Here is a 144179-nt window from a genome sequence, read left to right on the forward strand (position 1 = left end):
TGTTAAGCTACTCCTAGCAGGGTAACCATAATAAAATAGAAAACCTCTCATGACCAAAGCTTAGTCCATTTAAGACACCTCAGTTTTGGGCCGGCCCCGTGGCTTAGCGGTTGAGTGCGAGCTCTGCTACTGGTGGCCCGGGTTCGGATCCCAGGCGTGCACCGACGCACCGCTTCTCCAGCCACGCTGAGGCTGTGTCCCACATACAGCAACTAGAAGGATGTGCAGCTATGACATACAACTATCTACTGGGGCTTTGGGGAAAAAAGAGGAGGAGGATTGGCAATAGATGTTAGCTCAGAGCTGGTCTTCCTCAGCAAAAAGAGGAGGATTGGCATGGATGTTAGCTCAGGGCTGATCTTCCTCACACACACACACATAAAGGCACCTCAGTTTCCTACATCGTTACTCCACCTGTAATTACCCTCTTGGAGGCGGCAGGCCTGAGAATGAGAGGCACAGTGGGATCTGATTTTCAGGGTAGCAACAGCTCTCTCAAAGAACTGAACTGCTCTGACTTTGTGCAACAAAAACCATCTACACCACCAACCGACACTACAACAAACCAAACTACACTTTAGACAGCCATCCTTCCCTAAAAAAAAAATCAACTGGTTTACAGAATATTTCATCTCAGCCAGGCACTCCAATACACGTGCAGGGGTTCTGAATGTGAAGTATTTGTGAGCAAATGAAGGCATTTCTCTGGGGAGATAGCTCATAGCTTTCATCAGCTTCTCACAGGGGTCTTGGACCTCCAAAAAGTTAAGAACCATGGTAGAACTTAGTAAAATTATATTCTCTGTATTAACAAACCACTCTATGTATGTATGTATGTATGTATGTTTCAAAATACAACTGCTAAAAATCACTTAGTTAAATCCATGCCAGGAAAGCAGTTTTAGAATAGACTGTCAAGGCTATAGAACAGCTTGTTATATAGAACTAGATACAGTATTTTAAAAACAAAAGAATCTTATGTATAATATTCCAAAGGTAAGTAGTTATTTTCTTATATTTGTAAAAGACAAATAGGAAAAAGATGTCATGGGATGCCATTTATTTTATTCAAATATATACATGCATTTTTACTTTAACATTTGTGACCAGCAGTGTGTAAGACAGATGTTTGTGGCCTAACATTAACATCTCCACCAGTAGAACCCCCATACAGCAGAAGTTAAATGTTTATATAACTTTTTTTTTTGCTTTTTAGATTAACAGCATTCTAAAATAATTTAGCCACCCTGAATCATACTTATGCAAAATATAAAAAGGATCTGGATGATTTCATTGTATATTTCTGTAATTTTATACTAAAAAACAGTAAGTGGACTTGTGATATAATTTTTCCAAAACACAACTTTTATTACAGCCTACTCTAAATCAGATATACCTTTCTCTTTAAACATTTTGCATGCTCATTAAACGATTGGTCTCCTAAATAGGCATAATGAACAAATATTAGCAAAATTGTTCTTCAAGAAATTTTCCCTTGAAAAACTTAATTATTACCATCTTTCAAAAATAACACAGAAATGTTCTAATGCTGAACTATGACAATTTGAATTTTAAAGTCATTTATTCCAATGACAAGATATTCCTGCTTCAAACAAAAAAAATCTAAGATTTTAATTTCTCCCTGTGAAGAGCCTAAGTAATATATTAAATCATACTTACAAGCAACAAAAATGATGGTAGTAATGCCAATTAAGAAGGTCCAGTGATCCTGGAAGTACAGGTAAAATTGGAATCGATGTTTATCCTCCAGAACAAAATATTTCCTTAATTCAGGAAAAAAAAATCTAGCATCTGATTTAAGTATATAAAGCTAAAATATTCTTTTTGCCAGTGCTCTGGTGAAACACATGGATCACAGAATTGATTAACTGTACTTCTGATAAGTAGGTCAGTGAACAATTATAACTTAAAAATGACATTTAATTCCATGGTTGAAAAGGGCATTCCATCAAAGCAGAACCAGTCATTTTAAGCAGACACCAAAATGTACAGGAATAAAAATCAACCTCTACTGGGCAACTGACATCAAATTGGCTGTAAAAATTCAGTTTCAATGGCTAAAAAATATTTCAAATTGTTGAAAGCTCAGCTGATTAAAGTACTCTATTTAGGGAAAACGCAGCCCTAGTCGAGTGGCAATGTCCCAGGTGATGAAAGATCTTAGACAGCGACAGGTAGCTGTCCTAAAAAAGGAAAGAGCAGAGAGAAGCGATCACTCGCCCCACCCTCAGAGGGCACCGTACGAATTCCAACATCAAGATGCAACTTCCGAACAACTTAGAGTGTCTCAGCCGGTGCTTCTCCATCTTTTTTTCACTATTCCTCCCTTAAGGAGCCTTGTTTAGATCTTTTAATCCTAATCAACACTCTACAAAATTTTAATATCACAGACACAACGCATGTTTAGGTACTGTGTGTATATCTGTGCTTTATATATAGAAAGAATTAGATTTTGCCACCAAGAACAAATTTTCACCAAGAATACATGTTCTAAACAATAAAAGGTTTACAGCCTTTTATTTTTGAAAAGTAAGAGGGGAGAAGAATTGATATATTTTAGCACTTTGATATGTAGATTATTCCTAAAACAGTTTAACACTCAACCACTTAGTTGTGTGAAAATTAATTCTCCCTGAACTGGGCACTGTTCTCAGCCACGGGCCATTCTTCGTTGCAGGGCGGTGTGGAACCAGGAAAACGGCCACTCAAAGCAATCTTAACCATCAATGGGGAGAATTATGATTATTCTGTGAGCCTTAAAAATCTGTCAAAATACTAAAAACTCTTACTGTAATAAATGTACAAGAAAATGAAAAAATTACAAAAACAGATTTTTTAGTATACTGTAACTTAAAACATTAGAAACATTGAGAATTAGTGTGTTATTTCATTGTAAAAAACTAATCAAGAGTAGTCTGAACAGTGCTTGCCTTCTTTTTTGGTTAAATAACTCATAATGCATAAGTCTTTTCTGTACCATGGCGAACTGTCATACTCCGTTAAGTCTGGATGAGCTTCCGCCAATGCCCTGAGACATTTCTGCGATCTCCTCTCCCATGGAGTTTTCCACCCTCAGGGGCTCTGGGACACACACATCCTTCTCAACACGGCCACTCCGCTCACTTCCGGTGGTGAGTCTGCCTGCACCGAGTCCCTGGGCAGCACTTCCAGAGGCTCCAGGTCAGCAGGGTCCACATTCCCATGACCAGCGATTTCTTAGATCTCACTTCTGGTGCTATCCTTTTTCATTTCTTCACTGCACTTTCATCTTTGTTGGCCAACTTTTATCTACTTTTGTAAAATATTGCGTGGGTGACAAGAAGACAACACACTATGTGCTTTGCTGCCTGTGAATAAACTGAGTGACAGAGGTGCAATCACCAGCAGAGCCTGGGAAACCAGACTGGTGCCCAATCCTGAAGCACATCTGTTACTCACATAGTGACCAGTGGACGGAAGAGCTGGCGGGGAAGTTTGTACCTCATGTAATTACTCACAGTTCATATCCTGTGGTAAATGAAATCTGAACTGTGTTGTTGGGGGACCGGTGTTATTTAACTAAATCGTTGTCATCAAGATTTGTGGATGGCGGAAGCGTGCAAATCGAGGACTGCCTACAGCCTACTTTTTACATTGACCTGGACAGGCTTAAAGCTGACTGTTGAGAAAGAGCCCATCTAAATTTACATCAAACAACAAATCCTAAAGCCCCCTAAATGCAATACTAATGCCACGGTGACTGCATGTTGTGGTTTTCCAATTCCTGTCATTTGGCAATCAACTTTAAAACGTATCTTAGAATGACAGAATTTTAGAACTAGAGATAGGACCTTTAAAGATCCCTAGTTTGGTACCACAAACTATCCAGCATGTTTGTTATGAATTATTTCTCCTCCTTCGATTTCGATCTGCTCATACAGCCATTTGCGGTCACAGCGGCACTCGGCTCCACACTTGGTAGAACCACAGGCAGGGCAGGCATAGAAACAGCCCAGGCAGTCTTCGTCCAGGCAGTCGCAGAGGTCCATCCCACTGAAGATCAGGAGGCCCTGGCTATCATAGACCTTGCTCTTCGCCGGTATCACTTGCCTGCAAAGTAAGACACAAGGTGCATCACATCTCACAAGTATATTATTTTTGAATTGAAGACAAGGTAATGAAAAAAAACCGAAGGAGATAAAATATTTTGAATTAGGGATGAAGTCCCGCCAAACTGGTACATAACTGTGCAGACACAAGGCTACTCTACAATTAGGAGTAAATGAATCCATATGAGAGGAGACTGTACTCTAAAGTGTGGAGACAAATACAGGAAGCCTGAAAATGCCTCTCAAAGTCCATTTAGAAGTCAACTCAGCAAAGAAACGGACAAGAACTGTGTCCCAAACATAAGTATATTTCTTTTAAAACTATTTTCCCCTTACCTGGGGGAAAAAAAAAAAAAAAGAATGGCTAGTTAATAGCGGTATGCTTTAGTGGCTATCAGTCTCTTCACTGCTTTGTGAACATAATTTTATTTTTAGGACAGGATAATACCCTATTGGCTTTTGTACTGTAATAATTTGTTTCTTGTCCTTTAATGGACACTAGCAAATCTGGCCTAAAAATACTTAAATGACTCAGTGGAAAACCTTAACAGACAGAATAAATGGCATATGTAGAAAATTCTGAATGATTACACTAACATTTCTTTGTCAGTTTATATTTTAAGAAATGCTCACTTTACAAAGTCATATTCTAAACAATTTAGTTTCCTCATTCATTCTGTTGACTGTATGTACCATAAATGTTTCTATTTCATACATGTAAAAAATAAAAAGCAACCTTCTGTTCTCATAAAATTTACTTTTTAGCTGCCAGTAGAGCAGAGATAAACCAGTTACACACTATCAACGCTTTTCAAAAAAGTGAATTATTTTAATTCTAAGTATAGTTTGTTTAAATTATTTTAATTCCCACGCCAAAAATATTTTCTTGTTCACTTCACTGATATTTTCTTGGAAAGAGATTTTTAGAGTTGAAAGGGACACCTTAATTTCATATGATGCCCTCAGAGGTTTTACCAATTCCAGATTATCCAATTTAAAACATTTAGCCAGAAAATTCAAAACTTGAGAAAGATAGGGGAACAATACAGATGTGAAGCAGCAAGTTTCCATGTGCCTTAAGAAACAAAGAGCCTACCTGTCTGAGCCAACTGTTGCATTTTTTGTAAGCCTTCTTTTTTCTCTTTTACCAGTTTCTGGAGCAAATTCAGTTTGTTTTCCTGGGTTTGCAAACTGTAATGACCTCAAAGCTTTAGCCGTTCTTCCCTGAATAAAGATAAACAAAAATTATCAACTCAATCTTGACATCAGATTATAGATAATAATAATAATAGATTAATATTGCACTGGATGTTAATCCATATTATTCCTTAAACTGGAAGACAGTCTGGAACTCACAAAATACAAAAAAAAAAGTTTTAGAGCCCAAGTGCAACACAATTTACATGGCTCTGGACCATATTCAAAGTTCATGGGTCAATTTCCTTATACTATTTCATGATCTAGTTTTAGTCTCTGGCACGTTAGGAGCGGGAATGGGTGGAAAGTGCCAACACGGCAAGGAGGCGGAAAACTGCTGTCCACCCCATGGCACACAACTGAGGTTCCCGACAATGGTCCTGAGTCCTTAAGAAAAGCTTCTATTATTATTATATATGTATTTAAAAAAGGAATATGGTTTCAAGTTTTCTGAAAGAGTATTATAACCTTTCAAAAAGCTTTGGTAAAACAAAATTTTGATGGTTAAGGGTTTAAGTTCGTTACTTGGGGGAAAAAATCTTTATGTGACACATTCCACGAGAGCAACGGATAAAGCCAGCAGAGACGAAAGCTACAGTGACAGCGCCTCATGAACCACAAGATAACACCGGGCCCTGGAGATCTGCCTCCAAGGGGAACAAAAGGAAAGTGCTTCATATAATTAACATTTTTAATTATCTTTTAATTTGGTTTATTAGCTTAATGAAAGAAAACTGAGAAAAATATCCCAGCAGCAAGAATTATAAATTGGTTATAAATAGAAATTTTGAGAAGTGCTCCTTTGACATACTTGCCCTTGTTCTACACCAAAGATAGCTTTATGAAATCTTAAGCTGTTCTGATATGGTTAAATAATCTGAATGCCAGTATGTGAATAAGGAAGAGAGTTATAAAATATTTAATACCATGTAAAAATGTATGCTTTTTGACCATAGGGAGTCCTAAAATTAGCCTTGACTATACCAAGTAAGAATTCAGAGTTAGAAGCAAAGGAAGTTCACAAGCATCTTAAAAACCCAAATGAGAATGGGATAGTGCCAAAGAAGAAAGGTTGAGATAAACAATTATTGCAAGTCGCTCTTTTTTTTTTTTTTTTGTGAGGAAGATCAGCCCTGAGCTAACATCCATGCTAATCCTCCTCTTTTTGCTGAGGAAGACCGGCCCTGAGCTAACATCTATTGCCAATCCTCCTCCTTTTTTTCCCCCCAAAGCCCCAGTAGATAGTTGTATGTCATAGTTGCACATCCTTCTAGTTGCTGTATGTGGGACGAGACCCCAGCATGGCCAGAGAAGTGGTGCGTGGGTGCGCGACCGGGATCCGAACCCGGGCCGCCAGTATCGGAGCACGTATACTTAACGGCTAAACCCCGGGGCCAGCCCGCAAGTCGCTTCTCTAATGTTCCTTTTAAAATAGTAATTTTCAAGTTGGGCATAAAAAGAGGAATTCATCCTGCTATATAGACCCTAGCTGGTGGCATGTGCCACTGAGTTACTTTAGTATCAGAAAAGAAACTAAGATAGTTAAGTCCTGGCTTTGCCAGAATGTTCTAAAGGCCACTCTTACTGTCTTAGCACTAGGAGTTATAGCTTGAGAGTGTTGGCCATATTATGTTATTCCTTTCCCAAACCTACTTTATTTATCATCCAATCTGGGTATATGGAAATATTTAGAAACACCATTTATTTTCACTTCCCTAATTTCATATTTACTGCATGCTATTACAATAAATAATAATTTAGACATGATTTCTTTATAGTTAAACAAAACTCCACCTTGTAGAAGTAACACAGCAGAATAAATGACTATACATACATCTGAATCAGGTTTTCTTCTTTGCCGGTCTTCAGAATCAACATCCACACTTCCGTTGATTATCTGTGTACATTTTGGACAAAGCTTCCAACCAGGTACGAGCTGTCGGCCAAATTTTGCACTCAGGAAAGTGGCATCATCTAAGTCAATTACATGCAAATTTTTTTTGGCTAGTTTTTTGTGTATGTTAAATGGGTCACAACATGACTTCTGCAAATCCTCAAATCTGTCAATGTAAATTTTTGCATGATGGAAGCAAATTGTATTGTTCCCAGAAAGCGTCATCCCAGTCCTCAGCTGAAGTAAGAGCATATCATTTGATGACAGCTCCTGCAGAGTCTTGAAGCCCGTGTGCCGTGTGTAGTAGGTCTTGTGGCACTCGTGTGTGGTGCGGAGCTGCACTCCCACTGAACACGGATCCATCGCTGTTGATTCTAGCAAATTTCCCCTGTTTGAATTTGTCTCGAGATCTCTCTCTGTTAGGTCATGTGCTGCTCCCCCTAGAGGAAACATTACAGAGTCAGACTGGTACTGCAAACTTTTTATCTGGGAAACTGAAAAAGCATTTGATAAAATTCAATGCCTGGGGACGGCCCAGTGGCACAGTGGTTAAGTTCGCACACTCCGCCTCAGCAGCGTGGGGTTTGCAGGTTCAAATCCCGGGTATGGACCTACATACGGCTCATCAAGCCATGCTATGGTGGCATCCCACAGACAAAATAGAGGAAGATGGGCAGACATGTTAGCTCAGCGACAGTCTTTCTCAAGCAAAAAGAGGAAGACTGGTAACAGATGTTAGCTCAGGGCCACTCTTCCTCTCAAAAAAAAAAAAATTCAACACCTGTCTAAAAGAAAGAAAACTCTTAGCAAGCAAGGAGTAGAAAGGTATTTACCAAAAGCTTACAATAAACATTATTAAATTGAATCATAGAACATTAGAAGCATTCCCTGTAAAGTTAGAACTCTACAACAAGACTTGCTATCACAGCTGCCATTTAACACCCTGTCAAAAGGTATAAAGATTGAGAAGGAAGAAAAAAGAAATACGACTCAAAGATGACATAAATATCTACATGGAAAATAAAAGAGGTGCAACAGACAAGCTATTAGAACTAGTAACATAATTCAACAAGGATGCTTGTTGAATTAAACAATTTAATTAAACAAATTAAAAAACACTTTGAGATATTTACAAAACATGTAACTCTTACAAAAGATATGCAAGACTTCTATGGAGAATATTGTCAAACAGAAAGACAAAGATGACACCCTTAATAAACGCAGAAATATATCACAGGAAGTCTGACTACAGTAAATACGTCAATTCTCCAGGAATTTATCTATAAGTTCAATACTATTCCAATCAAAATCCCATCAGGTATTCCACCCATGCTCCTTGGAATTTAGCAAGCTGGTTTATACGGAAGAGTAAAGGTCCAAGAAAACCAAGATAATCTTGGGAGAAAACCAAAGATATTTATTTTCTACAAAGCTATTAGAATTAAAACAGTGTGGTATCCACAGGGCAGGACTGTGTTGACTGTGTGTGTGGACCTGTGGGCGGCAGGGCTTGTCAGCTGCAGAAGACTTGTGCTTCTCAAAGACCCACATAGGGGGTTTGCCTCACCTTCCAAAGCCTGAAACAATTGGGTGCTCCTGTGCCTGAGGCCAGCCCCACCCAGCTGCAGTCCTCAGAGAGCTGACAAGAGACCTAATAGGCTAGAGGCTTACAGCAGTTGTAAGGCCCTGAGCCTAACAACCTGCCACGCTGGGGGCCTACTCACTTAAAAGAAATACTGCAACATAAATGTGGTATTAGAACTTGCAGCCAACTGTGCTAGGGCTGCCCACACCTGATAAAGAGACTGAAGGGTCCACAACAACTACAAGCAGCTGAGCATTACAACAGCTGGCCAGGAGCATAACTCGGCTTCCCTGGGCGCCTACAGGGAGAGCAAACAGGCCACAACAGAAGGACACACGTAGCCCACATAGGGGTCACTCCTGGAACATTGAGAACTGAGGGAAGCACACTGGAAGCCTCCTAAGGCATCACTTACATAAGGTCACCTATCCAAGAGCAGGAGACGTAGCTGACCTACCTAATACGTAGACACAAGCACAGGGAAAGAGGCAAAATGAGGAGGCAAAAGAATACATTCCAAGTAAGGGAACAGGACAAAACCCCAGAAAAGGAACTAAGTGAAACAGAAATGAGCAACCTACCTGACAGAGAGTTCAAACTGAGAGTATTAAGGATGCTCACTGATCTGGGGAGAAGAATAGATGAACTCAGTGAGAATGTCAACAAAGAAATGGAAGATATAAAAAAGAACCAATCAGAAATGAAGAATACAATACTGGAAATGAAAAATTCATTAGAGGGACTCAAAAGCAGAGTAGAGGATACAGAAGAACGGATCCGTGAGCTGGACGAAAGACTAGAAGAAATTACCCAAGGTGAACAGGTAAAAGAGAAAAGAATTAAAAAGAGTGAGGACAGTCTAAGGGACCTCTGGGACAACATCAAGCACACTAAATCCCTGTTATAGGTGTCCCGGAAGGAGTAGAGCGAGACAAGGGGGCAGAGAATCTATTTCAAGAAATAATAAATGAAAACTTCCCTAACCTAAGGAAGGAAACAGACATCCAGGTACAGGAAGCACAGAGAGCCCCAAACAAGATAAACCCAAAGAGGCCCACACCAAGACACATCATAATCAAAATGTCCAGAATTAAAGATAAAGAGAGAATCCTAAAAGCCACGAGAGAATGTCAAGTTACATACAAAGGAAATCCCATAAGGCTATCAGCTGACTTCTCAGCAGAAACCTTACAGGCTAGAAGAGAATGGCACGATATATTTAAAGTGCTAAAAGTAAAAAAACTTACGGCCAAGAATACTCTACCCAGCAAGCTTATCATTCAAAATGGAAGGAGAGATCAAAAATTTCCCAGAGAAGCAAAAATTAAAGGAGTTTGTCACCAAGAAACCAGTGCTACAGGTTAAAGGGACTGATTTAAGGGGAAAAGAGAAGACCACAAATAGGAAAAATTATCTATTTCCATGATAAGAACGTAATGGATACAAATGCACAAAAAAGAGGTTAGATATGATATCAAAAACGTAAAAGGAGGGAGGAGGGGAGTTAAAGAATACAGCTTTCAGACAGAGGTCAAACTAAAGTGACCATCAATTCTGCATAGAAGAAGAAAGGAACAGAGAAGGACTACTAAAACACTGAGGGAAAAAAAAAAAGTTAAAAAATGGCAGTAAATACATACTTATCAATAGCTACTTTAAACATCAATGGACTAAATGCTCCAATTAAAAGGCATAGGGTGGCTGACTGGATAAAAAAACAAGACCCATATATATGCTGCATGCAAGAGACACACTTCAGACCTAAGACACTCACAAACTGCAAGTGAAGGGATGGAAAAAGATACTCCACGCAAATGGCAATGAAAAGAAAGCTGGGGTAGCAGTACTCATATCAGACAAAATAGACTTTAAAACAAAAACTGTAAAAAGAGACAAAGAAGGGCATTACATAATGATCAAGGGAACAATCCAACAAGAGGATATAACACTTGTAAATATCTACGCACCCAATGTAGGTGCACCTAAACATATAAAGCAATTATTAACAGACATAGAAACAGAAATAGACAGTAACACAATAATAGTAGGGGACTTTAACACTCCACTTACACCAACGGATAGATCATCCAAACAGAAGATCAATAAGGAAACATTGGCCTTAAACGACACACTAGAACAGATGGACCTAGTAGATATATAAAGAGCATTCCATCCAAAAACAGAAGAATACACGTTCTTTTCAAATGCACATGGAACATTCTCCAGGACTGATCACATATTAGGCCACAAAACAAGTCTCCATAAATTTAAGAAGATTGAAATAATACCAAGCATCTTTTCTGACCACAATGGTATGAAACTAGAAATCAACTATAGGAAGAAAATCAGAAAAGCCACAAATACATGGAGATTAAACAAAATGCTACTGAACAACGACTGGGTTAACGAAGAAATCAAAGAAGAAATCAAAAAATACCTGGAGACAAATCAAAATGAAAATACGACATGCCAGAACTTATGGGATACAGCAAAAGCGGTTCTAAGAGGGAAGTTTATAGCGATACAGGCCTATCTCAACAAACAAGAAAAATCTCAAATAAACAATCTAACAATGCACCTAAAGGAACTGGAAAAAGAAGAACAAACAAAGCCCAAAATCAGTAGAAGAAGAGAAATAATAAAAATCAGAGCAGAAATTAATGAAATAGAGACCAAAAAAACAATAGAAAAAATTAATAAAACCAGGAGCTGGTTCTTTGAAAAGATCAACAAAATAGACAAACCTTTAGCTAGACTCACCAAGAAAAAAAGAGAGAAGGCACAAATAAGTAAAATCAGAAATGAAAGAGGAGAGGTTACAACAGACACCTCAGAAATACAAAAGATTATAAGAGAATACTATGAAAAGCTATATGCCAACCAGTTCGACAATCTGGAAGAAATAGATAAATTCTTAGAATCATACAACCATCCAAAACTGGATCAAGAAGAAGTAGAGAATTTGAATAGACCAATCACCAGTAAGGAGATCGAAACAGTAATCACAAACCTCCCCAAAAATAAAAGTCCAGGACCAGACGGCTTCCCTGGTGAATTCTACCAAACATTCAAAGAAGACTTAATACCTATCCTTCTCAAACTCTTCCAAAAAATTGAGGAGGGAGGGAAGCTCCCTAACTCATTCTACGAAGCTGACATTACCCTGATACCAAAAGCAGACAAGGACAATACAAAAAAAGAAAATTACAGGCCAATATCACTGATGAACATCGATGCAAAAATCCTCAACAAAATACTAGCAAATCACATACAGCAATACGTTAAAAAGATTATATACCATTATCAAGTGGGATTTATTCCAGGTATGCAGGGATGGTTTAACATTCGCAAATCAATCAACGTAATACATCACATTAATAAAATGAAGAATAAAAATCACATGATCATCTCAATAGATGCAGAGAAAGCATTTGACAAGATACAGCATCCATTTATGATAAAAACTCTGAATAAAATGGGTATAGAAGGAAAGTACCTCAACATAATAAAGACCATATATGAGAAACCCACAGGTAATATCATCCTCAATGGTGAAAAACTGAAAGCCATCCCTCTAAGAACAGGAACCAGACAAGGATGCCCACTGTCACCACTCCTATTTAACATAGTACTGGAAGTCCTAGCCAGAGAAATCAGGCAAGAAAAAGAAATAAAAGGGATGCAAATTGGAAAGGAAGAAGTGAAACTGTCACTATTTGCAGATGACATGATTTTATATATAGAAAACCCTAAAGAATCCACCAGAAAACTTTTAGAAGTAATAAACGAATATGGTAAAGTTGCAGGATACAAAATCAACATACAAAAATCAGTTGCATTTCTGTACACTAACAACGAAGTAGCAGAAAGAGAAGTTAAGCATACCATCCCATTTACAATTGCAACAAAAAGAATAAAATACCTAGGAATAAACTTAACCAAAGAGGTGAAAGATCTGTACACCAAAAACTATAAAACATTTCTGAAAGAAATTGAAGACACAAAAAAATGGAAAGATATTCCGTGCTCTTGGATTGGAAGAATTAACATAGTTAAGATGTCCATACTTCCTAAAGCCATCTATAGATTCAATGCAATCCCTATCAAAGTTTCAACAACATTTTTCACAGAAATAGAACAAAGAATCCTAAAATTTATATGGAACAACAAAAGACCCTGAATAGCTAAAGGAATCCTGAGAAAAAAGAACAAAGCTGGAGGTATCACACTCCCTGATTTCAAAATATACTACAAAGATATAGTAACCAAAACAGCATGGTACTGGCCCAAAAACAGACACACAGATCAATGGAATAGAATCGAAAGCCCAGAAATAAACCCACACATCTATGGACAGCTAATCTTTGACAAAGGAGCCAAGAATATACAATGGGGAAAAGAAAGTCTCTTCAACAAATGGTGTTGGGAAAACTGGATAGCCACATGCAAAAAAATGAAAGTAGACCCTTACCTTACACCATACACAAAAATTAACTCCAAATGGATTAAAGACTTGAATATAAGACCTGAAACTGTGAAAATTCTAGAAGAAAACATAGGCAGTACGCTCTTTGACATCGGTCTTAGCAACATCTTTTCAAACACCACATCTGACCGGGCAAGAGAAACAATAGAAAAAATAAACAAATGGGACTACATCAAACTAAAAAGCTTCTGCACAGCAAAGGAAACCATCAACAAAACGAAAAGACAACCTAACAATTGGGAGAAGATATTTGCAAACCATACTTCTGATAAGGGCTTAATCTCCAAAATATATAAAGAACTCATGCATCTCAACAACAAAAAAACTACCAACCCAATTAAAAAATGGGCAAAAGACCTGAACAGACATTTCTCCAAAGAAGATACACAGATGGCCAAGAGACACATGAAAAGATGTTCAAAATCACTAACTATCAGGGAAATGCAAATCAAAACTACAATGAGATATCACCTCACGCCCGTCAGAATGGCTATAATTAAGAAGACAGGAAACAACATGTGTTGGAGAGGATGTGGAGAGAAGGGAACTCTCATACATTGCTGGTGGGAGTGCAAACTGGTGCAGCCACTGTGGAAAACAGTATGGAGATTCCTCAAAAAATCAAGCATAGAACTACCATATGATCCAGCTATTCCACTGCTGCGTATTTATCCAAAGAACTTGAAAACACAATTTGTAAAGGTACATGCACCCCTGTGTTCATTACAGCGTTATTCACAATAGCCAAGACTTGGAAGCAACCTAAGTGCCCATCAAGGGACGAATGGATAAAGACATTGTGGTATATATACACAATGGAATGCTACTCAGCCATAAGAAACGATGAAATCCAGGCATTTGTGACAACATGGATGGACATTGAGGGTATAATGCAAAGTGAAATAAGTCAGAGGGAGAAGGTCAAATACTGTATGATTTCCTTCATCAAGTAGTAGATAACAACAACAATAAACAAACACATAGGGACAGAGATTGGATTGGTGGTTACCAGAGGGGAAGGGGGGAGGGAGGAGGGTGAAAGGGACAATTTGGTACATGTGTGTGGTGATGGGTTGTAATTAGTATTTGGGTGGTGAACATGATGTAATCTATGCAGAAATAGAAGTATAATGATGTACACCTGAAATTTATACAATGTTATAAACCAATGTTACTGCAATAAACAAAAAATTAAAAAAAATAAAATAAAAATAAAACAGTGTGGTATCGGTATAACATAGACAAATAGATCCATGAAAAGACGAGGGCTCGGTGTGTGACATGTGGTGTTATACATCAATGGGTATTACATATTAATAGAAAAAGGATTTAATAAATGATGCTTGGATACCAGCTAACCACCTGGAAAAGTACAGAATAAGATCTCTTTCTCACAAACAAAAAATCAATTCCAGAAGGATTAAAGAATTAAGCATGAAAAGAAAAACTGTAAAAATGTTTACAAGAACACAGAAGACTGTGACACTGGGCTAAAGAAGAATTTCTCAGATAAGAATTTCTCAGATAAGAAAGCACATATCAAAGGAAAAGACAGATACACTTGCTTTTATGACAAAATTAAACATTTCTGTATAACTCTAAAGGAGAAAAAAAAGCCACACTTGAAAGCTGTTGTTAGGATTATTATCCCAAATATATGGAAAAAATCCTGACTTCTACAAATCAACTAGAAAATGACAAAGAACCCATTAGAAAACTAAAGCAATATAAATAGGCAGTTCACCAAGGAAGGGAACAAAATAGCCAACAAATGCATGCGAGGATGTTCAACCCCACAGTTATCAAGAAAATGCAAACTAAACATCATTTCTCAAACAGTTTCTCAAAAATTAAAACATCTGATAACCTAGTGCCGGCTGGAATGTGGCTGCCTCCTACATGCTTCTCAGGCCATGGCAAGAATGCAAACCGCTGCACCTCCTTTAGAATGTTTTTGGCAATTTCTCACAAAACTGAAGAAATGCAACACCCTAACCCCTGCACTTACAGTTCCAGGTGTCTGTGCTGGAGAAATTGTGTCCCATAAGAGCACAAGCTATATACAAGGACTTTCAGCATTCACTGCTTTTGACAGTAAAAAACTGGAAATAACCTAATTGTAAAGGACTAGAAATTGTGAGTTACGCACACAGGGGACCCCTATAGGGCAGTTAAAATGAATAAACTGCATCAAGTACATACAGTAACAGATAAATCGCAAAGACCATCTTAAGTAAAAAAGTTGCAAAAGGATACTGTATCATTTATGTAAAATTTTAAACACACAGAACAGTATATAGTTTGAGTGAGAAGGTCAATACATACTAAAATACACAGGAGAGTAACAAATCCCAAATTTATGCATACTTCTGAGGAGGAAAGAACTTTTTTTTAGAGAGATTTACAGAAGATAAGGCTTGGTGGCATGTACACAATTGTTTCATTATTTTCCATACTTTCTATTTGAAATTTTTCATACCCAAATATTTTTCAAAACAAATACAAAAACTTAGTTGAATTCTTAAGAGAAAATTAAAAAAATGCAAGTCACTAGGAAAAAAATGGCTGCTGAAAATAGATGTGAACCATTGAAATCTGGTGGTGGCAAGGTAGGATTCTGCAACCTTGCAGGTGTTTTTATAAGCTTTGCTCCACGTTTAAAAACTGCTTAGAAATCTTAGATGATTTCTGAAGTGTAATCCGCAGAGAGAAACTGCAATCAGTAGAATCATATACAAAGACAAGACTGACCTCATGTAACAAAAAATGGCGAATAAATATACATCTTTAAGTTAAAATACTAAGTTTAAAAAGTTAAAACATATAATACAATTTAAAGTGTAAAAACACACATTTTAACTTAAAATTTTTAAAGTTGATCAAAATGGAGTATATTTATCTTCTTTTACTCTATTTTAACCAACTTTTAAAAATTTAACTGCCAAGTATAGGTCCCAATCACGTCAGGTAAAATGGCTTGTATGATACAAATAATTAGATTTTTTTTTTTTTTTTTTTTTACAGAAAAGTGGGTTAAGATAAATTAAGGAGTGGAGAAAGAGAAAGCCAGAGATACCATTACACAACCACCACCTACGCTGTACTGTACCTTAGCAGATACGGGACACAAATCTGGCTCGACCTTTCTTAACAGTCAGCGTAGATGGAAACTTGATTAAGTATCCCCCAGCACACTGTGGAAACTGCTAATGCTTAGTGTCTCATTAATGTTGCAGATTCTTTATATTTGTAAGTAACTATCACCGGTTTGAAGCCACCAATCTATAACACCATAGAACATAAAACTAGTTCTTAGTATTCAAAGACTTAGGCTACCCTGACCACATTTGATGGGAAAAGTATCTTGCAACTTAAGAAATTTATTTTAGAAATTCTATCTGTCCATAGTAATATTTTTACGCATTAGGGAACTCTTTTCCTTGGCTACAGGGGCTTCTGTTCCTTTATTTTGCTTTAATCTTGGCTAAATTACTACATAGTTCACAAGAGTTTATTACCAGACTCTGTAAGTTGTGCCAGTGAAGTTGAATACCTATTTCTAAGCGACCTTAGACTCGCTTGGAAACCTGGAAATATAATTGATTAACTCCCATTAAATCCATTTTTCTGGTAAGTATTTCCTTGGACATCTTCCGCAAGAGTATAAATTCTTTTACTAACTTTGAACTACTGTGGACCTGGACTCTTACATGGAGAGCGTAGAGCTAAATTAGTTTTTGCTTCAAGTTAGCCATGACCCTATCAGTCCTTGAAAACATCCCCTTTTGGTAAACAGTGGCTTCCAAACATTTTGAGCTCTTGGCACACTTCTGAGTACTATAATTTTTGGAAGAACACTTTAAGGAATTAGACTGCCTGCACGATTATTATACTATTTTCTAGGCAGCCATCCCTCACGTGTCACTGTGGAGTTAGAATTATTTATTACTGGAGTTGCCAGATAAAATACAAGATGCTTAGTTAAATCTGAATTTTAGATAATGCACAAAATAATTTTCATTTTAATTATGTCTCAAATATTGCTAAAAAGCAATTCACTGTCTGAAATTCAAATTTAACTGGGCATCCTGTATTTTTATTTGCTAATTCTAGCAACTGCATTTACTTTACATTTTCGGCATCTTCCAGTAAGCAGAGATATTTCTTTGGTGCCAGCTTCACATTCTGCTCCACCTCTTACCTGTCGTTAAAAGAGAGCTGAGCTCCCTGTGAAAAAATTACAGGACCTGCTCAGTTTAAAATGAAACTGTCCTATCTGATAGAAGACATTGCCAGTTGCAGCAAAAAATAAATTTTACACACTGATTAAAACTCACTGGCATATGGTACCACTCACTTGAGTAAAAACGTCGTGGTCGAAGCATATACACTCGTCAATGCAGTTTTATGCTTCAAGTCTTTCACAGCTCAGCTTCCTGATCTGAGACAGGGAGTCAGGCTAGCTCAGGGGCACAGAACTTCGGGTAGTGATCTCACAGGGTTACTGCTTGCCATCTGAAAGTTACCCCCTCTGGCTGCTCCTCCCCTTTGTATCCCTCCATGTCCTCATTTCCGCCCTCCTCCCCCAAGCTCCAATTCTGCTGTAAAGCTTTGGATGTTTCCTAGCAACTGTTTCTTTTGCTCACTTTGGTCTGTGCTCTGGCAATGTGGCACACAATATTCATTTATTTTCTTCAAGGGACAGTCCAGCACCTTCATGTTGCCCCGCACACCTGCAGCAGGGTGCTGTGTTCTTCTGTAATGATTACCTAACACCTTCCCTAATTACCAGTCAGAAATGCACTACTATTCATTGTCCATGGACCAGTCCTGGCATCAGCTGGGAACTCAGAAATGCAGAATCTCAGTCTGGGCCCTAGACCCACTGAATCAGAATCTGCCCTTGAAAAAAGATCCCCAGGTGATTCATAAGCTCATTACAGTTTGAGATGTACTGCTTTAGGTAATTCAATTAAAAAATATATTTACCAAGCAACTATATTTATACAGCATATCAAAACAGCATAAGAAAAACAAACAGAGACCCCTACTGCCTTCCAGGAAGTCTGACGCTAGGGAAGATGATGAGGCAGGGTGGTTGTAAATCTGATCAAATAGGTATAGAAAAAACCATCTGCTTCAAGGGAAGACTGCACTGCTGGGAGCACAGCCTTCAGGGTTTTCACCTTCTGATTACAAGGGGGCTCTGAGTCCTTCATTGCCTTTGAGCTCTTTTACAGCAGACTACCGTGGATGACTGACACCAGTGCAGAACTCATCTACCTTCCCGTCAATTCCTCCTGGTGGGGCTCAGCCGACTCCCAGCCTCACGGTGGAGGAAGACAGTTTTGCCTCCACCCGTTTATTTCACTATTCTTGATAGATAACTGTCTGCTCCTTTGATTGTCATCTGCACAGGTTACGACATCATAATTTCACATCTGATAGTCAGGATTTTGCTTCTCCCTTTTTTTGTGGAAAATTATCTAACACAGGAAAAGATTCACTTGCTCCAGTCAATCACCTTGACCAGTATAATCCCTAGTATTCCTCACGGAAGAAAAAAATTCTGCTTCTTATGGGATAACATGCATAAAACCCCTAAATGTGTTCCTTTAGACCTCATTAATTTAGTTATTCCACCCCCTTGCCCCCCCTTAGGAACCTTTCACTATGGTACAATTCAGATCCAGGTCTTCAAGTACTTTCAAACTACATCTAGTGATGCAGGATTTACAAACACTAACACTTATTTAATTCTTGCACAGGTCAGTGGGTCACCTAAGGCCTTCCTGTATAGATGTTGGGATGAATTTTATTTGTATACTTAATTATTTTCCATTTCAAATAGCAGAAACGCCTTTTGACAAGCTGAATTTTACCTCAGACCATGCACCTTGTTCTTTAACAGCCACAGTTCAAGAAATCCTCCTACTCTTCTCCATACGGTTCTATAAGGCTCCAGGATGCCCACTCGTTTCCCTATGACCTGGACAAAGAGCCTCCAAATTCCCATTCTTTGCCTCATTTATGAATTTAAGAATGATAGCTGAGCTGCTTGTCCCCAATGATCAATCGAAACAAAAATGTTTGTTAAGACCTTTGTTTCTCTCCTTTCCATAGGTCCCTGAACTTTGGCCTACCCTCAGCCAGAACCATCACATCTGCCTTCTGGAGAAAAGGCTGGCCAGGGCAAACATTCTGGAACCTACAATCAGACCAAGCAGTTCTGTTTTAGCACCACTTACTCCTTCCTGGAGATGCTGCAGGTCTTCTCGTCAGAGACTTCTCTCCTTTGTGATAGTCCCTTCTCCCCTGTGCAGTAACCCTTTCAAATAAAGTCTCTCCTTACTAACTCCGGATGTTTTTTATTTGACACTTTATTTTAAAAATTCTGCATTTTGGACTTTCTTGCCTTAGGATAGCCAACACTTCAGTGCCTAAATACAGTACGTTTTGTGATTCTAGGATTAACATTTAATATTTTTACAGCACTACCAGAGTCAAGAGAGAATAAAATAAATGTAGAATAGACTTTTTAGAACCCTTTTACTTCCTTAGGTAGTAAACGAAAGCAATTGCTCCTCATACGACTTGAACACTGCCACGAAGGGAATAAGCTTTTCAGCATTCTCTCTTGCTACTCATCACCAAACTATAAGGTAGGCAGGCTAGATGGAGTGAAGAAGCTGGGCGATTCACACAGGGCCATGATGCTGGCAAGCTTTCCCAACAACGCAAGGTCTAAGACAGTATCCCAGGGCTCCTACAGGATTTACAGCAGGACACCACCATCACCGCCAATAACAAAACAGCAGAGGGAGGTGGGGATTAAAAATGGAACTCAATTTTTCCAATCAAAATTTTTAGGGGAGATGTGGCAATATCTGCTCCAATATGTTGATTTCTCTTAATGCAGCTTTTTAGTTTGTTACCAGTCTCCTAATTAGTGGGAAAAATAGCATTAAGAGGAAATTTAACCAAACAAGAAATTTACTGAATTTTTAGGCTAACTCACAAGAATCTTTCCCTTTCACGAAAAATGCCTTTGGGGGAGGGGGGGGGCTGTAGGGTCTCATAATTTATAAAGCATTTTTCCCAGGTTCTGTCTTATTTAATGAAAAAATAATTTCATCTACCCCTAGCATGCAAATCAGCAGCTTTTATTATGGGCGCACACGAGCGCTCACGTCATACCTCTGGCAACTTTCTGTGCCCATTAAATTAAACCTCAGATGCTAACTACCTACACAAAACGTGAATGGGCACTAACAGGAGGGTGAAAGAGCCAGATCAGACAGTCTCAATCTTCATGAAGAGCCAGGCCCAACAAGAAAGGTAAAGAGAATTTAAAACAAAAAGATAGTCCACGGTGCCACCTAGAAGACTTCCTTGAGGTGCCTGAGTCAGTACGGGCCAGGTGCAGCGCTGAGCACCATCATCTCACTCGCCTGTAGGCCAGCTCCGAGGTGAGCGCTACCGCCCCCACTTAGGAGACGCTGAGGCTTAGGGCTCCAGCCACCAAGCCTAGCCCCGTGCCTGATACACGCTCACGTATTCGCTGAATGAATGAAACAATAACCTGAGTTTACTGTATATGAGGAATCCCTCTTGACTAGGTCCTAATGGTTTACTCTGCGCTCACCTAAGGCACTCCGTCAGACTTTTTAACGCTTTGTGCGGTGCGCTCTCAGATCATTTCTGGAACAACTGAGCAAACCCCATTTGCAATCTGTCTCTATTCCTCCGTAGACAACAGAAGAATTTCAACACCGGGAGGTTTTCCCAGACCAAGAGGAAGGAGCAGGGCTCCCATTCCGCCTTGTGCTGCGCGGGGCCCAAACCATCAGACCCCACTTGCTAACACTATGAACGTGCAGCAAGCGCCCGCGGGCCCGGGCCCTCCGCCGGGCCCCTCGCTCACGCCACAGACGGCGCTCAGCGCCCGGGGCCCGAGCCCTCCGCCAGGCCGTCCTCCCGGAACGCGGTCTGCGCTCCTGAACGCGGCGCCCCTGCTCCGGCCCGGGGCCCCGGCCCACCACACCGTCTGCGCTCCGTCTTGAGTGTGCTCCCTGCTGGGGAAGCTCGCCCCCCGGACAGGCCGGCGTCTCCCCACCCGGCGCTGTGCCCCAGCCCCGCCCCGGGGTTCGCACCCCGCACTGTGCACGAATCCTCCCGGGGCAGACCCCGTCACCGCAGGCGGCGTTTCCCGCGACACCCGCCCTGTGCGCGGCCGCGGTTGCTCTGACCAGCGCGCCCTGGCCCCCGCGGACACTACACGGCCCGTGGACGGACGCCTTCGGGCACTGCCCGGTGTCACGCCGGGAAGGCCGGCCCTCTCCGCGTCCGCCGCTACGGGCGCGGCACCGGGCACGGTGAGGGCCACGCGGCCCCCCGACACCGGACCGGGGGCTTCTGTCACACACAGGAAAGCCGCGAGGCCACGTCACAGCTCCGGTGGCCCCGGGCCTTCCGGGGGCGACAACCGCGCCGGAGACAGGCCCTGCCCCGAAGGGCCACGGGTGACCCGGCCAGCGGAGAGCCCTCCCGGGGCGCCCTCCCACGCTCCTCGGGGACCCCCGACACCCGCCCGCGCCCTCCCGCCGCCCCGGCCCGGCCCGGCCCGGCGCGCTCCCCACCTCCGCGGCGCTCTCCCCGCCGACGTCCACCCACGGCGCCCCGGCAGCCGACTTCCACTCCTCCCCGCTACCACTGAGGGGCAGGGGTGAGGCTAGAGAGGCCCGGCGCCACCACAGAGATGCGCGCGGCAGCCTAGAGCGGAGCGGAGCCGCCGCGTCCGGCGGAAGGGGCGGGGCGGCGCGAACGACCCGTGACTCCGGGCGGTGACGTGGCTCTGGCGCCGCCGTGGGTCGCCGTCTGCCCCGCGGGCTGGGGCGGGAGGTCGGGGCCGGCGGGCCTGGTGCGGTCCACGGGCTGGCCACGCCCGCGCCCGTGCGTGCGGCGGTTTCCCCGCCTGGCGCCCCTGGGGAGAGCAGCCCTGTGGGGAAGTCTCCGCCGTGCTCCTCGGTCCGCAGGAGTGTGTGCCGGGTCCCCCTCCGTTACAGGCTGCAGACGGCCTGGGTCAGCCCGTGTGTGTGGCGGCCTGTCGTCCGCCGGCCGTCGGGGTGTTCACCGCGGCCCTCACCGCCCGGAGAGCGGGGCCCCTTACACGGGGGTCTCCGCCTCCGCCGGCGTCGGGAGGCCGGGGAACCACAGACGCAGACTCGTTTCTCTCACCCGCCGAGTGGAAACGCGAGGCTGGGGACGGGACGAGGCCCAGAGGCCCGGGCTGCCGGCGACGCCGCGCCCGCCTCCCGGAGGTGGTCTCCTTCCCGCCGCCTCCGCGCCGGCCACCAGGCCGCACGGCCCCGGACCCGGGAGAGGGAGGAAGGCAGGAGCGGTGGCGATCCCGGAGCTGCGTCTGCGGGAGGGCGCGTCCGGTGGCTGTAGCCCTCACTCTGGTGGGCACACAGTAATAACGAGACAGACAGAATGAAACTACCCTGCCCGGAGGGGCCACAGCCTGGTGGGAGGGACAGGCGTGCACGGGCAGTCACGGCGCGTGCGGTGCACGCGCGGCAGAAACACTCGGGCAGAGGGAGGGTGCCAGAGGGGGCGTCCTGGGGGCGCCCTGCGCAAGCTACCGGCAGCGGAGGCTCCGCGTGACCCAGGCCACTGTCCTCGAGGGGAGGGGACGAGGCCCCCAGACACATTGCCCCAGGCGCCCTAATGACATGGTCGATGCGTCGATTTAAATCCCCGGCGAGAAGCGGGGAAGAGCTGGGGCGGGCTGACGCGGGACGGGGTGCAGGCGCGTGGGGGACAGGTCTCCCCAGTCCTGAGTCACGCAGTGCTCCCCTGCTCCTCCGGCCGCAGCAGCCTTTCCGCCGACGCCGGGCCTGTGAGGCCTGGCGCTGAGGTCCGGCCAGGAGCCCCAGGGGGACGGTGCTCCGGGACAGGGGCACACACCTGCTTGGTTGATAGACACGGGAAGCGTGCTGGGCACAGCCGGGGTTTACTACTTAGCCTGGGGAGCAGACGCGGGTTTTATTTGCGTTTCTTGGATAGAGCTCATATGACACTCTACTAGGTGTCACGTATGGTGGCTGATTAGGGGCGACATAGCTGTCAGCCCAGAGATGGCATAATTACTCATACTTTAGTTTTTCCATCCCTTTTTGGCTATAAATGACTCTCTGTTCCATCATATTTTTGATTTAACTTTGGCATGCCTTGTAGTTTACTAACTTACTGTGTATATTTAACACAATTCTGCCTATGTTTGACAAAGTACACGCTTACTCATATTCTATATATAAAACATCCTAGGAGTTTTGCATTTATCTCATAAGCTGCTAGTGTACTTGACACTTCTTCTGACTAACACTTCTTGTGACTTTCATCCATCCTTAAGGGAACTGCGAGGAATTCAGTATAGCTGGAGTGGGAAGCTGGAGAGGTAAGTAGAGGACAGATAATGCCTTTTCTGTGCCATGTTAGAGATACTACATTTTATGTGGAAGACAGCTGTGGAACTGTAAGGAGAGGGGAGAGGGAGAGGCACAGTCCTGGGCAGGGGGCCAGGTGGAATCTCTTGCCCTAATGCGGGTGATTAATGACGAGGGCTCAGTCACCTAAGGCAGTGGCTCTACCGGGTGAGAGGTGATTGCCCCCCCGCCCCCCCCCCCCAGGACGCTGGGTAATGTCTGGAGAGAGTTTTGGTTGTTCCAGCTAGAGGATGTTACTGATATCTAGTCGGGTGAGGACAGGGAAACAGCTAAACATTCTACAATGCACAAGGCAACCCCTCAGAACAGAGAACTGTCTGGTTCTGGTTCAAAGTTTAAATAGTGCTGAGATTGAGAAACCCAGAACTAAGGGAGTTAAGAAAGCCTAGAGAGGATAGAAGTGAAGCGAGCAGATTTAGTTGGATTTTTGTACCTGGTTAGATATAGATGTGAGGAAGAAGGAGAGAATGATTTTAGAGTTTTAGCTTGGGTAACTGGGAGGACAAAAGGAGGACTGGGTTAGAGAGAATAGAGATGCGGAATTACGTGTTGCATGTGTACAAGTTTGAGACGTCCAAGTGGAGATACACAATAGGCAGTTAGAAAGAAGAGGAGGAGATGAGAGGAATTTGAGCTGGGAGATCTTAATAATAAATGTTCGTACCAGATCAGAATCTCTGCAGATAAGGTCCAAGAATGTCCATTTTTGGCAAGTGATTAGGTGATTTTGCAGCACACTAAAATTTGAGAACACTAGAATTAGGTCTCAGAAGAGAAGTCTGAGAAGGAGCAGACAGTGAGGCAGCAGGAGAACCAGGGAAGAGCAGGGCCCCACCAACCCAGGAAGGAGCGAGTTTACAGCAGGGCTCTGTCAATATGAGAGGTTGCTGTGGAGCAGTACCGGCCATGAGGAGTACAACGTGAGTCACGGTGTAGTTGTCAACTCTCGAGTACCAGTATTAAAAAGGTAAAAAGAAGCAGTGAAGTTAATTTTAGAAATATATTTTGTTTAATCCAGTATATCTAAAACATTATCATTTTAACATGTAATTAATGTAAAATTATCATGTTGTATCCTTTTTTCATACAAAGTCTTAGAAATCTGTTGTGCATATTATGCCTCTAGCACCTCTCAGTTTGGACTCGCCACGTTTCAGGTACTCAGGAGCCACGTGTGGCAAGTGGCTACTGTGTTGGATAGCACAGCTGTAGAAGATCAAGTAAGAAAAGAACTAAAATGTCTTTAGCGATACTGATGAGGTGGTCATAGATGGTGTGGAAAGAACTCTTTCAGTGAAGTGGTGAGGACAGAAACCAGAATATACCCCGTGAAAGAATGTGAAATTAAGAGATGATGACAGCTCCTATAAAGAACATTTTCAAGAAGCTTTGCTGTTAATACTATAGTATGAGGGGCTTTTTTTTTTGTACTGAATTTAAGATCAGATAACATAATTCAGTTTTTTATGTAGGTTTTAACAATTACATTTGAGCTTCTGCGGAATTTCCCTCCCACTGGGAACAACTAGAAAATTCTCCATAATATATGAAATAACTGTTTTCGGATATTGGACAACAGGCAGTACAGAATTGTGGTCCCTGAGAGAAGAGAAACAGATAAGGTAGGTCCTACAGTGACCCCAGCTTCCTGTCTGGAGGCGGTGTTCAGGGCGTAGAGCCGGGAGGGGAACCTGAACAGAGACCAGTGGTTTCACTGAGTAAGACCAGACCTTTCACCAAGTGGAGGAGACAGAGAGGGGCGTTCAGGGAGGCGGATGGGCAGAGTATCAGAGAGGAGGCAGTGGCCCAGAGAGTCTGGGAGATCTTGCCCGGATATCCCCTTGTACCTTTGGCTGAGTATTGATCTGTGCAATGGAAGAGTGAAACTCCACAAGGCTCTGGAAAGAACACCAGGAAGCAGTAGGCCAGATAATTTCTGATGCTTTTGCAGGGCTGGGAGTAGTTTGTCTTCCCCTCAGCCGGAGTGTAGAGGCCTTGTCATAAGCACTTCATCTCTACCCACCAAGATAAGGAGACTGGAGTCTGGCCAGCCTGCGCCCTCCCTCTCTCTCCTCCTCCCTGTCCTCAGGTCTCTCGATGTGGTCTCTCTGCCTAGCCTAGTCTGGTCTTCCCCACAGCCTGCCAGCCGCAGCCTGGTTGGATTTCTTACAGGGTGGCTGGGGGCGCCCAGGGCCTGTGTTCCAGCAAGCAGGGTGGAAGCCGCTTTGCCCTTGGTCGCCTGTCCCCTGGAGTGGTATCGCGTCACTTCTGCGTTCTCTTGGGTCCGTGGGGGTCATTGAGCTTGGCCCAGATTCAAGGGGAGCCTCCACCTCCTGGTGGGAGGAGTATCAAAAAATTTGCAGATACATGTTAAAAATTCAAAAAATGGCATAGTCTAGCATCAAATCTAAGAACTACCGTAATTTCAAAGTGGTGATGAGTATAAATGATATTTCGAGATATCTATAACAACTGTCATTTGATAACAAAAAAATCTGTGATTGCTATTGGTGACAAAATTAGAGATATGGTAGGCAGTTACTAATACTGCCACAGTACTTATAGGTACTGCTAATAATACTTGATTGCTATTGGTGACAAAATTATAGATACGGTAGGCAGTTACTAATAGTGCCACAGTACTTATAGGTACTTCTAATAATACTGTAGTTTGTTGTCTGCATTTGTAAGTAAATGAAATGTTAAATTTCAGTTAGAAGTTAGGAAAAATAAAGAGATAGCTAACCAGGGACATATTATAAGAGCAGCTTTAGGGCCTGCATGAAGTCTGAGACCATGAATATACAGAAACAAATCCACGACAGGTGAGAATTTCAATTTCTCTTCTAGCGTATGGATGTCCTTGTGTGGGACCGGTGTAGATGACAGCTGGATGACTTCAAGGTAGAGGAGTGGTCAGTGAGAGGGCAGTTTAGGGTTTTGGCGGGGAGTCACTGGGTGGTAAGAGCTATGAGAGAAGACACTTGGTTTGGTTTACTGTAGTCTTCCCACAGCCCACGACTGTTAGTTGAGTAAGTGGAGTAGTTGAAATGAGAAATCTCTGGAAACTAACACAACAGGGAAAGCTGATTGACTGTGAGAATCAGAGGAGAACTCAAGCTCTCAAAGTCAGAATGGGAGGTAAGGAGGTGAAGTCGGTCAGACGGGAAGAATGAAGAGTTGTGGTCAGAGAGTGGAGCCGGAGTTTAAGATCTCAGCCGATGGAGCAGTTTCCTGAGATGAGAAGTCTTGGCTTCTCATCAGAGGTACTTGGTGACGTGCGAAGAGACTGAGAATTAGGAAAAACACGAAACATTAGCATGGAATGGGCCCCAAGTTTGGGATGAGATGGCGTGGTGCTCTGAAAGGGAATATGGGAAGTGAAGGAAGATGGATTCTTAGTAATTGTTTTCTTTTTCTTTTTGTAAGCTTTCATACTGAACTTTAACACGTCACAGAAACGTATACAAGTCTTAAGTCTATAGCTTGATGAGTTCTTATATCTGTATAATCACTATTAGGTCGAGATATTACCAGTGTCCCAGAAGCCTCCTTAATGTTGCCCCCTAGTTATTGTCACTTGTCGCTAAAGGTAACCACCTCTCTAACTTCTGCCACCAAAGACTGGTTTCGCCTGTTTTTGATCTTAGAAATTGTAACGTACATACTCTTTTGTGTCTGGCTTCTTGTGCTCAACATTATGTCTGTGAAATCATCCATGTTGTGTATAGCAGTAGTTCTGTGTCATTTCTGCATTGTATTTCTATTATATGAAAGTAACAAGATTTTGTTTTATCCATTTCCATGTTGATGGACATTGAGTTGATTTCATTTGTGGCTTTTACAAATAATACTGCTGTGCACATTCTGTGTTTTGGTGCACATATATCTGCACTTTTGTTGAATGTGTAGTGGATAGTGGAATTGTTGAATCCTAGACAGTGTGTATGTTCAGTTTGAGTAGAAACTGCCAGAGAGTTTTCCAAAGTGGTTACATCAATTTACACTCCTTCTGGTACCAATTTACACTCCTAAACATGTTCACCAACACCTGGGATTATCAGTTGTTATTGTTCGTTTTCATTTTAGTTAGTCTGGAGGGTGCATAAGTAATTGTTTTCTAAAGCTAAGTTGCTTCAACATACCAGTTGGGGCACAAAACAAAACTCTGAGTGGGCCCTGGAGTTAGATCCCTGGTTCACATCCTGCCTTGGCCATTTGTTAGTGGGATAACCTGTGAAGTTATTTGACTTCTCTAAGCTTCAAATGCTCATCTGTAAAATAGGAATAATATCATCTGCCTTATAGGGTTGTGGAGAATAAATGAGTGTGTGTGTCTGTATATATTGTATATACATATAATATTATATGTATATAAAATATGTTAAAGTAACCAGATGAGGCCCAAGATGCAATGCTTGTGCTAAGCCCTAAGTCAGCAAACCAGAAATTAAGTTTCCATGCTCGGCTTTCCCAGAAGAGGAAGTCCCAGGTCAACCAGTCAGTCCTTGCCTGCTCAGCACAGGTTACCTGCCTCAGCTCCAAGATGGCCCTTTGCTCCGTATAAGGAAATTAACCCTGCTCTAACCAATCAGCAAAAACCTAGTATGACTTCCATGTTACTGCTCCCTTTGATCTATAAAAATCTCTTACCTTGTATAGCTCCTTGGAGCCCCTTTCTGTCTGCTAGACTGGATGCTGCCCAATTCATGAATCACTGGGAAGCTCTCTGAACCTCATCCTTTTTGGTCTTTATGGAAGCTTCATTACATAGGCATGATTGATTAAATCATCAGCCATTGTCGGTAGAACTCAATCTCCAGCCCCATTCCCCTCCTGAAGGAGAGGAGTGGTGAGTGGAGCATAAAGTTTCAACCCTCTAATCACAAGTTAGGTTTTCCTGGCAGCCAGCCCCCATCCTTTGGGGCTTTCCAGTAGTCCCCTTGTCAACAGAAACTCAAATGTGGTTGTAAGGGGTTTTTCATGAATAACAGACACCTTTATCCTTCTTATTCTTAGGAAAATCAAAGGGTTTTAGGAGCTCTGACAGGAAAGGAGATGAAGGCCGTGTATTTCTTATTATAAATCACAATACCCTTCATATATTTATCTAAAAAGTGCCTAGCACATAGTGAGCGCTCAATAACTGGTAGCCGTAATTATTCTTGCTACCATCTGTGGACCACCAGTTATGTCTGGAAGCACTGGAGTGATCAGCTCACACATGTTCTCGCGTTCGTGACAGGCTGTACTGATACTGGCTCAACACAGGGCTGACATAAGGGAAGCCATGTTGTAGAAGAGAAACCCTAGTGTAACTTTGAATGACCTCTGATTAGCTAGCCCGGACATGCTTTGTGGATTTTATGGCCCTTCCAGCTGGTATACGTTGATAACTTTGTTCTCTTGAGTTCTTTAGGAATGTGGTGACCCCCGGGCAGAGAGTCTATGCTGATAGCTATCATCAATGACAACTGAAAGATCAGGGTATAGGGCATTGCTCTGGTCTCTGATGCATATCCAGTAGAACCAAAGACTATCAGGAACTAGGAACAGATGTCTGCCCCCACTCGGAGACCAGATGCCTCCCCCACCTGGAGACCTGCCTCCTATATAACTGGCCTGTAAGTCTTTGTTCTGTAATGTGTTCTTGACTACTGGCATGTCTTGCGGCAGGCAGATGAACCCCCTTTTGAGCGGTAACAATACTTCAATCTTGACAGATGGATGTTAAACTGAGAATAAAATGGAGTTATTGGATCCTGTGTCTCCTGACTTCCCTCTCACCACTTTGTACCCTCCTTCCTTGCAAAATATTTGAGTCAATTGATTTTAAAAAATGTGATATAGAGAATTTAACTAATGACTGGACAGTAGGACAGATTGAAACTGCATTTTTAGCTTTCTGATTTTTCTCATTTGAAGCAGAGATTTCAGACTGTTGTGGGGGTGGTGTGGGGAAGGAAATACAGTTCTGTTCACAGCTGCTACTCAGAATACTGGCCACATAACCAGGAGAGAATTTGGCTCATATTAAAATCCCAGGGCTCTTCATTGCCATCATAATCATTATTGTATCAATTAAGATTCGTTTGGGTGTCCACAGTGTTTGGCACTACGTCAAGGAAGGAAGCTGGTAATTACAGGAATGACTTCAACCACTTTGCTTATGTCTGAGAATGACCCAAATGGTGAAAGAAAAAGCAGAAATAAATCCTTAAAATTTTGTAATTCAGCAGCACTTAGAATCATAAAATATTAGAGCTGGAGAAGGATCCAGCAATTCTGTTGCATAGCTTCTTCATTTAGAGGTTGATGAAACTCAGTTCCAGAAATGGTAATGTTACACAACCGATATAGAAGTGACAATTAGTAAAGGTTACACAACCAGGAAGTGGTAAGGAAAGCCAAGACTCATTCCCAGTTCTTCTAACTCAGAATCAGAGTTTTCCCCACTGCATCAGGCTGCACCTCAATACTTAAGTGAGGATCATATTCTTGGAAAACCAGAAAATGTAATACTACATATCTCTCTTCTTTTGAATTACTGTCTTGGAAAATTAGGAGTCAAGCCATTAGCTTCTACTTGTTCTGTCTTTTATATATTAGCCATTATTAATGGTAGAGAGAGAAGGTGCTGATGGCTTTGGTGGGGATGCTCTGGTTGAGGGGGGTTGTTTAGGTGAACAGTATGAATAATTCTAAATATTTTGGGGAATCCATGAGAGAAACCTTATTTGGGCCTTTGGGCAGACTTTTGAAGAGCAGTACTGCCTAGGAGCCAGCAGAGGGAGAGCAGAACATTGTTTTGCCAGTTTTTGTTCACTTTTTTGTACATATTTGATACATTCCTCGACAGTGGTGGGAAAAGTACTGCGCTTTCCTGTACTTTTGGGGAGGGCAGAGAATGCCTCTATCAATGAATTGGAACTTTATTTATTGATCAATGGGCTATCAAATGAGCTGGGTTTGGAAAGTTCTTAAGCATAGTAGGAGTTTGTGTGGCTTTCACATGCTTTTTTCCATAGTGTTGGGTTAATGAAGTGATTTTAAGTATATATAATCAAATCAATTATATAGATTCTCTCATTTCTGATAATTATTTCAGAAAGGAACAATGTAATGAGTTTTGGAATTATCTCATTAGTCACTTGATTTTGCTGTGTAAGAGGGTAAATGTATACTGACTCCAAAAAAAGTTCGAAATGATGACTTTTCATAACTAGAGTTTTAGAAATAAAATTCCTGTGTCAGTTCAAGTAATCACCCACTCATATTTCCAAAAATCTTCAATAAATTTACAAACTCTTTATTGCTTTGTTTGTTTTTGTATCCTCAGAGTTTGGGGTATAAAATTGCATATGATACACACTTGTCCTCAAAGAGTTCTTGAGAGACCAACACAGAAACAGATCACTGAAAATTTTAACAGGGGCTGTAGCCAATTAGACATATGTGTGGGGCAGTCAGTGCATAGAACACAGGCATCCGACCCAGTAGGGGGATCTGGAGTGCTTCCTGCAGGAGGGCCACCCTAGCTAAGGTAAAGCATGGGTAGGAATGTCTTCCTTCTCCTGCCCTGGACACTTGCCTCAGCTTTTCTGGGTGCTTCCCTCCCCCATCCACATGGTTGTGAGAGCAGCCGTTCAGTGCACTATTACACTGTGTCTGTAGGCCACAAATTTTGTCCACATGTGTACACCTGAAACATGCTGAGCCAATCAGTGTCCCTCCTTCAGACTTCAGCGTGGGAGCCAGTGAAACTTGATGATGTCCTCTGCTGTGTTTTCTGTCGTTTGGTCTGAGTTACGTTGATGTGCACAGGGAGCAGCTGAGACAGGCTACGGAGAGAAAGCATCCTCCCAGCATTCAGGCCTCTGGTTCTCTTTTTACCTGCGATAGATGTGCAGCCACTTCCTGTCCTGTTTCATGAGACACCAGTATCCTTACAAGAAGTTTCTCTTTCTTTCCAGCTGGGTTGAGTTGGCTTTCTTTCCTTTGCAACCATGAGAATCCCAGCTGGTATAAAGAAATACTGGGGCAGAGAGGGTGAAGGATGGTTCAGGGGCCGCAGGATCAAAGGCACAGAAACATAAAAAGCATGGCCTGTATAGAGAAATAGAAATAGTTCAGTATTGTTGAAGCCCAAAATGAGAGAAAGAGTGCTGAGAGATGAGGTAGGAGACTGAGCTGCAGAAGGTTTACACGGTGAGTGAGGTGGTCAGATTTCTGGTTTAGCTAGATCCCTCTGGTGGGAGTTTCTTCCACAGTTCTCTCATCTCTGGGCTTATCACGTGCTATACCCTCACCAGGACCCTGAGGGAAGGGCTGGGACATGGAAAATGTGTTCGCTCACTAGCCAGACTTCTCATGCCTTGCACTTAGTTGCTGTCTAATAGTCTGTCTTCCCCTCCATTCTGAAAGTGCCTCTAGAGCAGGGGCCACGTCTACTGTGTTCATCGTGAATTCCCAAAGCCCACCTTAGTACTTGGAACATGAGGTTATTCAATAAAAACTTGCTAAGTGGATAAATGAGTGAATGAGTAAATAAATAGTGATGAGGTAGAGGAGATAAATTCAAGATGTATTTTAGAAATAAATAGGACCTGATGAGTTTGAGAAAACCAGCTAGATTTATTGACCGCTTACTATGTATTCGTCAGGAGGCTGAGTGCTTTGCTTGCGTTGCCTCATTTACTGTTCATAACAGTCCTCTCTAATATGTACCATACCTTTTCCCATTTTATGGATGGGGAAAAAAGGAACTTAAAAGACTGAGTACTAGGTTGAACCATGTGAAGTTTCCGTCTGGTAACCTGCCCCGCATGAGTCAGGAGCAGGGACCTGGGCAGCGCTCACCTCTGAATCAACATGCTGTGTTATTGTGCATAGATGAAAAGGGTTGGGGAGGAGGGGTCAGGAATGACTCCCAGCTTTCGGTCATAGGTGAGTGAGGTGTCTCCAGCTGAAGAGGAGAATACAGAGCAGGAGTACGTCTGCCGAGGGAGGTGATGATTTGATTTGGGATGTCTAGAGGATAAGGCTCGTGGGATAGCCACAAGATGATGTCCAGCTGCAAGTTAATGTGTATGGGTTTGAAAACTCTTTTGCTGAGGCATTGGATGTCATTGTCATTATGTCGTCAATGAAATAAAGGTATTAAGCGAGGTCTAGCTGGGCAAGTATGTGGTTTAGGATGGGTACTGGGTGGAGAGCACCTTGGGGAATATTATGTGGAGGGACAGAAATGATTGACGGGTGAGAGAGCCCAGAGAGCACAGTGCCGTGGAGAACAAGGAAATGGGGACTAGGATGGAAGGAATGGTCTACGGTGTCATGTGCAGCAGAGAGATCCGTAAAATATGTGGTAAAACCGTCCATTTGATTTGACAACCGGCAGTTTATTGTTGATCTAAATAAGGACCATGTTAGTAAAGTGGTTGGGCAGAAGCCAGACTACAGGTGGTTGACAAATGATTGGAAAGTACAGCCAAGAAGAATAAATAATACTTTTAAGTGTTTTCAGTGAGAAGGAAAAGAAAGAGGTCAGACATTAGCTAGATGAGGATCTGGGGAGAAAAGAGACTTTTTTTTTATTTTTTGGAAGAGAGAGACAATTGAGTTTGTTTTTTTACCAGCTGTGGGACAGAAGCCAGATGAGAGATTGAAGATACAGGAGAGGATATTGGAGAAAAGGACTCACGAAGGAGGTAAGAGTTCACCTTGAACAAGGGTTGGGACACCCAACTTCTGAGCTTAAAGGAAAGTAGGTGGAGATTATGTGAAGGCATTCATGGAGGCAGAATTCTGAGAGACAAGAAGCTTGGTGGGCCTGGTTCTCTTGATTTATCAGGAAGCCAGGTTATCCGCTTTGAGGAGGAGCTTAGAAGAAAGTGTAGGGTGGGCATTATATGGTATGGGAGAGCAAACTGACCAAAGATGAGAAAAGGATTGAAACTCTGGATGAGGGTTCAGCCAAGGTGAGAGATCATATTTGGTAAGGGTAACGATTGTATGGTTTTGAGGTATTCTTCTCAGTGCTCAGCTTTCCAGTTGACTGAGGAGTGAAGTCAGACCATCACATTGATCCCAAGTTTGGATTTGACTGGGTCAGTTGTAGCTGAAGGACAGCTGTACAGGTGAATCCAGGGTGCAGTTGACTGGATGTAGCCCCTAGGAGCTAGAGGCTGTACTGCCAAAGGTCTCCTGGGGACAGAAGACAAGGCTTTGACTTGTGTGAGGCAGAAGGTTGGAACCGAGGTCTCTGCATAAAGGCAAGACCTTGGAATTGCTCTCTCAGTGAAAGAGGAATTAGAAAAACTAAACATTAAAACTAAAAACTGAAGAAAATTCCCATGAGAAATCAAAGCTCCAGGCTTTTTCCCTATGCAGTGTGAAGTCTCATTTGACCTTCTTCCTAGGACTTTAATATGAACACTAATATTTCACACCAATGAAGTCCTAAGGTGTCCAGCAGAAGCACAACTCTTTGTAGCAACACTCCCAACAGTCCAGGGCAATGAGGGGCTCCCAAGAAGAGTTAGTCATTAATATTGATAAATCATAAAAGAAATTAATTCACCTAGAGAGAGAAGAATGAGATGCAGTGAAGAGGAATGTTGGAACTTTAAGAACTTGAGAAAATACAGCAATCTGAAAGATCCTACACAGTAGTAACTGTGCTTAACATTATTAAAGTGATAATAGGAGTAAAAACCAAAAGGAAAGAATAGGATATTATGATATCAGAATATATAAATTTGAAAAATAATTGAAAAGTACTCCTAAAAGTGAAATCGTTGAAACAAATTTTGACTGAAGGGTTAAACAATAGGTAAGTCATAGCAAGAATGAGAATTACTGAATTGGAAGGAAGAGTTGAGAAAATTAACTCAAGTGAGCAAAGATAGATGAAGAAATGAAAAATAGAGGAAAAAAGTTAAGACATGGAGGATAGACTGAATGGGGTGAGCATATGTCTAATGTAATGAGAGTTCTAGAGGAGAAGAAGAGAGTGGAGGAGAGGCAGGATTTAAAGAAATTTCCATAATTGAATGCGTGATGGTTGCAGTCAGCACATAGTTAAGTTTGTTTCTTTTTTCAGTCTGATCATCTTTGTTTTTCTATTGGAGTATGTATTCTTTTTGTAATTAACATAATTACTGATATATTTGGGTATGTATTGTTTTCTTTTTGTCTTGTTTGTTCTGTGTTGCTTTTTTCCTCCTTTGTTGGATTAATCAAATATTTTTCGTTTTGTATTCCCTTCCTCAGCATGAGAATAGTGCATTCTAGTAGTGGGTAAAGCTGTGCTGCCCAGTACAGTAATCATTAGGAACATGTGGCTATTTAAATTCAAATATGAAGGTAAATTATTTAAAATAAAATAAAAAATTCAGTTCTTGCTGTCAGGTGCCCAGCAGCCATGTGTGTGCAGTCACTGCTGTGTGGGCAGCACATAGGTAGAACATTTCCACCACTGCAGAAAGTTCTGTGGGACAGCACTGACCCAGCTCGTCTGAGGGTCTGTTTCTATCATCTGGGTTTTCTTCTCCTCTTGTTTCTTGGTAGGCCTCGTCATGTTTCATTAAACGGTGGATGTTGCATTTGAAAGAAGTGTGTAGGGTCCGGATGCTTTTATCTTCCCTCAGAAAGGGTTCACGCTGTTCTCTGTCGGGAAGCTAGGGTCGGGGTCAGACCACCGTAATTTGATCAACAACTGAGTTGCCATGAATCATCTGTGTTGCAATTTTTATTAAGATGAATATACATCCAGCTTGCCCCCCCGCCCCTGCGGATATAGCCCTCCAAGGGTCTTAACGGAGAGCCTGGAGTGTTTATTAGGGCCCCTTCTCTTTGATGGGTCATATAGTTTAACCTCTGTCTCCTTGGCACTGTCACACTATTGAAAACCCCATTCTGCTTTCAAGTGGCTTAAATTCTTAGCCTCTTGCTTCGTGTATCTTAGAAATGTGACCATGTGTCAGGCTTATCTCTCCCTCTGTCCTTGCTGTCTTGGTGACTCTGGACTGCACTTCTGTCTTCTCTGCCCTGTGAGGTCACCAGAAGCTCTCTCAGCTACTCTGCTCTGCCCATGTTGGCCTTTACCCGGCTCTAAGAAGAGCAGATGTCTCAGCCCACCTCTCTCTGCCTCACGTCTCTGTAGGGTCTGGGCCTTTAAGTCCTGGTTGCCACAGCAGCTCTCAGTGCTTTCAAACAGAGATTTTTAAAGTCTTTTTTATTTCCTAGTTTTTCTTGATGCAAGCATTCATTGGTTTGCTCCAAGCTATGCTCTTCTAGCTGGAAATAGAAGCCCTTCCACTTCACTTGCAGTCATGGTAAATTCTGATGCAAGCTCTGCCAACATTGACAAGAGGATCACTTTATTATTACCATTATTTCTGTTATGTCTCTTTCTTTGATATGACTGCTACTATGCTTGTATCTGTAAGCCCTTAAAGAAATATTGGAGATGTATTGGAAAAACTCATATGATTTAATTTTTTTGACAAATTTCTAAGAGCTATAATAACAAATACTATTTATCAACCACCTATCAAGTGCCTTGTGTGTTAGATAAATGTTGCTTCTAGTTATTAACAGTGAATCTGCCACATATCTTATTGTTCCACTTTACTGATAAGAGAGCCAGGGCTCGGAGTGGTCCAACAGCCTCCCCTGGGCAGATCCAGGTCTGACTGACTTTACAGTCCTCAGCAGCATCCCCACCTGTGTCTGAGAGTGTAGCACAAGCTTAGGAAGACTGTCCTTGCACCCTCACACTTAGCTGCAGTCACTTGCTAGAATCCCATCCAGCCTTCTAGGTGATATCCTGAAGAGATAAAAATAGAAATAGTGCCAACAGGCCATGCTTACTGTGCTGGGAGCCCCCAAATCATTTTATTGAGCTAAACCTGCGAGTATTAATAATAGTCTAGTAACCACCAGCATGTTCTCTGCTTCAGGCAAAGTTTCACTGGGCATCGTGAGAAATCACAGATGAGGACTCTCTTCATTTAAATAAATTAGCAATGCCATGGCATTCATTATCTGTAGTAGCTATTTTAAGCTTAAAGTACCATGCAGAGCCAAGTGGAAGATGCTAGGTTTTATCTTTTGTTTCACCTAATGACTTGGAAGGAACTTCCATGACCCCAGCACTGAAAAGCAGACAGGACCTGCAAACTCTTCTGCCCCGCTCCTTGCTTCAGTGTCGATTCTGAACCACCCGTTGCTTGTTCTTATTCCCTAGCTTTCATCTACAGTGCTCTCCATATTAATTCCATTCTTTGTGATGTTTTATTCTAGCCTGAAATAGAATGATGCGAAATTAAATTATGCTTGTGAATACCCTGAGGTTCCTAAGTCAGATGTTAGCGAAGTGATGGTTGAGGAATGATTCTAATTCACTGATAATTAGAGGGTTTGTTTTAGACAGTAATTGTCTAGAGAAACTTGGAAATGGGTGAGTCCAGATATTACAAGAAAGAATCTAATCTTACGAATGACTTATTACAAACATATTCATAGTTCAGAGAATGATGTAAAACATTTGTTTACCGTTCAGTCCAGAGTCATCATCAGATGATCCCCAAGAAACATCTTTTTCAGTCTCTTGCCCTCTGTCCTTTTATTGCCTTTGTTCCCTCCCTTCTCCTCACCTCCTGATGGGTTCTGGTAAATTTTACTGCCCCAGGAAACCTATTACAGACTCCATCTTTGGATGGGAATGGTGAACGTTTATTTTTTTAAATGGACCACCTATAACGCAAACAAATTTTTCTTTAGAATCATAAGTCAATCTTAGAGCTTTGGCATAGTTACATTTTTAAGGGAGAAGGTCCTCGTTGTGTCAGAGATGAGAGTAGAAAGTGATGGGGTAAAGGAGACAGAGGCCCCAGTGCTCTGGGATTATTAATAAAGACAGTAGGCATGACATGACTGGTGGGAGGAGATCTTAGGAAGTGTTTTTCTTCTTTATGTAACAAATGTGAATTGCTCTGTAGCTCTAGGGATACAACTCATTCATTTGTGTTTATTCATCACATAGACCGTATCAGGCACCAGGTTGGGCACAAATAGGTATGTATTTGGTAAATACATTAATATGCAGTCTAGTTGGGAAGACAAGAGCAAACGTGTTAAAACAAACAAACAGTGATAAGTGCAATGAAGAAAAAGTAGAGGATATGGTTGTGGGGTATGTGCAGTGTGAATGTGTACATGCACTAATTAGATATAAGAGAAGAAGTCATCAGCATGCAGATGGCATTAAAGCTGTAGACATCTGTGAGATCAACAAGGGAAAGAGGGTGCAGAGATAAGAAAAGCAATTCCTGGACTACGCCCTGGGGGACTCACTTTTTCTTTTTTTTGGTCTAAATCTGGTAAGATTGCTTGAAAGTTCATTATCAGGCATTTTATTTCACAGACTCCTTTCCCTTGCTGGGTTTTTACAAGAACCCTGGGGATTTGCAAGGTCCTTAAAGGCCAACACAACAGTCTATTCGAGGTTAATTGCTCCACTGTGTGCTTTGTTTCCACTGCACCAAGTTTGACCAGAGGGACCCTCACGTCGTCCGGGTTGTAGCACCTGCTCCCTCATCGTAGCCTCCTGTGGTCCTTTCACTTCACAGGAGTTTGGGGCGGATCCGTCCTGACACCCACGGCAGCTTTGCAATCCTAGGGAATCAGCAGCCATCGACCTGCCGGATGGCACTCCATAAAGCCTGTTCTTCCTCTCTGCTCTCCAATGCTTCTTTAATTCTCTAAATGACCTAGACCTTTGAAGCATAAAGACCTATTTAGAGGCTGTCTTCATGGTTGTGGATTCCTGCCTGGCAACTCCTCCTTCTGACTCTAAAACACAATGTGGTTGTTTATTTTTCCTTAGATCTTATGAAGAGCCTGACCTGACCTCAAGGCCTGACCACCTCACCGGATGGTGGAGATGGCATCCTTCCTTTCTTCCTTATGAGTGTAGATGTAGAGTAGCCAGAAACAAAACAAAATTACTATTTCAGTAGATTATTCTGCCACTTTAAATGGCAGAATGCATTTTAAATAAGTTTAAGTTCAAAATACATGATTCACTGCCGGTTGGAATGGAAACTGGTACAATATTTCTGGAAATTAAACAAATAGAGTAGGTATGACTGTACTCTATGAACCGGCAATCCCACTTCTGGGTGTACGTCACACAGAAGTTTTCCTACATGTGCATCTATAAGGATATTCACCACTGTTGAGGCTCAGAGGCAACCTAGGTGGTCATCACTAGAAGGATGGATAAGTAAAAATATGGAATTTTCTATTTACGTAATAGCATCATCTGTAACTAAGGACAGTATACTTCTTTATTTGCAATTGTTTTCTTGCCTAATTGTACTGGCTACAACATTTATTATAATGTTGCATAGAAGGTGACTTAGTTTCTTTCTAATTATAGTGGCAGCATGCTTATTTATTCTCCATTAAGGATTTTGTAGCAGAAGGGTTTTTTGGTACATGTTCTTTATCAGGTTGTGTTTCTTTCTATTCCTACTTTTCTGGTAGTTTTTATTCAGAGTGGATGTAGTTTTTGTCCAGTTAATTTAATGCACTTATTGAGATGATCATATGATTATTCTTTTTATTATGTTAATATGGTAAATTATATTGATTGATTTTAAAATGTTAAACCAACTTTGCATTTCTGGGATAAACCTCAACTTAGCTGTGATATATTATTCTTTTTCTATATTGATGTGTTCAGTTTGTTAATATTTTGTTAACAACTTTTACATCTATATTCCTGAGAATTATTGGTCTGTACTTTTCTCCTCTTGTAATGTCTTTGGCGTGTTTTGGTATCAGGGTTATATTGGCTTCAGGAAATGACTTGGGAAATGTTCTCTCTTCTTCTGTTTCCCAGGAAAGTTTGTGTAAGATTGGTGTTATATCTTCCTTAAATGTTTGATGGAATTCTGCATCTGGATGAAGTAGAAAATAGGACTACCATTTTCTTTATATGAAGGTTTCTAATTACAAATTACAATTTAAATTTCTTTAATAGATATTAGTCTTCAGATTTCTTTTTCTTTTGGAATTTGTGCCATTCAAAGAATTTATTCATTTTATTAAGTGTGGCTAAAACACTTTGATACTAGAGGAAACTACTTATTTCTCTGAGAGGAAAAACTAAGACATGTCCTGCAGTAATTAAGTTGGAAGGACATTAAGGGAAGCTAAGGAAAATAGACTAAGATGTGGCCTTTCTGGGGTCTCTACTGATTGTCTCAGGTGTTCATGAAGTCTCTCTGCTGTGACTCGTCACAGTTAGAACGTCCCAGTATATCTTCAACTTAACGCAATCTGATGTTTATTCTTTTCACTGCAGTTGCTCTTTGACCAGCCATGTGGCATCTTAGAATTCAGCCAAGATTTCAGGCCCTGAAGCAGATTTCTGGCATTTTTTTCTCTGCTTAATTATGTTCCCTTCTCTCTGGTACTCTGCCTCCCAGATTTCAGCTGGTCAGCCTCCCAGACGCTGATCTCAGTCTCCCTGGCTCTGTGGTCGAGCCTTCTCTGCATGGCTTACGCCTCCCTGCTTTGCAGTCTTGACACTTCCTTTGGGCAGAAATTGAGGGTAAACATGGGGATCACAGTCCTGCACCACCTGTTGTCTAAAGTCTGAAAACAGTTCTTCTGTAAATTTTGTCCAGTTTCTGTTTGTTTGTGGTGAGATGTCTGGTCCAGCATCAGTTGGTCCATTAGGACCAGAAGAGGATGGCCATTCTTTCCCAGAAGTCTGTAGCAACCCTCTCCTAGGCCAGAATTAGTTAGATTTTCATATTCATTCCTGAACCAATCACAAGCAAGGCGTATGCGATTACCATCCTTGATGCAATCAGATGAGGGTCCACTCATGGAGTTGAGGATGGCAAACATTTTTAAGGCCACATTTGAAAAAGAGTGCATATCAAAGGGATAAGAGGGAACTTTTTTGGGTGAGATAAATGTTTTATAACTTGATGATTGTGCTGGTTGCGCAACTTTATGCTTTCAAAACTCACCAAATTGTAAACTTGAAATTGGTGGATTTTATTGCAATTAAATTAACCTCAATAAAGCCAATTTAAAAATGATTGTTGCCTGCTTTTGTTGCAATATATAGAAAACTATATTTTAAAAAGTACAAATAGCGGGGCCGGCCCGGTGGTGCAAGAGGTTAAGTGCACGCGCTCCGCTGCGGCGGCCCGGGGTTCGCTGGTTCGGATCCCCGGGCGCGCACCAACGCACTGCTTGGCAAGCCATGCTGTGGCGGCGTCCCATATAAAGTGGAGGAAGATGGGCACAGATGTTAGCCCAGGGCCGTCTTCCTCAGCAAAAAAAAGAGGAGGATTGGCAGATGTTAGCACAGGGCTGATCTCCTCACAAAAAAAAAAAAAAAAAAAAAAAAAGTACAAATAGCAACAGAAAAAAGAGCTTGAGCCCCAGTCTCCCAGCCTCACAGGGAGCATTATACAAGATGATGTATTCACCGTAGAATTACTAACAGTCAAAGAGAGAGTGTCTTCCTAGGCCAGAAGCCTTGAGAGCTTTTTTCTTGTGTTCTGTCTCTTATTTTCTCCTGGTCACTGTCATCTCTTAGGGAGCCAAGTTCTTTCTCTCTCCATCCACTTGAAGAGAAAGTGCTTTCCTCTCTAACGGAACGGCCTCTTTTCCCTCCGAGGAGCCCGTCCTCCTTAGCCTCCTGTAATAGCCTGCAGACTGAAACAACATGCTGCTGTGTCTTACTTTATCTTCGTAGAGAACTAATCTTTTCTTTAGTATCAGAAGTGTCTTATCCTTATGTTATTTGGGACCATTGGTGAAAGAAGCTGTTGTTAGTTTGAAGTTGCTGCCCTGTAGCAGACACAAGTACAGATGTGTCTGCACAGAGCGTCCATCCCTCTTGTTCCTACCTAGTAGGATTCTGAATCTGTTGCAGCGTCCACCACTCTCCTGCAGCTCAGGTAACTGAGGGGAGTTGACCTCATCCTCTGTCCATATAGCATGAGCTCAGTAAATCTTTGTTGAGAGAACTGTATTTATTAAACTGTGTTTTAGCTTCTCATTTGATCTCCTGTTTCCCCCAGTAGACTTAGGGTTGTTTCGTTTATTAGGTAGTGTTGGTGTAGTGTCTAAGCTCTGGAGACAGGGCCTCTGAAAACGTAAGAGATCTGAAAAAAACCAGAATGGGGCTTTGCACTAAACAGCGTTGGTTAGATTGTGCTGCAATAACAGGTATTTCCCAGGTCTTAGTGTCTTAATACAAAAAGCGTTATTTCTAGCTTATGTCACATGTTCATTGCAGGTTAATGATGAGGGGAGGGCATTCTGGCTTCATAGAGTTGCTCAAGAACCCAGGCTGCTAGAACCTCCACAGTCTCTTAGTTGCACCATCTAGAAAACGTAGCCTTCCTGATTGCCAAGGCGGAGAAAGACAGAATCTGGAGAATTGAGCACAGCCTTTTTTCAGCCTCGTCACTCACTTTCCATTGGGCAGGACTAATCACCCGGCTTCGCTCAACTGCAGGGACTGAGACATACAGCTTTCTATTTGCCCAGAGGAGAGGAGGGCCAGATATTGGTGAATATTATTATTATGTCTACCAAAAATCCAAACTGTGAAAATAAAACTGAAAATCCAAATTAATAAAAAATCCAAAATTGAAAAAGAAAGAAAATCCAAATTAATTAATATTTAATTAAATGTCGACTTCATTTTTAAGTTGGGTATTCATAAACATTTCATTGAATTTGAAAACTTTGTTTCTTAATTTCAAAGTTCTCAGTATAATTGCTGTAAAATCGTAACAATTCATGAATTATAGTGCTACTTATATCCAATAATATCAAACAAAAAAATCGTAAGACTATTTTCACGTTTACTGGTACATTTAAAAATGTTTGCTATAATGTGTGATATGGCCTCCAAAATTAAGAAATCCCAAGAAAGTCTTTTAATGGCCCTTAGTAGACAGTGAATTCAATGAGGGCATGGTCTGTCTTGCTTGTCATTTTGTCCCTGGGCTCCAGGACAATCCCTGACATAGTGGAGGGACTTGTAAATACTTGTTAAACTAAGAAAGAAACAGATAATTTAGTTTCCACTTTTGAGAAGGTATACTCTTAGTGCACAGCCTGACAAAAAAGTTCAATACGTTTCTGTAAATGTTGTCAGAGCCCCAGTAGGAAAGAGTTGGAACACACAAAAATTGAGTAATTCGAGGAGAATTTCATGAAGATGTGGGCAGGTCTGGAGGGAAAGGGGAAGAAGCAGTTGCTGGAGAGAGGGTGGCTTTAGGTCAAGAGACTCGGCTGGCCTGCAGGGACCTTTTCCGAGTCAGATAGAGAAAGTGAGGTGGCAACGTCCACTCCAGGCAGAGGGAATGATGTTTAGTAAGAGAGAGGCGTGAAAGTCCCGATGTGTTGATGTGGTGGTGAGGAGCGCGGCACATCAGGAGTAAGCAGGGCAGGGAGGGTCTGGAGAAGAGTGACAAAGCTAGAAGCAGATGGGAGCCGTACTGTGCGGGTCTGCAGAAATGGAATGTTCCCTCTTGGTTTGGCCCATTGGCTTATCGGGAAACCAAACCTTCCAAAGCATTCCTGGAGGTTATGAACTTCTCTCTAGTGAAAGTAGAAATATAACCACAGGGGCTGGTGCCAGAGAGATTTTACAGGTTAGCTTTTGCCTTTGCCCTCAAAATGGGGCTCAAGTATGTTGTGTTTTTTTTTTCAGTCCAATTTCAAATCCTCCACATAAGTTGAGAGATAGAGCCAAGGAGGTATCAGAATATAGCCCTTTCTTTGTGGTGGCTGGAGAATATCTGGATTGAGCGTGGGTGATGAGGGATCTGGCTGGAGAAGAAAGCAGGGGAAGAGAGGGAGGGAGTCTGAGAGCCAGATCTTGAGGCCCTGGACCCCTCATCCTGGACCTAGAGCCGCAGTTTCTCTCGTGCTCCCACTAAGGCGCCAGGGTGGCCCTGGCATAGGTGCTCTGGCTTGGTTGAAAGCTCTGACTCAGCCACTACACTGTGTCAGGATTGGCTTCCCAGGAGTTGCTGCTGGTTGGCTGTGGCGCCCACCCCAGCCAGGCGCAGACAATTGTCAGTTCCGCCAGCAGGTGCAAGAGCGGTGGTAGGTAGTTGAACAATTTGCTCCGCAGGATCCATCCAAAGGCCAGGAAACGGAGTGCAGGCGTCCTAGACGTGGGTGGGAAATGGGAGGCACCTGTGTAGATGAGCTTACTCAGAGCTGCTCCTTTTAGTGTCTGCAGACTTTAGCCCCTGACCTCTAGTCTTGCTTCCTGGGCTGTCCACTTGCCCAGATATGCCTCTCAGAGCCTTTTTAAGTCCCCCACCTTCCTGCCTCTCTGCTTCATGACTGATTTCCAGCCTGTTTACTCTTCAGCTCCTGTCCTGATTACCACCTGGGAAGTCTTCTTAGGTTCAACTGTACTACCGTAGGCCCGACTTGGAATAAGCTTTGCTTAGAAGGATATAGGTCAGGAAAAGTGGCATGCCAGCAGGGCAGTCAAATGTTTCCCTTCAGTGGAAGTAGTTCTCGAAGCAGTGCGTATAGTCATCTAGGAGCCAGTCTTTTTTGCACCCCCACCCAAGTTTTAGCTCAGGTGCGAGGAGGGGAGATCCACTTGGGTAAGTACAATAGCCGCCCTGACTTAGAAGCCCTGTGTCCCAAATAGGACCATGTTACAGTCTCAGGTATGGGAACATGGTCCTGCAAGGAGAGAGTTTTCATTTTCAAGACGTCCAAGGCTGTGGATTCCCATCAGGAATTTATATTTCATATACGTAAATTTCAATCCAGATGTTACTTACCAATCAGGGGTTGCCTTTACCATAAGCACAGTTGCTTAGTAGCAGAGCTGATCTTCCACCTTTATCAGATCTCCGGGAAACAGTACTAAAATATTAACCTAACGTCAAATTTGTGGAAAAGGAAAAAGGGTATTGTTAACCCCTTATCCATAGAAAGTTTCATTGAGAAGATGCCATTTGAGCAAAGACTTGAAGAAGGTGAGGGAGTTAGCCATCTGGCTATCCGGTGAGAAGCTCTCCAGGCAGAGGGAGCAGCTGATAGAAACACCCAAGATGGAGGCGTGTCTGGGAGGGGTGAGGGACATCAGGGGTTCAGCACATCTGGGGTGGAGTGAATGAGGACAAGAGTAGTGGGAGCTGGTCAGAGGTAAGTGATGGCGACAGAGCTGAAGTAGTGCCTCTCAGGACGTGGTCAGCACTCTGGATATTTCTCTGAGTAAAGCAGGGAGCTATTACAGAGTTTTGAAAAGAAGAGTGCTGAAATTGACGTATTTAAGAAGGGTCATTCTGGCTCTTGGGAATAGACTGTAGGAAAGGGGGCAGCACGGTGACTTGTAAGGAGGCTGTTCCAGTGATTCGATATGGACAGTAACTCGGGCTCATGTAGTAGTAGTTGAAGTGAGGGGTACTAGTCACATTCTTGATATGTTATAGAAGAAGCTTGAAGTTCCGTCTGTGTTTAGGTTTGCATTCTCTATAAAATATAACCTATTAAGCTTATTCAAATATCTACATAAATGAATAGAGAACATAAGGAGCCATAGCAAGGTATCCTGAGAAATTTGAAATATGGCCAGTAAATGTTCAGTCTTTGAGAGTGAGGCAAGTAAAAACATAATAAATGCATATTGCGCAGACTGATGAGGAAGATCCCTGAAGGCTGCGTTGCAGTCTGAGAGGCCAGCGCTGGTGTTTCTGAGTGTGGAAAATTTCTTATGCTTCTGTAATGCAACCCACCAGGCATTACTTTGCCTCTCATCTTTGCTCAAGTGCCACGCTATTGGCCAGCTCCTCCACCGCCACCCTCGTTAAAACTGCAGACTACTCCCTACGACGCCTCGCCTCCCCAGCACACTTCCTTGCTTTATTTTCTCTATAGCTCTGATCACCATCTGAGATATAATGTATTTTACTTATTTACTGATTCTTTCCCCACTAGAATATAAGTTCCTCAATGGCAAGTACTTTTGTCTGTTTTGTTCACTCCTGTGTCCCCACTGCTTGACAAATACTAGGCACACATTTATTTTCTGAGTGAATAAATGGTATATTTAATAGAAACCAGTTGAATTTCAACTAACCTATTTTTTTCTCCTGAAATTGTTCTTTTTGTTGTTTGCTTTTGGTCCAAGCCTGGGTTTTTTTCTATGCGTGTCTTCTCAATTATGGAAAATTCCAGCCATACAAAAGTAGAGAAAATAGTATAATTAGGCCCCATATCACCAGCACCCATCTTTGTGATTATCAACTCATAGTCAATCTAGTCTCATCTATTTCCCCATCCTTATCACTACCTGGTCCACAAATTATTTTGAGGCAATCCAGGACATCATATTGTTTCAGTATGTGTCTTTAAAAGACTAGGACTCTTAAAATACACAGTTACAATACCATTATCATACTGCAAAAAAATGAGCTGTAATTCTGTAGTGTCAGCACACACACGCACAGAATGTTTCCATAATGTCAGCAAGTATATCCAGTCACTGTTTAAGGTTTCCCAGTTGACTCACATATTTAAGGTTTGTTCAAATCAAAATACAAATAAGATCTCTATATGGCAGTTCAGTGGAGGGACCATTTATCTATTCCCACAGTAATGCTTTTAACAAAACCCACAATACTTCGCAGGTAAAACAAACAAATGAACAAGAATTTACTGGGAATGTATCTGGGGTCAGCTTGGCAGCTCTGTCAGTCTTGTCTGGGCTCATTTGTGTATCTGAGTTTGGCTCTTGGCCCTGTGGACTGGCCTCACCTGGGGTACTTGGATGATTTCGTCCTGATCCACGGCTGTCATCATCCAGTAGGCTATCCCGGGCGTGTTCTCTTAGCAGTGGCAAAGTCTCTTTTAATCTGTTGGTTTCCCCTCTGTCTCTCTTTATTTTCCTTGCTGCAATTTATTTGTTGAAGAAAATGCTGGTTTTTTGCCCTGAAGAGTCTGATTTTTCTGATTTTATTCTTATAACGTTATTTAACGTGTTTCTATACCTCTATATTTCCTATAGATTGTAGTTAAATCTAAAGGGCTGATCTGATTCAGGTCTGATAAATTTTTTTTTTTTTTTGCCAGAAATGTGTTTCTAGAGTGTGTTGTGTACTTCTAATAGGCACATGCTATTTAGTTGTCTTTTTGTGATGCTAGAGGCCATCACTGATCTTTGCCTAATTCTGTCATTTCATTAAGAGTAGCAGAATGGTGATGTTCTAATCCCATCATTGCTTCTTTAAACAGTTTTATTTATTTATTTGTTTTTTTGTGTGGAAGATCAGCCCTGAGCTAACATCCGTGCTAATCCTCTTCTTTTTGCTGAGGAAGACCGGCTCTGAGCTAACATCTATTGCCAATCCTCCTCCTTTTTTTTTTTCCCCAAAGCCCCAGTAGATAGTTGTATGTCATAGTTGCACATCCTTCTTGTTGCTGTATGTGGGACGCGGCCTCAGCACAGCCGGAGAAGCAGTGCGTCGGTGCACGCCCGGGATCCGAACCCGGACCGCCAGTAGCGGAGCGGGCGTACTTAACCGCTAAGCTGCGGGGCCGGCCCCCATCATTGCTTCTTAATTTTTTTGGCTGGAGTACCTCTATAAAGAAAAAATTTTCCCCTCATCAATGATTAGATTTCTCTGAAATGCAATCAGAATGGGAAAGGCAGGGCAAATAAGTCAAGAGTATGAAAAGAGGGAAGAAGCTGTCCACTGAAAACCAGCACCCTGTTATCAGAAGGGAGAAAGATGTTGGACAGGTGAAATTAGCAGATGTCCACTCTGCCAGGAGAGGGAATTATTTGGTCCAAGGACTATCTCTATGGCTATTAGAACAAGGATGTTCGTTAAATAAGTCATTGAACATATGAGTCACATAGCCAGCACATTTTTCAAAAATTCCATTTTTCTAAGCAACTGTAAAATAATGATTTGGTTTTCTATATTAATCTGCCTCCTGAATTTTCAGTTATACTTGTCTTGCAAATGAACAACTTCATTTAGGAGTCTTTTGAATGTGATTAGTGGGAGCCAGCCTTCTCAAGTCAAATCTGCTCTAGGTGTTTAATACCAGGCAGAGTAAGGACTAGATTCTAAACTGTGGTGAATTCTTCAAAGTCATACCATCCTGGAAGGCTCTTTTACTAATGGTAAGCCTCTGTCTTTCCACTTAGCTCCTTCAACCTTCAATAGTGTTAGAATGGTGTATTTCCTGATATAAATGGATAAACTGTCTTTTTGATTAACAAATGAGATTCTGCTGTGAACTTGTAACTCTCAGGGCGGGTTAGTTCTCTAGAGTCTAAACATTTCTGAGTGACTGATAAAATATAATTTGGAGGCCATCCAAACCAGGACCTTATTCCATTCAGTAATATATTATTTTGAGAACTTCCTGAGTGTGGCTGGCTAGCTCCTCTTCTTCATATCTAAAAAAACAAAACAAACAAAAAATGTATAGTTTTATTATGCTTACAGGATAGCTATAAACAAGAAATACAAAATGTAATGAAATTTAGTGAAACTTTTTGCAAGATCACCCAAGAACTCAAGGTTGCCAAATACAGTGGTCACTTCCCTCAGCCTCTTAGCAGCTTTCCACACAGGGGATCTCTTTCTTGAAAGACTTCCTTCATGGGGCTTCCAGGATATTCGACTCGCCTGGTTTCCCTTCTCCTTGAAAGACTGTTGGCTTTCACTTGCCTTGGTGGGATTGTCCTCATCTTCCTGACCTCTAGATTTTGGGGTTCCCAAGGCCCAGTCCTCATCCTTCTTTTATTCTGTCTATGCTCATTCTCTTGGTGACTTAATTCAGTCTCTTAACTTTAGATCCCACCTATATGGTTCGCAAATTCACGTTTCCAGTTCTGATCTTGTCTCTGTACTCCAGGCTTTTGTATGCAACTGTTGCCTTGACATCTCCACTTGGCTATGTAATAGACATCTCAATTTTAACATGTCATAAATTAAATTCTTGATTTCTACTTTATCGTCACCCGCTCTCCCCAAAAGCAAAGTGAACAATAGAAGCTACTCCTAGTGCAGTGGGGGTTGTGAGTACACTTTCATTGACTAGCTCTGTAACTATGAGGCAAGTTATTAGTGAAGATTAAATGAATTAATATATGTAAAGCATTTGGAAGAGTGCCTGGTACCTACTAAGAATCATTTAAGGGTTAACTGTTAGTATTATTATTATTGTTATTATTGTGTTGTCGTTGTTATCATCGTGGTAAATGATCTCTCCGTTCAGCTGCTTGCTCAGGCCAAGTACTCTGGAGTCATCCTTGATTCTTCTCTCTCATACCCTGTGTAAAATTCATCAGCAATCTCTGTTGGCTCTACTTTCAAGTGTGTTCTGAATCCTGCCACTTTCCACCACTTCCGTGGCTAGAACCAAGTCCAAGCCATCATCTCCTGCCTGGAAAATGACAAGAGCCTCCCCACTGATCTACCTGTTTCTGCTCTTGCCTGTGTGAGGGTTAATTTTATGTGTCAACGTGATTGGGCCGTGAGTGCCTGGATATTTAGTCAAATATTATTCCGGGTGTGTCTGTGAGGGTGTTTTTGGGTGAGATTAACATTTGAACTGGTAGATTGAATAAAAGAGATTGCCCTCCCTGTTGTGGGTGGTCCTCAGCCAGTCAACTGAAGGCCTGAATAGAACATAAAGGTGGACCCTCCAGTGAGTAAGAGAGATCTTCTCCTGCTGATTGCCTTGACCTGGGACATCTTTCTTTCCTGCTTTTGGATTTGAACTGAAATATCAGGTCTTTTTGGGTTTCGAGCCTGCCAGCTTTTGGACTAGAACTTTTACTGTCAGCTTTTGTGGTTCTCCTGGCCTTCGGACAGAAACTGGAACTGTACCATCTTCTCTCCTGTGTCTCCATCCAGCTTGCTGACTGCAGATCTTGAGACTGCTCGGCCTCCATAATCATGTGAGTACATTCCTAATAATAAGTTAATCTCTCTTATGGATGTAGATATCAATATCTATCTTCTGTTGGTTCTATTACTTTGGCGAACCCTGACTAGTACACTCTGTAAGTCTATTCTCTCAAAACAGCCAGAGGAGTCCTTTAAGAAGATAAATCTGGTCGCTTCGGTCCCCTGCTCGAGACACTGCAGTGGCTACCCGTTATGCTTGGAATGAAATTCAAAGTTATTTCCGTGAAGGCCCTGCGTGACCGGGCCCTGACTTGGCCCTTGATGCCCGTCTTGTCTTACCTACTGCTCTGCCCGCTCACCACACTCCTTCCATACTGGCCTCCTTGCTGTTCCTTGAAGACATAACTCTGGATTCCATATCAGCGTTTTTAAATATGCCGTTCCCTCAGCCTGGAATGCTTTTCTTCGGATATCTGTGTGGCTTATTCCTCCTTAGTCCAGGATTCTACCTAATATCGATTATCAGGGAGGCCTTCCCTAATAACCGCTCTCACTCTCTTGTTATCCTGCTTGATTTTTTTTCTTGGGCTCTTACTTGACATTTTATTAGTTACATATTTATTTGTTTTTATCTGTCTCTTCTGGTTAGAATGTAAGATCCACGGGGGTCAAGACTTAGTCTGTTTTACTCGATGATTTTGACCAGTGCTGGACGGTGCCTGTACACTGTAGATGATCAGTCAGTGTTGGTTGTTGAACAAACGCCTGAGACATAAATACCTACTTTGTTCTGCTTAAACTTCAGATAGTTGTTGTTCGCTCTTGCTGGCATCCTGGGCCAGTCGTTGAGCGTAAGCGAAGCTCACACAGCCACTTTGTGCAGAGGCCTTTTTGGACGGTAGAATTAGGTCTCGCTCAGGTCTAAACAGATTTCTTTATTAGGGAAATTCTTCAGACAAACTCAAATGTATATGCTTGAATTTTCAGATATCTTAATTAACAGACAGAAAGAACCAATTTCCTTATGCACAGAAATCCTATCTGTGTCCCATTTTTCTTCCTGGTCAGCTGAAAATAGGAACTAGAATGTGCGATCACATGTGTGACTAGATAGTGGTTTCTTAGCCTCATGCTGCTAAGTGGGTGATTTATTCTGGGTTCCAAATAACTGACTTGTCATTTTTTAATGTTAAAAAATGGTTTATTTTTAAAGACATGGTAAAATATATTTTAGGAAATTGCTCATAATGTCTGTGACATAAAAAATGGAGTAAGACCTGCTCATGCTAAGCCCAGTCAAGCAGTATAGAGAGGTTCTAAATGATTTCCAGTCCCTCGTCCACAGGTACTAATTATTAATAGTTTTTCATGCTTCCTTCCAGAAAGGAAATTATGCATACACCAGCAGAAAGAAGTATTTCTATTTTTTATTTACACAAAGGGATCATACTTTACACATTATTCCTCACTTGCTTTTGTAATTCTACAGAGTGACCTGGTGATCTTTCCATTATCAGCTAATAGAGATCTTCCTCCTTGTGTCATGGGCTACATGGTATTCCATAGTCTAGATAGGTCATATTTTATTTAATGAGAACTATAATACTGAAAGCACTTGCTGTTACCATTTTTAGCTATAATAAACACCCTATACTATATATCTTGGTTGACTTTTGCAAGTGTGACTGTTAGCTAAATTTCTTGCAATGAGTTGCTAGGTCAAAGAGTACATATACTAAATTTTGGAAGATATTTTCAAATTGCCTTCAAAATGTTGCATAAATTTACCCTTCTACCAACAGTGTCAGCCCTGGTCATTGTTAAACTTTTAATATTTTTGCCAATCTTGTGGGTGGAACTAACATCTTGTTTTGGTTTGCATTTCTTTAATTATGAATTATGAATTATTTCTATGCTTATTTACCATTTGTTTTTATTTCTCTATGAACTATCTCTTTATATCCTTTGCTTATTTTTTATTAGATTACTTGTCTTAATCTTGATTCATATAACTTCTGTATATGTTAATGAAATTATTTCTTTCGCATATGTATTACAAATATTTTCTCTCTCTTGAATATAATTTTTTTATTGAATAATTTTTTATGTAGTCATATGACTTCTGAATTGTGTCTTGCTTAGAAAGGCCTTTCCCGTTCTAAGATTTTGAATGCATTTATTGGTTTTTTTTCTTTTAGAACACACATGGTTCCATTCTTTAAGTGTTTAAATCTTAGATCTTTCTGGAATTTAATTGCTACAAATCAGAGAGGGATCTGGCTTTATTTTCTTCTTAATTGGTTATGTCATTACCTCAAATCTTTTACTGAATAATCTATTCTTTTTGATCACTTATTTGAAATACTCATTCGTCAAATGGGTTTACATTGGTTTTTGAATTCTCTCTTCCATTCTCTTGATTTGTCTGCTTCTTCTTCCATCCCAAACGAATTACCATAGCTTCTTACCATGTCTGATTATCAGGGCGAGCTTGTCCTTTCTCATTTTATTTTTCAGAATATTCCTGGCTTTTGGTATATGTTCTTTTTTCCAGTTGGACTTTAATTAATCTGTAGAGAGAGGAGGCTAAAGAAACCTGTGCTTGTTCCCACCTGTGTTTTTTCACACATAAGCGTAACAACTACATGTGTTTATTTCAACTGGCTACTAGACCATTGAGAATATAACTGGTTTGTATGCTCAGAATGACAGGTGGTGGAAATCTGGTTTCCCTAAACATGGCCCCAAACAAGAAATAACAGAATTCTCAGATGGAATTCTAGAGGCAGGGATGTCTGTGTGTAGGCTGTCAAAAATCTTGTGATTTCTATTTCTATGTGATAAAACCAACCAATAAATGAGAATAATGAGGGATCCATTAAAAATATTTAAGAATAATCCTTAATTTATTGACTAGACATTTTCCTGCCTTCCTCCCCAACTCTTAAAGTTCACTTGGTGTGATCAGATATCATTTTTAATTTTGTATGCTTTTTATTTGACATTTTCCAATCTTTTTTGGACTCTTCTACTATACTGGCACGAAACTTAGAACAGTCTCCCTGGGAATCTGATGCCCTTTCAGTTCACTTCTTAAATGTTCTTAAATATTGACAGCCATGAGTTCAACTCCTAAAATCCTCTCTTTCCCTGCGGATTCTATATTAGATTTGATTTCTTTTCTTATTTGCTCTTCCCGTTATAGAGGAGGTGACGGCTAACATGTTGCCCTAAATGCTTAGGCTCTAATCCACCCCTTTTTAATATAAGTTGATGTTTTAGCAGCTGGCTGCTCAGCCCAGAGAGATTTCAGAATCAGTGCACATTTTTTGGAACTCTTATTGGAACTCTTAATCTTAGCAATGTTCTAAGGTATGTATCATTATTCTCTTTTAACAGAGAGTAGACAAGCTAAGAGAAGATGAGGGGAGAGGAAAAAAAATAGTTCTATTCATTATGCACTGATCATGTGCTGAGAGTTGCTGCACACTTTACTCTAGGAGGTGAGGAACCACGCGTGCTGTGCTCACCGGTCCATCCTCAGGGTCTAGCATGCTGCCTGGGACACGATGTGGGCTGACCATGATTTGTCGAGATCTTGAACACACATCCCTGCTGCAAGGCTGCATAGAAATGGCTGGTGAATGGGGCTGTTCTCCCTGCCCTGGGGAGTGTGTTTGTGGAGCAGCCCTGTTTGTGTCTGTGCAAAAGAAAAGCTTGACTAAACCTGCATTGCTTTCCTTTGTTTTATCCTACCCCTCTATTCTCAGTGACTTTGGGAAGGCCTAGCAGAATTTTTATTTTCCTACAATCAGTTTTTCACCTTGCAGGTTTGGTCCCTCTTGTGAAGGCTAGGGGAGAAGCGTCAGGGGCAGCACCTGGAAAACTGCTTATTCTAGAAGGGATGCATCTGGAATGTCTCCCTGTGTCAAGTGTTGTTACTGTAGTTGCTTGGACACTGCAAAGCATTATTCTTTTGGAGGCAGTGTTTGGGTTAAATTACAGACCTACTCCCACGGATAACAGTTCTATGAGAGGAAAATGTGTTTCATATCTTAAAATTTCAATTTTTACTTTTGAGACAAACTCGGGCTGGTTTTTATTTGGCATTTAATGCTGTTTGTTTTATCCACAACACTCCTTCCCATTAGCAGAATTAATCAAGGGTTGATTACACCTCCTCTACAAAGCCACTCAGCTTTTCAGTTGTTCTGTCTTCATTGTTTCGCATGCCTGTGACACAGCTCATGATCAATCACTCACTTGAAACGTTTTGAACAACAGGTCTGCTGCCTTTCTGACCCTGGAAAGCCTGCAGAAGGCCACCATCCTTTCAGCATGCAGGAAGAGGTCCATCACAGTAGCCTCAGGGTCTCCTAACTCTGAGGTAATTTTTCAAAGAAATGTGTTTTAAAATTCAAGAGCAGTTATATGCCTTTTCTTCTGAGTTGCTGAGCAATTTAATGTCTTTTTAATGGGAGAAGCCATTTGCGTTGTCCTGAAGTGTTATAGCCTTTAAACCAATCACAAGGTTGCACCAGGCTCCATTTGCTCCCAGATTCCATGGGCTATAGTAACAGTGAAGGAGAAGTCATACTCATTTCTCAAACCCTGTTGGCTGTTTCTGTTGCTACTAATGTGAAGATTTGGTTTTTAATTTGTTGTTGGTTTCTGCAAAGCACAAATTGTATTATTGGTTTTAAATGATGATAGATGCTATTATTTTAGGTATATGAGAAAACAAAACAAGATTGTGGTGTGACAATCCAATTTTAAATTGTTTGATTAATTTATTTTAGCGGCATATAGCAGAGACTATTCTTTATTATGCTGGAATAAGCCAATTTACTGTAAATCAGTCTAACAAATGAAATGCCTGGAGGTACCTTATAAACTACAGTACTGTTTTTATTTAGTAAATATAAATGAATCAAATGCAAATTCTTGAGACAGCTTAAAAATGTTTCTAGCAACATATGTATATAAATCACTGACCCAACTTTCATAGTTGATTATATTCGGCTAAGATTTTGTTTGTTTACATCTTCTTATTTCTGACAAAAATCTGAAATTGCCAACCATTCTGAGTTATAGCTTTCCTTTCATTTGGTTGGTAAGGAAGGTTCTCCATGCTTCATTCTCACTGGCCATACTATAGTCTGAATGTTTGCTCCCCACCCCCATTCATTTGTTGAAACCTAATCCCCAGTGTGATGCTATTTGGGGGGGGGGGGGTGCTTTGGGAGGTGATTAGGGGAAGAGGGCAGAGCCCTCATGAATGGGTTAGTACTCTTATAAAAGAGGCCCCAGAGAGCCCCTTCCTGCTCCTTCCTCCGTATGAGGGCACAGCAAAGACGGTCATCTGAGAACCAGGAAGCGGGCTCTCACCAGACACCAAATCTGCGGGTGCCCTGATCTCAGACTTCCCAGCCTCCAGAATGGTGAGAAATAAATTTCTGTTGTTTATAAACCCCCCAGTCTATGGTGTTCTGTTATAGCAGCCTGAGCAGACTGAGACAGCCAGAAGATAGCTTAAATGAAATGGCGGTAAAGCTTTTATAAAAGTCTGAGATGACAGTGGATGATTATGCAGCCAGTGCAACAAGAATTAATATTAGAGGACTTTCCGTAGATTCTACTGAGTAAGAAAAGCAAGATGTAGAAACGCATGTGGGGAGGATTGTTGTGTGTACGTAGAGGGGTGTCATGTGTGTGTACCTACATAGCTCCATATTTAGAGACATAGAGATCTATAGTTATAGATGGAAATGCACTGGGTTTCCCAGGGGTGAGGTGGGTGGGAATAGAGCCAATAAAAAAATTAAAAGAAAGTAAATACTCCCCTAAAATGCAGGTTTTGTGTTTGTTAAAATGGGCATGTTCATACCTGTTTTTTTTTTTTTTGAGAAGATAGAAATAAGGTGTAGTGGAAACCCTTCTTCATTTATAGAGCAGTAAGTAAATTAGATTTCTCTATACTTAATAACTTAAATATTGAATATTAAATAAGGGAAACTAGAAATATGGTTGATTTATTTGAAAAAAGATGGAATAATCAACTGCCCTTAATTATTGGTAAGCAAAAGCCTCGAGGTGGGGGTGACTGTTCCTTATAGGGCTTGTCTTTCCTTTACTCGACAAGCAATTCTTTAGGCCAGGCCGACAAGCAATTCTTTAGGCCAGGCCCTATGTTAGGTGCTGGGCAGGCTACATAGAAGTAAGCGCAAACTTCAAGGAACCTGTAGTATAGTGGGGGAGACCAGCAAGCAATTAATTTATAGCATGTTTGCCAAGTGGAAAAGGGGAAGGAGGGAAAGCTCTCCAGGCAGAGAACAGTGTTCACACAGCCTCAGATGTGAGAAGGAGCATGGCACGGGCGGGGACTGTGGAACGGAGTGTGCTTGAGCGCTGCAGGGGAGGAGGGCTAGCTGGGTGGAGGAGGGCTGGGGAACATCGGGAGACAAATCAAGGTGAGTTTGGGTGAGGTTGTGTCGTGGCTTTGGGCCTGCTGTGAAGAGCTCCGGCTTGTACTGCAAGGGATGGGAGCTCCGGAAGGTGTTTGCGTGGAGGTGACCTGATTGGGTTTTTCTGGAAAGGCATCTCCAGCTGCAGGTGGAGGGTGCAGTGGAGGAGTAAGAGATGCGAGGCAGTGAAACCATTCAGGAGTCTTTTGCCAAAGACAAACAGGAGAAAATGGGGGTGTAGTCAGGAGAGGAAGGAGATGCTTGGGACGTAATGTAAAAGTAGGCTTGACAGAAGATGGTGATTGTTGTGAGAGGTTGGGCAGGAAAGTCAGGGGTCAAATATGCCTCCAGAGTTTCTCAGAATAAAGTTGGTGTGATAACAAATTCTCCCCCATTAACTTGATGAGAAGGCAGAGGGCTTAGATTTAGAACATGCTTATAAACAGACCCACTCTAAACACAAAACTAATTTTTGCTGAGTGTTTATTATATATCAGGCAAAACATATTACGTGCACTTTCTCTTTACTAACATTCATTCAGTGAATATATATTGAGTGCCAACTATGTGCCTGATCATGTTTTAGATACTATTATTATTATTTCCATCTTATAAATGAGGAAACTGCAGCTTGAAGTGGTTAAGGAAGTTGCCCATGGTGTCACAGCTAATAGATGGACGAGTCAGGGCTAGAATCCAGGTTAGTTCAACTCTCAAATGCTTGTCAACAGCCATGCTGTGTTGCCTTTTTGACATTATCTGGAGTGAGTGGGCCCATATTTCCCTGCAAAGCTGGAGACGCAGCCTACCCAGTTCCACATCTACTCCAGTGCCTCCGCATGTCTCTAAATAACATGATTTCCTTGATAACTTTTCATTTTTCCAAGCTATTGATTTCTCTCCATGAAAGACAGGGTATCATTCTTCCCTCTCCCTGCCCCGCTACACTGCACACATGCACCCTTTGATCTCCCTCATTCCCAATACAGTGATGACCTGATTTTGGTTTAATATATTCACTATTCTCATGACGGTATTCCCTAATCACAGCAGAGCCATGTATAAGAGGATGGTCGCTTTTCTTTTACTACACCATTTTAATATTTGTTGTCTTTTGCTTATTTGCTTCATCTTCTAGGTGCCTGTTATGAATGCAGCTGTCTAAAGTGCTTCTAAATGTGTTCATTCCCACCCGGGTTTCTCTCTTGTTCCTGCACAGATGTCGCCTGCACTGTTCTTGCCTGTACCTGTCTGAATCCACTCCTTCTCTGCCTGGTACACCTGTAATCACCTGGGACCTTCCTTCACGATCATCACGAGGCGCCCTTTACCTCTTCTTTGTGTTGTATAGCCTGTTTCTGATTTTTCTTGTCTTTCCTATTTAATTCTCATAGAACGTAACTTTTTTGAAATTTTTTCATGTTTGAAAATATATTTATTTTTTCCTTCCTTTTTAAATGGTAGTTTGGCTTGGTCATGAATTCTAGGTTGAAAATAATTTTCCTTCATATTTTTAAAAGGATTTCAGCATTGTCGTCTAGCTTCAGTATTGAGGGCAAGCCACTATGAATCCCATTTTTCCTTTCTGGTAGCTTGAGGGATGTTCTCTTTGTCCCCAGTGATCTGAAATTTCCTGATACTTTTTGTTTTGTTTTGTTTTTCTTGTTTGTTTGTTTTGGTGAGGAGTAGGGTGATTCTTCTCTTTGATTCCTTCCTCTCCTCCTTCTCCCTTCCTCCTGCATCTTTTAGTTTACAAGTGTGGTGTAATAAGAAATACATTCGGTCTTTTTGCCTGGTTTCTGGAACAAAGCTCCTCAAACCCTCGGACTTCCCGAGTGATAGGAGTGTCACTTGTCATTCATAAGGAGCCCCTTTGGAGCAAATCTGAGCTTTAATGAGGTGACTTAGGGTGGTGCCAGAAAGACCAAGTGATTAGAGGGTTGGAACTTTCAGCCCCACCCACCAACCTCAGGGAAGGGAAAGTGGTGGGGGAGACTGCAGATTAAGCTCTATAAAAACTCTTGAACAAGATTTGATGGAGCTTCTGGGTTGGTGAACACATCCACATGCTGGGAGGGTGGCACACCACCGTTCCATGGGGACAGAAGCTTCTGCTCTAGGGATCCTTTCAGACCTCACCCTATGTGTCTCTTCATCTGGCTATTCTTCTGTATCCCTTATAATATCCTTATAATAAGCTGGTAAATATAAGCAAATGTTTCTCTGAGTTCTTTGAGCCACTTTGGCAGCTTAATTGAACCTAACAAGGGGGTTGTGGGAACCTCTAATTTATAGCCACTTGATAGAAGCACAGATGGCAACCTAGATTTGTGATTGGAGTCTGAAGTGGGGAGGGTAGTCCTGTAGGACTGAGTCCTTAACCTGTGGGATCTGTGCTATCTCCAGGCAGATGGTGTCAGAACTGAGTTAAACTGGACACCCAGTCAGTGTCCATTGAGAACTGGACAATTGCTTGGTGGTATTAGAAAAACACACATTAGAAGAAGCCTTCCTTAGATGTTTACTGATCTGTGACTTTGTGCTCAATTTTTTTTTTTTTTTTGCTGAGGAAGATTGTCCCTGAGCTAACACCATGCCAGTCTTCCTCTATTTTGTATGTGGGATGCTGCCACAGCATGGCTTGATGAACGGTGTAGAGGTCCACACCCAGGATCCGAACCTGCAAACCCTGGGCCGCAGAAGCAGAGCACACGAACTTAACCACCACAACACTGGGCTGGCCCTCTGTGCTCAATTTTAAAAGGGAACTAAAAAGCTAATTGAAAATATAAAAACATGAGTACAGCTTGTCGACTGAGAGCTCCCTTGCAGGTTGCTCTGACTAGGCCTTTTGAATGGGGAGCCTCTAATGTTTATATCCTCTAGGACTGGTGAGAGTCTATGGAGAAGAATCTTCAGTCTCTTTCTTGGAAGGTGAAGCCTGGTTAACGGCATTCTGCGAGCCCAGTCTGCTGGGGATCTCTATTTTTAGTAAGATGTCCCTTAAGGTCAGCTGTTCTCAGTGACATCAGTCCAGAATTGAGGTACTTCTATCTTACAATCTTTAAAGAAAAGACCTACAGTCTTTTGCTGGTGCAAAGTGTTGCTAGTCTCCTGGCTATTCAGAGTGGGTTGGGGATCTGAGACCTACTACACTTTCAGATAATTTCCCTTTTTAAAGCCCTTCTCCCTTTACCCACATTTTCAGAGGTACCTGACACTGCCAGTTTCTGAGTCTTTTGGGGATCCAGGGTTTATTGTTGCCAGCTCAGCATTCAATTTTCTAATGTCTGCTGTATATCTTTTCCTTCCGCTTCATACTTTCCAAAAATTTGTTTTTATTTCATCTCATGTTCTCCATGTTTTTGCGGGTTTGTGCCTTTCAACATTCCCTGTACTATTTTAGTGAATTTGATAGGTAGTGAAAGTAGGTATGTGTATTCAGTTTCCATCTTTCCCCAGAAGTCTAGAAAATGCCAGGATACTCTTGAGTCTTTTGTGATATAGCTGTGCTTTTGATTTCATTTATTAAAACTAGTTTCCCTAGTGGCATCTTTTATGGAGATGAAGAACAGCTAGCCAAAATACTCTCATTAAATGGACTGAAACAGCCATGTTTTTTTTTGTTTCTGCCATCAGGTGGCTCTATGATTTGAGTCAAACCCCTTAAACTCTGCTCCTTAGTCTATGTCTCTATAAAATAGAAATAGTACCTTATGCTCACAGGTTATTATCAGGATAAATCAGATAAGCTAGCAGTGTTTTGTGAAAGGGTTTTAACGTGCTCCATAAATGCAAGCTAATCTATATGCGAAGACACTTTAGTGTTCTTCAGAGTATAAACAGTATCAATTCATAAACCCTTTTCTCCACAGATTCTTTGTTTTTCCATTGCCTGATTATTTTTGTTGCTTTTCCCTGAAACTTCTGTCCCTTTTCTAAGAGCAGCCAACTGCTGTCCCCCATGCCAAGAGGAGGGAAATGATTGTACTCAGCTCTTCCGTGTCAGACTTCTGCCAACACCTCCTGTGGCATTTCTTCACTAAGACAAAAACAATGAGGGAATAAATTCATCTTCAGTTCACTCTGTCTTCTCTGTTTCTTCTGCCTTTGAGGATTCCATCTGGTTACCCTCGATGAGGGGTTTTTCCCTTGTGCCATCACCAAAGTTGCAAACCAAATGACAGTGCCTGTCAGCAGCTTATCCCAGCTGCCAAACTGTGGAATACACTTGCTCTACTAAGTGAAGAAAAAAATACTGACAAAAGAGGCCTGGATTCAGTGACCTAAGCCAAAAATAGTTACAGGCAGAAAAAAAAAAATCTATCATTTGTGATTCCCTGCTGGCAGCAAAGAACTCCAAAATAGCTGTTCTTCTCCTGAACTTTCTCTGAAAGATTAATTATCTTGTGATTCTATAGCATCAGTTCCTGAAATACATGTGCCAGAGATACAATTCTTGTGCACCTTTTCTAAGAAGTTTCTCTTGAGGCTGTGGATGGTTGGAAGCTATACTTTTTGCAATACAAGAAAATAAGATGGATTTTGATTTCTGGACTTGCAGTAGTTGGGACCAGCCCAGCCCTCCAACTTTAAACAACTAGAAATTTGGACAAAATATATGGAACAACATTTCTTTAAACATTGGATAATAGGCATCCCAGAACTCAGATCCCTGAGAAGGGAAACAGATAAGTTGCGTCCTAAAATCACTTTGGTTTTCTGCCAGAGTGACAGGGATGGGGATCCCAGGAGGAGCAAAATTATCCCCCTGATTTCAGGAGATAGAGATCACCGTGTGTACAAGAGATGAGGCAGCTGGAATTTGTAGGACAGAGTACAGGAGAGAAGAGAGCTATGCAGAGAAGAGCTCCAGAAATCTGCATATGAGTCCCTTGGGGCTGATGCTGAATACAAACCCAGAGATTTATAGGGTAGAAACCAGTGAGGCCAGGGAAAGATAATTGGGTAGTTATTAGCTGAAAATTCCCATAGCTCACACAGGACTGGGAGATGTTAAAATTCTGACCAGCTAGAGTGGAGAGTCCTCATGTAACACCTGGGACATTTCCATAAAGACTCTAGAACAATCATACTTGAGAAGCATGGCAAAACTAGCCCTAACATAAAGGCTACTCTAGACTTTTCATAACAGCTGAAAAAGGGGCCTTGAAAAGATCAACCTTATTGGCGAGTTAATTAACTGCCTGGCAGAACAATGTCCAAGGCTATTTAAAAGCTGAAACAAAATCTAGCATTTGAGAATGTAACATTAACAATGGTCAATATCCAATAAGAGGTACTAAAGCAGTATGGCACTTTAAAACAGCTATTATTATGCTTAAAGATATAATGGAAAACATGAAAATAATGATGAGTCATAAACTAGAAAAAAGAACCAAAAGACAAAAATCAGTAAACATTGAGATATGTGAATAAAGTCTGTCCAAACTGAAAGAGAGAAAAAAGGCTGAAAAACATCAACAGACTCTCAACAACCTTTGGAAAATACCAATTTATTTGGAGTCCCAGAGAAGGGGATAGAGGGCAAGAAAATACTTGAAGAGGGCCGGCCACGTGGCTTAGCGGTTAAGTGCGTGTGCTCCGCTACTGGAGGCCCAGGTTCGGATCCCGGACACACACCGACGCACCGCTTCTCCGTCCATGCTGAGGCCACGTCCCACATGCAGCAACTAGAAGGATGTGCAACTATGACATACAACTATCTACTGGGGCTTTGGGGAAAAATAAAAGGAGGAGGATTGGCGATAGATGTTAGCTCAGAGCTGGTGTTCCTCAGCAAAAAGAGGAGGATTAGCACGGATGTTAGCTCAGGGCTGATCTTCCTCACCAAAAAAAAAAAAAAAAAAAAAATACTTGAAGAAATAGTGGCTGGAAAATGTTCAAATTTGATGAAAATCATAAAACCCCAGTCCCAAGACGTTCAATGAACTCCAAGCAGGTTAGACACAAAGAAGACCACATGGATACATCATAGTCAAAGTGCTAAAATTAAGGTTCACTCGGGCAGGGCAAGACTTTCACCAGTCGGCTCAGTTTGGGGTGCTGGATGAGTCAGCTGGGAGAGGCCCCACCAGGCGGCACATGCCCTGGGCTGGCAAGCTGGGCGAGGCCACTGCCTGTGCTCCAAGCTAGGGAGGCGGTGCTGTTGGCTGGACTCCGCATTCAAGAGGATCCCCGGGTGGAGTCCCTGATTGGGCAGGGCTGTGGGCTGGGCCCCCTGATGGGACAGGGCTGTAGGCCGGGCTCCCCAGTTGGGCAGCACTGTAGGCTCGGCTCCGTGGCTGCCTCTGTTCTGTGGCCATGCTTCCTGGACCCGTGGGGCCAGAAGCTATGCTCAACAGTTGGGCAGTGCTGTGAATCTGCTTTCCTACACAGCAGGGTGGTAGAATGGGCTCCACAGCGGGTACAGCCTGTGGACGGGGCACCCAAATCTGGCAGAACTGCCTGTCAACCTAAATAAAGAGATAAACTAAGGCAAGCTCAAACTGCCAGAAACTGAATTTATTCGGGAATAGCAGAGGTATTGCAATTCAGGAAATGTAAACTGTAGCAAGCTATAGGCGAGTCTGTTAAGGGTTTGGGGGTTGTATTATGGGTGAGGAATGCAAAGAACGGGGGAAGTCCAGCCACAGTCTAAGCAGTAAGTTCAATGGTTTGAAGAGGGGGAGAGATTTCTTGGTCTATATTCACTGATCAGGAGATAAGCGCCGGTTTTCCGTAAGTCAGGTGTTTACCGGAAATCAGCCTATGGGCAGAGCCGCTGGAGGAGATTACTGCTCTGGGAGCACTGCAAGCAGGAGTGCGGTCACCAAGAGCTGAGCACGGACTGGCGTAAATGCTGCCCTTCTCTGTCTCTATCTGATCCCCGTGGTTGAGCCTGGCAGATTACCCCAGTGGGCCCTGTGAGGTGAGACCCGAGTGGGCCTCCTGGGAAGTGTCCTGCAGCGCTGGGGGAGCTGGATGTCCAGCTTGGGCTCTCTTTGCCCACTGGAGAAACCGTGAACCCCTGGGGCCCTCTGGGCGTTACTGTGCGGGCCTGAGGGAGGGGCGACGTGGTCAGAGTGCAGCGTCTCTTCTTACCCTTCTAATGTGGTCCTTCTCTGTCCCTGTGGTCCAGGACGGTGTTTCAGCCTCACCCTCCAGGATCTGGGATTTTCACAATGGTGTTTTGTCTATGGATGATTGGTGGTTGGTCTTGTGATGGGAACTGAAGTCAGGAACAACCTATGGCAGGAACTCGACGATGTCGTCTAAAGTTGTAAAGGAAAAAAACCACAGGCTGAGAAAAAATATTTGCAAAACTTATATCTGATAAAAGAATTGTATCCAGAATACAGAGAGAACTTTTACCCCTCAATAATAAGATGAACAACTCAATTTTTAAAAACATGGGCTAAGATCTGAATAGACGCTTCATCAAAGAACATGTACAAATGCAAATAAGCATATGAAAAGAGGCTCAACATCATTAGCCATCAGGGGAATACAGTGAGATGCCACTACACACCTAGTAGAATGACTGAAATTAAAAAGACACTAATAACAGGAGTTGGTGAGGCTGAGGAACAACTGGTGCCTTGTGCAGCAGCGCTGTGGGTGCAAAATGGGGCAGCCAGTTTAGAAGACGGTTTGGCAGTTTCTTATAACTTTAAAAATACACTAAACATACCACCCAGCAATCCTACTCCTATGTATTTATCCAAGAGTAAAAGAACCAAAAAGAAGCAAAAACAACAAAAAAACACACAAAGATTTGTACCCAAATGTTGAGAGGAACATTATTTATAATGGCCCATTACTAGAAACAATCCAAATGTCCAACAATTGGTGAATGGATAACCAAATTATGATACGTCTATACAACGAAATATTACTCAACAATAATATGGAGCAGAACACTGTGTGCCAGTAATTGACGCCAGGGTAGGACTCCAACTACATGGAGGATAGCAAAGATCATCACAGTGCCAGCCACGAGGAATGGAAGTCCAAATACTTCTTTCCACTGCATCTTGGTATCAGAGTTGCCAAGGAAAACACAACACCCTCAAGCACTGGATGGAGCAAAGCTTTCACTCTCATGAAGAAGAGATAGAGCAATATCAGCTCCAATAGTGTGTGTCAGTCTCTCAGGGCTGCGGGTGCCCCTGGCAGCTGACGCAGGGAAATTGGCCTACGTGCACCCCCTTGTACTGCAGCAGAGGGACCCCGATCCCTCCCAGTTGGACTCTGAAATACTGAAAGCTGGGGCCGTGCCTGAGGGCCATTGACATACATGCCTAAGCAAAAGCAGGGAAAGGTAGTCCCACACGAGGTGGTAAGCCTGGCACAGGCTGTGTGGGCTCCGTATCTCTTGGTAAGGAAGTTTTCCAGGCCCAAGGCCCACTATGTGGCTGAGCAGGGGTCGAAAGACTGCATGTATGAGACTGCTTTCCCTGACAAATAAAAAGGAAATGAAGTACTGATTCATGTAGCAGCATGCATGAATATCAAAAACTCAGGGAAATAAGCCAAGACACAAAAGACTATACTCTGCATGATTCCATTTATAGGAAATTATAGAAAAGGCAAAATATAGTGACAGAAGCAGATCAGTGGTTGCCAAGGACCGGCGACTAGGGGAGGAGACTGACTGCAAAGGAACTTGAGGGAACATTTTGGGGTGATGAATATGTTCTGTATCTATATGTGATAGTTTTACAAGACTACATATTTTTCAAAACTGTACGCTTACACTGGGGATATGGCAGTTAGTAAAATAGGTAACGGTCTTGCCCTCATGAAGCTTATATTCTCCTCTCTCTGCACATAACCACGCGTGGCCTTAAACTGGTGGAGAAGTTTAATAATTTATGCTGATCATTGGCCAAAAAATACTTGTTAGGAGGCTTCATCTGGGCTGTAAGATCTGTGTCCACAGCTGCTGCTCCAAATCCAATGGAAATGCCTGTGGTTGCTGCCGCAGTGTAATAGCTTGCTAGGGCAAAATGCCATAGACTGGGTGGCTGAAACAACAGAAATGTATTTTCTCACAGTTCTGGAGGCTGGAAGTCCAAGATCAAGGTGTTTTCAGGTTTGGTTTCTTCTGAGACCTCTCTCCTTGGCTTGCAGATGGTCACCTTCTTGCTGTGTCCTCACATGGTCTTCCTCTGTGTGCATGTACCTGTGGTGCCTCTGTGTGTCCAAATTTCCTTTTCTTATAAGACACCAGATTAAGTCCCATCCATATGATCTCATTGTAACCTAATTATGTCTTTAAAGGCCTTATTCCCAAATACAGTCCCATTCTTGGAGGCTCAACATATAAATTTTGGAGGGACACAATTTAGCTTGTAACACATAATTTTATGCTCTTTCAGGGCCCTCTGCCATGCATCTGCTGAGCATCCAAAGCACTACTTCTTAAGTTCTTGAGAAATGAATCACAAAAGTGCTTTTTGGAAAAATCTCGTGTACTTTACGTTATTTAGAACATTGCAAGGGCAATAAACAGGGATTACAAAGAAGCACCAGTCTCTGTTCTCAAAGCCCAACTTGGAGAGTCCCCTTGTGTAGTCTCATGGGCTCCCTACTGGGGGATTCCACGTGATATTTTCCTCTGTGCCTTCTTGAAGCAAGAGATATGCACAGCAGGTAATCTCTGAGGGTTCATCCTGGCTTGCACCTGTTACCCTTTTACTATGAGTAACATTTAGTATCTTAAAAGTGTGGGTTTTGGGTAGTACTAAAAGGAGTGTGGGACGCCTAATCTTGGGTGTCTAGCCTAACATCCAACCAGTTATGGTTCCTGGGGGTATCTGCTCTTCAAATAGGCTGTGAGCTTCTTGAGGGCGCTGGCTGCTCCTCTTATGTTTTTGTTAGCTTTTGTAGTACCAAGCTTAGTACTATGACTGTAGTAGAGACTAAGCAGCTATCTGTTTAGTAAATATTTCACAGATGGAGTTAAGAGACTCTCAAAGGCATGAGCTCATTGTCCAGAATCCCCATTATCACGTAGTCCTCTGAGGGTCTGGAGGTGGAAGAGGAGGAGAAGCTGCAGAGGCAGTTGAAGGCGGATATGTGAGCAGACCTGGCTCAGACTGCTTCTAGAGGGGCTTGAGAGTCATCACATTGGCACTGCAGACTGGGCTGGCCAGTGGGAGATTACGTGAGGGTCTTGAGATTCACCGTACCTTCACAGTGGACTCTTGAGATCCACCCGTTGACTGGGGGTCGACTGAATGAGTCTGTGTGAGGAGCTTCCCAGAGGTTCAGCAGATGGGTAGCAGCTTTTGGTTCATCTCTTGAAAACCATCTACATTGGTACTTCAGGCTGGGACAGTTGGTGGCAATTTTCCTGAGTTTTGCATCCAACTCTTCCAACTTTGGTAAAGCTCTGCTTCCCACGCTAAGACCTGTTGTGGACTCCAAGGAGAGGGTACGGCCTTCCCGCTGAAGTCTGGTTGGTACCTGAGGTCACACAGCTGAGCAGAGTTAGGAAGTGCGCCAGCCGGAAGAAAACTCAGATCTCTAAGTAAATTTCTTATTTTACAAATGAGGAAATAGGGTTCAAGTAATTTAGTGACTTATAAAGGAGAGAAGTAGAATTGCATTAAGAATCTGGTTTCAATCCAATGCTCCTCCGTTTTCATCACACTACATTTACCTTTAAAAATGCACAGAAGGGCCTGCCCCATGGCTTCGTGGTTAAGTGCGCGTGCTCCGCTGCTGGTGGCCCGGGTTCGGATCCCGGGCGCGCACCGACGCACTGCTTCTCCCGCCATGCTGAGGCTGCGTCCCGCATACAGCAACTAGAAGGATGTGCAATGATGACATACAACTATGTACTGGGGCTTTGGGGGAGAATTAAAAAATAAGTAAATAAATGCACAGAAATAAAGAGGGATGGTTTTACTTAGGTAATTACCTATGGAATTATTTATTTTGTGAAGGCGAGATATCTCTCCTCTTTCTCTCTGTCTCCCTTTCTGTTCTAGCACCAGTGAGAGCACCAGAAAGTATCTGCTGGAATCCGTGTTTGAAGTGTTTCTGTAGGGAGAAGATTCTTCAGGGTTCTTAGGACGACGTAGAGACGAAGCATAAAGGGAGAAGCACGGCAGCCTGGAAATGAAAGGACCACATGAAATAATTTTTAAAAACTCAGGATAAATCAAAACAATAATGAAAAAAGAATATGGAATAAAGTTAAGTTAGCTCTGATACCTTATGGTGATCAAAGAGAAGAAATTACCAAGATGTCCTTTGGTAGAGGCCTGAGTAAATATGTAACAGTGTATCATGACAATAGAATTTTGAGCATCTGATAAAATGAGCTTAATATTGAGTTTTTAATAATATGAGAGAATATTTTTGACACAGTGATGACTGGAACACGAGAAGGATTCAGAATTATAAATGAACTATCACCTCAACTATATTTGAAAAGTGCACGGAAGAAAAAGGATAAAGGAAATTTTCCAAAATTATGCTAGTATGTGCTTGAGGTGGTGGGATTATAGGAGAACATTTTTTTGCGTTCATGTTCTCTTGTCTAAACTTTCCAGATTTTCTACAATGACCATATTACATTTATCATCAGAATTAAAATTAAAGAGGAAAATCTCATGGTTTGAAAAAGTAACGCAGGGGCTGGCCCGGTGACATAGCGGTTAAATTCTCACATTCCACTTGGGCGGCCTGGGGTTCGCCGATTCTGATCCTGGGCACAGACCTATTCACTGCTCATCAACCCATGCTGAGGCAGCGTCCCACATAGAAGAGCTACAACTCTACAACTATGATACACAACTATGTACTGGGACCTTGGGGAGAAAAAAAGGAAAAAGAGGAAGATTGGCAACAGATGTTAGCGCAGGGCCAATCTTCCTCAAAAAAAAAAAAAAGGCATAAGAGAGCAATACATAAATAGAGTAGTTAATCAAGGAAAAGATGAGTTTTTCCTAAAGAAAATTTCAGCTACATCCTCTTCTCCTCTTGAACTGCTCCCTGTTTCATAGTAGAATATTTGCAATAAAGCCTTAATGCCGGACTGCCTGGGTGACGGGCAGCTTTTGAGGATCTGTTGTGCAGTCAGAGAAGTGCATACATTCTTTCTTACTGTGTGACGTGTAGCAAATGAGGATGGAGGGCTGTTTCCTTAAATGATTCTGGAATAAGTTTAGATCTTAAGTTTTTTTCCTCCTTAAAATTGAATTTCAAATTTTAACACATACCATGGGAAATCCTTCAGGTCCTTAGCATGTTCACAAAAGACTATGCCGAGTAAAACAGTCCTTTTCTTGGAAGAAAACATGCTGTTTACTTTCACAAACTCCCTTTTAACTCCACAAATAGTCATGACTGCCACTGAAGCATCTCTTTACAGAATTACCCAAACATCTTTTTGTAGGTTAATAAACCTCTAGGGTTGTTATTTGATTTTGATTCATTTTGTAAAAGTGCTCAAAAGGATGGAACCATTGCCTGCTATTTGTCATATTATGTGGCTTGTTGACATTTGAATTTTCAAAATATCAAGGATTTCTCTAACGTGACTCATTGGAGTCCAGTGCTTTTCTCCTCTCTGAATGATGGGCTGCTGATTCAGAACTATATGATAAAATTAGAAATGCCAGTATGTCCTTCAGCCAACTTTTAAAAATCTGTTCTTTCACTCTTGGCTTATCAATCTGCAAACTAATTTGATTATTCAATTTGGTACAGAGCTTTTATTTGTATTTTGATTTTATTCTTGTGGACAAAATAGCCTGAAGCCTGAAGGTAAAATCTGTATAGGAAACGGCACCAGCCTGGGACTATTGTCGTAGTATTGTCTCTGTCACTAACTTCTTAGGTAGCCTGGGCCCCAGCCCCTCGGCTCTTGGTTTTAGGACCTGGAGTATGAGAGGTGCTGGACTCTTCATCAGTCAGGATAGGCTAAGTTATGCTGTGATAATCAAGAACACCCGTATCACAGGGCCTGAAATAACCAGAATTGATATCTTGCTTCTACTATATGACCATGAAGAGTCAACTGGGATCTCTGCTCCCAAGGCGTCATTGTCCTCACCTGTGGACTCAGGTGAACAGAGGAGCCACTTCCTGAAACATTGGTGTGGCCATGGCCAAGGGAAAAGAGAAGATGGCGAAGCATGCATCGGCTCTTAAAACTTCTGCCAAGAAGTGACACACAGCGCTTTCTTATGTACTGTATTGGCCAAAGCTAATATTGGCCATGCCAAGCCTGCCTTCAAGGAAGGGAGATTAGATATTGGTAGAATTGAATGCAGTTTATAGATCATCTATAAAGGTCCTTTAATTTCTAGGAGTCTGTGTTTCTAAAGTGCATTGAGAATGGTTATGACAAACGTTTGCCTTGAGATCAGGGGAAATTTTTATTGAGAGAATTGTAGATTCACATGGAGGTATAAGAAATAATACAGAGAGATCTTGTGGACATTTTACCCAGCTTCCCCTAATGGTAACTTTTATTTTTTACTGAGGAAGATTTGCCCTGAGCTAACATCTGTGCCAGTCTTCCTCTTTTTTCTTTTTTGGCTTAAGGAAGATTGGCCCTGAGATAACTTCTGTGCCAGTCTTCCTCTATTTTGTATGTGGGTCACCACTACAGCATGGCAGCTGACAAGTGGTGTAGGCCTGTGCCTGGGAACCAAACCTGAGCTGCTGAAGTAGAAAGCACCAAACTTAAGCCCTAGGCCACAGGGCTGGCCCCATAATGGTAACATTTTGCAAAACTCTAGTATGATAGCACAACCAGGATGCTAACATTGATACAGTCTACCTCTTTTGTTCAGATTTCCAGTTTCACTTGAACTTGTATATTTGTGAATATGTGTTTACTGTTTTGCGGTTTTACCAAATGTATAGGTTCAGGTATCCTCAACCATGGTCGAGGTACTACTCAGTTCCAGCATGAGCATCCTTCACGTTGACCTTTATAACCACACCACTTCCCTCCCACCACCATTACCCTCACCACTAATGTGTTCTCCTTTTCAAAAATTGTGTCATTTAAAAAATGCTATATAAATGGAATCATACAGTATGTACCTTTTGGGGATTGGCTTTTTTCATTTAGTGTAATTTCCTGAAGGTTCATCCAAGTTGTTTTGTGTATCAATAGTTCACTCCTTTTTATTGTGTGGTATTCTTGGTATGTCTGTATCTCAGTTTGTTTAACAATTGACTATTTAAGGATATCCAGGCTGTTTCCAGTTTTTAGCTAATATGAGTAAAGCTGCTATGAACATTTGTGTACAGGTTTTCTATGAAAATAAGTTTTCCTTTCTCTGGGATAAATGCCCAAGTGTGAAATTGCTGTGTAAAATTGTAATTACATGTTAGTTTTATAAGAAACCACTGAACTATTTTCCAGAGTGGCTGTACCATTTTACATTCCCACCAGCAGTATATAAATGATCCACCAAATGCTTGCCAGCATTTGGTATTGTCACATTCTGTTAGATGTGTGGTGATATCTCATTGTGGTTTTAATTTGCATTTCCTTGATAGCTAATGATTTAAAAATCTTTCCAAGTGCTTATTTACCATCTGTATATCCATGTATGTGAAGGGTCTGTTCAAGTCTTGCCTATTCTTTATTGGATTTTTTTTTATTTCTGCTGAGTTTTGAGAGTTCTTTGCCTATTCCAGATACAAATTCTTTGTCAGATATGTAATTTGCAAATATTTTCTCCTGATCTGTAGCTTTTCATTCTCATAACAGTGTCTTTGCAGAACAAAAACTTTTCATTTTGATGACATCCAATGTGTCATTTTTTTCTTTTATGGATTATGCTCTTGGTGTCATCTAAGAAACCTTTGCCTATTCCTACATCTTGAAGATTGTCTCCTCTGTTCTGAGGAGCCTGCCTCCAGGACAGAATCCTATGTGTGATCTTTTACGCCTGACCATAGACGATTACAAGGTTGTGACTGGCAGGCCTCATGGGGGCAGCTGCCCTCCCCACATCAGCCAGTGCACAGCCAGTGCATTGTAGTTTTCTGGAGGGAGTTGAAGTCAAGGCGCCCTTTGGCCAGCCATGCTCATCTGCATATATGCATTTCTAGGCCAGGCACCTTTAGTTCAAGGCTTCTGTACTGGGGACTTTGGTTGACAGACACCTCTGCTGAGACCTCCTTATTGAGATCCTTGGCTGAATTACTTTTCTCCATTTTGCCTCAATACCTTTCCACTCCTACTCTTTCCCTTTTCCCTCTTCCCAGCCCATGGATCCATAAAGAGGAAGGAACAATTTGCTAGGGCTCCCAAGTAGTGAGACAATTCCCTCCATCTGCACTGGATCCACCTGACCTTCACGTTTTGTCATTCCCTGAGGGAAAATGGAACACTAGGGAGCTGGTGCCCCTTGTTTACACTGTCACATTAAGGAAATAAAAGTTTGTTACTTTCAGTTTTGTTCCTTGTCCCAGTTGAGCACCTCAATGCCTGATTGCTTGACATTTTTTTTATGGTTCATACTGTTAGTATTTGTATTTAATTCCATGATTCATTTTCAGTTAAGTTTTGTATAAGGTGTGACATTTAGGTCAAGATTCTTTTTTTTGCCTATGAATATCCAGTTGCCCGAGCACCATTTTTTGGAAAGGCTATTCTTCCTCAATTGAATTTCCTTTGCACATTTGTGAAAAATCAGTTGAGCATATTTGTTATTTGTGTGGTTCTATTTCTGGGTTTTCTATTTTGTTCCCTTGATCTCGGTGAATATCCCTCTGCCAGTACCACACTGTCTTGATTACTGTAGCTATATAGTAAGCCATAATATCAGGTAGAGTGATTCCTTTCACTTTATTCTTTGTCAAGATATTTTAACTATTATAGTGCCTGTGCCTTTTCATATAAATTTTAGAAGAAAACACTACTAGGGTTTTGATAGGAATTGTATTAAATGTATAGATCACTTTGGTGGAGAATTGATATCTTTACTATGTTGAGTCTTCCAATCCATGAATACAGCATGTCTCTCCATTTATTTACATCTTCTTTGATTTAGTTCATAAGCATTTTGTTATTTTATGCATACAGATTCTGTACATGTTTTGTTAACTCTATACCTAAAAATTTCATTTTCTTCAGAGTGGTTGTAAGTTGTATAGTTTTTTAATTTTGCATTCCACATATTCATTATTAGTATTTAGAAATGCAGTTTGTTTATTTGTATTTATCTTGTATCATTCAATCTTGATAATTTTAGGATTTTTCTGTAGATTTCTTGAGATTTTCTATGTAGACAATCATGTCATCTGTCAAAAGAAACTGTTTTATTCCTTCCTTTCCAATCTGTATGACTTTTATTTCTTTTTCTTGTCTTATTGCACTGGCTGAAACTTCTACTTCTAGTACTATGTTGAAAAAGAGTGGTGAGAATGAACGTCTTTGCCTTATTCCTGATTTTAGGGAGAAAGATACAAATTTTACCATTAAGTAGAACATAAGTGTAGGTTTTGCTCTTTATTGAATTAAGTTAATTCCCCTCTATTCCTAAATTTTTGTTTTTAGTTTTGTTTTTAACATGAATGGTTGTTGGATTTTGTCAAATGACTTTTTTCTGCACCACTTGATATGATCATGTGATTTTTCTTCTTTATTCTGTTGATGCAGTGGATTACATTGATTTTGAATGTTGAGACAGACTTACATAGCAGTAAATCCTTCTTGGTTGTGGTGTATAAATCTTTCTGTACCTTGTTTGGAACTGATTTGCCAATATTTATTGAAGGTTTTGCCTCTAAGTTGATGAGAATCATTGATATGTAGTTTTCTTTTTTTTTTATACTTTTTTTTTTTTTCATCTGGTTTGGTATACTGGCCTAATAGAATGAGTTTGTAAGTGATCTCTCCTCTTGTATTTTCTGGAATAGATTGTGTAAAATTGGTGTTAATTCTTTAAATGTTTGGTAGAATTCTCCAGTAAAACCATCTGGGCCTGGAGAATTGTTTTTTGGGAACTTTTAAATTACAAATTCAATTTCTTTAATGGTTCTAGAGCTATTCATGGTACATATTTCATCTTGCTTGGGTTTTGGTAGTTTGTGGCTTTCAAGGAATTGGTCAATATCTTTTGATTTGTTGAATATGTGAGCATAAACTTGCTGTATTTCCTTGTTTTTTTAATGTCTGCTGGGTCTTTAGTGATATCCTCTATTTAATTCCTGATATTGCTTATGTCTTCTCTCTTTATTTTTTTCAATCTTGCTAGAAGTTTATTAATTTATTGATTTTTTTTTAAAAGAATCAGCTTTTTGTTTCATTGATTTTCTCTGTTTTCCTAGTTTCAATTTCATTGATTTTTACTCTGGTATTTATTATTTTCTTTCTTGTTTTTATTTTGGGATTATTTGCTCTTCTTTTCCTAGTTTTTTTTTTTTTTTAATTTTTTGTGCGGAAGATCAGCCCTGAGCCAACATCCATGCCAATCCTCCTTTTTTTGCTGAGGTAGACCGGCCCTGAGCTAACATCTATTGCCAATCCTCCTCCTCCTTTTTTTTTTTCTTTTTCCTTTTTTCTCCCTAAAGCCCCAGTAGATAGTTGTACGTCGTAGTTGCTCATCCTTCTAGTTGCTGTATGCAGGACGTGGCCTCAGCATGGCTGGACAAGCGGTGTGTCAGTGCGCGCCTGGGATCCAAACCTGGGCCGCCAGTAGCGGAGCGCGCGCACTTAACCACTAAGCCATGGGGCCGGCCCCTTTTTCTAGTTTTTTTGAAGTGAGAACTTAGATTATTGATTTGAGACTTTCCCCATTTCTAATGTAAGCATTTAGTGATAAAAGTATCCTTCTCAGCACTGCTTTAGTTGTATCCCACATATTTTGATATGTTGTATCTTCATTTTATTTTCATTCGGTCCAATGTATTTTTTATTTTTCTTGAGACTTCCTCTTTGACTTATTGATTATTTAGAAGTTTTCTGTTTAATTTTCATATATTAAGAGATTTTCTTGTTGTCTTTTTTTAAAAATTGATTTTTTTGTTTGATTCCATTATGGTTAGAGAACACACTCTGTATGATTTCAGTTCTTTTAGATTTGCTGAAGTTTGTTTTATGGCCCAGGATATAGTCTATCTTGGTGAGTGTTCCATGAGCACTTGGAAAAAAGATGTAGTTGGTGGTGGTGGAATGTTCTATATAAGTCAATTAGAACCTCTTAGTTGATTGTGTTGTTTGGATATTTTAAATCTTTGCTGCTTTTCTTTCTAGTAGTTCTATCAGATGCAAGAGGATATTGAAGTATTCAGCTGTAATTGTGGATATGTCATTGTGTCTCCCCTCCTTTGTCTCTAAGTAATTTTCTTTACTCTGAATCCACTTTATCACCTATTAACGTAGCCACTCCTGCTTTAAAAAATTTTTTTAATTAATGTTTCCATGGCATACCATTTAGCATCCTTTTACTTTCAATCTACCTATGTTGTTGAATTTGAGTTTCTTGTAAACAGTGTGTAGCTGGGTTAATTTTTAACACATTCTTGAGGGAAGTGGGAAGGGGTGGTGAAGGGGTGGAGAGGAGTGCCTCCCCTGGCCACTTTTTGTTGTCAGGGCTCCTGGTCAACCCAGTGGTGTTGGGGTTGCCTGATGTTGTCTGAGGAGCCCTCATTTGATCATGGGGAGGAATGAGCCTCCCTAGGTTGAGGGTTTGGTAAACAGGGGTCTGAGCTGCCTTCTTCTCTTGAGGGGAGGGATATAAGATGCCCTGCTGCTGTGGAGATCCCACATGAATTCACCTTCTTCTTACAACCTTTCAGAATTCTCCTTTGGTTGCCTTTTGTGTTATCTCCAGGGTTTATAGTTGTGCATAGTGGGGAGGAACAGGGAGAAATGGATCTATACCATCTTGTCCAGACTGCAAGTCATTATATTTTGTATCTCAGATTACTAGATTATAAATTCACTGAATGCAAGATCTGCTTTATCCTTCTTAGTGTCTTTCACAGTCCATAGTACACTTTCTTGTATATTATAGCTTTTCAATAAATCTTTGCAATTTTATGTGGGAATGTTTACAATTCTGGTTATTTCTGGTGAACTCTGGTTATTTCTAGACCCAATAGCTATAGGTTTAAATTCCATTTATAATTGTTCTCATACTGAATAGCAGTCTTTTTTATTGATTATTAAATGGATGTTTCTGTGTCATTTTGGCAGATTTTAAAGTAGTTGTCACCATCATTGCAACATTGTTTATCCTACATTTCTTTCATCATTTCTGTATGTTGGTTATAGTACCTTCAATTTAAGGATTTTTCAGATTAATTGTAGATCCTGTAAGCAAAGATCATAAGAGTAAACTGTTAATATGAAAAAGGGATCCTGTTAAATGAAATTTGACATTCTGAAATAGATGAAATATTTATTTAAAAATCAGCCACAGAAAAATAGAGGAAAAGATCTAGAGATTTCTAAAGTAGAACATAAGAGGTTGGTTTTTAAAAACACTGTTTTCAACTAAAAGTAGATTAGCTATGTGGTTTGACATCACTGGGTTCTCTTGGCTTGATCCTGGCTGGAGTTGAGATATAGTGGTTGGCTTTTCTGGTCTTATCTCACAAATTATATCTTGTCACATATAATTACCTTTCCCATAACAATCTCAATTGTTCATTTTCCTGTAACATTTCAGAGAATCTAAACCTTTCTTAATGTAATTTTTAAGTGGGCCAAAATACTCCTCCCCCACTCCACTCTGGCAGCTATTATGTAATAAAATACTTGATTATGATCAGTGGCTATGTATTCCAGTTACCACATTTCTTTCACAAATACATTTCCTTTAAAATATTTAATTTTTGGATCTGCCGAAGTCGTTTTGAAGGTGGCTCTGTTCCAAGTGAGTAGGGTGAAAGGTTTGTTCTCATGGGTTGCCATTTGGAAAGAAGGAGACTGGGGGTCAGGTTTCAGGTTTTTGCTTAACAAGAATCCCAGTTACTGAGCTGACCAGAATGCTCAGACAAATGGCTGTGAAAAGAACATGTATAAAATCACTAGGAACGTAAATATAAGTTAATATAAAATATCTGAAGTGGACAGGCATTTCTCTTTTCTTCTGGGGCTTTCATCTTCTGTGGTAAACAACCTAGCACTGGATTGTATTTTGTTTTCTAGGGTTTGTTATTTCCTCTGTTTAAGTATTGTTTTACTCGCCAGTATGGATCAGGTTGAATATGCTTATGGATCAGAATGAAGTCTCATAGTTTGTCTGCCTTCTCCTCTATCCTTTCAACTCTTCCTTTTGATACGATGATCTTATATGCCAAACTTTCTGGCCAGTCAGAATTTTAAATGTTCTACCACTTGTACCACAAACTATCAACATGTCTCAAAATTCCGACACTGCAGTGTATAAACTAGATCCAACAAACTGGATGTCATAACTGAAGCAATACTGCAATTCTTTGGCAAGATGAACTGTCTTAATATTTGCAAGAATATGTGTTTTCTTCTCTAATTGCAGAACTAACGATAAATAATCATACTGATATTGAAGGCAATGGCTAGAGTGATATATTTCAGAACAATTTTTGTTTAGAAAATACATTCATCATATCCACAGTGCCTAGTTCAGTACCTGGTTATATTATAGGATGTTAGAGCGTAGAATATCGTATTATATTTATTATAGTTTACATTGTGTCTAAAACCTAGGGGAGAGAGAAGAAGGGAGATAATTTCACCCATAGAATATTCAATTTATATTATAATGATCTATGTTAAAACAATAATTTTCTATATCTGTTGACTTTTAAGTGTGGGAAATGAATGTCTTTAAGAGTGGATGTGATACATTCTGTTTTCTTGGTGGGTCTTTGGAGAGATCTTTTAGATATGTAAGTGGAAACACATTTTAATGTTGTTTTCCCTGGGTAAGCAAGTGACATTCTCTTATGAAACAATAAGCTGTTAGAACAGGAAGGAATCATCATGACTATGTAGTTTAGTGATCTATATTTTTAATTTTCGATTTCAGTAGTGGAACCATTTTTCAAACAAGGGAGAGGATCCCGAGGACTAGTGTGAGAATTACCCTGGACCTAGGAGAATTTGAAGCTAGTACCATGCCAGCCTTTCTTCATTATGTATATTACAGATTCCCTCATTTGCTTGGGTTTCTAGCTCTTGTAACCTGAAAAAATAAAACAACCTGCACCCCAAAACCCCCCCAAAAACCCGTTTAAATATAATAGGTTTATATACAATAAAATTGATACTGAAAAATCATAAAGTATCTTAAGGCTTATCCTGTCAACTTTCAATCAAAGTCTGTGATAAGTTACTTTATTTAATATTCAGCAAGTATTTTATAAGTGCCTACCATATGTCAAGCACTGAAGTTCTAGGCTCTGAGGATGGAATTGCAAACAAGAAGTAGTTCTTATTCTCAAGGAGTGCTGTTGTCTAGAGGACTTAGCATCAGAAACAGACATTAAATTATCTCCTGAAAGCATTCTGACTTTTAGTCTTCACCTCCACCAGTCTGTTTGCTTTGTCAGCTATTGTGGAATTGCATAGACAGCTCATAAACTGTCCTGATGCAGGCCCCATGTGTCTTGAGTCTAGCAAGTTATGCTAGGGTGTAGCTGGAGGCACATTACCCGTAAAGCAGAGATTTAGGCTATGGATCTTGACTGGAAGGGTAGGCCCACTTTTGGGGGAGGAGGATGAGAGCTTTTGACAGGTGTGGTAGTTTTCTATTGCTGCCATAATAAATAATCACAAACTTGGTGACTTAAAACAACACAAATTTATAATTTTACAGTTGTGTAGATTAGAAGTCCAACACAGGTCTCACTGGGCTAAAATCAAGGTGTCAGCTGGGCTGTGTTCTTGTCTTAAAGTTTTAGAGGAGAATCTAGTTCCTTGCCTTTTCCAGTTTCTGGAGGCCACCCATATTACTTAGTTCATGGCCTCCTCCTTCCACCTTCAAAGCCAGCAATGATGGGTCAAGTCCTTCTCAAACAGCATCACTCTGACATTTTGTAATCACATTTCTCTGTGACTCTCTTCTTCTGCCTCCCTCTTCTACTTGTAAGAATCCTTATAATTACATTAAGGTTAGCTGGATAATCCAGGATAATCTCCCCATCTCAAGGTCCTTAATATTAATCACGTCTGCAAAGTCCCTTTTGCCATGTAACATAATATATTCACAGGTTCCAGTGTTTAGGGCATGGATATCTTTGGGGGCTATTATTCCAGCTACCACAGCAGGTTATATAAGGTTAAAGTTAAAGGATCCTGATATGGCCTGTGATTCACTAAAAGAATTTCAGTACCATGTAGCCTTCACATTTAGCCATTCCAGCTGTGGGGGCTACTAGTCTTGTCACAACATGGAACAAAATAATGTTAAGTTAGCTGGTGATATAATTATTTCTGTTATGATTTGAATGTTTGTATCCCCCCAAAATTCATATGTTGAAGTCCTTCAATGTGACTATATTTGGAGATGGGGGCTTTATGGAAGTAAGAAATTAAATTAGGTCGTAAGAGTGGGGCCCTCATCCAAGAGGATTAGTGTCCTTATAAGAAGAAACAAAGACACGAGAGAGTGCTCTCTCTCACTCTCTCTCCACCATATGAGGTCACAGCGAGAAGGTGGCCATCTACAAGCCAGGAAGAGAGCTCTCACCAGGAACCGAATTGGCTGGCACTTTGATCTGGGACTTCTAGCCTCCAGAACTTGGAGAAAGTAAATTTCTGTTGTTTAAGCCACCCTGTCAATGGTGTTTTGTTATGGCAGCCTGAGTTACGAAGATGGATTTTGGTACTGAGAAGTGGGGTGCTGCTGTAATGAATACCTAAAAATGTGGAAGCGGCTTTGGAACTGGGTCATTTGTAGAGGCTGGAAGAGTTTTGAGGTACATGCTAGAAAAAGCCAAGATTGCCATGAAATGATTGTTGGTAGAATTACAGGTGTTAAAGGCTATTCTGGTGAGAGCTCAGAAAGAGAGGAGAGCTGGAGAGAAAGCTTCCATTTTCTTAGAGAATATGTAAATAATCATGAACAGAATCTTGGTAGAAATATGGATGCACAGGCCATTTTAGAGAAGTCTCAGATGGAAAGGAGGAACAGTTTATTGGAAACTGAAGGAAAGACGATCCTTGCTATAATGCTGCAAAGAACTTGGCTGAATTGTGTTCTAGTGTTTTGTGGAAGGTAGAACCTGCAACCTATGAAATTGGATATTTAGCTGAGGAGATTTCTAAGAGAAGTATTGAAGGTGCAGCTTGGGTCCTTCTGACTGCTTATAGTAAAATGCGAGAGGAGAGAGATGAATTGAAGACAGAATTATTAAGCAAAAAGGAACCAGAACTTGGGTATTGGTAAATTCTTAGCCTATCCATATTGCAGAAAATGAGGAAGCTTTATTCCAAAGAAGACACTAAGGATGTGGCTGAACAACCATTTGATAAAAAGATCATGGGTGCAACTCATGGATTTAATCAGCCATCTCAGCAGAAACTAGGAATAGAGATGGGATTATACCAGCAGAGACACTGGGAATTTGAACTAAAACCGACAGAGAAAGTGGACAGAATGAAGGAAGGCTGCCAGACTTCTTGGATTCTACAGGACCAGACCATAGAGCTGTTCAGCTGGGAACATGGACTATTCTTCAAGGAAAGGGAAGAATGACCCTGAAGGCTATTCAAAGATCGTCAGGGCTGCCACTTCCACCACAGGCCCGGTGGCAAGCCTCTTTCCTCCTTCCCAGTTTCAGAGGGCAGTGCCTCTGCGGAGAGCCTTGTGAGGGGGCTCTTGAGAGACCAGAGGAGGTAAAGCCTGAAAGAGCCCCAGGGGTGGGGACCACACTGCAGAGCCATGGAGGTGATGCTGCCACCCCAGTGGGCCTGGAAGGCAGGACATAGAGCCAACGAGGATTATTCTCAAAACTCACAATCTGATGGAATTTGCCTTGCTAGGTTTCTGACTAGTTTGGGACCCGTCACTCCTTTTTCTTTCCTGTATCTCCTTTTGGGATGGGAACGTCTATCCTCTGCATGTTGTACCGTCTTATTTTGGAAGCACATAACTTGTTTCCCAGGTTCACAGCTAGAGAGGAATTTTGCCTCAGGATGAGTCCTACCTCAAGTCTCACCCATATCTGACTTAGATGAGATTTTTTTTTTAATAATTTTATTTATTTATTTATTTTCCCCCAAAGCCCCAGTAGATAGTTGTATGTCATAGCTGCACATCCTTCTAATTGCTGTACATGGGACGCGGCCTCAGCATGGCTGGAGAAGCGGTGCATCGGTCCACGCCCAGGATCCGAACCTGGGCCGCCAGTAGCGGAGCGAGCGCACTTAACTGCTAAGCCACAGGGCCGGCCCTTAGATGAGACTTTGGACTTTAGTCTTCAGAGTTGTTGCTGGAACAAGTTAAGACTTTGGGGATTGGATTGGATTGGAAGAATTAACATAGTTAAGATGTCCATACTTCCTAAAGCCATCTATAGATTCAATACAATCCCTATCAAAGTTCCAACAACATTTTTCACAGAAATAGAACAAAGAATCCTAAAATTCATATGGAACAACAAAAGACCCCGAATAGCTAAAGGAATCCTGAGAAAAAAGAACAAAGCTGGAGGTATCACACTCCCTGATTTCAAAATATACTACAAAGCTATAGTAACCAAAACAGCATGGTACTGGCACAAAAACAGACACACAGATCAATGGAATAGAATCGAAAGCCCAGAAATATATCCACACATCTATGGACAGCTAATCTTTGACAAAGGAGCCAAGAACATACAATGGGGAAAAGAAAGTCTCTTCAACAAATGGTGTTGGGAAAACTGGATAGCCATATGCAAAAAAATGAAAGTAGATCCTTACCTTACACCATACACAAAAATTAACTCCAAATGGATTAAAGACTTGAATGTAAGACCTGAAACTGTGAAAGTTCTAGAAGAAAACATAGGCAGTACGCTCTTCGACATCGGTCTTAGCAACATCTTTTCAAACACCACATCTGACCGGGCAAGAGAAACAATAGAAAAAATAAACAAATGGGACTACATCAAACTAAAAAGCTTCTGCACAGCAAAGGAAACCATCAACAAAACGAAAAGACAACCTAACAATTGGGAGAAGATATTTGCAAACCATACTTCTGATAAGGGCTTAATCTCCAAAATATATAAAGAACTCATGCATCTCAACAACAAAAAAACTACCAACCCAATTAAAAAATGGGCAAAAGACCTGAACAGACATTTCTCCAAAGAAGATATACAGATGGCCAAGAGACACATGAAAAGATGTTCAAAATCACTAACTATCAGGGAAATGCAAATCAAAACTACAATGAGATATCACCTCACGCCCGTCAGAATGGCTATAATTAAGAAGACAGGAAACAACATGTGTTGGAGAGGATGTGGAGAGAAGGGAACTCTCATACACTGCTGGTGGGAGTGCAAACTGGTGCAGCCACTGTGGAAAACAGTATGGAGATTCCTCAAAAAATCAACGATAGAACTACCATATGATCCAGCTATTCCACTGTTGGGTATTTATCCAAAGAACTTGAAAACACCAATTTGCAAAGGTACATGCACCCCTGTGTTCATTGCAGCCTTATTCACAATAGCCAAGACTTGGAAGCAACCTAAGTGCCCATCAAGGGACGAATGGGTAAAGAAGCTGTGGTATATATACACAATGGAATACTACTCAGCCATAAGAAACGACGAAATCCAGCCATTTGTGACAACATGGATGGACATTGAGGGTATAATGCAAAGTGAAATAAGTCAGAGGGAGAAGGCCAAATACCGTATGATTTCCTTCATTAAGTAGTAGATAATAACAACAATAAACAAACACATAGGGACAGAGATTGGATTGGTGGTTACCAGAGGGGAAGGGGGGAGGGAGGAGGGTGAAAGGGATAATTCGGTACATGTGTGTGGTGATGGGTTGTAATTAGTATTTTGGTGGTGAACATGATGTAGTCCATGCAGAAATAGAAGTACAATGATGTACACCTGAAATTTTTGCAATGTTATAAACCAATGTTACTGCAATAAACAAAAAATTAAAAAAAAAAAAAATAAATAAATAAAATGATGTACACCTGAAATTTATATAATGTTATAAACCAGTGTTGCCTCAATAAAGAAAAAAAAAAAAAAAAAAAAAAAAGAACTCATACAACTCAACAACAAGAAAACAAACAACCTGATCAAAAAATGGGCAGATGATATGAACAGATATTTCTCCAAAGAAAATTTACAGATGGCCAACAGATACACGAAAACATGTTCAACATCACTAATTATTTGGGAAATGCAAATCAAAACTACAATGAGATTATCACCTTACACCTATTAGAATGACTATAATTACCAAGACAAAGAACAACAAATGTTGCAGAGGATGTGGAGAAAAGGGAACCCTCATATACTGCTGGTGGGAATACAAACTGGTGCAGCCACCAGGGAAAAGAGTATGGAGATTTCTCAAAAAGTTGAAAATAGAAATACCGAATGGCCCAGCTATGCCACTACTGGGCATTTATACAAAGATCTTGAAATCAACAATCCAAAGAGATTTATGCACCCCTATGTTCAATGCAGCATTATTCACAATAGCCAAGATGTGAAAGTAACCCAAGTGCCCTGCTATGGATGAATGGATAAAGAAGATGTGGTATATGTATATACAGTGGAATATTACTTAGACATAAAAAAGACAAAATTGTCCCATTTGTGACAATGTGGATGGACCTTGAGGGTATGATGTTAAGCAAAATAAGCCAGACAGACTAAAACAAACACCTATGATTTCACTCACACGGAAAGATATGTGACATATCTTCACTCATGTGGAAGATAAACAAACACGTGGACAAAGAGAATAGATTAGTGGTTCCCAGAGAGGAAGTGGGTTGGGGGATAGATGAAAGGGGAAAAGGGACATATATGTATGGTGATGGATAAAAATTAGACTACTGGTGGTGAGCACGATGCAGTCTATACAGAAATTGATAAATAATAATGTACACCTGAAATTATACAATGTTATACACCTTTATGATTTCAATAAAATAGTTAAAAAAAAAAAAAAAGACTTTGGGGGCTGTTGGGGTGGAGTGAATGTATTTTGCATATGAGAAGGACATGAATTTTGAGGGCCGGGTTATGGAATATGATGGACGGCATGTGTCCCCCCAGAATTCATATGTTGAACACCAACCCCCAGTGTGACTCTATTTAGAGATAGGCCCTTTGTGGAGGTAATTAAGGTTAAATGAAGCCGTAAGGGAGGGACCCTGGTCTGATAGGATTAGTGTTCTTATAAGAACACTTAAAAGAAGAGACACAGAAAGCTCTCTTGCTCTCCCTCTCTCCCTCTCTCCCTCTCTCCCTCTCTCCTTCTCTCCTTTCTTCCTTTCCTCCTTCCCTCCTTCCACCATGTGAGGACACAGTGAGGTGGCCATCCACTAGCCGAGAAGAAAGCTCTCGCTAAGAATGGAATTCGCTAGCTCCTTGATCTGGGATTTCTAGCCTCCAGAACTGGGAGAAAATAAATTTCTGTTGTTTAAACCACCCAAGTATTTTGTGATGGCAGCGCAAGCTGACTAAGGCTGTTCCCGAAACTGCTTTGTCTTCTTCTTCCTTTTTCCCTCGCTGGCCCATGTGCCTCCTTGCAGCTTCTGCCCGTTTGTCTTTGTCCCAACTTTTATTTCAGAAAATAAAAAGGACATAAAACATGTTCAAGGCTGGATGAGAATGTAACATTTTGCCCAGAGGAAAACTAAATTCTGAGACAGCATTCTGCAGGTGCTTATTAAGTGAACTGGTGGGGAAAGTATAATTTAGGAGATGGCGAAATTGCGTTTGAGTGGAGGTGTAGTCATCTCACAGTGCCTGTGTCTATTCAGAGATCATTTCCATTTCAGTTTCAGCATGTGTCATATACTAGCACCTCCACCACATTTCTTTTGGAATCATCAAGAATAGATGACTCAAGAATGATTTGCAGGTCAGTATACAGCTAGGGGAAGGTTCCTGCATCAGACTAAAGATAGAGTAAAAATAAAAATCAGAAGCATGATGTTTCTCTTCACTTTTGATGAACTGATTTCTCAGCATGTATTAGGCAGTAGAACAGGCTGTTAAAATTGGAGTTTCAAGACATGAAGACATAATAGATTTCAGATATCAAAATAAACTCTGAGATAGACCATCTTCTAGGAACATCAGAGCAGATGGCCAGCAACTTCTTAGAGAACTTCACCCTCATTAAAGGATAAAAAATGTAGATGGCTGGAAATGAGAGGATTTTATGAAGAAGAATACTTTTGAGAAGCTTATATGAAATTCCCACTCTATACCCTGTTGCCAAGGAGGCAAAGTAGAGAGGTACTCTCTCCTCCTTTCAAGTTCAAGGGTGGGGCTTCACTGAAGCCATTTAGAGAGCTTGATATGTATTCCCTGGAGTTGGTGGATGCAGTGACTGGTATGTGCCTGAGAAAGCTAAAAGTCAAGAAGGTGGCTAAAGCTTCCTGTGCCTTCAACATAGAGAACTGGAGCTGGAAAGTTCTCCTCTCCAATATTGGGCCAATGATTCAAGAATTCTGGGATCTGAATGGGAAGCCCGTTTCAGGAATTTCTATTTAACGAAAGATCCTGTTCAAGAGGTTTTTGCCAGACCCTGGAGGTACAATGTTGGGTGAAGAAGCTAAGGGGGATCAGGAGAGGCCTGCCTATGGAGATGCACTACCCATGTCAAGGGAATTGTGGTTGGAGGGTCCCAGCAGAGGCACCTCTGAAGAACACAGACACATGCTCAGGAAAGAGTCAGCTTCAGATGCTTCTCGGGTCTTAAGAGCATGCAATCATCTTTTTTGTCCTTCCTCTTTTCCCCCCTCTGTATTCCAATCCAGAGGGGCCAACGACCTGTGGGCAGGCAATACAAATCCCAGAAGGAGAGAGAGAGTTAAGGATCATGCCCCAACTCCTCCAAGGATGAGGACGGTTTAATATCAACTTCTGGTTGAAGTTTTTGTTATTAGCTGGTACTGGAGGTTTGAGGTTACCGTTGTATTTGTGAAGTGATAATGAAGATTTTATTATTCAAGAGTGACCAGTGATGCTATGTAGCCTGATAAATTTTCATGCAGTGGCAGGAGAAGGACAGCTGCCTCTGAGCAAATTCAAAGGGACAGTGGGAGAACAAAATAAAGTTGCTTTTAGGATCGCACTCCATGAATCCTGCTTGTTTGGAGTACCAATGACAGTAGCATGTAAAATTCATGCATTGGGGCCCATGTGCAGAAAATGGACTGAATTCAGATCAATATGCATGTCTTTGAAAGGATGAATCACCTTTTATTCAAGTACAGAACAACTACTTAGAACTTTTCAAGGCCATTAAAATTGTTGGGTCTTACTTCAGATAAGTATTTCTTTGAGATATGGCAATCAATCTGCCTGCTGTGTTCCACTCCCCTTTCTAGATTAAACTCTCTTTTTACTTCCCCCTTGCCCAAGAAAACAGCATCCGGCTGCTCTTTGCTCTTGGGAGGCCACTGAAGAGACAAAGGTTGTATCCTGCTTCCAAAGGCAGCCTGCTATTGGGATGCTCAGGAGCCTACTATTGGGGTACCTAGAGTCCTTCATCATGACCTTGTGTGAAGAGCTCTACCCAAACAGAGGTGATAACATTTGAATCAATCAAATCCTTTCTCTTTGGAATTTAAGCTAAGAAACTCTAAAAAAAAAGAAATTCTGATGGATATTGGGGTGCTGTGTTGAAAGGAGTCCATAATTAACAGCCACATCCATACTGAGGATGTGCTGTGCAGAGAGAAAGACATGCTAGAAATGAGCCTTAGGGGCCCCTGAGCAAGAGTGGCTGCCTGGATCCCTTTAAGTATTCTAGTTTTGGTTCCAATTCCATGAACATCTTTACAATAAAACCTTCCTTTCCTGTAAAGAAACTTGATGGATCTCTGTCCCTTGTCACCAAAATAAAACTCTGGCTGAGGAGTGTGGTGAGCTTGACAGAGAGGCGCTGATTTCATCGCACACTCATCGCAGCCACGTCTTCGGTGCTCACTTGAATCTCAGCTGCTCTGGGATCTTTGTTGTTCTGCTTATTTTAAGGGCAGCTGACTTCCTAAATGCAACATCTACTATTATTTCAGTTGGTTCTTAATGGTTATTATTTTCATCATTTAATCTAAGCTGATTGTCTAAATACTCATGTCTTCACATGGGCTAACAGACCGTGTTCTATATACGGGCTTTAAATATGATCATTATGTATGTTGCTTCAAAGTGGCTCAGATTATTTTGTTATTTTTGATGCTATTTCCTGATCTTTTCAACATCTATATTGGAGATGGAGAAAGAAGTGCTAATGGAGTGAAGACATTTTGCTCTAGATTTTGAAAAATTATTTTAAGATGGAAATAAATATACTCTACATACTGGAGCCTTTGAAGACTTATTGCTTAATAACCTCAATTCTTTTCCTAGCTCCTCTGTACTGTTACCATTCTCCCTGGTCCTGATCTCTCGTTTTTGGTCCAACCAATATTACCTCTCCCCCAGGGTCACTCACTATTTCCCCAGGTGGGTTGAGGCTTTGAAGTAATCCCATTTGAAAGGCAACATTTTGTCCTAGTGTGATGTGAGATCCTGGCTTCATTAACACCTTATCAGTGAATTAAGGGTCAAATATTAAGTTTTAGCCAAACCTTGCCAAGTGGTCTACCCCTACAAGGACCCCCAAGGTACTCTCACAGTGAAGCCTGTGGAGAAACAGTGGAGCATAGTAGATAGTTCATAGGCATTGAAGTCATGGGAACTTCCTGAATCCTGGATTCCCCACTTAATAGCTCTGCGATCATGAAGCAAGGTACCTGCATATTACTGTAAATATTCAGTAAGAACATGGTTACCCTGTGACCTTGTTCTCAACACAGACACAGATGAAAAGAAGTTAATCTTGTTCATTTGCTGTTTTCTTATTTAACCTGAGGGGAGACTCAAGGGTCACAAGGATTTATGAGCTTGTTTTGCAGAAGAAAAGAATACGTTTAAGGAAGTTAAGACCACCAAACCACCAGCCCCCAGCTGCTGTTGATGCCCAGAAGTCTGATTGCCTGAGGGCTTGTCTAGAGTGAAAGAACAGAGATTTCTCCTTTGTTTCTCTCAAACTCCTCCTCCAAAGCCCCATAGCTCTATAAACACCCCCTGCTTTCTTCTTCCATTAAGGCAGATTTGAGAGAACCTATCCTCCTGCCTTCTCATTTTGGCCAATTTGAGTAAACCTCTCTCCTTCTCAAAGCTCTGATGTCTCAGTGATTGGCTCATTGTGCATTGGGCACATGAACTTGAGATTGAGAGGTTTGGTATCAATCGTACTGCCTGAGGGAAAGGGACTTTACCAGGGGCACAGGCAGGAGGCACTAGTGTGCCTTTTGGTGCAGGGTATTTCGCTGGTCAGCAGGGCTCTTCAAGGTCATTCCCTGAATCCACTTTCAGACTGAAATATGAAGGAAGTTTCCTTTAGGGAAATTGGACGCACGCACACACACACACACATGCACACACACACATATCCAGGCTCAAAGTTAAAGTACTAATTAACAAATCTATTTTTCTTTTTTGACCAGAAGCTGATGATCTGGGGTGTGTATGTGATCAGTATTAGATAACTAATTTTGTACTTGGTTCATGGGGATTGGTATGAAACATATTTAAGTTCCCTGAACACTGTGAATCCTTGTATTAGTTACATAGCATTACCGGCTATAACATAAACCCCCAAGTCTCAGTGACTTAACACAAGAGAAGTTTATTTCTTACTGACATTGAGTCTTCTCAGAGGGAGCAGGTGTGTGAGTATATAGTGGTCCTCTGGTCATTCAGGGATACAGGCTGATGGATGCTCTGCCATCTTCTATACATGGCTTCTAAGATTGACTTAAGCATCAACACTCAGCCAGGGAAGAGAGTATGATTCACCAGTGGGAGAGTTTCATGATCCAGACCTAGAAGTAGCGTACATCATTTCTGATAACCTTCCATTGCTAGAACTCAGTCACGTAATCAGACCTTTCTACAGGTGAGGCTGGGAAAAGTAGACTAGATGTCCCCAGGAAGGATAGAGAAAGGGCTTTGGTGAACACATAACAATCACTGTCACAGTCCAAATGTCTAAGAACAAATACAATTTCATCTTTCTCCTTCACGTAGAACCACTTCCTCTCTCCAAAGATCTCGTGTATTGCTGAGGCCAGTTCCGGGACCCTGATTTCAAGATGATAGAGTTCTCCTCATCATTCCAGACATGGCTTCTCATGGGCTGGCAACCCATGAACTAAAAGACAAGTTATCTTTCTTGTCACTCTCCACTCAGTATTCTATGATGAAGTAGGGACACTTCCACACAGTAACAATATTCACAATAACACTTCCATTCATAGAAAGGAACAGTAGGAGAAACAGCTCACTGGATTAAGCAATGATCAAACCCCACTGGGCAAGCTTTATGAAATCCTTCTTTCTTAGCAGTAGAGGAAGTTTTTAAATTGGATGCTGATTCTTCTTTCTGGAGGAACATTCTTTCCTTGTCCATTGTTCTCTGTAGTTCCTGGCTCCATCATCTAGAAGGTTCTTCCATATCCATCATCCTCCACAGCCACGTTTGAAGTAGGTGTTGGAGAGTCGCCCTCCTTGGGGTTGTATAGGTTTTGTAGCCTACTTCCTGCTTGTCACGTTTGGGAGCCCAAAGGTTGTTTGAACAATCAAAGACAATTTTAGTCTGGCCTCTTGAAAAAACTTTCATTCAGTTCCTGGTGTCTATAAACACATCTAATGTTCCTTTCCTAAACATGATTATCAGTTCTGATAGATTTTTTTTGCTTCCTCACAACTTAATGATTCTACCATGACACTATCTTAGATAAAAGACCTGGGTGGGAATCCCACACCCTAAATCTGTCTTTGCCTCAGGACTTAATCTTAATGGATATTGTTCCTCAAATCCATCTTTTTCTTTTTTTTATGGGGAAGATTGGCCCAGAGCTAACATCTGTGCCCATCTTCCTCTACTTTGTATATGGGATGCTGCCACAGCATGGCTTGATGAGCGGTGTGTAGGTCCATGCCTGGGATCTGAACTCCAGGGCGCCGAAGTGGAATGCACAAACTTAACCACCATGCCACTGGGCCAGCCCCTCAAATCCATCTTATCGCTTACTACTTGGGATCCAGAGGCAACAGGCTTTTATGTATCATTAAGGCTCCAAATTCCTGAACTTTTTCCATTCCCTTTCATGTCCATTTGCAAACAAGCCATCTCTTTAATAACTGGGAAGTAAAAGCCAACTTTATTAACATTCAGACTCTTTGCAAACCTTTTTCCTTAGAGCATGAGTTGGCAAACCTTTTCTGTAAAGGTCTAGATGGTAAATATTTTAGACTTTGTGGGCCATCCAGTCTTTGTCACAGCTACTGACTACTGCTGTTGTAGTGCAAGAACAGCCAGGACAATATGTAGACAGATGGATGTGGCTGTGTTCCAATAAACTTCATTTTAAAAAAGAGGACCAGGTTTGGCCTACGGCCATAATTTGCTAGCCCCTGCTTTAATGCTAAAGACTCAGTGGGCATGCGGTTGGCCTTCATGTTTTCACAGGTGAAAGTTTTGCTCTGATTATCACTTTTATTCTGTTGCACAACCACTAAGCCAATGCCCCATTTGCTAAGTTTTTTGTTAATGCTGCCCTCCACTTCCAGTATCAATTCATGTATTAATTAAAATAATGCATTTTCCCCCTAACAGATAAACCCACAAACGTCAGCACCTGACCCGGGAGAAGTTTTCTTCGTTGATGTGATGTCCATCCAGTTTGCTGTAAAGGGTTGTTGGTGTTGGGGCACACTACTCCTTGTGGGTGAGCATTCAGGGGTCCAGGCTGACAGTAGCTCTGTTGGCATCAACACGAAGCTTTCAGGGTCACCGGGTGTTGACATTCAGCTCATAAAGGAAGAGAACGGAAATCACTTATGAGAGGGTTTTATGGACCAGGTATGGAAATATCTCATAGGACTTCTGCTCACATTCCGTTGGCTGGAACATGGGTATACCTGACTGAGGAAAGCTGGGAAATGTGGTCCAGCTTTAAAGCCAGAAAGAAGTAGCACAAATCTTGGTGAGGACACTGAATTCTCTGCCTTAGTCCCTAAGCGAATGTTAATGACGGAGGCTTTGCACACTAGCTGTGTGACTTTTGCCTCAGGGCCCATTTCACATTTCTCATAATAGGCATAAAATCAGAATGAAATATACAAAGTATATAAAGGTGCCATGTTAGTTGTCAGCTAGCAAGCACTTTACATGTCTACAAGAATATAATAAACACCTGGATAGCCCTTTCCCAGATTTATGTATATTAACGTTATACCACATTTGTGACTCAGATTTCTTTTAAGATATAAAACATTATGTTGTTTGAGGGTCCCTAAGTTTTTCCCTCCAATTCCGTTTCTCTTTCTGTTTAGTCACTATCATGAACTCAGTGTTTATTAATCTTATGCACTGGCATCACTTAGAATTCAGTGCCACTCGCTTTACTGACCAGTTTACAATCATAGTCAGCCAAATCTCTTGTGAGATGAAAGGCATGGCTTTCTTGTTAAACCATTCCAGGAACGGGAGGCACAAAATCCTCCCTCAAGCCTCATAGCTAGTCTCCAGGCTAGCTCCTCTTGGGAGCCAACAGCAGCCTCTTGGGGGTGGGAAGAGGGAGATATGAAGGTAGAGAGGTAATCACAGGTTAGACCATGATGGGCCTCATGTGTTAGCTAAGGATTCGGATTTTATTCTGAAAATGATGGGGAATCCCATTTATTATTAGGCATGGTCAAAGCTGTGGTTTAGAAGGATAATTCTTGTCGCTATGTGAGGACTGCCCAGAGCTAGGACAGACCCTTGCCATAGTGCTGGGGAGGGACAATATGGGCTTCCACTAAAATGGCGGCCCATGGAGCTGGGACTGTTCTTGGTGTGGACCTGGAGGGCTCACAAGTTCTTTCTTGCTGCTTCAGAAAGGATTGCACTCCACTGGTGTCTCCAGCAGAAGCTGCTGCTGCTTCCTGGCATTTTGACCTTGACATTTTTAGCCACGTGGTTAAAGGTCTCTCTCCGTCAGGACTGTAGCTCTTCTGCTGGACTCCCAAGCACCTTACATGCATTATCTCTTTTAATCTTCACAGCAACCCTGAGGGGTAGTTACCATTTTTCTTGCATTTATAAGGTGAGGAAAGTGAGGCCCAAAGTTGCTGAATAGCCTACGTAAGTAATTTCTTACTAGAAAGTAATTTCTTACCAGAAAGAGCCTGAGCTGGTTGTTTTTAACTGAAGTCTGACTTACGGTCTTGCTGCGTTGTCTGTCTCAAAGCATAACAGCTAATATTTACTGAGGAATTGCTATGTCCCAGGCAATGTTCTAAGCCCTTCATGTTCATTATTCCATTTAATCATCAATACAACCCTGTGAGGCAGATAATATTATCATCCTCATTTTATAGTTGAGGAAACTGAGGTCCAGAAAATTTAAGAAACTTGTTCAGGATGACACATCTGGTCAAGATGATTAAGACAACCTGACACTGGAGCCATTACCCTGTACCACCTCTCATGGGAAGGCAATTATTTGATTTCCAAAAGTATAGGGAGAAGGAAAAGGCTATGTTATAATTTAAGGCATCTTATTACAGTTTGTTAATATAGCCCTAATTTCAATGTGTCAAAATATTGTAGAGAATGTAGCTATAAGCCACACTCAACACCAGATTTGAATGGATGGCGCTGATTATCAGTACCTTCTTTGCATCAATCCTTGCCAAAAGGACTTCTTAGTATGGCAAAGTCATCAGAGGAGAGCTGGGCTAAGAGCTAGGAAGCCAGAGTTCTAATCCTCGTCCTGCCGTGGACAGTCTTTGTGTTCTTGCCTGGGTCACTTAAGATGCTTGGGCTCCAGTTTTTTCATCTCAAAAGTTCAAGAAATGGACTAGAGAATCTCCAGTGTCCTCACCCACTCTGTGATCCTCTCTTTGCCTTTTTGTCACCTCTACATCAGAAAATGACTTCTTGGGGGCTGGGCTGGTAAGTTCGTGTGCTCTGCTTCTGCGGCCCGGGGTTTGCACGTTCAGATCCTGGGCACGGACCTACATGCTGCTCATAAAGCCATGCTGTGGTTGTGTGCCACATACAAAAAGAGGAAGATTGGCACGGATGTTAGCTCAGGGACAATCTTCCTCAAAAAAAAAGACTTCAAAAAGTGACAGAAAATTTAAATAAAGAAATGCAAGCAAGTTATTTTTAATATTTCCAAAGGTGAGGACAGGTAATATTTACAGATACACTAGGAATTATATTTTAAGATTCTTTTTACAAATATTGTAAACATACACACATAAATCATCTGCTTGTACGTGAAAAAATTCATTCTGGTGGCTAGCATCTTTATTAAAAAAATAAGATTTAAATAAATTAGTTAAACAGTATGAGTGTGAAACAAGTGCATAACTAAAAAAGGTAACATCTTTAAAAGAAATCAACTCATGAAATAGTTTCAATACGTACCCTCTTGAAAGAAATCATAGATTTTGGAGAACATGGATAGACAAAAGAGAAGACTGATATAGAGAGGATTCTAGAAAACACCAGGTTTGTTTTTTTTCTCTCATGGCTAATTCTTTCTAAAAGAGCTATTTCTTTACACAAACGTATTTGTAGATAAGGTAAATGTACTTATTAAGTTGCCGAAATTGCTTTCAAACCTACTTTCAAATCAACCTCTCTCTGAAGGAGTGGATACCAGCTTGGAGCGCAGGGCAATATAGTTTTTCCTACTTCCCAAAGGGAGTTTTTGTAGGAGACTGACAGCAGTTGTTCAATTTATTTAATGATGGAATAGATGTGGGCTAATTTCCACAGGCCCAGATTTATATTTCTTGCTTTTACCCTTAACTAAAGGGCTTGATGATAATAGCTTGGAAATCCTAACCCCCATCTGCATTGAGCATTCGGAGACCTGCATCCTGCCTCAGTACCACAGGCCAGAGGAGGAGAGGTGAGACGGGCCTGATGCCTCCACTTGATGGACTGCCTGGCCTTGCTGAGGGCAGCCTCCTCAGCCAGCCACAAACGTCCTCTCTCAGTGTTTTTCTACCCCTGCCTTTCAATCTTACTTTCCTTAAGGAAGCCACTGCTGAGTTTCTTACTCAGTCCCAGGCACGGTGCTAGGCACTGAGGCTACACTCATGAAGACGCTGGCCCTGCTCTTGAGAGCTCAAGAGTCTAGCAGAAGAATGCTGCAGCTAGTACTTTCCCTCACTCCCCTCTCATTTCCTCCCTCTGATCCGAGGTACCCCCATCACTAAGAGGAGGGGATTGCCTGAGAGGATTTCTAAGATTATTAAGCAGGAAAGCACTCATGAGTCTGTAAGTTAAGTAAGACTGAATAACACTTGTGGAACCAGAGCTAGGATACAGGGTGGAGTGGTGGCAGGCTCCCGGCCCCAGCACTCGGTTCCTGGAGCTCCCCCTCTGACAGGAGAGCAGAGACCAGTGGGCTCTCCCACAGCGGTCTGCAGCCTGAGCACAGGGACACACAGACTGTCTGGATTTCTTGGTCCTTGAGGACAAGGGTAGGCAGCCCACAGTGTCCACTGCTCTCTACTCCTTTATGTCACTGAAGGAGCAGTAGCTGGGCCCCAGACCCCACACGGTGCAGTCAGTGCTGTCGCTGTCACACCTGCCACAGTGACATTCGGTGGCTACCGGGTATGTATACAGGGAGTCTGCGTGGTGAGCACAGCCGGGCACTTTCACTGTCTCGTACACCAGCTCCTTGAAGGTACATGTTTTCTGGATGTTGGGTCTGGCTGGGTCCTTGTACACGAGGTCCTGAGGAGTTTAGGAAGGAGAGTGTTAGGTTACGATGTTCTGGAAGTTTCTGTTTGGCTTAATAAAAATGAGACAGGGATTTAATTCTGCTATTGTGACATTTACCCATGAAAGCTTACTTATGGAATTCCTAACCAAGGAAACATGATCTCATAAACGACCTATATGCTATACTGCGTTTCCTTGTTCTGGAAATCTTACAGAAAATAGAAGTCATTCCTTTTCCTACTCCTTATATGTATACCAGAATATTAATTATTTTTCAAACTGTAGAGAAACTTTGAATTTCAATACAGAAAAATGATGAAAAGGGAAATATGACAGAAATTTTAAGTTGACTTTTTATACTTAGTCAAAAGCTGTATTAATGACACCTTGAACCACAAAACACTGAAGTTTAATATCCCAGAAAATGTTTCCAAATACATTGTCCTTGTGTGTTTATAAAAAGTCAGAAAAAGACGTAATATGAAATTTTAATGCTTAGCTTAACATGACTATGAAGGATCACATAAGATTTTGAATATTTCACTGTCTTGTAGACATTTTCCCCCCTTAAATACTATATATTTTGCAGGGCTCTCAGTTTCAAAGGATACACGGTTTGCATATAAGAACTTTCAATCCAGGTGAAACAGGTTTGTTCCAACACTTTCTAGTAAAAAAATTATTTGCACTAAGGGAAGAAATTGGTGCTGCTGTATAATTTATTTCAGTATTGTGCTACGAAGTCTGTATCCCAAGAAGGTGCAATAAATTGTGCAGTAAGTGGAGTTTGATCAAATTCATTTACCACCCAGTAAAGTCTATTTCATTAAAAAGTTGCTATTTTTAATTTCAGTTTATGGAATGAAATTCTATGTAGATAACCAGGTGTTATGGGGAAAAAAGTAAAGAAAACAAAGTAGAAACTGCCTCTTGGATTAATGCAAAGAAGCCGTGTGCATACAGACCGGCGGTTTCACGCCTCTGTGCCTTGGCTTTCTCAGTGGTGTAAAGAAGTGAGTGGCTTTGCTGGTCATTTTTGTTCTAACGGTCGGAAAGGATTGACTGTGTTCTCAGGCCACTTGCTGTCATTTGTATTCCGGCGGGCCAATAAGACAATTTTTATAATGTGGCCATTTGTGTTTTTATGTGGCTTGGAAACATATTCTGGTACTATCTCTGTTGCAACATATGGATTCAATTACAGAAATTGGCTTTTTGGAAAAATTATAGATCTTCTATTATTAAATATATGTATGTTTACATGTTTATCTCTGTATGTAAAATCTAGCAAAGAACTACTTTTTTTTTTTTTTTGAAACGCAGAGTTGGCATATTACCAAATTGATCAGATCAAGTCTGCGACTTCCCTAAATTTGCCTTAATCAAATCCAAGCCCAAACATCTAACTGCTATCATGGTAATCAACCCCAATCACAACACAGACACTGTAGGCTAAGGGACTCAGTGCTGTTATTCAGGAGAGACAAAATGTTGGTGAAGTAGGAATGAATGCCAGTTGCCTCGTACAGACTCGCAGCACCTCACTTCCAGCAAAGCGAAGCTCCTACCCGGGTGTAGCAGTAGCCCGCACACCAAGTGGTGTTGATGCTCATGCAGAAGCCGCATTCCTCTTTCTCCACGGCGATGGTGATGTTGGTCAGCGCACAGCTGTTGCAGCAGATGGCTTTCCAGCAACAGAAAAGGAAGCAAAACTGGACTGGCTTCATCCTGGGCTGGGAAGCAAACAGGTAAGGCCCATGAGAAACCGAAAAACCAAAGAATCATGATCATTGTGTAAACTGACCAAACCAAAAATAATTGTCTACCCATCCTCCCCAGTCACATTTTGCTCCAGCAATTTTTTCTTTCCTTTTTCTTTTCTTTACTTCTTTTCTTGTTCCTTGAACAAAGATTTCTTCTTATCCTCTTCCTCCTTCATTTTTTTGTCAAAGTAAAAAAATATTATAGGCCCAAACTCCAATATAATGATTTAAGCAGTATTTAAAGAGTAATTACTGCTGTCTTAAAGTGATTTCTCTAAAGCAAGTAATTCTGATCATCATATTTGTCCCTTCATTGTCATTTTTAAAGATTATTTTTGTTTAAAAAGAAAATTCTGTTGTGCAAAATTAGTTCACCATTTTTAGCATCTCATAAATATTATCATTTACTTTTGCTTACATTTGTTTAAAATAGGACTATTTCAGAAGCCAGGTGAATTGGTCTATATAAAGTCAATTGCTTGCTAACAGTGATTATAGTGTATTAACCATATTTAAGAAGCCAGATTGACAAGCATAAATTCCCTACATAACAGTGGTTGAAAAGTTCTAGATTTGCTCTTCAGATCCTGAAAAATCTGTAATTTCAAAAATAATTATCACCACTTGATAACTGTAGATGCCGAGACTCACCTGTGGTCTGCTGTGTTGTCTGGGGAAAAGCTGTAGCCTGAGTCGTGTCAGTTCACCTTTTATACAAGATCGTGTGCAGCTGACTAACACCTTGTGGATTTGTTGGGGATTAAGGAGATGAGTGTTAGTCTTAGCTTGCTGTAAGTGGATCCGTGTTTAGACAGACGGGGAGATCAAGTCTTACTAACGTAGTCTAAACGCAGCAGATCAGGAAAAATAATGTTACCAGGTGTGATGATTTTGTACAAATTAAATTTGATATGGTAACACACCCACTCCTTTACCTTGTCAAATTAAATGTGATGCTAGGTTTTTCTTTTGTATCTTCAACACGGGGAATTCAGAATCCTTTCTGAATATTGCTTTGGCCCTGTTGAGGAGATGCATCAAAAAGATATGGTTAATAAGTTGCTTCAAGAGCAGATTGAAAGCTGTAAGGGAAGAAGCAAACAAATAGAAAGTCTTTCATGATCTGGCTCCTATCTAGTGTGTAAACCATATTTCTCTTTACCTCCCACGTCTAGATCCCCTAATCTCAAATGTTATTCTTTGATGCTTTACTTGTAATTCTCTAAATGTTCTGCTGATTCATTTCTCCAGATCTTTGCATGGGCAATGTTCATCCTGCCTGAAATATCCTTGCTTCCTCTCTGTGTCCCCCAACACCATTCCCACACCTGGCAAATTTCTCAACCTTCAACACTCACCTGCCAGAATTTAGGATGGGAGATGGAGGAGAGCTTTAATCACCACCTTCTGTTTGTAATCGTTCATGTACCTCTGTTTCTCCCAGTAGACTGTGAGCTCCTTGGAGACTGGGGTTGATTTAACAAATATTTATTAACTAAGCAGTGTGGCTGGAGCAAAGGAAAAGTGGTGGAAGTATTAGGATGTGCTGTCAGAGATGTAAGAGGAGTCAAATCATGGAGGACCTTTTAGGCCAACGTAGGGACTGGTTTTCACTCAATGTAAGGTGGGATGGATTGCAGGATTTTGAGTAGAGGAATGACATGATCTGATTCAAGTCTAAGAGGATCCCTCTGGCTGCCGTGTTGCTGATGTAGAGGAACAAGGTAGAAACAGGAAGACCTATTAGATGCTATTGCAGCAACTCAGGTGAGATTTGGTATTTGTTCAGACTAGTGGTAGCAATGGAGGTAGTGAGACATGATCTGATTCTGGATGTATTTTGAAAGTAGAGCCAACAAGATTTTCTGATAGATGGTTGCTGAGTGTGAGAAAAGAAAAAAAGTCAAGGATGATTCTAAAGATTCTGGTTTGAGTAACATGAAAGATAAACTTGCTATCAACTGAAACGGGATGGCTGTAGATATAGTAAGTTGTGAGGAAAGAAAAGGAGTTTAGTATGGACATGTTGAGCTAGAGTTGTCTATAAGATATCTAAGTAGAATGCTGAATCTGGACTTCTGGAGAAACATCTTGGCTGAAGATATAAATTTGGGAGTCAGTGACATGAGCCTAGAAGAGATTACCTACGAAGTGGGTATAGACAGAGAAGATAAAAGGACCAAGAGTTGAGTCTGGGGTACTCCAACATTAAGAGGTCAAGGGTAAGATGAGGTTTTCTTCTTCCTCTTTCCAAAGGAACTGAGAAGGACCACTGGGGAAAGAAGGGAATGGAGAGAATGTGGTGTCCCACAAGCCAAGTAAAGAGAGTGTCAAGGAGGAGTGAGTGACAGCTGTGCCAAATGCTGCTGACAGGTTATGTAAGATGAGGACCAGGAGCATGTGGCAATGTGAAGGTCACTAGTGTCCTTGGCTAGAGAAGTTCCTTTGGAGTGAGAGGAACAGAACCTGATTGGTGTGTGTTTAAGTGTTTGGGAACAGATGAATTAAAAAAAAAAGTTGAATATAGACAACTTTTCCCAGGAGTTTTGATACAAAGATGAGCAAAGAAATAGGTGATTGAGTAAAGTAGAAGTGTAGTAAAGATAATTTTCTTTTAATTTTTATGTTTCAAGATGGGAGAAATAACTGCATGTTAGTATGGTGATGCAAGTAATTGAGTAGAGAGTGAAAAATGATGATGTTTGGAAGAAGAGAAGAGAATTTCTGGAGTGTTCCTGAGTAGGTGAGAAGAGATGGGTTTTAGAGCACAAGTGGAGGGATGGGCTTTAGACAGGAGGATGGAGAGCTTGCCCTGTTATCAGGCAGGAGGCAGAGCTTGTGGGCACAGATGCTGGTGGATGGCGAGATGTGATGGGTGTAGATGATGGTGATTGGATAGGGGTGGTGAGTGCAGAAGATGGTGGGTGGGGAGGTATGGTGGTTGTAGATGATGGTGGGTGGATAGTTGTGAGTGCAGAAGATGGTGGGTGGGTAGATGTGGTGGTTGTAGAAGATGGTGGGTGGGGAGGTGTGGTGAGTGCAGAAGATGGTGGGTGAGTAGGTGTGGTGGTTGTAGATGATGGTGGGTGGGTAGGTGTGGTGGGTGCAGAAGATGGTGGGTGGGGAGGTGTGGTGAGTGCAGAAGATGGTGGGTGAGTAGGTGTGGTGGTTGTAGATGATGGTGGGTGGGTAGGTGTGGTGGGTGCAGAAGATGGTGGGTGGGTAGGTATGGTGAGTGCAGAAGATGGTGGGTGAGTAGGTGTGGTGGTTGTAGGTGATGGTGGGTGGGTAGGTGTGGTGAGTGCAGAAGATGGTGGGTGAGTAGATGTGGTGGTTGTAGGTGATGGTGGGTGGGTAGTTGTGGTGAGTGCAGAAGATGGTGAGTGAGTAGGTGTGGTGGTTGTAGATGATGGTGGGTGGGTAGGTGTGGTGAGTGCAGAAGATGGTGGGTGAGTAGATGTGGTGGTTGTAGGTGATGGTGGGTGGGTAGTTGTGGTGAGTGCAGAAGATGGTGAGTGAGTAGGTGTGGTGGTTGTAGATGATGGTGGGTGGGTAGGTGTGGTGAGTGCAGAAGATGGTGGGTGAGTAGATGTGGTGGTTGTAGGTGATGGTGGGTGGGTAGCTGTGGTGAGTGCAGAAGATGGTGGGTGAGTAGGTGTGGTGGTTGTAGATGATGGTGGGTGGGTAAGTGTGGTGGGTGCAGAAGATGGTGGGTGGGTAGGTGTGGTGGTTGTTGATGATGGTGGGTGGGGAGGTGTGGTGGGTGCAGAAGATGGTGGGTGAGTAGGTATGGTGGTTGTAGATGATGGTGGGTGGGTAGGTGTGGTGGTTGTAGATGATGGTGGGTGGGGAGGTGTGGTGGGTGCAGAAGATGGTGGATGGTAGGTGTGGTCTGTGGTAGGTGAGGTCGGTCTGTGCAAGCTCTCCTGTGATTAATTTCATTTTCCCAGTAAAGTAGGAAGTAAGGTCGTCATCTGAGAAAAAGGATAGTGGATGAATTGCTGAGGGTTTGTGCAGAGAGGAAAAGACTTGGATAGTTGTCTGAGACAGAGAGGGATTGAGTTAGCAGTGAGTTAGGCATAGTATAATTGTGTACTAGCATTAAGGGCCCACTTGAGGTTTTTGTAAAAAATTTAACATGAGACCAGTCAGCATGGATGTGCATTTTTCTTTTGCCCAATTTAACAGCAGGGATTCAGGCTCATGGGTGACAAATAGTGGAATTATCCAGGGCTATGATCTATTAAACATGTGACAGAGATAAAACTTAGCAAAGCACTGGACACTGCAAGTACTAATTCACTGTTTATGTAAGTGATATCTGGAATGTAGAAATGTTTTGAAATCTGTTAGTAATGGACAAGTAAGCGTAGTATCAAAGTTATAGAATGAATAATTAAATTTCACATAATATATATTAAATGAAGTATATTCATGTTTCCTGGAAAATTAGAGGTCCTTTCAATTTTTCTAAAAGAATCCTAACAATGTTATAACTATTAGTTACACCTTGTATTATGAAATTAACTCTATGTTATCTATGTGTGTTCACAAAGTACATCTATGTGAATATATGTGAACTGGTGTGTTTTAATGACTGATGTAATACAGTGGTGTTAATTCATTACATATTCACTTTAAAATATTAACAGCTTCTTTTTATTGAGCACCCACTATGCCCCAGGCACTTAACTAAACACTTTGAATATATGATCACATATAATCTTTACAACAACTTTTTAGAAGAGTTACTGTGTTTGCTCTTTGAGAGATGGGAAAACTGAGGATAAATGACTTGCCCAAGACTAGGAACCTGTAAGCAGCAAGGCTGGGGTTCGTATCCGGGGCCGTTTGGCTCCAAAGCAGAGGGTCACTCACTGAGCTGTGCTGACCTCAGTGGTTTATAATTCCCACCGGTCCCATTAGTCAGAGAGGGGCCAAGACAGAAGCCATCCAAAATTTGGGCAGATATTCCAAATGTTTGTGTTTATACTTCTGTTCACATTTAGGTCAGAAGTCCCCCCAAATAACCCTGTTTTCCTTGGCCTGTCAAGAGGCTCCCAGACCTCTCTCCCAATTCCACGCCTCTTATAGCCAAATGTATCTGATTAGCGTATTTCCTAGTTAGGTGCTGTTGCTCTCAGAGAGGTTGATGAAATGTTTTATTGATGAACATTTAGAGGTCTTTCTTGTTCACCTTTGTATCTCCAATAGGAATAGAGTTTCTAATACACAGCAGGTGCTAATGCACTTTTGTTGAACAATTTGAAAACAAATCATTCCCGGTTTCTCATTGTGCTGGGCTGGTCCACAGCCTGCGTGCGCGCTCTGACGCATTCCTTGTTCTCCTCTGTTCTGCTCTCCGTTTTGGGAGGAAAGGACCTCTGCAGGCTGCCTTTCCCAGCTGCGCTCAGAGGCTGTTGCCTCTGTGGACGGAGACTGGAGAGTGAAAGGAAGGAAGAAGTCAGAGTATTCTCTCCTTTACATTCTTCTTCTTTCCTTGGCAGTAGCTGCATTTTCTCCTGGGGTCCAGGTCGCATCCGACAGCTCCTTCCTCAGTGTTCCCAGCTTTTGTGAGGAAACCTGTGTTGTGGCTCCGGCTTCTGCTGGGTGGTCTCACCTGCTGGCTCTGGAAACGCCAGCTGTGTCCCTCCAGTCCAGAGGTAGATGGGGCTTCCCACTGTTGCTGATCTGTGTCTTGCCTCGGTTCCCCTGGCTGGCTTCTCCGCAATCCTAACACTTGGGTCACCAATTCCCTGGATTAGATTCCCTCTGTTTTACATATTAGGAGTGGCTTCTGCTTCCCTGGTTGGAAGTTGACTGATAACACTGAGATTTATTTCTAGCTCTCTATTATTGGGTTTAGTACAATATTTAACAAAATATTGAACATTATTCAGGCAGACCCTATGTCAAATTCTCATTTTACTGGCCTGCAGCACCTCCCCACTTCCCAAAATGACGTGTATTTTTTACTTCCTTGAGGGGAAAAAGTTCTGTTCCTTAGGCCTGAGATAGTTTCTCACCTCCTTTTCATCTAGGCTACGCCTACAAGCGTGTCCGCAAGACTCCTCCCCTGGGAGGCGCTCACTCGCACCACCTTGCACAGGATGCCACCCCCACTTTCAGTCCAGCACTTTCTGTCCTGGGCTCCCCTAGTTCCCAGAGCCTGTCTCCGTGTGAGTGCTCATCGCAGTGTATTTGACATGCACAGACCTCTCGAGAATTCTGTGAACCAGCGTCCTCGACTTGTGTGGATGCCTAGAATTTCCACCTCTGCATACACTCAGTGACCTTTCATTCATAAAGAATGTTTTTTCAAATCATTCCTTTACGTTTGGGTTTAACAATAGGAAATTAAATACTTGTGCTCGAGTCGTGATAAATTACCTCCCCTTCCATGGTCTGGTCTCCTTTCCTTTTTCTTTGGCTCATGTGATATATTTTGTAATGTAAATTTTTTTTTTTTTAAAGATCTTCATTTACTTATTTTTTTCCCCCCAAAGCCCCAGTAGATCGTTGTATGTCATAGCTGCACATCCTTCTAGTTGCTGTATGTGGGACGCGGCCTCAGCATGGCTGGAGAAGCAGTGCGTCGGTGCACGCCCAGGATCCGAACCCAGGCCGCCAGCAGTGGAGCATGCGCACTTAACCACTAAGCCACGGGGCTGGCCCTGTAATGTAAATTTAAAAAAATGTTTAATATATTTAATTTTCTTTCTAATTTAAATTTATCCATTTTAGTAATTTAAATTTATTTTAATTATTTAAATTTATTTCCTTTATTTAAATTACAAAGTAATATATAACATATACGCTGTACTATTTCCATATAAAGTGCTAAATCTTTATTAAGTTTTTACCCTACCAAATTACCCAGCAATTGTTTAGAGCTGCACTGTCCAGTGTGGCAGCCACCAGCCACACATAGCTATTAGGCACTTCAAATGCAGCTAGTCCAAATTAAGATGTGCTGTAAGTATAAAGTACCCACTTGGATTTCAAAGGCAAGGTAAGAAAACATGTAAACTATCTCAGTGATTTTTGTATTGATTACATTGAAATGACATTATTTTGGATATATTAGGCCAAATAAAACATGTTACTAAGTCAATCTCACCTATTCCTTTTACTTTAAAAGTACTTTGCTTTAAAATGATGACTAGAAAATTTTAAATCACACGAGTGGCTGGCGTTGTATTTCTGTTGGACGGCACCAGTATAGAACTTGCTGGCTAAAGAGTAAACTTGCAGAAGTCGCAAAACCTGCATTAACCATTGCCAGGCTAGCTCAACCGATACAACCTCGAAAAATAGTAAAGTGAAAAGCCCGCTGGCTGCCAACGTTTATTAATATGAAGACACAGTGATGTACTTTATATTTTTCAGTGAAGGGGTCAGCAGGGTCAGTCTTCATATTAGCAAGTAAACTTCTTGTTCTCCTCCACCGGGGCAGTCAGATGGAACTTGATTTCATCAGATGAGGCAGTAACACACTGTGAACAACAAAACGAAATCTGACGCTCATCTCTGTTGCATTTGCTCTTCCTCAGAGCAGGATGGAGCAAAGTGGCGTAGAGTTCTCCTGATAGAAACTCTTTTAGAAGCAGTAATGGCACTCAGAATATTCCATGCAATGTTCCAGTAAGAAGTGGGTACAGTTGGTGTCAGTCAACTGATAATGCACGAAGCTGAAAATATTTCCTGGGCTTTATAGCAATTATATCTTTCATAGAGTAGCATTCAGTACACACTTATGGATTTGATTTTTGTTTTGATGCGAGTTGGCAGGTTTGTAGAAACTAAAGCATAACACACTAAGAATGGGCTGTACATCCAAGTGACTGACAATTATTGGTGCCTGATGGGGGCTGTGCTGAAAAGATAGTAATCTACTGATGGGCTGGCAGTTAACCCCAGCACAAAGTGCAGGTTCCAGCTGTTTGTACATCTTCTTGTCTTAGGAAAGAGCATCTTATATATATGTACACACATACACATAGAGACGTAGGTAGAAAACACTGACGTGACAGTTTGTGGTGCTTTCACAGTCTCCTTGAGCCCATGCGTGTGCTTTGAGGAAAGTATTATTGTCCTCACTTCACAGAGTACAAACCTTTACTGAGCGTTTACTCTGTACCAGTCACTGTGCTGGATGCGTACATGCATGACGCCACTGAGTGTGCTCAACAGCCTTATCAAGTGTGTGTTACTGTTATCCATACTTTATAAATACAGAAATGAGGGTCAGAGCGGTGCATTAAGATGCCCACCGTCACAGTAAGCAAGGGGCAGAGCTTCATCTCCAGACCATGCAAAGAGACTGCAGAGTCCCTGGTATTTTTCCTTCACTCACATAACTATTTGCTAGACAGACTGGACCAGTGGAGGAGAAATCTTAGAATCTTAGGAAGAGAGAAGGAAAAGGTAAGGAAACTCTACAATGAATCATTAATCCAAGGAGGCTTGTTAGAAAGCTGGAGTCTGAAACTGAGGCGATGGGGTAAAAAGCCAGGACACCAAAGAATGAGTTAACTGTGGTTGAACATGGCAGTGCTAAGCTGAGTGCTAAGTATTTCATGTGCACCATTTAAATTAACTGAATCCTCACAGGTACCATAAAATAAGTACGATAATCATCTCCATTTGTGAGATGAGGAAACTGTGACGTGTTGGGGCCTCATGACTAGTTCTGGCCAGTGGGCTATGAGCAGAAGTGAGGTGTATTATTTGTGGGCTGAGGTGGTAAACACCTCCCGCCTGACTCTCGGGTGCTCTCGCTCCTTTCTGGGGGTACTGCAGAGGCTTCGTCTTCCAGGTGGTGCAGCTACAAGTTGGCAGAGACTCTGACAGTCTGTGTCCTTGGGCGAATGTGTAGAGCAAAGTCACCTCTGACTGGTGTTAGATACATAGCATGGGAAAGAAATGAGCCTTGATTGTGTTAAGTCATTGAGCGTTTGAAGTTCTTTTGTTACTGCAACATAACCCATCCTCTTCTGACTGCGTCTCTGCCCGGTTCCCTGGAGGGCATGTCAACAGTCTGCTTGACTTGGTATGACGCCAAACCTCAGGGCGAGGAAAAAATACGTCCAAAGCCTGGGATCTGCTCTAACATGATTTTCAGATTTGTCCTCTTTGCTTTTCCAAAGCTTTGAGTCCCCACCGCACCTCCTGCTCACTCTGTGCTCTCTGTGCCACCAGCAGAGCAGGGCAGAACTGTAGCATCTACACAAGCTACCCTTAACAAGTCTCTCTTTGCCTCAATTAGCTCCCTCCCTTGAAGCAGTTCAGAATTCCTGGGTGCTTTCCAGGCATTCCATCTTTCCACTGGTTTTCAACAAACAACAACAGAAGCAACAATAATGGCAGCAAAACTAAACACTCCAGAAAATTACAGAAAACACCGACTGATTTTATAGCTTCTCTGCTTGTCCTAAAATGGCCAGGGTAGCTTCTTTTGCAAAACAGAATTGGTAGAACCTAGAATTTTGCCTAAGGAATAATAACTTCTGTTGTGAAGATCTAATCAATATCTAATAATAACAATTAAATGTAGGAAGAAGGTTGAGAGACCAGGTTGATGGTGTGAGTCATCATAAATATTGGCAATTTCTAGAGAAACTAATGACACTTCTGAATCACCTAATATCAGACCACATACCTTTGTTTCTGGTCCTTTTTTCTTTTGACAGCCACCTGCCACATTTTGTTGAGAAACATGAAAGGGGGGTGGAGATATGTTTAAAGGAGACAAAAGATAATTTATTGCTTTAATTCAGCTTTGCCTTGAGAGTTATTTATATCACATTTCAAAAATTACTTTCACCTTTATTATCTAAGTTTATTCCCAATGGATCCTTAGAACAATCTTTTAAGGTGGCAGGACCGACATCACTATCATGATATGGCAGAGAGTTAAACCACTGAGTGACTGATCTACAGTTACATTGAGTGACAGGATTTTGACTCATACCTCAACTTTTTATAAAAACATAAAATTTAAAGCATTCTAATTTAGGTGACTCCAGAGTTTATTTTTAGCACAGAAAAAGGTAGTGATTTCAGGAACACATTGTGACCGAGACTGCTAGTTGTTCCCTGATATCCATTTTCCCATAGGAATAGAATTTTTAGCTGGGCATATGGCTGCCCAGAACAAAGAGTTAACTGTCCCCACCTCCTGCAGCAGGAATGGCTGTGTTCTGAACAAAAAGATGTAGCTAAAATGTTGTGTGACAGCTTTCAGGAAATTCAGGAGGCAGGTGGTGAGTACCTCGTGCCCTTTTTCCTTCTTTGCATGCTTCCTCCATTCTGCTCCTTGTAATGGGGATGCGTCATCTTTGCTGAGAGGGTGAGGGCCACGCTCTAGAGTTGGTGGTCCAGTGACCTGGAAAGCATGGGCGCTGCCAGTCCAGCCCCAGACGACGTAACTTTAGAATTTCACATGAAAGGGAAAGCAATCTCTGACTTGTTTAGGTACTGTCATTTTGGGTCTCCATGACTTGAAGCTGAATGAAGTTAAGTGACACATGTGGTCAGAACCATGATCTCAGGGCAGAGCTCCAATTCTAGGGTCAAATGCTTAGGATAACTAGCTTTACAGAGTCTGTGGAGGGCAGGGGATGCCTGTGGTACCTTGAGATGAACTTGAGGTTGAATCTTGGCCCCAAGATCTTGGAAACATCAAAACCTGGGAAATTGCCACTCTAAAACTGCTAGTTTTTGTCTTCTAAAAGATGGAGATTTTGATCATCCTTGGTACAGAAACTTTTAGTTAGACAAACGTACGTGTGACATGAGAGATTTTCTGTCTCTATTTCCTTCATTCATTTCCCTTCTTGGCACTGGTAGAAAACGGGTCTTTTGGTATAATGCATCCATGTGATGTTATTAGAGACAAGAAAGGAATGTTTGGCTTATAGATGTTCAGCTGTGAAGAATTTGAAAAACCCAATCTACAACGATGGAGGATCCAGAAAGAAAGGTACGTATGGCCTTGATCTGAGAGAGAGCATGGAAACCAGCAGCCAGGGGCAGAAGGGCAGGAAAGAGAAGCCAGAGGGAGATGAGGGAGAGAGAAGATTCCCAGGTGCTCCTTGAGCTGACACAGTGTGGAGAAGTGATCCAGAAAAGTGAGGAGATGGCCAGATGACTCTCTCTGAATACTCTCAGTACTCCTGAGGTACCAAGACGACATTTGTGTCCAATAATATATGCATTCACCTTTCCGTCTGCCACATGCTGTGGGTCATAGGAGAAGGGGTTACGTACAGCCAAACATTTCTTATGAAAGAGACATGTTTGTGGAGGTGTGACTGGAGAACTGATTGGAGGAAAATACCATGTTGGTAAAATGAGAACTTGGGGAAATCTATTTTTAAATGACTAGATTTAGACTATTTTGAAGAGGAAGAACTGTTGCGTATTGTCAAAGAAAGATGTGTGGGTTCTTGTTTAGGGAGTTGCTCCCGGGAGATGAAAGAAATGTTTCTTTTGGGGCCCAAGTGACAAAGTGTGGCATAGAGCTGGAGGGAGAGAAACATTTTCCTGCCTCAGCGTGAAAGCCAGCATCCTTCTCTTTCCCATCTTAGCAGTTTCAGCAACAAGATCCTTGGCAAGAACTTTGGCATTCACTCGACTGGCATCGTGTGCAGGAGGACTGCTCTCCAGTCCTAGACAGGGAGAGCCAGGGCTGAGAAGAGACAGGCAGACACGGATAGAGAGTGAATGAGACACCAGGATGACTGGTCTGTGGGCAGGTGAGGCATCCCTTTGTGGACCTCCTAAAGGGTTGGGGCTGCTGTGCAGGTGGGGTTAGGATTCTCCCTGAGATGATGGGAAAGGGAGGGGGTCAAGGGTCATCCAGATCGGGGCATATGGTGAATCCTGAGGTAGTAGAATGACACTCCATCAGAACAGTGGACTTGAGGTTTTTCAGGCAAAGGGAAGAGTCTGTGCAAAGCCAGTGCCTCCTAAGAGCTCTAATGTGAATGCTCTGAAAGGCACGTGGGGGATTGGCATAGTTGACCACGGTGCAGCAGAGGCTGTGACTTTATAGAGAGACTAGGGTAAGTGCCAGCTAACCAGCAATGGGTTAGCCCTAAGCTCCATTTAGGGACCAGAATTCTGGGGAGACTCTGACTGGGTTATTATCTTTAAAAACAAAAAGAAACTGGCTACAGTCAATAGAGAATCTTCTTATTTAGATTTTAAAACATGAGGTGGGATTTTTATAGCAAAAGAATAAAAATCTCCCTTTTGGCCCACAGTATTTTTATTCAGTCCTTTTTCCATTCTCAGACCAGCAAATTTCTCCCACTGTACTAATAAAAGCAGTTTCAGTTGAGTACTTCTACCTCTGAGCAATTTCTTTTGATGTGACATTTCTGGAGATACAGTGCTTCTGTGTGGATTGGCACATTTGAGGATTTAAAAAAGAAAATGGGTCATAGGGCTTTTGAAGTGGGTGAAAAGAGCATATATTACAGTCTTGTGTACCATTCTGGAAGACGACAGGCAGCTTAATTTTAATAAACTAAGTTGACCCTAGAATGATGAGAGGCATGAAACCCCACTGTGGTTTGTAACTCGAGCAGATAGGGTATGAGGTAAACCTCCCTATTTCACACTCTTCCATATACTAAAACAACTCCAACTAGCACACAAGAAGTGCTTTGAAATTGCTTACTGCTTCCCAAGGATCTTTCCAGATGCATCTTTCCACTCGAGACTACAATAAGCAACCGTATGGAGTCAGAGCTGGAAAAGACCTCTGAGGCTGCATGGTCACTATGGTAGGCTAATAATGCCACCCCCCCGCCCCGATGTCTACATCCTAATTCCCTTAGCCTGCCATATTGCCTTATGTGACCAAGGGACTTTGAAGATGTGATTAAGGATCTTGAGATGGGGAGACTATCCTGGATTATCTGCGTGGGTCCCCTGTAATCATCAGGGTCCATACAAAATGGAGCCATGAGGGTCATAATAGGAACATAATAGGTGAGACCACGTGACCACAGAGGTAGAAGGAGAGAGAATGTGATGAAGTGGAGGTTGGAGTGATGCCATAGCCGGAAGGGGCCACGAGCCAAGGAATGCCGGTGCCTCTTAAAGCTGGAAAAGACAAGGGAGTGGATTTGCCCATCAAGCCTCCAGGAGGAGCGCAGCTCTGTCAGCACCTTGATGTGAACACAGCGAGACGCGTTTTGGACTTCTGACCTCCAGAATTGTGAGATAACAAATTTGTGTTGCCTTAAGTCACTAAGCTTATAATTCTTTTTAAGGTTGGAATTGCTTTTATTGGGGACAAGAGCTGCAGAGCCCCCACTTGTGACTGAATTAGTGGTCTGCCCTCATGGAAGCAGCTGGAAGCCTGCTGCCTCTACCCACTGTCTGCCCTGGTTAGTGGACCACGCAAAGCTCAGTCGAGAGTGGGGGCAGGGGTGGAAGCCACCAAGGCCAGAGGCTGGATGGAGCAGGAGGGTGGAGCGGCCCTGGGCTGGGGTGCCTGGCTCAGCACAGACAGGCCCAGCCAGCATCCCTGGGCCAAATGAAGGGGCCGAGGCTGTTCTGGGGGCTGAGGCTTCCTGGGAGGGAAGGGCAGGCGGCACCCAGGTGGGTTCCACAAGCCCAAGGGGGCCACTGGGCCCAGAGAGGAGGATGGCTCTGCACAAGGCCCCTAGCCGTGCCCGGCTGGCCCTGGGCTGGCAGGCCCGAGAAGCTGGGGATACTCTGTTACAGCAGCCACAGGACACTAGTACAGTCACTCTCCTGACTCCTTTCTTGTCACGTCTGCTCCTCCTCTTCTCTCTTCACGGGCTCTCATTGTGGTTTATCCTGTACATGACTCTCGATAGCCATCAGTGTCAAGTCTGTGTCCTCATCTTTTAGCTCCTCCTTCTTCCAGTTACTGGAACTTTCCTCTTGCATTATTCAGATTTTCAGGTGAGACAAATTTTCATTGAATCAGATCATTTTATGGATGAGCCTCCTCTAGGGTCAGTTAACCTGGTGTCATCAACTATGATCCAGGATTAGGTTCACCTGGTTAATGTCAGGTTAGCAGGAGCTGAGAATGGGTCAGGTAATTATAAATATATTTAACATACAAGAAAAGGAAAAGAAAAGATTATTTTCTAGTATTTGGCAGTTACTGTGCTAGACTTTTTACAAGTATTATGCCCATTTTACAGATGACAAAACTGAGGATCAAAGCTGAAGTAATGTATCCCAGGTCTCACAGGTGACGTGTGGTGGAATCAGGTCTTAAACCCATACCGGACCCCACTGTGCACTTTCCTCTGCTTCTAGCTCTGGGAGAACCCTCAGAAAACACTCACAAAAGCAACTGGCTGTTTTTAAATGTATAGACAAAGAAAAAATACTTTTGCCAAGGATAAGTTTGACCTCCTAAATGCCAAGCTAATGTGCTATTCACTTCTTAGACTTTATCTTACATGACTTTTGTATATTATTTTTACTATTAACTACTCTCCTCTATTTTTAAAAATAATTATTATTTTTTCCTGCATTTTTCTGCTTAACACTTTACCATGAGCTTTCATTCATGTCATTAAATGTTCTTGTAAAACTTGTTTTCAACTATTGGATGTGCTTTGATTGATCTAACAACCACATTCCTACAATTAGACAAGCTGTTTTCATTTTTCTTTCACTATTACAAGGAATATTGCAAACATATTATACATAGTTCTTCATCTGCATCTCTGATTTTTCCCTTAGGTCAGATTCCTGGAGGCAGGAATATGGGGATAAACGGATGCACACACACACATTTAAAGTTGATGAAGTTATAGTAACACTCTTCTTACCCTGCTGGCAATTTACATTGAAAAGAAGGTATATATATTTGTGTGTGTGTGGTGTATTTGCCAGTTTGCCACTCGAAAAAACTGTAACTCGTTTGTATTTTCTTTCTTAACTACTAATACAGTTGAATTTTTTCTCATTTATTTGTGTTTTTTTGGTGAATTATTGGCTCATCTAATTTGCTCATTTTAAAAATATGAGTAAAAGGAAAAGAAGATATATATATTTGTGTGTGTGTGGTGTATTTGCCAATTTGCCACTCAAAAAAACTGTAACTTGTTTGTATTTTCTTTCTTAACTACTAGTAAGGTTGAATTTTTTCTCATTTATTTGTGTTTTTTGGTGAATTATTGGCTCATCTAATTTGCTCATTTTAAAAATATGAGTAAAAGGATTATATCTTTATTTTAATAAAGAATATTTAAATTTTAATATAGCCAAATATAACAATATTTTCCTTCATAATTTCCTTCTAATGCTTCAATGTAAATCAGTTACAATTCAAGTCAACTAGCTTACTATGTACGAGATTCAGACAGGTAGCACGTGGTCCCTACCCTTGGGGATCTCACACCCTATCAAGGTAGAGAGATATGTGGATAAAGGGCAATAATGCAATAAAGTCCCAGGAAAGGGAGCAGCTAGTCCCAGCTAGGGTCAGAGAGGCCTTCTCAGAAGACGTGCACAGGTATTTTCTGATAGGTCGTGGGAATATTTGTTAGGGGAATGTCTGTGGGACGTGATAATCAGAGCATCACAGAGCAAGAGGACTGTCAAAAAATAAAGTGGGACACCTTAGAAGCCCAATTTCCTGAGATCAAAATTTGCCCAAGGCCAGCCATGTGTTTCTTCAGGAGGTGCTGCAGAGCTGTGACTGTAATTTTCATTTCTCCGAGCACTTGACTATGCAAAAAGCTCTGTCAATTAAATGAGAACAGACAGACCCCACCTGTCCAGCCTGCAGAGCTCAGGTGCCCTCGGACCAGCTGCTGAGGATGAGTCACGGAGTATTCCCTGGTGCTTTGTTGCCTGGACATGGGAACGTGTCCCTGGCCAGGGCTGTGGCATTTGGGAGGAATCCCATTAGCAGTCTAGTCGGAACTGTCCCAAGGTTCGCCTCCTGGTCACTTACATTCTTGACCTTTAAGTGAGCTGCAGTGTAAATTTCCAAGGTGAGGTGAGGGGCAGGAAGCTCAAACCAGGGGCCTGAAGGGTGTCTCTGCTGAGCTCGGCTGTTACCGGAGGCTGTTGGGAACAAGGATCAGGGGCAGGCATCCTAAAGGGCTCAAGAGGCCATGAGAAGTTGATGACTTGAGGGAGGTGCGGGTAGTGGGTAAGAGTGATGATAATTCCATGGTCTGGAATCACAGAGAAGATGTTAGGACCAATGTATAGTGTTCACCGGATGTTGGTCTTGAAATTGATAAATCTGCTTCATGAACGTCAAGGATGGAGGCCAGCTTTGCCTTGTTGTTTCTTGAACAGTCAGTAAGCATTTGTGGAAATGAGAAACGATCTCCATTCTAGGCACCGGTCACGACCGACAATTATGCTTCTTGAAGAAATATTTTTAAAAATTTAAACACATTTGAAATCTGAAATTCAGGTATCAACACTAAAGGTTGTTTTAGTGCCTTTAGGCACTTGGAGGTCGGAGCTTTAAGACTTCAAACTTGCAGTTGAGACTTTTAGTTTCTTCCTAGGAGATTTACCTTACCGCAGGTGGCTGCCACTGGGCGAGATGGCACTAGATATTGCCATCAGCCATCGAGCCTTCCTGCTGTCTGGCAGGTGCAGCTGCACACACACCCACCACAGCCTGGATCCTACTGTGCTCACTGGTAAATGGAGTACGATGGACAGCACAAGTGAGCCCTGGTCCTAAATCACAGATCCTCTGCTGGAAACCCAGCTGCAGAACAACAAGGACATACTTAGGTGCTACATGATCTGTCACCTGTTTGTGCTGATGACTCTCATTGTGTTCCCTGATAGCAGTTTACTCTTATCCAAAACCTCTTTTCTGTGGAAACTTTCCCACAGTTGTCCTCTGTCTACATTTTGTTAGTTTCCCCACGACCACATCATTAATTTAGATAAAAGCCCTCATGAGAAGAACTAGCCTAGTTAGGTTGTTTTTGAAGACTCTGTAAATCCACTTTGGAATAGGGCGAGGTATAAATAGCGGTGCTCTGTCGAAGTCAAGCTCTCCTTCTTCCAGGCCTGGACTGACACTCTGAATGCGCCTGAGAATCTCTGGGCCTTGGAGCAGGATCTGGGAAGGATGCATGGAGCCAAAGCTGGGCGGGAGGCCTGGAGCAATGCTCTGTGGTTCTGTAAATGGAGCTCTGGACAGTCGGCAGCTTTCCTCCCGTTTAGAAGAGCATGGTACGTACAGAATTATGTTTAGGCAACAGCGAGGTCCTGGGGTCAGGGGCCTCCTGCCAGCCTTGAGGTCTGAGAGAAACTGCTGGAGAAGGCATAAAGAGCTGGGTTTGTCAGAGGTGGAGGAGCTTTAGAGACTTTCTGTTCGAGTACGGCAAATTCTTGGCAGGTGGGTGTCTCCTCCTTGCTCAAGACCCATGGCTGACGTCTTAGTCAATCGTGATGTCTCCACTTGCCTTTGCCCATTGAGTGCCAGCACTTCCTCAGAATCCTTCTGATCCAGCACCCCAGACAGTGGCTGCTGTGGCCGACATGGAGATGCCTGCTCAGGTCTCCTTTTAGGAAAGGACTCGCTGTAAGTCTCAGCTGGCAAGAGTATGGTTGGTTAATGGCCTTTGGCTGTTAGATCCCTCAGGATCTGTCTCAGCTTTGAGCTGAGGGTGCACTTTTCTCTGGGTGGCTCCTTTCCAATCCCTGAACAGGACTGTGGCATAAGGGCTCAGCCGTTTCTGCCCACTGCGGGACACCTCTATGGGGCCTTCTATGCTCCTGTGCTCCTAGATGGGCTGGCAGAGAGAGCTCCCTCTGCCCAATCCCTCTTCCTCTCCATATCCTTTTACAGATGTTACTCCCTAATAAACCTTGTGCATTCCCAACTCTGCATCCAAATGACCCCAACCAGCATAACTACTAATCAGCTTGGCAAGAAAGACACACCACCATTTACTGGGCACCTGTCGTGTGCCAGGAATTGTTCTAGGTAATCAATATGTATTCTTTTTAAATCTTCACACAACCGTATGTGCCAGGAACTATTATTGTCTTTATTTTGAAGATGGAGAAACTGTGGCACAGAGAACAAATGACTTGCTGAAGCTCAAACAACTAGGTGGAATCAAGACTTGAGTGTCCACAGCCTGACTCGAGTGCCCCTAATTATTTTCCTTGGCTAGCTTATTTGCCATTCCTGGGCTAGTCCAACCACTTTAGCCATCTCTCGCTACCACCATTTAAGCAGGCAGATTTGCCCAGTTGGCAGATGGTTATGTATGTGGGAGAAGATGGGTCTCTTCATTCTCTTTCTGTTATTTCCAGCCTATAGTGTGTTGCCTGGCACATAATAGGGGCCCAATAAAGTTTTGATGGTGAATGAACAAAGGAGAATTGAACATCCTAGTATCCCAACTGGGGTGAGGATCATGGCACAAAAGAGAGTGATGACTGTGCGGGAGATGATGACCGTATGGGGGAGGTGTGACATGGAAAGAGAGAATCTGGAGACTGAAAATTATCTGTGAGCTTTTATAATTTTGAGCTCATTCTATTCTGAATATGGTCTCTGTTAGTCCGGCTGGTGTGTGATGTGGGAGGGAGTATAAAGCAATGAACTCTAATATGTTTGACCTTGTTGTGTGGATCTGTACTCTCCCTTAACCAAAACAGAACAGTGTCCTTTAAAATTCAGGGGGGATATTGACAGTTAAATATCTCTGAAAGGGAAGTTGATTTTGTGTTTTAAGATGTAGTTTGGAGTCATCCAACTACCTTCTTTTTCTTTCTTCTCATCCTCCTGCTGAAGTCCATACTGGGATGGGGACTCTGGAGGTATTGGTTAAGATTCAGACACATCCCTAGAGATCAGCTCTGGGTGTCTGCTTAGGGATTGGATCGCTGAGGCCCCGCTAGTGAGCCTAAACCATGATGCATTCAGGGTTTGCATGCTCATCAATCTGAATGGTGTTGTAGGTGGTGAAAACACCACCCCCTTGAGACCTGTGATGAGAGCACCTGGGTTGTGGCCCCTCCTTTGTGCTTCGTTCATTCACTTTTCTTCCTGCTGTCTGAGCACAGTTGTTTGTCTCTCCTCCAGGACTATAAATTCCTGGCCGGTAGGAACTATATCTCATTCACCACTGTTTCTCCGGCTGGTTCCTAATCAACTTAAAATGATGTGCTTCTGTAATCTTTTGTTGAGTAAATGAAAAATAAGAGCCTGGGAGAGCTAAGGTGGCTTGGGCTCTGGGTCTTGAATCTGCTTTTGTGTTTCACTAGCTGTGTGACCACAGTCTACTCACTTCTCCGAGTCTCTGTGCCATTTTAGGTTAATAAGAAATGATATTCTTGGTTATCAGGTTGTGTGAAGAGTAATTGATAGTATGTACATATGTGCCTCATAGCAGGGACTTACTCTTCATCCCTTCAGTCTTTGATAGAAGTGCTGTCTTAGAGCTTTCCTTTCACTGTATTCTCAGTAGCCAGAGGAGTGGTTTCCCCTTTGAGAGCACACAGGAAGTCCACTCCGTCCCTGTCCCGTCTTCCATGGATTGTCAGTTTCCATCGCTGATGGTGAAGCTCTTGTGCTCATGCTCTTCTCCCTACAGAGCAAATTCCAGGGGATGCTGCAACCAAATCCAATGGGAGTTAACCAAAAAGGAGACTTTCTGCTCTGAGCTTTGACACCCATTTCAGCTGAGAGTAAGGTTTGGTAAATGTTTAAATGGATTATACTTCTTGAAAGGACTTCTATTGAATCTTATAAGGAAAGCAAATCCTTGGTTTAAACCTCAAGGCTTTGATCTTTCTGATTCTACATATTTTCTGCTTATAATATAGTGAAATCCTTTGCATCTTTTTCTCCTATGGGAAAGTTTTAATAAATCCTTGGTGAACCAGTTCCACTAGAGAGTTTGTCTTTATTGCAGTGAGGAGACTGGATATTTTAATTCATGCTTGAATTCCGGTTCCTAGGCATCCAAATGCTCTATCTTCTAGAACCTGAATGGTCCATTGGCTAACTATATTTCAGAATTCCAGTTTATATACAACGCATATAGGGAAGACATTTAACGAGCTCATCTTTAGTATCCTTGGAACATAGTTCTAAAAGTACAAATATACCCTAGAATTATGATAATAATTCTGATAAAAATTATGATAATAACAGTAGAAACATTAATTATAGCATCTAATATTTATTGAGTGCTTAATATATCCTAGGTACTTTGCTAAGGACTTTATATGTATTATTTCATCTGAGCTTCATAACAACTCTGGAAAGTAGGTTCTATTAACATCCCCAAATTATAGATGACAAAGCTGAAATTCAGAAAGATTATGTAACTTGCCTAAAGCAATATTATAATTGGCCTAGTTGTAATATTATGATTCTGATTCACTTCAGATCACAGGGTCTTAACCATTAAGCATGACAGCTAATAAAAAATAGAGATTGGTATATGAAGGTCTGTTGTAAGGAATATATTTAACTGTGGACTCATAGAATCTCAGAATTAGAAGAGCCCTTAAAGGTCATTTAATCTGATCACTAATTATTTCAGTTAAGGTCTTTTGGTAAGTACCTGAAATTGAGGAAAGGAGACCTGTTCTTGTCGTGGATCTGACAAATTGCTACATCTTCTTAAATAATCTTTTTCTGTCTAAGTTTTTTTTTAATGCTTAAAATGGTGATAACATTAGCCAAACTATCTCAAAGCGTGGTCACATGAGTTGATGGTATGGGAAGGTTTTGAAAAGCATCATATATAAGGTATTACAGTAATGAATGCCTTTACATCCTTACTCCACAATAAAGTTCCAGTTTGACTTTGATGAAGGTCTTGGAGGAAGCAGTACCCTACCTTATCTATACATATAATTACAAAATTACATTGTAGAAAAACTTTTGTATAGAAGCCTAGAACCTAACATATATATTACCCTCAATATTCAGAGACTAACATGTTAAGAAGAATGTTAACATGTTAAGAAGATTAAAATATTAATAATTATTATATTTTAATACATTTGGAAAATATTTATATGTCGAAATAAAAACACATCATTCTTAAAGCTTAGAAGACCAGTGTGTGCTGGCTCTAATCCTCCTGCTAAGTGATGAGATTGAACACAAATAGAGAGTGAGAATGGCTACATTTCTACTGACCCTGAAATAAATATCAAAGGACATAGCAATATTAAATTCCAGACATAATAATCCCACTGCATAAAAATACCTGACTCCTGAGTAACTGTCTCTCCTTGTAATAAGCGACCACATTAAAGAAGATACGCCATGTCTAATGGATGTGAAAGTCACTAAGTTGTCAAAGAGAACTCATCCCTTTCCCCAAACAGGTGAGTCAGTAGCATCAACATTTTCAAATATCAGCTGCTGGATTCTTATTTAATTCTGCCTGGTACAAACCAGCATTAGTTCATTTATTCGAAAGCCATTTTCTGAGCACCTGCTGTATCCCAGGCACCATGGCAGGCTTCAAGGGGGGCCAGACAGAAATAATATACGGGATTTTTCCTGAAGAGTCCACAGCCCAGTACACAGAAAGACACACACAGAGCTCAACCTCGTGTCGAGCAGTTGCTAAGAGTGGCATTGTCCTTGAAGGTAGTAGGGTCAGGATGAGCAGGATAAATGGGAGGGTGTTCCTGTGTGCAGAGGGAACGTGCACAAAGGGACGGAGGCCACAGAACTCTGGGTGAGCGTGTGGGAACAATTCTGTCTCTAATGCTGAAGGGTTTTGAAAGGCACTAAGGGGAAGTTCAAAAGGGAACAGAATCATACCATGGAGGGCCTTGGGTGACGGGCTGATTGTTTTATTGTCCCTGGGAGCCTCGGTGATGGCCTTGAGCCAAGGGTAGATATGCAGTCCAAGAGGGGCCCTAGAAGGACTGCTTGTAGGGTGCGTTTTCAGGCTCGACAGTTTGACACTGATGACCATTCTCTTTCTTGAAACGTGTGAGTCCTCACTCTCTTCTAGTCTTCCTACTACTTCTTTGGGTCACACCTTCTCTATGTCCTTTGCCGGCTCTTTCCTTCTGCCTCCCTCTGTCATTTTCTCTCCTCATGCTATAGGCTTTCTTGGGGAGAGCTCATTAGTACTCAGGCATGAAAGACCTCCATGTCTTTGCCTCTAGGCCCCGTGTGCCCTGCTCAGCTGCAGAATCACATTCCTAACAGCCTCTGAAAATCTCCTTCTGGATGGACTTTGTTAGGGGCTGAATTGTGTCATTCCCTCCCCAAATTCATATGTTGGAGTCCTAATCCCCAGTACCTATGAATGTGACTATATTTGGAGATAGTTTCCTTAAATATAGGTAATTATGTTAAAATGAGGTATTGTAGTGGGCCCTAATCCAATATGTCTGGTGTCCTTTTAGGAAGAGGAGATTAGGAAACAGACACACACAATGGGAAGACCATGTGAAGACGCAAAGAGAAGATGGTCCTCTACAAGCCAAGGAGAGAGGCCTCAGAAGAAACCAAGTCTGCTGACATCTTGATCTGGGACTTTTAGTATCTGAAATTGTGAGAAAATTAATTTCTGTTGTTTTAGCCACGCAATCTGTGGTACTTTGTTATGGCTGTCCTCACTAACAGAGACATCTCACACTTGACATCTCTGAAGTGAAACCCTACCATCGCCTCCCTCCCAGGCACTGAAAATCAGACCCTCATGGGGGTGAGGTTCACAGCTAGTCTGAGGGCCAGTAGAACTCGCTCTCAAACGTTTATTGGGACAGCCAGATATGGGGTGTGTCTTATGACTCACTGGAAATAGTACTGGATTGGAAGTCAGGATGAATGTCTGGGCATTGAAAGAAAAGTAATAATATGTAGATAAGCAACCAGAAAAAATAATAAAGTCACCTGAAATCCCACCACATTCATATATATGTTTCCTAACTTTCTGTTGTGCAAACAATATGCATTTTGGGGGCAAACATGGTATGTTACTATCATACTGCTCTTTAATCTGCTTTTTTCACTTGTCAATATACTGTGAATAAATGTCTTTTTCAGTATGTATGTTAGATATACAGAATTTGTCTCCAAGCCAATATCATGTCTTGCCTGAATTACTGCTGTAGGCTATTACCATAAGTTTCTCTATTATTTTCTCTTGCTTTCCTGCAATCATTGCCCATTTAGCAATCAGGGTACTATAAAAAATGTGGATATAAGAATGTGCTAGATCATCTTGTTCCCTTCCTTAAACCCTCTCCTTCAGCCCTCCATCCATTGGCTGCCCCTCGCACTTCAAATACAATCTACACTGCTTTCCGGGACCGCAAAGCCTCGCGCACGCCTTCTGACCCCGTCTCTCACCGCCCTGCTCTCGTTCGTCTCGTTCTTAGAGTGCTGTAAGGCTTCAGGGCTTTGCCTTTTCTTTAGCTCTTCGTAGAGTCCTCTTGTCCGTATTCTTTGAACGACTTGTTTTTATTATTCAGGTCTTAGTCTACCTCATGAGAAACAACATCTGGGTCACTGTCCAAGTCCTCGCTTTACTCCTAGAGCACTTGACACAAAGCACTGCAGAGGGCTTGTTTGATTCCTGTCTGTCCTGACGAGCATGTCGTCTCCACAAGAGCAGTGACTGTGGGTCTTGCTTGTCATGTCGAGAGGAGTGTCAGCACACAGCCTGCACTTAACGCACATGTCGTTAATGAATAAATGAATAAGACCCGCTCTTCATTGTGGACTGAAGATTATCTTTTAAATTTTTTATAGTTTTCAATTGGGAGATATTTCATGCATTTAGAGAAGAAAAGAGGACACTCTAGCAAGTGCCTTTAAACCCATCAGCTAGTTTTACACTTCTTAATATTGTGCCATTTCTGTTTTTTGTTCAGATCTTATATAATGCGGAGAGATTAAACATCACAGTTTTAGCGGACAGCCCCTGTAAATGTCTGTTGCCCCCATTCGCTTCCTTTCCTTTGTAGAGGTAACCACTACCATGAAATCACTCATTGTTGCCAGGGCAAGGGAATGATTTTTTTAATAACTAAGAATATAAGCAACCCCCAATTTCTGACGAGTTTGCAATTATATAAAACTTAAATTTCTTGTGACAGAAGAAGAATCATATCCTGATTCAAGAGTTCCAGAGGTGAACAGGCAAAAAACCTATGCCTCCTTCCGTGCTTCCCTTCCTCGTTCCTCAGAACTGGGCTCACGCGGTGGCCTCCTGGTGATAACAGCCTGGCTGCCCTCTCCAGATGCCCTTCCAGATAGAGCCGGGCAGTGCCTACCCACCAGCATCTACCTAGCACCCATCACTTCACTTTACTCTTTCAACAGAGAAAAGCAGAGTGAGCGTACGGACTTAGCTCCGTGCTCACCAGGTGGGTTTGGGCTCATCGCTTCACCTCCTTTAGCCTAAGAGACTGTTTCCTTGTCTCTTGCGTGGGAGTGGTGACTTTCGCCCACTCTACCTATTGAAAGTATTAATTCTTATACATAATTGGTGTGCACTAGCCTCCTCGCTTTGTATGTTGTATGCCTCTGGTGGGGGCATCTTGTTACGAGTGCCTGATTTGGGTTCTTAGAGTTCATAGAAATGAATAATTGTTCCAACACCCTGTGAATTGCAAGCTTCTTCGAATCAGGCAGGTGCCAGGTCATGTCTTTGCGAAAGGTTGTTTAGCTCCCTGACATCCACCTTCCCGGCCTCCTTGCCAGTTTGTTTTGGGTCAGCGATATACCCAGCCCCAGGCAATGAATTGTGACTGGGCTGAGCTAGTCTAGACAATGCTGTTACTCTTTACTGGAGACTGGATTTCACACCTTCCCTTGCAACTAGGTATAGCTATAGAAGCCAGTTTGGACCAGTAAGACATACAGTGAAGTCTGGTTGGCAGAAGGGTGGGGGGCTTCTGATAAGAGGGAAGCTAGGTCTTTCATAATCACACTGAGCAGCTGAGCCATCCTTCCCCTGCTGACTGCAAACTCCATGTGATGGAGACTAGAAGCCTGTAGTGATTGAAGCCCCTTTTTTTGACTTGCAGCTAAAAGCATTCCTACCTGTAATAAAGGCTTAGAGTGGAGATTGTTCCTCAGAGTGTCTGTATTGGTTTTCCATTGCTGCTAAGGTTAGGGTCAGGGAGAACAGATTCTCCTTCTGAATTCCCAGAAGGAACCAACCCTGTGGACACCTTGATTTCAATCTTCCAGCCTCCAGAACTGTGAGAGAATAAATTTCTGTTGTTTTAAGCCCCCCAGCTTGTGCTGCTTGTTGCAGCAGCCCTGGAATCTGGTACAGCCATGAAACTTCGCCGCGCCCTCCCACTCTGATGCTGGGCTCAGCCACGGGCCTTGCTTCCATTAATCAGATGTCGGCAAATGTGATACAAGCAGAGGCTTGAAAAAAGTGCTTGTGTGTAATTGGAATTGCCTTTGCTTTTGTGCCTCTTCCTTTGCTTGAAACCACGCCCAGGCTCACCTGCTGGAGGATAAGGAACAGGGAGCAGGACCGAGTTGCCTGGTCATCCTAGAGAAGCCAACGACCACCCCACTCCCAAACACGCAGAGGAGCCCCGCGAAGATCAGAGGAGATACCCAGCCAAAAGCCAAGCGATTTCAGATGTATGGTCAGCAAGTGTGCACTCTTTATTCCACTGGGGCTTTGTGGTCGTTTGCTGCTCAGCGTTATTGTGGAGGTAAATAACTGATACAGAGAATGAGGGCAGTGCAGTGACCAGAACAATGGAGGCAGGTCTGTGGGACCCACGCTGCCAACCCCTGACAGCCTGGAGCTCTGTAATGCAGTTTATTCGGCATGCTGTTTTGAGGGTCATGTTTTTTTAGGAGCCCACTTTTGGACCCAGACAAATTTAGACTAGAATCATGGCTCCACCATTTCCTGACTATAAACTGCGCACAAGTGATTCGACCTCATGGGCCTCAATTCCCTCATCCCTGAAATGGGGGAAAATAATATCTAAGTCCCAGATCTATTGCAGGAACTAAAGGAGATGGTGAACGAGTGCTCATCCTAGTCCACAGTCACACCATAGACTGAGGAGCGCGTGTTTCTCTTAGCAGAGTGGTACAGAAAGTGGCTTTCTCCCTTGACCTTGACACATAGACATGCTGCAAATCTCCATTTACTGACAGTGAAAGTGCCTATATATATATATATAGTGTATATATATATACATAATACAATAATATATGTGTGTGTTTACATGTATGTGTGTGCATTTACATATGTGTGTTTACAGGTATACATGTGTATTTACATGTATGTGTATTTACATATGTATGTATTTACACATATGTGTGTATTTGCATGTGTACTCACATATAAGTGTGTGTTTACATATATGTGCATTTACACGTATATGTGTGTATTGACATACATGTGTGTATTTACATGTATATGTATGTACAGTCATGCACCACATAACAATGTTTTGGCCAACGATGACCACATATATGACGGTGGTCCTGTAAAATTAGTGCCATACAGCCTGGGTGTGTAGTAGGCTGCACCATCTAGGTTTGTGTAAGTGCACTCTGTGATGTTCACACAACGATGAGATCATCTAATGACGCATTTCTCAGAGTGTATCCCCGTTGTTAAGTGACGCGTGACTGTATGTATATTTGTGTATACACAATATACATTTACCATTTTTTACAATATCCATGTAAATAGTATTTCCTCAACTTTAAATGAATAAAGAGAGCCTCTGAGAGAGACAGTGATTTGTCGTAGTCACATGTCTTTAAACTGCCAATCTAGCTCTGTTTAGATGAAGACCAGGAGCTTTCTGCTACATGGTTTGCCTCTTCTTGATTTTCAAATGAAAGATAATCTTGAGGTGCTAACTGGTAGATGTCTTTGAAATAAAGCTGAAGATAAGACCTGTTACTTTGTCTTGCATGACTTGGAGAATTTCATCCCTGTGAAATCTCAGCGTCAGGATGCTGCTGGAGTGGAGGAAGGAGAGTGTGCTGTGGCAGGTGGCCACTAGGTGGCAGTGGCGCACACCCACAGCCCGGGTCACCTTCCTGGGAGCCAGCCACTTGGCTGGAGGTGATGGATAACCTTGTGCACCCCGCTGCCCCTCATCAGCATCAGATCGCCCCTAAAGAGCAAGGCTCTGGTGTTCTGATGCAGAACATTAATAACATAAGTGGGTGGGAAACCCGAGGACTGAAAATGCCATCTTAGCCTCAAGCCTCAGCATGAGACAGACTCGCTGATCCCAAGGCTCCTGTCATCGCACGAACACCAAGATTAACTGTTCTGGGCCGTCGGAGGATCACTTTCCCACTCTGGCTTGTGAATTCTTATTTTGAAACAAAAGAAGCCATGCAGAAAAACAAGGGTTTCTGCTGTTTGAAATGTCATCTCCCTTTGAGCAGGTGTCTCTCTTTCCCCATCCTTCCCTTCCTTGAATGCACTCAGACCTGTCATTCTCTGCCAGGGACAGCTGTGTTCCTGTCAGCACAGCTGGAGCCGGGCCTGCACACTCCATGCAGATTGTACATGTGTGGGGTCTGGTCTGATGCCCCCCCCATTACCTCACAGGGGCGGGTTTTCTACAGAACCCTGAGGGGAGGACATGTGCCAGCTGAACCTGCCAACCACAGCCTGACTGAAGGCTACCCCTCCTGAGGCGAAGACCTTAGCATCAAGATAATCGGAAGATTCTCTTCCGATTGGCCAGGGTTTGGGATTATTTGATTTGCTGAGTTTAAGTTGATGTAACCCAGTGTTTCAGACTATTCCACAAACAGTAGTTTTGGGGGGATGTTTCGTGTGTGATGACAAAAGGACTCCCTTGTCAGATGTATTTGGGGAATGCTGTGTTGGCAGCAGCAGGTGTTTTGTGCTGTTGCTTCTGGACTTCTTAAAACCATTGACTTGCATTTATGCAATGGGATCTTGAAGGAGGAGATATGATGTGAGTGACCACAGAATTACCACTCCCACACCCACCTTTATTTTTTTCTCGGAAAACTTAGTGATGTCTCCCAGGACACCCCTTCTTAGAGTCGTGTAAGAAATATTGGCCTATCTTGTTGCTTACTGTATCATTTTTCTATTGTGTAATAATCAACCTGAAATTTGGTGGCATAAAAGAACCGCCATTATCTCACACTCAAGATTCTGTGGACCGGGAATTTGTAAAGGGCACAGTAGGGATAGGCTTTTTCTGTTCCAGGATGTTGGAATGCTTAGCTGGGAAGACTGCAAGGCTCGGGAGAATCTGAAGGCTGGAATCGTCTGCAGCCTCTTTAATACATCTCAAGGGCTGGGCCTCAGCTGTGGCTGTCTGCAGGAGTGCTTACACATGGTGGCTCCGTGTGGCTGTTGGGCTTCCTCAGAGTGTGGGGGCTGCTTTCCACGCGTGAGCGTCCCACAGGTCCCAGGCAGAGCTTGTGTCACGTTTCATGGCCTTGCTTTGGACATCATATGATGGCTTCTTCCATAGTCACAAGCCCACCCAGATTCAAGGGGAAGGAACATGTCTCACCTCTCAATGGGCAAAGAGTCAACATCACATTGCAAAAAGACTGTGGGGATTGGGAGGTGTTGTGGCCATTTTTGAAATATACAGGCCGGCACACATCAACACTATCTCCAGAAGGTCGTCGATGAACAACTGGCGGGATGACTGGGATTCGGGTCTCCACAATATCAGGCATTCCCTCTATGTAGTCAGGTCGTGAAGGACATTATGTTATAGAATGCTAGAACTAGAAGGGAGGTTATGTAGTCCCACTCTCCGTGGAATATAACTTTCGTTTCTGAAAGGAGGCTTTGTAGCCAGGACTGGAGGATATCAAAATACATAAAGTTTTAAACTTGTTTTTAAGGAGCTCACAGTCTATCAGGGAAGAAAAATTGGTAAAGAAAATAAATACAAATACAGAGAGAGTACTTTGGAGTTGGGCAAAGTAAAGTTTCAAAGACATAGTGAAGTGTGGACTGGGATTTGAAGGATAAATGTTGTTCAGGAGACAGGGAGTGTGGAGGGGAAGGCGTCCAGTCTGCAGAGACTGTGAGTGCCAGGGTGTGGGGGGAGCGTGCTGTGCGTCGGGAAGTTGAAATGATTGATCAGTAAAGAAAGTGCTAGGTGCGGAGTAAAAGGAATAACTGAGGCTGCTTGTGCATCGTCGTACTGAGGAACTTGAACTTCATCTGTGGCCCACGGGACACCCTGCAAGGATTTGGAGCAGAAAATTGACAAGGTCAGTTTCGGTATGAGACAGGTCCTCTGTCTCAATGTGGAGGACAGACCAGAGGACTGGGGTGGCCAGAGTGGGAGACACCGATGAGGAGGCGACTGTGATCCAGAGGAAAAATGATGAGCCCCTGAATCAGGAAGCATGCCTGAGTCAGGAAGCAAGGCATGAATCACTGTACATGATGCACTCGGGATGCGGACTGGCACGGAGAAGCACTCAAAAAGTGTGAGGTACCGTTAGCACTGGTATAGTTGTTTTTGTAGGAACTGGTTTTCTAAGGCACCGGCCGTAGGGACGAGGAAGAGAGAGTGTCTAAGATGACACATGGTCCTGATTCGGTGACCAGGAGCAGTTGGTGCCATTTCCCAGCATAGGAAACAAAGGAGAGGAAGCGGGTTTGAGGAGATACATAATGAGCCCAGTTTGGGAGATGTGAATTTTTAGGGGTTTCTGTCATCTTGCAGAGATAGGTTTTAGTAGTTTGTTGGAAATATGGGTCTGGAGCACGGGAGCAAGGTCTTGGCTTGACGTAAGGATTTGGTGATCATTATTGAAGGTCAGGGGAAGTTGTTACGAAGCATGTCTCATTAATCAAATGTTTTAGGACATTGTCTTTTTCCCCCTCGTTCTTTCCACCATTCCTCAGGTGCTGCAAAGACACTTTATTTTCTCAATATTCTTTTTAAGACGCACTTTTAATATACCTCTTAAAATGTGTTAATATTCAGAAGGGACCGTGGCATGATTTTAACCTTAATAGACTTGAATGTGAAGAACCATAAACTCTATTTTGATAGAATCTCACTGCCCTTTGCAAAAAAAAAAAAAAAAAACAAAACACCCTAGATTTCCTGTTTTCATGATTTATTTGGATTCCAGGTTCTGATGACTTTGATTTCATTGCTTTGGTTTTAAGGCAATTTTATTAAACTGTTGCTTTTGCTTTGTAAATATAAATTGAGCTTTGCCAAAGAAATTCTATCCTAGCTAATCAATGAAACACTGTGGGGCTAATGCTAGAGACGAATAGATTAGGTGGAACCAGAGAGGTTCAGCTATTCCTCTGCAGCGCCTCCCTTCCGCATCTCTGGCAAATGCCACGGGTCCCAGAGGGGGCCCCAGACCTATCTTAGAGCATGCCCCCCGCAGCCACTTGGCCAGTAGGTACTTGTAATGAAACCAATTGTCCATTCTGTCAAAGGTAATGTCTTTATCAGGCTCCTGGAAGCATATTTTATTTTAATATTTGTCCCACCAACACGTCAGTAAGAATGATTCTGAGGGTCGTTGGATATCACTGCCACAGACAATTAGCAAATAACCAGAGGAGACTTGCCCCAGCCTCAGCCTGTTCTCCTGGATGTTTTTGCCGGATGCATGGAGGAAGACAAAGTAAAATCAAGCTAATAAATTTTCTGGGAGATGAACCTGGAATGCGTACTTAATCATGCGATTCTCCCCAAATCTTGGTAAGCTAGACTAAAAGATGAAAGCTAACAAGATAACACTGATTAGAAAGAATGTAAAGTTCTGCCAAAAGTTTCAACAAATCAATAATCCAAGCACAAGATGGGGTGAGGGGCGGAGGCTGACAGAGGTTTCTGAGGGAAAGTACAGCTCACAGTCATTTCACAGACACTGTGCTAATAGGGGCAGCTTTGCCCAGAGCCTGCTCTACAGGAGGGACTAGTCAATGAGAAATGTTCGAATCTAATAACTTTGGACAGTGCTTGGTTAAATTAAAGTCAGCAGGTTTCTTTATTGCAGGACTTCTCAGAGCCCTAGATATGCTAATGCGCCTCCTAACTCCAGAAGAGGAGCAGCATTCTCCAAACTTATTTAGTCCAAACCCGTTCTCCCTACAGAGGAAATGTGCCAGCCATGCGGCACCCTCTGGGGAATGCTGTTCTAGGGGTTTTAGTGGCTCGAGTCCAGTTTTAGTTAACGGTGTGGTCGACTGGACTTGCTGCCCCCTCATCCCACCAAAAGCACAAGGTGTGGGTGAAGGCAGAAGACGGTCCCACTACGTTCCACACTGATTAGGCTATTTATTTATCAAACACTTGCACGATGCTTAGTGCATGCCGACATGTAATAGCAGGACTATTAATTATCTCATGTTACCGATGAGGAAACTGAAATAAGAAAGGCTTGCCCACAGCAAAGTCACACAGCTGACATGTGGCCAGCCCGGATGCAAGCCCGGGCAGTCTGTCTCCGGAGTCTGTACTCTCCTGCGACAGATGGAAAGGTGCTTCCAGTGCTTTCTGTGCTGAGAGCCACACTCAGTGCCCCAGTCAAACCAATGTGGTAACCGTATCCCATACCACGTGGCGGAAAACTAAGCAGAGGATGAGGACACACCAGTGGCGAAACATCCCTATGGTTCACCTGAAGTTTGGTGTCAACTGACGGTGAGACAGGCTCCCGGCATCTCTGAGAGAACGCCATGGTTCTCATGGTCTAGAGGGACCCTAGAAATGCTCCTGGGTGTGGATCACAGGGAGCAGCAGCTTCCAGAAGGCACACTCCTGTGACTGCAGTCAGCAAGCTCCCAAGAATCCTTAGCATATTAACTAGCAGCTAACATTTTGGCCTTGTTGTCTTTGAAACAGCTTTCTGCAGAGTGGTCATTCTGAATTCTTCTTCGTATCTTTCAGACCAGTAGGAGGGCTGGACATGTGTTCAAGCCAGGGCACTTGTTCTAACTGACAGTGCCCCTCAGAGGTGTTAATAGTTTATGCGTTCTTTGACTCTGTGAGTCAAAGACAAGAATTTAAGACAGTGTGAAGATATACTCAAGAATATTCAGTGTATTATTGGCTGTAATGAAAAAGTTTGGAAAAAAGTCCATGTCCAACATCTGGTTACAGAAATTACAGTAAAGAAATCAATACAGAAAAATAATTTGCAGCCACCAAAAATATTATAGAAGGATGGATTTTATATATATATTTAATATGGAAGGCCATATTAAATCTCACATTTTCTCTCCAGCAGTCTATCCAATAGAATTTCCTGTGATGATGGAAGTGTTTTATCCCTTTCTTGCTTGATACAGCAGCCCCTAGCCCTCTGTAGCCATTGAGCACTTGAAATGTGGCTAGTGTGACTGTGAAAGTGGTTTTTGATTTAATTTAATTATAATTAATTTAAATGCAAGTTTAAATTTAAGTAGCCATGTAGCGCAACTGTCTACCTTATTGGACCGCACAGTTCTAGAGGGTGGAAGAATAAGTAATGTGAATATTTTTCCTTTTTTGTAAGTTTATATTTTTTTAAATTTTATAATAATATTTTAAAGATGAAAATGCTGATTGTCTATAAAAATGAATTCTCAATCTGGTGGGGGTAAGAAGAGAGAAATAGGATTTACAAGATCAGAGGGATAGAGTTAGGAAACCCACAGGATAGAAGTTTAGGAGTGTTCTAGCAAATAACAGCCTTCCCCATCTGAGTTCTGAACCAAATGAGAAACCAGAGAAAAAATTCAGCAAACAGAGGTAAAACATGACCTATATTATGTATAAAGCTGATATCGCAGGACATGGTTTATATTGTGCTGCTGGGCTTCCTAATAACCCCTGGGTGGAGAGACTTGCACCCGGGCACAGGCAGCGCTGGCCCCTGCAGCCCCATTCCCAGGGCGGGGCCTTCACGCCAGTGTTTGCTGCCTGGCTCAGGGCAGTGGGGAGCACGTATTCTCCGCCTATGGTCCACCCCCCAAGTAAAGGAAGAGAAAGGGGCAGCTCTGCAAATGTACAGATGACACCTCTCTCTTCCTCCCCGGAGGACAAGTGATGGGGCAAAAGGCTCCAGAGATGGTAAGCTGGCGGATCCCCCATTGCATGAAAGGATATATCAGGTGTGGGAAGAACATTCCCTCCCCCGCTTTCCCCCACAAACATCAAAAAGATTTAGGGTGGAGGGTGTAGGGAAGTTCAAGAGGCATTTCATAGAGTAAATGTGGCCATGACCAGGGAACAACACAGTTTTGGCCAAGAGGCAGTGACTGAAAGACAGATCCCTCCTTTTCCAAAGATTACCTACTATTGTTTGAGTTATAAAGTAAATCTTAACCTACCAAATTTAAGCTCCTTAAAACAAGCAGAGTTGTCCCCAAAATGTGATCTGGCAGCACATAAAATTTTCCCAAAGAAATAAATAATAGACCCAAATGTGATAGCTATAACTATAAAATTTCTAGAAGAAAATATAGAGGAGAATTTCTGTGACCTTGTGTTAGGCAAAGATTTCTTACACAGGACACAAAATTAAGCCATAAAAGAAAAAAAAAATTAGAAAACTGAGTTTCACCAAAATTGAAAATATGTGCTCTTCAAAAGATTCCATTAAGAAAATAAAAAAAGCCAAGCTACAGATTGGGAGAAAATATTTTCAAAACATATATTTGGGTCCAGCCCGGGGGTGTAGTGGTTAAGTGTGCATACTCCGCTGCAGTGGCCCGGGGTTCGCAGGTTCAGATCCCAGGCACAGACCTATGCACCGCTCATCAAGCCATGCTGTGGCAGCGTCCTATATAAAGTAGAGGAAGATGGGCACAGATGTTAGCCCAGGCCCAATCTTCCTCACCAAAAAAGAGGAGGATTGGCAACAGATATTAGCTCAGGGCTAATCTTCCTCACCAAAAACAAACGAACGAATAAACAAAAACCATATATTTGATAAAGAACATATATTCAGAATACATGAAGAATTCCTATAACTTAATAATAAAAAAATGGGCAAAAGATTTAATAGCTACTTCTCTAAAGAAGCAAGTTAAAGCAAATGAGTATCTACATCATTAGTTAATAGGGAAATGCAATTTATAGCCACAATGATATACCCACAGCACGCCTACTTGGAACGAAGTAGACAGACAGTAAAATGAAGAAGACAGACAATACTAAGTGTGGATGAGAATGTGGAGAAACTGGAGTTCTCATTCACTGCTGCTAAGAATGTGAAATGGTACAATCACTTTGGAAAACAATTTGACAGTTTCTTAAAAAGTTAAACATATCCTTACATAAGCATACACTTACCTAGAAATTTATCCAGGAGAAATGAAAACATACGTCTACACGATGGGCTTTGTATGCAGATATTCATAGCAGAATTACCCATATTACTCAGAAACTGGAAGCATTCCAGATGCCCGTCAGCTGGTGACTGGAGAAACAAAACGCAACATATATGTGTAATGGAATACTGTCTAGGCATAAAAGCAATAAACTAGTGACGCACACAACAATATGCACCAATCTCGGAAACGTCATGCTAAGTGAGGGAAGCCAGACACAAAAGACATTTTGTATGATTGCAGTTATGTGAAATTGCCGGGAAAGGCAAAGCTATAGTTACACAAACTTTCACTGAAAGTCGTAGTTACAGTGGTTGCTTTGGGCTGGGGGTGGAAGTGAGGTTTGACTGAAAAGGGGCATTAGTTAATGAACTTTTTGGGGTGATGTGAGTATGCTGAAATTCTACCGTGGTGAGGGTTGCATGACTGTAAATTTACAAAAACCCATTGAATTGTTCATTTAAAAAGGGTGGATTTTATGGTATCTTCAATACTGCTTTTTTCTGAGCTACCACAGGCTTTGGTGTTCCCTCTGCAGAATGCCAGCCCGAGTTTCTTTCTGCCCTAGTCTGTTCTCCACACAGCATGCACAGCAACCAGAATGATATTTTTAAAACATAAATTGATTTGTATCATTCCTTGCTTAAAAACCTCCAGTGATTTTCCACTGGCTTAAAAGTTCATCTAACTCCTTACTATGGCTTTCAAGTCCCTCCAGGCTCGAGCCACCCCTACCCCGACCCCACTCAACATCTTTCCTTACACTGTGGTGAAATCAGGCTTCTCATGGTTTCTCAAGCACACCAAGCTTATCCTCGCCTCAGGACCTCGCCCTTGCTGTTTCTTCTGCCTGGACTGCTCCCTCTGCCACCAGAGAGTCTCACAGCTGGTCCCTTCTGTTCATTCAGTTCCAACAACACCTTCTCATGACACCTTCCCTGACCATCAGTCTAAATGATCTTCTTCACGCAAAATTGGTGTCTGTTTTAGCCATCAACTTCCGTGTAACCAACCGGCCCAAAGGTAGTGGCTTAAAACAACACTTTATTATAGTGGGTTTACTGGGCTCAGCTGGGTTATTCTCCGTATTGCGTAGGCGCTGCATTCCGTGGGAAGCTGCTTGGAGCAGGAATGTCTAGGCTGGCCTCTTGTTTGCCAGGGCCTCCCTCCCCGTGGCCTCTCTCACTCTGGAGCTTGGTAGCTGGATTCCAAGAGAGAGAGGGTTCTCTTAAGACCTGGTGGAAAATCTTAGAGTGCCACTTCTGCTGCATTCTGTTGGTCAAAGTAAGTCACAAGACCTGCCCAGATTTAAGGGGGGAGAAAATAGATGTGCTTCTACTCAGAGGAGTGATGCGTGTGTACTTGGAGGTGACAAATTATTAGCCGCCGTATGTTCCCCATAATACGTGATGTTATGTTGTGTGTTTATGTGTTTAATGTTTTATCATCTTTTCCCACTGCAGTTGGAGGCTATATAAAAATTACCTTATTGCTCACAAGTATTTCGTGATCACCAATGTGAGTGTTGCATTGTGTAGTATGGTAATCCACAGTCTGTTGGAAAAAGACAGAACTAACTCAGTACATTTCCTTTCTTTCTATTCCTTGGCTTAACTCCTATAATACTGCATAAAACACAAACGTTAAAAAATAAACCAATATACTATTTTCCTGTGTATTCAGAACTTGGGCAGCTCGGCTCATTAATGCTGGTTAACTTAATATTGCCCCCTAAGTCTCACAAAGATTACTAAGTCTTTACACGACTCTTAAGGCTTTAGAATTGTAATTATGAAAATCAGTTACTTTTAATCTGAGTGGATATGATGAAAATTGATTCTCTCATCGATTTCATTTAACCAATCTTTGTATAGTATTTCTCCCTAAAAAGGAAAATAAAATAAGTTATGACTCTTTGGTTGGTTGGATCCTGGATGAATAGGAGTTTACAGTAGGTTTTAATCCTATTATGACCATTTTCTGTTGTATTTTTCTTTTGCCCTTCAATGAATTAATCACCTCAGGCACAAATCATGAAAGTCCTTAATTCATGTTAGAGCTGCTTCTTTTCTAAATGCCAATCCGTGAAGAGCTGAATGAGGAGACACGTTTGCCTGCGTTATCTTAGAATCTTGCCTGTGTTATCTTAGAATGCTTAGTGATAGTGAGGTGCACCTTAGTCTGGTCACGAAAGCACAAAGGGGGAGACTTTCTTCTATGAAGAAGAAAAGATATGATTACTACATTGATCCGTTTGGAGCTGCTCTGAACTTCTTTGATTTGGTTTAGGAGTGGGATTGGCCAGACTTTTTCTATAAAGGGACAGATGGTAAATATATTGGTCTTTTTGGGCAACCTGGTCTCTGTTGTGACTCCTCAACTCTGTCATTGTTGCACAGAAGCATGTGTAGACAATATGTAAACAAATGAGCATGACTGTGTTCCAATAAAACTTTATTTACAAACACAGGCAGCGGACCAGGTTTGGTCTTTTGGCTGTAGTCTTCTGACCCCTGGCTTAGGATGGTAGGGGTGGAAGGGGAGATGCTGTCTAGTGTAATGGGAAGACTATCAGTGAACAGTCAGGAGGCTTGGTCTTCAGTCCTGGGTCTGCCAGTTTGGTTCGACTGCATGAAGGTTTATAGAGCATTTACTGCAGGGGTGGAAATACTGAGCACAGTGCTGTCATTCTCCTCTCCCTTGCCTGTCAGCAGGCAGCACTGTTTAGTCCCAGAGGCACTCAGAATCCTTCTCAACACAGCAGTGCAGGCAGCACTATCAGTGGGTGGGCGTCGCTATGGGGGATGAGATCATCTGTCACCTGGAAACACTATGTGTCAGTTACTGTGCGGGGTGTCAGCCTGTCAGGATTAGTTAGACCTAGTGCTTACCTTCAGGGGCTCGGAATCCAGGGCTATTTCCCTAGGTCAGATCATGCCACACCTCTGACATTTGTAAAATGGGAGTACTGGGTCCTCCCCATCTTTCCCACTGGACTGTTGTGAGGATCAGACGAGGCGCTGTGAGGAAAACATCCCGTAAATGACAGAACTCTGCATCACCTGTCCTCACATACCTTCAGTCCTTGTTTAGTGAGTGACAGCACCAAACAGGCCTCCATGAGGCCTCCTGTCGTTCCTTACAATTTGCACAGCGCCTGGATGAGGGTCACATCCCTGCAAACTTTCAGGGTTTACATGAAACCATTCAGCAACTGGGACATGAGAAATTTAACCACCCATAAAAATGACTTTATTTTGAGAAATTAGGCCAAGCATTTCACTTCTGCAAAACTGATGTGTGAATTGTGTTGCCTAAGGTGTCCTCTGTTCTCAAGTCTTACAGACGGCAGGTGCCAGAGTCTTCCAAAACAGTTCCTGAAGGATGGGGTTCGGGATGCCGTGGTAGCAGGAAACACGCTTAGTGGAGACGGCAGTGGGCAGGAGCCTTCGGGGAAGCTCTTTGAGAGATCCCGAAGGGCTGGGATACTTGTTAGTTTCAGGTAACAGAGCCAACTTGGTCTCACCAGGCAAAAGATAGGGAATTTATTTTAAAAAAACAGGATTTTCACTTAGAACTCAAGGGCAGCCCAACCAAATCATGCAGTCAGGGAGGGACAGGAAACAGAAACGTAAAAACCCCGAAGCTTGTCTGGATGTCACCTTAGTCTCTGTGTGTGATTGTGCCAGGCCTTGCCTGCCCTCTCTCTGTGTGGAGTGGTTCTCTACATCCGCAGTCTATGATGGAGAAAGATGGCCATGCTTCCCCTCCCAAACTTTTACGTTAGCAGCCTCAACTGAGTCGACTCTTGGTTGTAATTCCAAATGTCCAGTGATGGAACCGTATGCACCAAATGCCTTCTGGTTCAATCAAATGTAGTCAGCCATTGCAAAGATATGCCAAGAGGGCATCTCAGTGAGTTAGAGGAGATGTATTTCCCTGGGAAAGGGGGTAGGGTTATTGACTTATGTATGGGGCAGACATTTCAGAAGATGTCCTCTTCAGAGTTCTGATGATAAGATGCCTTTCCTGCTTAGTAGTTTATGGCTATAGTATTGGGTAAAAGTTGGGTTAGGGGGAAAAGGTGGTCCTGGCCTTGTCAGCTCCAAGAGTCTCATCTCAGAAATGATGTTGACTTTGCTCATATCCTCATCCTGGACCTGTGTTTTCACAGCCTGTTTCCTGGTGTGGATTATTGAGGTTCCTATGTGGAAATGTGACTAATGAGTGTTCCGTCAAGTGTGAGTAAATGGATAATATGATACAGACTTCTGTAATATTCTCCTGTAAAAAAAAAATGTGTGTATAGCCAATTTTTTCTCCTAGATCTAATGAAAATCTTTCTGGAGAAGTGAGTTGTCAGAGCATTGTACCTTCTGTAAATTCTCGTCCTTTCATGAGTACATTGGAAGTCTTTGGAAGAGAAGAGAATATTTGTTCTTTTATATTTCCTCTTCTCCTCTGTCCCTAACACACTGCTGGGCACATGGCAGCTGCCCCACAGATATTTGCTGAGGTAGCTTCTCTGATAGGAGCCCCAGAGAATGGAATCACAGGAAAGACTTGTGTGGTTGGGAGTGATCCGGGAGAGAATCCTTTAATATAAAAGCTGGAAAGGAATTTAGCTTCTAAACTAACGTGGTAGGCTGCATAATGACCCCCCGTATGTCCACGCCCTAATCTTTTGGAACCTGGGAATGTTACCTTATACGGCAAAAGGGAATTTTCAAACGTGATTGAGTTAGGGATCTTGCGATAGGGAGATTGTCCTGGATTGTCCGTGTGGCCCAATATGATCATCACACTTCCTACAAGAGGGATGCAGGAGCACTCAGGGCCAGAAAAGAAGCTGATGTGGTGATAGAAGCAGAGTTGGAGTGAGGTGTTTTACAGATGGAGAGGGAGCAAGGGGCCACAAGCCGAGGAGAACAGGCGGCCCCTAGAAGCTGAGAAAGGTAGGGAAACAGACTCTCCCCTCAGAACCTCCAGGAGGAACCAGCCCTGCCAACACCTTGACTTGAGCCCAGCGAAACTAACACAACTAGCCATCCCAAACTGGAAGTTGCAGGCCACATCTAGTTAGCATACCTGTTTTATTTGGCCAGCATAGTATTTTAAGAGAGGAGAAGAAATAAGCCAACCTTTAAGGATTGACATTTCACATAAAAATCTGTATTTATGGCTTATCTGAAAACAAAAACAAAAATAAAATGCAGAGGTCTGGAAATACAGGCTCTGCGTTCCTGTGTGGCCACCACCCCTGAGTCTGTGCTGCGGCTCCTCACGCTCCTGGGACCCGTGCCTGTAGCCACCGTCTCCTCCACTTGTTATTGCATCTTTAACTGAGGCCGAATGCTCAAGATAGGATGCACTTTGTCCTTCTTCAGTAGAGAAATATAACTCTGTACTCATATCTGTAGATAGGCTGAGAGGGCTGCATATTTTAAGAAAAAAGTTGTGATAAATGTATAATACTAATGTCAGATATTAGCAAGAAGGGAAACTGGGTGTGGGGTACTATTTTTGCAACTTTTTGGTAAATCTTAAATTTTCTAAAATTAAAAGTTTCCTAAATGAAATAGAACATATTTGTTTATGAAAGTGGACACTTGTATTATGTATTAAACATGCAAACAAAGTGTTTCTCTGTTGAAAGAATACTCCCTAGTCTGTTTCTCTCACTGCAGTATGCTCTGGGCCTCTCTGAGCATGAATTTTACATCTTCATTTTACAGATTCTGAGGCCCACAGAGATCAAGTAACTTGCTCAGGATCACAGAGCTGGTAGACCCAGGCCTCCTGACTCACTTCTAGCCAATGCTGTCTTTTCTTTCTGCTGCTGAGGGGGGTGATGGCGAGAGTGAGACATACTGAAGTCAACATTCTGGAATGCAGGGGAATCTCACTTACCTTGAAGCCTCTGTTGGAGAAGAGAAACAGCACCAGACTCAGGGCAGCCTGCTTACTTGCCTTTTTCCTTTTTTTTTCAAACGTCCCTCATTTATATTTCCTGTCTGGTGCGTAGGGAAAACATTTGACGTTTGTCCAAATATCAGTTGCACTTTGGATTTCATCGCTTACGTATTAGCAAACTCCAGCTATGCAGGAGAACGTGCCTCTGAAGGCAGGAACCGCGGGGTTTGAGGATGGTGGAGCCCAGGCCTTGTGATCAGGGCAGAGTGGCTGTGACTGGGCTCAAGTCTCTGCTGATGCTGTTGGGTGAAAGTGGAGGCCGGCACTCTGTGTGGGCTCCGACCATGCTGGGAGGCGGAGATTAAGGGATTAAGTGGATTTGGGAGGTTATGACTGCTTCCAGAACACTGTGCATTCCTGGCCTTGGGTCTAAAGAGCTGTTGGTGTGGCTGGCTCAGAGCTGGCCAGAAGGTCAAGGTCCGCTGTTGGAAGACTAAACAGGCTCAGAAATGGGCTGGCGGCTGGCCTTCCTCCGGCCTTATCTCTGCAAAGCTATTTCCATGTTAACAGCTTTCTCTGGGCTCTGAAGTGGTGAGGGCCACTGAGAGATGTAGCTTTTCTAACTCTTCCTGAGGTTGAAAACTCTGGAGGAGCAGGGGAGAAAGGGAAAAGAAAAGTAAATGATGACGATAGCCGCAGCTGTATCGGGTGCTTCCTATGTGCTCCTGTAATGTATGTACTGTATGCGCAAGCAAAGCGTTTCTCTATGGGGAGAGTACGCCTTAGTCTGTTTCATTCATTGCATTTCTCTTTGGGCATCTCTAAGCATGAATTCGTGACCCCTGGACATTTTCATTCTACAGATGAGGATTCTGAGGCCCAGAGAGATAAAGTAACTTTCTCAGTTTCACAGACCTGGTCAGGGAGGAGCTGCGACTAGAACCCAGGTCTCCTGACTCACTCCTAGCCCAGTGCTCTCTTTTCTTTCTGCTGCTGAGGAGAGTGATGGCAATAGCAGGGGGCATGATATTAGGGCCAACATGCTGGAATTCATGCTTACACTCGGATAGGCAGTATGGCGTAACGGCTATAAGTAGAAACTCTGGAGCTGATTGCCTGGGTTTAAATCCCAGCTCTACCACTTGATAGCTATGTGACTTGTGCAAATTATTTAACCTTTCTGAACCTCTGTTTCTTCCTCTGTAAAATGGAGATAGTAATAGTACCCACTTCAAAGGACTATATGAGGATTACAGGAGTTAATAAATAAATAGTCCTCAGCTCATGGTAGCTTACATATATATGTTAGCTCTTACTGTGACATAGTTATAAATATTATCCCTAGTTTGAACATGAGGACACAAGCTCAGAGAGGTTACATAGTTTAACCAACAGCACACAGAAAGGAGTCAAGCTGGGGTTTGGACTCACGTCTCTTTTCTAAATCACCTGTTACATTACCTATTAGCAACTCAGGTTTTCTCAGACCAGTGTTCCTTGGCTACTTCTCTGGGCAGCATGTGGTATGGAAACAAAGTTTCTGTGTTCATGTTGGTAAAATGTTGGTCATTTGATAGGTCTTAGATCTTTCACCTCCTCCCTTTAAGTTCGTGTCTTGAATACTTTTTTCTGTTTTCTATGTGAAAAGAAATATGAGGAATAAATGATATAAAGTCCAAACTCAGTAAGCTGGCTGAAATTCGTTGGTAGGTAGTAACACCCAGTGCAAAGAAGAATGCTTGTCTTTGAAATGGGCAAAAGGCTTTACCTTAACAGTTCAAACTTCACTAAGTAAAAATAATTGAAGTTCACTTGCAAAGGAATGGAATTTGATACAGGTTTAACACCTAGGCCAGTAGTGCTGGGAGAGCCGTAAGACAGAGCTCCGATGGGGTCCCTAGAGCCTCGTCCTCGTCAGGCTCTGGGCCGTGTGCTCAGGACATCACTCTAATCTTTTCATGGTTTTCAAAGACCTTGCATTTACATCTGTTGTCAGCAGTTATTTAATGTCTTCAGTCTGGGTCTATTCTGCCCTTTACTAATCCCCACACTTTATATAAACTCTAACACACAAAAGAATGTTGATCAGGATTGTGGAAGGGCTGTCTGGACACTGGATTATTCAAAGAACAGTTGAATGAACTGCTAATCTTCAGGCTGAAAATGAGAACATAGTTCTGTCCTTACTTGAATGGCATTCAAGCAGAAAAGAGATTAATCTTGTTTTGGATGGTTCCAGAAGACGAAACTGGATAGAAATGGCAAGGAAAGAGATTCTCAGTTCAGTTTGAAGCAGTCCAATTAGATCACAAATGCCAAGGGTTTCCCTAGAAGTGAGCGAGGCAGACAGAAGCCCTGCATCCACAGAGCCACTAGTTTGTTATTATTTTGATCACCAGAGTCGCAGCCTGGTTTTGGCATAAAAGTGCTGTAGAAATGTAGATGTATGTGTTAGTCTGCACTTTACAGATAGCCATGTTTGAATGAGCTGGTTTGGTTGACAAAGTTTTTTGGCATAGTGGGATATATTCCAAAGAGAGACTGAAAATAAGGAGTACAGGGTTCTAAGTCTGATCCTCTTACAGCCTGTGGGATCGCTGGCCTGGGTGTTCACGTCCCGTACATGGCAGCTCTGACCTAGAGGCCTTCAATTCTCTTTCCACTCCGTGATTCTGTTCAGCTTCCATTTTGTCCTTATATCTTTTTTCAGTCAAAAAATATAACCACGTCTGTTCTTGGAGAACAGGGCAGATGATTATTATGGGAGGCCCACTAATTTAATATGTACTTAATTTGAAAATTTCAAATTGGATGTAAAAAATATCATTGGGAAAGAATGATCTTTTTTTTTTTTTTTTGTGAGGAAGATCAGCCCTGAGCTAACATCCATGCCAATCCTCCTCTTTTTGCTGAGGAAGACTGGCCCTGGGCTAACATCTGTGCCCACCTTCCTCCACTTTATGTGGGATGCCGCCACAGCATGGCCTGACAAGCGGTGCATCACCCTGGATCCAAACCCAGGCCTCCAGCAGCGGAGCGCACGCGCTTAACCGCTACGCCACGGGGCCGGCCCCAATCCTTTTTTTTTAGGAATTTATTTTAAATTTTTTTCCAGCTTTATTGGGATATAATTGAGATCCAATATTGTGTAAGTTTAAGGTGTACGGTGTGATGATTTAATATACATATATATTGTGGAATGATTACCACAAATAAGGGTAATCAGCACACCCACCACCTCACATGGTTACCTTTTTATTTATTTATTTCTGTGGTGAGAACTTTTAAGATCTCTCTTAGCAACTTTCAAGTATACAGTACAGTTACCTATGGTCACCATGCTGCGCACTGGATCCCCAGAACTTACGCATCTTATAGCTGGAAGTTTGTGCCATTTGACAACTTTCACCCGTTCTGCTCTGCCCCCCAGCCCTTGGCAACGACCAATCTAGTCTCTGTTTCTATGAGATCAGGTTTTTTTACATTCCACATGTAAGTGAGATTATACAGTATTTGTCTTACTCTGTGTGACTTATTTCACTCAGCCTAATGCCTTCAAGGTTCATCCATGTTGTCTCAAATGGCAGGATTTCCTTCTTTTTTATGGCTGAGTAATATTTCCTTCATATATATATGAAGTCTGGGGAATATATGTATTCCATATATATATAATAAGTGTGGGGATTCATAAAGGGCAGAATAGACCCATACTGAAGACTTCTTATATATATATATACACATACACATACAGAACATCTTCCTAATCCATTCATCTGTCTACAGACACTTAAGTTGTTCCCATGTCTTGACTACTATAAATAATGCTGCAATGAATATGAAAGTGCAGATATCTCTTTGAGATAGTGATTCTATGCCTTCTGATATATATGCGGAAGTGGGATTGCTGGATCATGTGGTAGTTCTGTCTTTAATTTTTTGAGGAACCTCTATACTGTTTTCCATAGTGGCTGCACCAATTTACAGTCCCACCAACAGTGCAGAATGATTTCCTTTTCTCCACATCCTCACCAGCGCTTGTTGGTCTTGCCTTTTTTTGTACGTGTGTGAGGAAGATCAGCCCTGAGCTAACATCCGTTGCCAATCCTTCTCTTTTTGCTGAGGAAGATTTGCCCTGGGCTAACATCTGTGCCCATCTTCCTCTACTTTATACGTGAGATGCCTGCCACAGCATGGCTTGATGAGTGGTTCATAGGTCCACACCTGGGTTCTGAACCTGGGAACCCTGGGCCGCTGAAACGGAGTGTGCGAACTTAACCAGTAAGTCACCGAGCTGGCCCTAGTCTTGCCTTTTTGATACTAGCCATTCTAACAGGTGTGAGGGGATATTTCATTGTGGTTTTGATTTGCATCTCTCTGATGGTTAGTGATTTTGAGCACCTTTTCATGTACCTGTTGGCCATTTATATACCTCATTTGGAAAAATAACTATTTAGGTCTTTTGCCCATTTTTAAATCAGATTATCTCATTTTTTGCTATTGAGTTGTGTAAGTTCCTTATATATTTTGGATATTAACCTCTTATCAGATATGTGTTATGCAAATATTTTCTTCCATTCTGTAGGTTGCCTCTTTATCCTGTTGATCATTTGTTTTGCTGTTCAGAGGCTTTTTAGTTTGATGTAGTCCCACCTATTTATTTTTGCTTTTGTCGTTAGTGTTTTTGGTGTCATATCCAAAAAATTGTTTCCAGGATCGACGTCAAAGAGCTTACCCCTTTTGTTTTCTTCTAGGAGTTTTATGTTTTAGGGTCTTACATTTAAGTCTTTAATCCATTTTGTGTAATTTTTGTGAGTGGTATAAAATAGGGGTACAATTTCCCTCTTTTGCATGTGAAAATCCAGTTTTCCCAGCACCATTTATTGAAGAGACTATCTTTCCCCACTGAGTATTCTTGGCTCCTTTATCAAATATTAGTTTGCCGTATATGCATGGATTTATTTCTATGCTCTTAATTCTGTTCCATTGATCTCTGTTTCTGTTTTTATGCCAGAATCGTACTATTTTGATTATTGTAGCTTTGTAGTAAAGTTTGAAATCAGGAAGTGTGATGCCTCCAGGCTTGTTCTTCTTTCTCAAGATTTCTTTGGCTGTTTGTTGTCTTTTGTGGTTCCACATGAATTTTAGAATTGTTTTTCCTAGTGCTGTAAAAATGCTATTGGAATTTTGATAGGGATTGCATTGAATCTATAGATGGCTTTGGGTAGTATGGACACCTTAGCAATATTAATTCTTCTGATCCATGTAAATGGTATATCTTTTCATTTATTTATGTCTTCTTCAACTTTTTTTGTCAGTGTTAAAATTTTCTGTGTACAAATCTTTCACTTCCTTGGTTAAATTTATTTCTAAGTATTTTATTATTTTTGATGCTATTATGAATGAGATTTTTTTCCAGATAGTTTGTTGTTAGTATATAGAAATGTAACTGATTTTTATATGTTGATTTTGTATCCTGAAACTTTACTGAATTCGTTTATTAGTTCTAACAGTTTTGGGGTGGAGTCTTTAGGATTTTCTATACATAAGACCATGTCATCTATAAACCGGGACAATTTTGCTTCTTCCTTTTGGATATAGATGACTTTCATATCTTTTTCTTGCCTGATTGCTCTGGCTAGGACGTTCACACTATGTTGAATAGTAGTGGTGAGAGTGGGCACCTTTGTCTTGTTCCTGATCTTAGAGGAAAAGCTTTCAAACTTTCACTATTAAGTATAATGTTAGCTGAGGGCTTGTCATATATGGTCTTTATTATGTTGAGGTGCATTTCATCTATACCCAATTTATTGAGAGTTTTTAACATAAAAGAGTGTTGAATTTTGTCAAATGATTTTTCTGCATCTATTGAGAAGAATAATCCTTGATATCCATGTGCTCGAAAGTATATTAGTATTTAACTAGATTCCAAAGGTTATAAGGAAGACTTCCCATTGAGTCTGAGCTGCAGACAAATAAGATATGCTAAAGTTTCTGATAATAAATCAATTTTAATGTAGAGTGGGGAGCAAGGAGCAATGGGCATAAATTAAGAAAGTGATGACTTCATAATAAAGTTTCATTGAAGCAATTTTGATAGGTATATTTTAGGGAAAAAAGCCCACTAAAGTCCATTAGAATTCTTATTGATATTTCCAAGTGAATGATGAGCACAGGTAATGTTTACAGAAGCATTTTAAAATAGAGTTATAATAATTTCCCACTAATATTGTGAAAATACACATGTATGCATCATGTGCAAGTAGTTCAAGAATGTGAAAAAATCTGAAGTGTCTTTGGTAGGTAACATTGTTGATCTTGAAGTATGTTTCAAAGTGGAGGTCGTAAAAGAGTTAATATCTTTAAAAGCAATTTAATTCATGATGCGTTTTCAGCATGTACTCTTTTGAAAAAAGTCATAGATTTGGGAGAACATGTAGTCAAGTGATAAAGGAAATGTAGAGAGAGCCCAGAAAATACAGCTATTCTCTCTAGACTGCCAACTCCTTCTAAGAGAACTATTTCCCTGAAAAGTTAATTGGCAAGTAAGTTAAATGTGCCCTGTTAAGTTGCCTGAAGTGCCGTCACATGGACTTCAAGGATCCCATCCCACCAGTGGAAGAGGATTCTGGTCCAGATGGCACAGCAACCAGTGACAGGTAATGTCTAAGTGCCTGGGAGGGAGTTTTGTGGGAGGCTAGAAGTTCTTGATTCAAGTTTAAGTGGTGGAATACGTAGGGGTTAACAACTCTGGAAAAGATATTCAGTGGTTTTGCCATTGAATTTCCACAGACCTGTATTAATAGTTCTTGCCTTGGCTCTTAATCCAAATATGAAATAAAAATTCTTAAGATGTGGTATTTTAGGCTGCAAATCCTGGATGGTTGCACTGTTCCTGGCTTACCAGCCTCCACCCCTGATCCCGCCCTCACAGGTCAACAACAGCTTCTCTACCGGAAAAATACAGGCAAGGCGGAGCTGATGCCAGTGCCTCCAGGGATCGGCAGTAAAGTGGGCAGTCTTGGGTCAGTCGCCCTACCTTCCTGTGTCCCCTCGGTAACTGACAACTAGACTTAGAGCTAGATGCCTGCTCTACGACTATGGCAGTACTGGCCCTGCTCCTACAGGCCGTGCATCTACTAGGAGATTGTGTTCCGTTTAGTTCTCCTACTTAATCATCTTGAGACCTCCTTCTCCCAGGTCTAGGTTTTCTCATCTGTAAAATCAGATGAGAAATTAGAGGTTGCTCTAAAGGACCGCTAAGTCTAAAATGGGAAACAACTTAATTCAAGTTGAATGAAACTGACAGAGCCCACACCTAGGATACAGGGTGGCGTGGTGGCAGGCTCCCGGCCCCAGCACTCGGTTCCTGGAGCTCCCCCTCTGACAGGAGAGCAGAGATCAGTAGGCTCTCCCACAGCGGTCTGCAGCCTGAGCACATGGACACACAGACTGTCTGGATTTCTTGGTCCTTGAGGACAAGGGTAGGCAGCCCACAGTGTCCACTCCTCTCTACTCCTTCATGTCACTGAAGGCGCAGTAGCTGGGTCCCAGACCCCGCACGGTGCAGTCAGTGCTGTTGCTGTCACACCTGCCACAGTGACATTTGGTGGCTACTGGGTACGTATACAGGGAGTCTGCGTGGTGAGCACAACCGGGCACTTTCACCGTCTCGTACACCAGCTCCTCGACGGTACATGTTTTCTGGGTGTTGGGCCTGGCTGGGTCCTTGTACACCAGGTTCTGAGGAGTTTAGGAAGGAGAGCGTTAGGTTACAATGTTCTGGAAGTTTCTGTTTGGCTTAATTAAAATGAGACAGGGATTTAATACTGCTTGCTCTAATATTTGCTCTCTGAAGACCAGCTTCTAGGATCCTTAAGCACAGGGACCTTGACCTCATAAAGGAACTCTTATGATACCCCACTTTTCTGAACTGTCCTGGAAGTCACAGAAAGTATAACCGCACCCTTCCTCCCCACTGTGATAGTACTCACATATTTAATATTTCTAAAACTCTTATAAAAACTCT

At 42.0% G+C, this 144179-nt stretch overlaps 3 protein-coding genes and 1 long non-coding RNA gene across 15 annotated transcripts in view; 1 reads left to right on the top strand and 3 right to left on the bottom strand.

The window, feature by feature from the left end:
* Nucleotides 1-1045: 1045 nt before the first annotated feature.
* Nucleotides 1046-22001, bottom strand: ARL14EP (ARF like GTPase 14 effector protein). The gene is made up of 4 exons (XM_004418551.3): nt 21911-22001; nt 7141-7640; nt 5206-5333; nt 1046-4110 (listed from the first exon to the last, which is right to left on the bottom strand). The coding sequence occupies exons 2-4, from the start codon at nt 7561-7563 to the stop codon at nt 3882-3884; spliced, it is 780 nt and encodes a 259-aa protein (XP_004418608.3). The 5' UTR covers nt 7564-7640; nt 21911-22001; the 3' UTR covers nt 1046-3881.
* Nucleotides 22002-22145: 144 nt separating this feature from the next.
* Nucleotides 22146-91277, top strand: LOC147916530 (uncharacterized). 12 transcript variants are annotated; one of them, XR_015552646.1, is made up of 4 exons: nt 22146-49784; nt 53134-53237; nt 54019-54121; nt 67199-72330. It is a non-coding gene; the product is annotated as an uncharacterized LOC147916530 (long non-coding RNA). The 12 variants fall into 12 exon arrangements; XR_015552647.1 differs by having other exon boundaries at nt 22146-33489; nt 49617-49784; nt 53134-54121; XR_015552650.1 differs by having other exon boundaries at nt 22146-33489; nt 49741-49784; nt 53134-54121.
* A 2677-nt stretch (nt 91278-93954) lies between these two features.
* Nucleotides 93955-95900, bottom strand: FSHB (follicle stimulating hormone subunit beta). The gene is made up of 2 exons (XM_014793670.2): nt 95742-95900; nt 93955-94185 (listed from the first exon to the last, which is right to left on the bottom strand). Exons 1-2 carry the CDS (start codon nt 95898-95900, stop codon nt 93955-93957), a joined length of 390 nt encoding a protein of 129 aa, XP_014649156.1.
* A 47762-nt stretch (nt 95901-143662) lies between these two features.
* Nucleotides 143663-144179, bottom strand: part of LOC101406237 (follitropin subunit beta-like) — a 10555-nt gene continuing 10038 nt past the window's right edge. Inside the window, exon 3 of the mRNA XM_087433963.1 lies at nt 143663-143893. Within this exon, the coding sequence (XP_087290089.1) occupies nt 143663-143893 (231 nt within the window). The remainder of the gene's footprint in view (nt 143894-144179) is intronic.

This window comes from Ceratotherium simum, chromosome 7, assembly GCF_057802395.1.
Source record: "Ceratotherium simum simum isolate JZ-2026a chromosome 7, ASM5780239v1, whole genome shotgun sequence".
Taxonomy (NCBI): Eukaryota; Metazoa; Chordata; class Mammalia; order Perissodactyla; family Rhinocerotidae; genus Ceratotherium; species Ceratotherium simum.

Bases quoted from the DNA above. Each gene is read 5' to 3' on its own strand.
- ARL14EP (XM_004418551.3), bottom strand. From the start codon at position 7,563: ATGGATCCGTGTTCAGTGGGAGTGCAGCTCCGCACCACACACGAGTGC. The intron at 5,334-7,140 runs GTATGTATAGTC...ATCTTTATTCAG, and splicing joins GAAGAAAACCTGATTCAGAT to GGAAGAACGGCTAAAGCTTT. The intron at 4,111-5,205 runs GTAGGCTCTTTG...CTTACTTTGCAG, and splicing joins GCAACAGTTGGCTCAGACAG to GCAAGTGATACCGGCGAAGA.
- FSHB (XM_014793670.2), bottom strand. From the start codon at position 95,900: ATGAAGCCAGTCCAGTTTTGCTTCCTTTTCTGTTGCTGGAAAGCCATC. The intron at 94,186-95,741 runs GTAGGAGCTTCG...TAAACTCCTCAG, and splicing joins CGGGCTACTGCTACACCCGG to GACCTCGTGTACAAGGACCC.